General features: G+C 36.5%; 6 protein-coding genes, 2 long non-coding RNA genes and 4 pseudogenes across 8 annotated transcripts; 7 read left to right on the top strand and 5 right to left on the bottom strand.

The window, feature by feature from the left end:
* The first annotated feature begins 8,788 nt into the window (after positions 1-8,788).
* On the top strand, positions 8,789-9,727 carry LOC133248882 (olfactory receptor 6C1-like). The gene has a single exon (XM_061419166.1). It carries the CDS (start codon positions 8,789-8,791, stop codon positions 9,725-9,727), a length of 939 nt encoding a protein of 312 aa, XP_061275150.1.
* Positions 9,728-16,664: 6,937 nt separating this feature from the next.
* Positions 16,665-17,604, top strand: LOC133248881 (olfactory receptor 6C3-like; annotated as a pseudogene).
* A 4,367-nt stretch (positions 17,605-21,971) lies between these two features.
* On the top strand, positions 21,972-22,080 carry LOC133249023 (U2 spliceosomal RNA; annotated as a pseudogene).
* A 6,470-nt stretch (positions 22,081-28,550) lies between these two features.
* LOC133248705 (olfactory receptor 6C1-like) lies at positions 28,551-29,495 on the top strand (annotated as a pseudogene).
* Positions 29,496-32,767: 3,272 nt separating this feature from the next.
* LOC133248704 (olfactory receptor 6C3-like) lies at positions 32,768-33,695 on the bottom strand (annotated as a pseudogene).
* A 19,508-nt stretch (positions 33,696-53,203) lies between these two features.
* Positions 53,204-54,148, bottom strand: LOC133248702 (olfactory receptor 6C3-like). Its single transcript, XM_061419046.1, has one exon. The coding sequence runs from the start codon at positions 54,146-54,148 to the stop codon at positions 53,204-53,206; it is 945 nt and encodes a 314-aa protein (XP_061275030.1).
* A 7,300-nt stretch (positions 54,149-61,448) lies between these two features.
* Positions 61,449-124,203, top strand: LOC133247748 (uncharacterized). The gene is made up of 3 exons (XR_009736477.1): positions 61,449-61,628; positions 122,287-122,452; positions 123,904-124,203. It is a non-coding gene; the product is annotated as an uncharacterized LOC133247748 (long non-coding RNA).
* On the top strand, positions 76,026-77,043 carry LOC133248880 (olfactory receptor 6C1-like). The gene has a single exon (XM_061419165.1). It carries the CDS (start codon positions 76,105-76,107, stop codon positions 77,041-77,043), a length of 939 nt encoding a protein of 312 aa, XP_061275149.1. The 5' UTR covers positions 76,026-76,104.
* LOC133248617 (olfactory receptor 6C3-like) lies at positions 82,547-83,491 on the bottom strand. Its single transcript, XM_061419011.1, has one exon. The coding sequence runs from the start codon at positions 83,489-83,491 to the stop codon at positions 82,547-82,549; it is 945 nt and encodes a 314-aa protein (XP_061274995.1).
* On the bottom strand, positions 94,852-140,591 carry LOC133247749 (uncharacterized). Its single transcript, XR_009736478.1, has 2 exons — positions 140,498-140,591; positions 94,852-95,167 (listed from the first exon to the last, which is right to left on the bottom strand). It is a non-coding gene; the product is annotated as an uncharacterized LOC133247749 (long non-coding RNA).
* LOC133248879 (olfactory receptor 6C3-like) lies at positions 104,765-105,765 on the bottom strand. Its single transcript, XM_061419164.1, has one exon. It carries the CDS (start codon positions 105,698-105,700, stop codon positions 104,765-104,767), a length of 936 nt encoding a protein of 311 aa, XP_061275148.1. The 5' UTR covers positions 105,701-105,765.
* On the top strand, positions 129,494-130,528 carry LOC133248878 (olfactory receptor 6C75). The gene has a single exon (XM_061419163.1). It carries the CDS (start codon positions 129,580-129,582, stop codon positions 130,516-130,518), a length of 939 nt encoding a protein of 312 aa, XP_061275147.1. The 5' UTR covers positions 129,494-129,579; the 3' UTR covers positions 130,519-130,528.
* Positions 140,592-144,179: the final 3,588 nt, after the last annotated feature.

The following is a 144,179-nucleotide window of genomic DNA, read 5'->3' as shown; positions in this document are numbered from 1 at the left end:
TCAGCCCTGGGATTTCTTTTTTTTTTTTTTTCCCAGAAAAACATCTGCTTCTGCTTTATTTTTTTTTTTTTTTTTTAACTTTTTATTTTGTATACATGTGTTCCCCATCCTGAACCCTCCTCCCTCCTCCCTCCCCATACCATCCCTCTGGGTCGTCCCAGTGCACCAGCCCCAAGCATCCAGCATCGTGCATTGAACCTGGACTGGCATCTCATTTCATACATGACATTTCACATGTTTCAATGCCATTCTCCCAAATCTTTGGAAGGAATGATGCTAAAGCTGAAACTCTGGTACTTTGGCCACCTCATGCGAAGAGTTGACTCATTGGAAAAGACTCTGATGCGGTGAGGGATTGGGGGCAGAAGGAGAAGGGGACGACAGAGGATGAGATGGCTGAATGCCATCACTGACTCGATGGACGTGAGTCTGAGTGAACTCCAGGAGTTGGTGATGGACAGGGAGGCCTGCCGTGCTGCTATTCATGGGGTCCCAAAGAGTCGGACATGACTGAGGGAGTTAACTGAACTTAACTGATAGGAATGAAAATGAATTTGTAAAGCATATAACATAATTAGCTATCAATAAATTATAATAATGTTTATTAACATTATCCTGCATATCTAACCACTACAGATATATACAGATTATACTTTTGAGGTGATAAGAACTCTTAATATGAGATTTATCCACTTAAAAATTTAAGGACACAATACAGTGTTGTTAACTCTAACAAACTTTATGTCAATTGATTAGCAATATCCACATTTCCCTCTCCCTCTACCCACTAATAACCACCATTCCACTATCTGAATCTATGAGTTTGAGAATTTTAGGTTTATCACCTAAGTGAATTCGTTTAGTTTTTAACATTTATGACTGGCTTATTATACTTAGCATAAGGCCCTCATACTTCATCCATGCTGTTCTATATATTGAGATATTGTTACCTTTTTAAGATTGAATAATAGTCCAATACTATCCCACTAAATGCATCACTGTATTTTCTGTATCCATTCATCCTTCCCTAGACCTTTGGGTTTGTTTCTATATCTTAACAATTGTGAATACTGCAGCAGGGAACATGACAATGCTATCACTTAGATACCCTGATTTCAATTATTTCAGATGCATATCTGGAAATGGGGTTGCTAGATAAAATAGTTCTATTTTTAATTTTTGGAGGAAATCTCTACTGTTTCTCATAGAGTTTCTCATAGAGGCTGCACAACGTGCATTCCCACCGACAATCTATCAGGATTCTACATTCTTCACACGGTCATCAACACTTGTCTTTTATCAACTTGATAACAGCCATCCTGACAGGTGTGAGGTGAGTTAACATTGTCCTTTTGATCTTCCTTTCTCTTAACATTAGTGACATGAAACATCTAGCATATATCTGTTGGCCATTTATCTCCTTATACCTGTATATCTTCTTTGGGAAAATGTATACTTGAGTCTTCAGTCCTTTTATTAAGTTATTAGGTTTTGGGGTTTTGTCCTGGTTTTGTTCTACTGAGTTGTAAGACTTTCGTACATATTTTAAACATTAATCCCTTGTCGGATACAGTGTTTGTAATATTCCCTTCTATTCTATAGGTTGTCTCTTCACTCTGCTGTTTGTCAACTCTTTCTTTGGTGGTGAAAGTGCTTTTTATTTTGATGTAATCCCACTGTTCCATCTACTTTTGTTGCTTATGCTCCTGGGGTCATATCCATTAAATCATTGCCCAGTCCAATATCATGCAGCTTTTCCATTACGATTTCTTCTAAAGAGTTTTAAAACTTTATGTCTGATGTTTAAGCTGTAATCTGTTTTGAGTTGATTTTATGTACAGTGTAAAGTAAGAGTAGAATTTCCTTCTTTTGCATGTAGATGCCCAGTTTTTCCATAATTATTCTTTGAAAAGACTATCTTTTCCCCTCTATGGGTTTTTGGTGCCCTTTTCAAAGATCATTTGACTGTATGTACCTGAGTATTTTCTGGGATCCCCATGCTGTGTAATGATTAAGATGGCTATTGTTATGCTAGTACTCCATCAATTTAATTATCATAGCTTTCAATATATTTTGAAATTTGGAAGCCAGCTTTAGCTTTTATTCTCAAGATTTATTTGGCTATTCATGGTCTTTTGTGATTCCTTATAAATTTTAGAATTTTTTTTTCTGTTTCTGTAAAAAAATATTGCCATTGGTATTTGACAGGACTGCACTGAATCTGTCGATTTTGTTGGGGAGCAGGACATATACATAAGTTTCCTCATCCATGAGTACTGAATGTTTTCCCATGTGTTTATGTCTTTAGTTTCATTAAAGTTTTGCATTTTTCAGTGTATATATTTCCAACCTATTTAGTTAAGTTTATTCCTAAGTGTCTTATTCCTTTCAGTACTACTGCAATTTTCATTTTTTACTTAATTTCTTTTTCAGAAAGCTTATTAACAGTATAAAAATGCAACTTACATTCTTTTTTTTTTTTTTTTGCAATCCCATGGACTGAAGCCCATAAGGCTCCTTTGTCCACGGGATTTCCCAGGCAAGAATACTGGAGTGGGTTGCCTTAATGTTGATTCTATGTTCTGCAACTTTAAAACTTTTTTACAAAGTGTGTAGAGTTTTCTATTATAAATCATGTCACCTGCAAATAGAGATGACTGGTTTACTGATTGATCAATTTTGTCCAATTATTCTGACTAGTACTTTCTGTACTATATTGAGTATAAGGCCCCCCTTGCTTGTTTCTAATTTTAGAAAAAAAAAACTTTTCATTTTTTTTAATTTGAGTATAATGTTTCATCTTTTTGATGAGAGTGAAAAAGGAGAGTGAAAAAGCTGGTATAAAACTCAACATTCCAAAAGCTAACAGCATGGCATCCAGTACCATCACTTCTTGGCAAATAGATGGGGAAAAAAGTAGAAACAGTGACAGATTTTATTTTCTTGGGCTCCAAATTATTTTTGGAAAAAAAATATTTTTGGCTGTGTATGGTGACTGCAGCCATGAAAATAAAAGACACCTGTTCCTTGGAAGAAAAGCTATGACAAACTCAGTGTATTAAAAAGCAGAGACATCATTTTCCAACTAAGGTCTGTATAGTCAAAGCTATGGTCTTCCCAGTAGTCACGTATGGATGTGAGAGTTAGACCATAAAGACTGATCACCAGAAAACTGGTGCTTTTGAAATGTGATGCTGGAGAAGATTCTTAAGAGTCCCTTGTACTATAGGGAGATCAAACCAGTCAATCCTAAAGAAAATGAACCCTCAATATTCACTGGAAGTACTGATGCTGAAGCTGAAGCTCCAGTACTTTGGCCACCTAATACTAAGAGATGACTCATTGGAAAAGACCCTGATGCTGGGAAAGCTTGAAGTCCAAAGTAGAAGGAGGCAGCAAAGGAATGAGATAGTCAGATAGCATCACCAGCTCAATGGACATAAATTAGAGTGAACTCTGGAAGATGGTGAAGGACAGGATCCTGGAATGCTACATTCCATGGGGTCACATAGAGTTGGACACAACTTAGCAACTGAATAACAACAACAAATAATACTAGCTGTGGGCTTTTCATATATGCTCTTTATTGTGTAAACATAACTTCTATTACTAATTTGTTGAGAGCTTTTATAAGTATAAGTATAGTGGGCTGATTAGAAATTGTATTGGTGAAGGGTTTTTCATTTGTTGAGCCAATGTTTGTTGCTAAGTCTCCACATCCCCTGCCCTTACACACATTAATGAATATATAGAAGAAATAAGTATTAACCTTTGATATAAATCACGTTAGACCTTAGGCGAAGTAAATTATTTCCTTAACTAAAACCCACTATACCCTCACCCTATAGGAATATAACTTTATTTGAGTGGCGTCTGTTTTAAGAATAATCACCCCTGGAGAAATAAGTGTCCTGGGTGACTGACCGCTGTCACAAGGAGAGGGTCATAAATTGTCATAAATTGTCAGCAGGCCAGAAGATGATGTAACACCCCTAAGACCTCTGTATACATTTGTATGAAACACCTGACTTTAATAAAAGTCAGGACTGCTGACCCCACATGACTTTTGGATAACATCTCAGTGTATAAAAGTAGACCATGGAAAATAAAGAATTGGGATCAGTTTCCCAAAAGACTGGTCTCCCCATGTCTCTCTCTCTCTCAAACTCTGGCTGAGTCTCCATCTGGAGCGCAGAGCCCGCCATGCTTACTAATTATGCCTGGGCTTCTAAGATCTGACTGGGGAGGCCTCAGTGTCTCCTCTCCTTCGGGAGAACGGAAGGATGCCTGCAGCCTACGTAAGTGGTGCAAGCTTCTTGTCTTGAAGTTTTATTGGCTTCCGGCGTAAACCAAGCTACTCAGCCTCTTTTCTCCACTGAATTTTCCTGCTGAGCTATCCTCATTCTATCACTCTTTATATCTATAATTAATATCTAATTGAAGCTATTGTATCCTGATCCTCACTGACGCCATCCCCGCTTCGAACTCCCTGGATCAGCCGGGGCTGGACCCCAGCAGGGTCGCACAGAGTTGGACATGACTGAAGCGACTTAGCAGCAGCAGCAGAATATCTCTATGGAAACCCACAGATACTAAAAGTGATATAGGTGATTACATTTTTTTCCTTCATTATTCCTAATCACATGGGTTTGTGTGTTGATCTGACTAATTTGATTTGACTCCCCTTTTCCATTAAGAAAAAGTAACTTGCCTTTTTTCAGAGGAGTCAGAGAAACAGAATTCTGAACTAACTGTAGGACTATTCAAAAAATAGTCTTAAGGTAATAATCTGAAAATAATCTAAATTGACTCATGAATTTTTTAATACAGTCATAATGAAGTCATTACATGGTTAGATGTCAGCAAGCACAGTCAGCAGTGAAACAAATCATTCTAGAAAAAAAATTAGGGTTGCTATAAATCCAAACTATTACCCAAGATATAAAATGTAACCAATATTCTGCTCTTCTATGACAAATTATCCTAACTTATAAACCTAACACCAATAAAAAGATCCTTAATTAATAGGGAAAGACAGATAATTGGAATTCTGCATAATAATGCCAGAGCTTCCCACGTAGCTCAGTGATAAAGAATCAACCTGCCAGTGCAGAAGATTCAAGAGACCCAGGTTATTGATCCTGGGGTTGGAAAGATCCCCTGGAGCAGGAAACGGCAACTCACTCCAGTATTCTTGCCGGGGAAATCCCATGGACAGAGGGGCCTGGAGGGCTACAGTTCATAGGGTTGCAAAGAGTTGGACATGACTGAGCACATATGCACCTTTATTAATACTGATGGTGCAAACCCTCTTGAGTTTATATTTGTTCATAGCATTACTTATGACTTCTTAGGAGTCTTAAATAGTAAAATCAGTACATATAGAGAATGTGAGAAGCTAATTTATGTTTCCAATTATATTGTAGAATTTATGGAGCTTCCCACCCATGTCTCACAATTTAGATAAAATAAGGAAAACAATCATTCAATCCTTAATAGACATTTACATATTGTTGCTTTTTCAAATTGTAGCATTTAGGGAATGCTGGTGATCTTTTCTCAAAGAAGCCATTCTTACAATTTACTGTGAAATAGCAGATATGTCCTAAAAATCATTTCCAGTTATTTTATTTAACCCCAAATTTTATTTAACTCGATGGCAAGTATTTGCTTTAATAGGTTGATTTTCATTTTCAAAGATCCACAAGCCTAATTTGACACTGAGCTATCCAAGACACTAGAATTCATTAAAAAGAAAGAGACATAAAGGAACATGAAGCTTGCTATCCTAAGATCCTTGGGACTAGAAAAAACGTGAATGAGCCATTAGTAAGGAAAGTATGAAATGATGACTTAGAGACTTGGATATATTTTTTATTACATTACCAAAAACATCCCAGGAATGGTTGACACTTCACATCCCAGAAATGATTTACAGATTAGAGTCATAAATAGCTGTTAGTTGCAGAGGATTGTTCATTGAGAACAATGACTTTCAAATTTTAAATATCTATCAAATACTTGAGTTGCCATAAATTTGCCTACAGGAATTATGCTTGTAAGGCTTGCTTTTCTTATAAGTGCTCTTAAACATTTTTCTCTAGTCATTGAGGATTAGCAAAAGGATAGGTTCATTTTAATGTGAACATCACATTTTTTCCCAGTGCGCTGGCCACCATTGACCTCAGTTGGAATTTTTCCTAAATCAGCAGCAGCTCCACTTTCTGGTATACTGAGGAGTAAATGAAAAGAAAGCTCAGGTTTGTAGAGAAAACAAACAAACAAAAAAAAGTGAAAATTTTCACAACGTTACAATAAATTACATGCTACAAATCAACAAACCCACAACTTGAAATTAAGTATTCCATTGCAAAAACTTCTCTCCTGACACTAGAATGTAAAAGCTACAAGTCAATAAGAATTCAAAAATGAATGATATTGAAATTTGTTATTGTTGTTATTCAGTCACTAAGTCATGTCCAGCTTTTTGCCACCCCATTGACTGCAGCATGTTAGGCTTCCCTGTCCTTCACTATTTCCTAGAGATTGCTCAGATTCATGTGCATTGAGTCAGTGATTGTATCTAACTAACCATTTCACCCTCTGCCACCCCATTCTCCTTTTGCTTTCAATCTTTTCCAGCATCAGAGTATTTTCCAATGAGTTGGCTCTTCACATTAGGTGGCCAAAGTATTGCTGCTTCAGTCACCAACAGTCCCTTCATTGAATATTCATGGTTGATTTCCTTTAGGATTGACTGGTTTGATCTCTTTGCAGTCCGAGGGTCTCTCAGAAGTCTTCTCCAGCACCATCATTTGAAAGCATCAGTTCCTGGGCATTCAGCCTTCATTATGGTCCAACCCTCACATTCATACATGACTACTGAAAAACCTATAGTTTGACGATATGGACCTTTTTGGTAAAATTATATCTCTGCTTTTAAATATGTTTTCTAGGATTGTCATAGTCTTCCAAGGAGCAAGCATCTTTTTATTTCATGGCTGCAGTCATTGTCCTTAGTGATTTTGGAGCCCAAGAAAGAAAAATCTGTCACTGCTTCCACTTTTTCCATTTCTATTTGCCATGAACTGATGGGACTGTATGCCATAATCTTAGTTTCTTAAATGTTGAATTTTAAACTAGTTTTTTCACTCTCTTCTTTCATCCTCACCCAGAGGCTCTTTAGTTACTCTTCACTTTCTGCCATTAGAGTGGTATCATATTTGAGGCTGTTGATATTTTTCCAGGCAATCTTGATTCCAGTTTGTACATCATCCAGCCTGGCATTTCACATGATGTACTCCGGGGCTTCCCTGGTGGCTCAGAGGTTAAAGCGTCTGCCTGCAACGTGGGAGACCTAGGTTCGATCCCTGGGTCTGAAAGATCCCATGGAGAAGGAAATGCCAACCCACTCCAGTATTCTTGCCTGGAGAATCCCATGGAGGGAGGAGCCTGGTGGGCTACAGACCATGGGGTCTCAAAGAGTTGGGCACAACTGAGCTACTTCACTTCACTTCACTCTGCATAAAATTGAAATAAGCAGGATGACAAAATACAGCCTTTCCTAATTTGGAACCAGTCCATTGTTCCATGTCTGGTTCTAACTGTTGCCTGTTGACCTGCATACAGGTCTCTCAGCAGACAGGTAAGGTGGTCTGGTATTCCCATCTCTTTAAGAATTTTCCACAGTCAAAGACTTTACTGTAGTTAATGAGGCAGATATTGAAATTAACTGTTTAAATGATTTCTGCTACTGTTAGTTATGATGACAAAATAAAGACTTCATTGCTCTTTCATGGACTATACTAGTAGCCTGACAAAATAGAACTTCTATTAAGGGAATATTAATGTAGATAAAATAAAAATATAATGTAAAAATCAGAATATACACATATAGATAGAGAGAGAATGCTAATAGTATGTAGATAGAGAGGTTTGGATGAAAAAGAAAATGTTCTCCAGAAGGTAATGTTTTATTTTAGATATTGACATACTTTGGTTTCCTTAGCTTATGCCACAGATCCAATATACTTAATGGCCACTCTGCCTCCTTTCTACTCTTGACTATCTAATATCTGAGAAGACCACCAAAACAGATACATGACCTGGATTCCTTTATTCCATTATCTGGGGCTTCAGATGAGTAGGAGGTTGAGAAGGTGAGTGTGAGTCTGACTCAAAACTTAAGAAATCTGGCATGTAGCTCAAGATTCATCTTCCATGATTTTCCTTTTGGAAACATATGCACTGAATGGCCTTTTTCCTGACACATTTGGCTTTTCTATATTACACTAGGAAACAATCATTATACGAGAAACTAGGTGACATATATTAGGACAGGACGATTTACTGAGGTTGAAGAAAAGACAGTACCCCAATAGGAGGGGATCCTGTGGAGACACTTTTAAAGGGTCAAGAGGTAGCTTCTCTCCTCCTGTATTTCCTAGGTTTGAGAAAAACATAGATTATAATCCTTGCTTTTCATGTGAAGGATATATTGTTTTTATAAGATTTTTAAAAATATTTTTAGCCTGATGCCAATTTGTAAAGTAGGGATTTTATAAAGTAACATTCTTTGTGAATCACAAATCTGACATGTAGTAGCAACTTACTTCAAAACAAGTTATCTATTTCATTAACTTATAAACAATCTCCTGAATTATGTTAGCAGGGCATAGTAGGCTTCCTTTCAGAGCCAAATCCCAGTGCTACACTTGGATAATCCCCTTTTCTGTGTCTTCTGTTTGTGTTTTCTCCTGAAGGTTACTCAAAAGAAGAAGGAGAAAAAATGAGAAACTACACAGAAATAACAGAGTTTATCCTCCTGGGACTGTCAGATGACCCACAACTTCAGGTTGTGAGCTTTATCTTTCTGCTCATCACCTACATGCTCAGCATCACTGGGAACCTGACCATTATCATCCTGACCCTGCTGGATGCCCACCTCCAAACCCCCATGTATTTCTTCCTCAGAAATTTCTCCTTATTAGAAGTTTCATTCACAACTGTCAGTATACCCAGGTTCTTGGCCACCATTATTACAGGAGATAAAACCATCCCTTTTAATGATTGTATGGCTCAGTTATTTTTTTTCATTTTCTTGGGAGTCACTGAGTTTTATCTTCTGGCTGCCATGTCCTATGACCGTTACATTGCCATCTGCAAACCGCTGCATTACTTGACCATCATGAATCACAAAGTCTGCACACTGCTTGTCTTGGCCTCTTGGCTGGCTTCATTCTTAATCATATTCCCATTAGTAATGCTCTTCCTACAGCTTGATTACTGTAAGTCCAATATTATTGACCATTTTAGTTGTGATTATTTCCCCTTATTATACCTTTCTTGTTCAGACACCAAATTTCTAGAGATAGTAGGGTTTTCCTGTGCTGTGTTTATTCTCTTGTTCACTTTAGCATTAATAATTCTGTCCTACACGTATATCATCAGAACAATTTTGAGGATCCCTTCTACCACTCAGAGGACAAAGGCCTTTTCCACCTGTTCTTCCCACATGATTGTCATCTCCATCTCTTATGGCAGCTGCATTTTCATGTATATGAATCCATCAGCAAAGGACAGGGTGTCTTCAAGCAAGGGAGTGGCTGTGCTAAACACCTCCATAGCTCCCATGCTGAACCCCTTTATCTATACCCTAAGGAATCAGCAAGTCAAGCGAGCCTTCATGGACACAGCAAGGAAGACTGTATTTTCCTCAAGTAAATGAAAAATAAAAGTCCTGTTTTATGAATTAGACCCATATGAATGAAAAGCAATTAAATGAAAATCTAGGAATCTCAAAATCTCTTAATATCCACACAGCCTCCCTAGATTCATTTTTTTTTTAACCGCTAGAGGGACTTTATTTATTTATTTTTATTTTATTTTATTTTTAAACTTTACAGATTCATTTTTAATCATTCATATTTTTATTGCCAGCAGTTTATCAAGGATATTTGCATATGTATATTTTCTTTTTGCCATTCAAACTTGAATTCTTCATATATATATATATATACACACATCATATACACAAATATATGCTTATACAGTATACAGTTTTTTTCCCATTAAATTTGCAATCCTTCTCTTATGTACTTTTCTTCCTTTAGGGCTGGTTTTTCTAGTTGGTAACTATGGGAGTGATTTTATTTCCTTCTTTGAAACATTGTTTTTATGGTAATAGAGAAATTAGGTCTTTTTTAATATAAATTAATTTCATTATTTCACACTAATTTTTAGAAAATTAAAATCAGAAAGAGGCAGAACAGGTGCTCACAAGAGAGAATAGTGTTTTACAATCTCACCAGAAATCAGGTTTTCTAGAAATTAAATGCATATTAAATCATATTTAATCTTATTTTTAATTTACTACACAGAGACTATAAACATAATCCGACAGTCTTATTAGAATCTTGCACACACCCTCCTTTTCATACTGTGGCCTACTTTGTAACTATGTGAAAAACAATACAACTAAAAGAAAAATGTAATTACATTTTCTTGAGAAATCAAAAAATGTTTCCCATTATGGAGTTTAACATTTTCTGTGCTGTTGTTCAGTCACTCTGTCATGTCCAACTCTTTGCGACCCCATGGACTGCAGACTCCCCAGGTGCAGAAGACTGCACCCAGGTTTCCCTGTTCCTTACTCTCTCCTGGAATTTGTTCAAACTCATATCCATTGAGTCGATGATGCCATTCAAACATCACTGTATTATTCTTCAATTCAAAAAACTATTATAATGAATAGTTGCTTAGGGAAAATTATGATGCAGACCCTGCTTTGGGGAAATGCCAATATTAACATATATACAGTAACTATTCTTTTAAGAAACCTGAAGAAACTGGCAACTTAAAAACGAGAGCTGTGTGTTAAGGTTTTAGGTGGGCAATATGAGCAACACAAGAGACAGTGCCTCAAATAACTCTGAGAAACTGTTCCAAAGAGGTACGGGGGAAAGATAGTGTATATGTGATTTTGATATACAATTAAGCACACATTTATTTTAGAATTTCTGCTGGTCTTATGAAGCTTCTGCCAGTCATGAGAAACAATTTGCACCATCAAGAATTTTAGTGCTTTTCTAGATATGAGGAGATACAAGAATTGGGCTCATAAAATCAGCTCCTGAGTGTATCTAACTATCTGAAGACTTGTCTTGGCAGTTTTCCTGGAGCAGAGGGTGCCTCATTTCTTCTCTCTACCCTTACTCCTTCAGAGAGTGTTGAAGGTCAGCAGTTGCAGCAGCACATGATTTAATCCTTTTAGAGGTTATATGGCAAGTACCCATGCCAATTGCCAATTTGTAGTTGCTGGATACCAAATATGACTACATTTGCCATGGTCAGTTGTATATTTAAGTAAATGCTTGATGTTAAGCTGGTCTTTTGATAATCAATAACTAAGTTTTTTTTAATAAATTTCTCATATCTGTGGCTATTTTGAGATAATAGCTTATACATACAATTCTTTTAATTGTCTCTTTAAGTGATATGCCTAATCAGTATTAGAGAAACTAACAGTACCAAAGTTTTAATATACACTAAACTGAGATTGTCTTGTTAAAAATGCTTATTTTAAGCAGTAGAATATGATATCATATGGAAAATGTACTGATTAGAATTTGTATGAACAATTGTACAAGATCATACAATTCTGGCCCTGAACATTTTTTTTCTGTTTTCCATGAAGTCAAAAACTGAAATAATAATGGAGAGTGCTCAAACTCATCCTACACTTTTAAACCATTATTATAGGAAGACTGTAATCATAATTCATTGAACTAAGTTCTGATATTCTTGTACTATACTCAGTTGAGAGTCTTAGATACATCATTTGCTGAAACACACAGAAAATAACATAAACCATACTGAGGCGATTTCCACACTGTAGGGAAGTCATGCAGTTACTTTTTCTTCCCCTCATGCTGGACATTTATAATTTCTAAGCTTAATTGGAATGTGAAATAATGTGAAATACTTAATGTGAAATACTTAATGTGAAATACTTAATGTGAAAATACTGAAGTTAGACTTGATTGATAACTGTGACTTCTTAATAACTCAAAAAAAATATACACCATAGACTGTAGATAGGTGTAGTTCTGGTAATTAAAAGAACTGTAAAATTATTGCAAAAGACATGAGAGAGTTTATGTTGATATTATCAGATAATACAGCTCTCTACATAACACTATGCAAATTCCTTAGTGGTTATTATAAATGTTTGCAAACTGTATGAGCATTTTGATTATCAATATCACCAGTCAAGACATACTTTTTCTATAAAAGGGTCATATATTAATAATTTAGAATTTGTAGACCATAAGTCCTTGAGGTAACTAACTGTCCCTCTCTGTAGTGTGGATGCAGCTATGAACAACATGTAAATGAAAGGGCTAAAGCATGTCTAATAAAGCTTTTAATAAAAATAGTTCATGAGCCAAATTTGCCCAATAGGCTATAGATAGTCTATCCACTTGCTGTCTTAAAATTTCCCATAAACTTTGACCAATTGGGCAACAATCTTATAAAAAATTTTCAGAGAAAAAGATAAGATAAATGTTTCTGCAAGAGAATAACATTTACAGGTACCTCATAAAGTTGTTGGCAGGATTTAAAGAGGCAATATGAAGAAAACAATTAAAATAGGTCTGCTGCTGCTGCGGCTGCTGCTAAGTCACTTCAGTCGTGTCTGACTCTGTGCGACTCCATAGACGGCAGCCTGCCAGGCTCCCCTGTCCCTGGGATTTAGGTCTGGACTATAGTTTTTTTTGTTTTTTTTTTTTAATTTTAATTAGTGGCTAGTTACTTTACAATATTGTATTGGTTTTGCCATACATCAACATGAATCCGCCATGGGTGTACACGTGTTCCCAATCCTGAACCCCCCTCCCACCTCCCTCCCCATGCCATCCCTCTGGGTCATCCCAGACTATAGTCATTGCTGAAAAAAAATTATCTCTACCCTCCTCTTTCTTTTTCTCCTCCTCATTATTATTAGAAGTACTATTAATAATGTAAAGAATTTATACATATATATATATATGAGTTTCTAATCTTTTTTTAAGCTCAGTAAACATTGTTATGGTCTGTGACATGTTATTGATTATTTACATAGTCTTTTATATGCTTAAAAGACTTTATAGTGTAGAATACTTTTCTATAGTGACCTTAAAATACTTTGCAGAATCTCATCCTTGAGTACCATAAAGCTCCATTTCCTTTTTAAAATTTCTTAGCATATATACTTTATTGAAGTATAGTTGACTTACAGTGTTTCAGGTACATAGCCAGGTAATTCAGTTACACATATACACATATATTATTTTTCAAATTATTTTCCATTATGGGTTATTACACGATATTGTTTATAGTTCCCTATGTGATATAATAAAACTTTGTTGCTTGTTGTATATCTATTTTTATAATTAGAAATATAGCATTTTATTAATATGAAGTCAAATTGAGTCAAAATGTCAAATTTCTTATTTAGGAAAAAATTCATAAATTTTCTAAGATATATATACACACATATATATATATATATACACACATATGTATATATATCTTAGAAAATTTATGAATTTCTAATTTTTATAATTAGAAATATAGCATTTTATTAATATGAAGTCAAGTTGAGTCAAAATGTCAAATTTTTTATTTAGGAAAAAATTCATATATCTTAGAAAATTTATGAATTTCTAAATTTATTTATTTATATGTATATGTATATATATATACCCTACAAATACTATTTATATATATATGTATATGAAAACTGTTCTACTATGCTTGATAAAAGCTTGAGAAAAGGACATAAAAAAAAAGTAGAAGAGATGAAGAAATCTGAAAACAAAAGCTAAATGAGATGGGAGCACTGAATATGAAATAGAAAAAGTGAAACCAACTAAATAAAAGTAAAAGATCATCCTGTGGTCCAGTTCTTCTTAAACATGGCTGCTCCTTAGAATCGTATCTGGAGCTTTGGAGGAAAAAAGCAATACCTGGGCATTTGTATTTTTCAAAAAATTCCAAGATATTTCAGATATGCATCTTTATTTTAAAAGGTGATTATAGGTTTTCCTATTAAATGTTAGTGTTGATGATATAGAATTCTATTGTTGAACAATCATGATACAATGATATTAAGGAGTAATAGTTACATAATCACAATAGTAAAAGATGTTTTTCAATTTTCACAATCATTAGCCAGAGAGCATTTAAAGATCAGTGCAATTGCAAGCTGTAATGGGAACATGATTAACCTAATAATATAAAATAATTCCATATTGTTTGGGAGGTTAAGCAGAGAGATATAGTATTTGGAAGTACATATATGCACAGGTTTTCATCCACCCAGTCAGTCTATGTCTTTTGGTTGATGCATTTGACTCATTTACATTTAAGGTGATTATCAATATGTATCATCCTATTATTATTTTCTTAATTGTTTTGGGTTTATTTTTTGTAGGTCTTTTCCTTGTCTTGTTTCCTGCTTAGAGAAGTTCCTTTAGCATTTGTTGTAAAACTGGTTTGGTGGTGCTGAATTCTTTCAATTTTTGCTTATCTGGAAATCTTTTGATTTCTCCATTAAATCTGAATGAGGCTTGCTGGGTAGAGTATTCTTGATTGTAGGTTCTTCTCTTTTCATCACTTTAAATATATCATGCCATTCCCTTCTGACTTGTAGAGTTTCTGTTAAAAAGTCAGTGGATAACCTGATGGAAGTTCCCTTGTATGTTATTTTTTCCTTGTTACTCTTAATATTTAATAAAGTTCTTATATAACTTAGAATTATGAAAGAACCTTGAAGCTCCAACAATAATGAAGTCTAAGGATAAGTAATGAAGTGTATATGTAGAAAACTTTCATGTGCCAAGAATATGACTAAAACTAAAGTCGACTGAGTGCTATTTTTGTAAGATTTCACATCTATTTTATTAGTTAAAAATAGTAAATAATTGTGATAAATGAAAAAAGTATTATTTTGTAGAAGTCCCCATTGAACTCTTCTGTGGGATGAACATAAACATTCCCAAGAGAGATTCACTATAGAAGAGAGTCAGGAGGCTCTGAGAACACCAATGGTAGCTTCCAGAAATCCCTGACGTTCCACGTCATAGCACAGCTGTCGCCTGGCCTTTGTTCCCAGGAGATCAACACATGTCTCTCTTCATAGGTCACAACAGCTAAACTTGAATATTTGAGCATTTAGTGCAACTAAATGCCAGATCCTAGTTTAAGACTCTACACTCATAATACCCCACGTTGTCATGTCACTTGCAGTTCTCACTTTAAATATTGCTCCCTTAAACTTCTAGACCAACGTTATTGAAGAGGATGATAGAAGTTCCATATCTTCTTAAGGTTTTGATATTCCATTTTTATTTTTCATGAATCATCATAAAATAGATAAAAAATAATCAAATTTGATTCGTGTGATGTTTACTAGTGTCTGGCAGAGTAGCGATGATTTATCTTCTATTATTCACAGCAGAAATGTGAATGTCTAAAATAAGATAAGGAAGCTATTATGATTTTAGCAAACCAGATACGCAGAATGATAGAAACATCCAGTGGAGCTGGGAATCAGTTGAATGGCTTTGGATTAATAGGAGAGGTTTTCCTCTACATTTCTGGAATATCCTTTTGGATTAGTCACCTCATGTAAAAGATAAATGTGGGGTAGAACTCCAAGGGAATAAAACAGTTGTTCATAAAGTTTAATAGCTGAGAAGCAACGATGTTCAAATGGAAAATGTACTGGGCTGAAGTCTGGGTAATGGAGCTGCTACTATCTGAGGCAAGTAGTTATTTTTCAGTTCGTGCTTCAATGCAAAATAAAAAATTGATAAATACTGCATATTCTTTTAAGCTCAAAAATATACACAGTCTTGTATATATATAAAGTTTCTATACATATATGCATAGAAAATCTTAGAGAATGTCAAACATTAATGATTTCAAAGGAATTATCAGATAAACCATTAAGTGAATGATATTTAATATATAAAATAATTATATTTTCTTGTAAATAATATCTAATACCTATAGCCTATTCATGTTGATAATTACATTCATAAACCCCAATATAAAAATAAAGCTGGTAATTAAATTATTAATCATTAAATATTTTAAAGTTTATTTTATTTGCTAAGAAAATCGTGAATTGATTTCTTGTTTCATAAAAGGTGTTGTTACTTTATTCTTTTAAGTTTCATCTATATCTTATGATGGAATTAAGATCATCCACTTCTCTTTTAGATGGCAGTGTTTTCTGATACCTGACAAAAAATGATGTATGTTTTATAGGATTATCCCAACAAAACTGCAAGGACTTGCATAAACTAGACAAAGCAAAAAGTATCAAATTCATTTATCATCTCTGAGTAATATGACTCATATAAAGATTTCCTAACTTCTCCTGTTAGATTTAGAATAAGAGAACTATTATATAAAACATGACCCACAAATACATTTTAAGAAAAATTGTAAATAAGGTATTAAACGAAAACAATATTGGCATGAATTAGATAGAATGTTTTAGAAATGATGATGATATTGTTCATCATGAATTATATTTTTCATCACTTCCTTTTAATACACTTTCTATCTAAATATATTTAAAAGAAGAAAAAGGAAGGGAAAAAGAGAAAGAAATGAACCACACAGTGATCACAGAGTTTGTCCTTCTAGGCCTTTCTGATGATCCTGAGCTTCAGATTGTGATTTTCCTCTTTTTATTAATCACATATTAAGTGTCACTTGGAAACCTGACCATCATCACCCTAACCTGGGTGGACTCCCATCTCCAGACACCAATGTATTTCTTCCTCCGAAACTTCTCTTTCTTAGAAATCTCCTTTACTACTGTGTGCATCCCTAGATTTCTGGGGGCAATTATTACCAAAGACAAGACTATTTCTTACAACAATTGTGCAGCCCAACTATTTTTCTTTATTTTCATGGGGGTGACTGACCCCCTCATTTTACATTCTGACCGCCATGTCCTATGACCGCTATGTTGCCATCTGCAAGCCCCTGTTTTACACAACCCTCATGAGCAGGAAACTCTGCAGCCTGCTTGTGCTCTGTGCTTGGCTCGGTGGGTTTCTGACCATTTTCCCACCCCTTATGCTTCTCCTCCAGCTGGATTACTGTGCTTCTAATGCCGTTGATCACTTTGCATGTGACTATTTCCCCCTTTTACAATTGTCTGGTTCAGATACATGGTTCCTAGAAATAATTGGTTTTTACTTTACTTTGGTTACCTTGCTATTCACTTTGGCCTTAGTGATTTTGTCATATATGTACATTATCAGAACTATTCTGAGAATCCCATCTGCCAGTCAGAGAAAAAAGGCCTTCTCTACTTGTTCCTCTCACATGATTGTCATCACCATCTCCTATGGAAGCTGTATATTCATGTATGCTAATCCCTCAGCCAAAGAAATGGCGTCATTGACAAAAGGAGTAGCTATTCTCAATACCTCTGTGGCCCCCATGCTGAACCCCTTCATCTACACCCTGAGAAACCAGCAAGTGAAACAAGCCTTCAAAGACATGGTCTATAAAGCAGTCTTTTCTACCAATAAATGATTTTTTTGGTCAACTTTAAAGGGCAGTTTGGCTAATTCCTGAAGTCCCTTAAAGTCTGTATAACTATGGTTGGTCTTTATAGTCTCTTAACATGCCACCTGACAGTTAATATATTATTTTTCCAGTCTGCTGCTTCTACTTCCATTCCTGTTTCTCCAGTGTATTATTTTTTGACATTTAAAAATATAATAAGGTTATTTCTCATGCAGAACTTTTGTAAAAATGAAATGTATTTCTTTAAGACATAGCACAATGTGAAAGATGGTTTTAATTCTCTTCATCAGTCCCTGAAAAGATCCTATTATACCACCTTGTACTTCAAATACAGAGTTTCAAAATGAGTGTGTAATTTCCTGTGTATTTTCAAGATGAACATTAATATTTCCTATGGTTTAAAGAACCTATATATTCTGTGTGATATTATGTGTGAAGTGAAAATATCTCCTGTCATATCAACAAACAAGAAACGTCACAGCCATCAGCAATTTCTGGTCTCCAAATGTGAATGAGAGCTCCCAAAACTGAGAACCAGTAGAGTCTCATTCCCTCATGGTGATTGCTGAGTACCTGGGGGTGATGCAAGAAGTAGCCACTTGCAACTCTTTAAGATGAACAAGGGAACCGGATATGGCCCCAGATAACTGAGAAGGAAATGGCAACCCACTCCAGTGTTCTTGCCTGGAGAATCCCAGGGATGGGGGAGCCTGGTGGGCTGCCATCTATGGGGTCGCACAGAGTCGGACACGACTGAATCAACTTAGCAGTAGCAGTAGCAGCTGAGGTGTTTATGAAAAGAATTAATTCAGTGGACCTAGAGGCTTGCATCTTCCCATACCTAGAATGTTAAATTCCTTAATTTGATACCTGATCTTTGGTGTTCAGACTGCCTGCTCTCTTTGTTGCGAACTTGTATATAGTCTGATTCCCTCTCCTGTCTTCTTGAAACAGTTTTCTCAGAGCTACTGAGGTGCTGTTTCCTGGGCTCAGAGTCCTAAACATTCCCATCAAATAAAATAGCTCTCTTCTTTCAGGTTGTGACTATATTTTTTTAATCGGCATACACTAAATTCAATCCAAAGAGGTATGTACTCATGCATCAGACTTTTAATGTCAAGATATTTATTTTGTGAAATTCAATACATGTTTTGAAGGTAAATATTGATCATGATATCATGTAATTTGTATATAATTCACATGTTCTCTATTATTTTGGAAAAAAATTCATTCAAATAATTCAGAATAAATTCAATAAAACTAAAACACTGCCACTTTCCTGATTTTAGTGATAATATTTATGACGGTTATTTTGAGGTCTTTGTCAAGTGTTTAAAAACCTCCATTTGTTTAGGGTTAAATTTTTGAGGTTTATTTTATTTGATTGGGTTATTTTCTGTTTCTTCTTTTCCCTTGTAACTTGGTGTTTTTACCTACACCAAGTGGCGGTTCAACTGCTATTCCAGTATTTTGGAGTTGGATTTATTCAGGACTTCATCATGATCAAGTCCACCAAGAGATTTGGGGGCGTCTCACATATTTTATGAGCATGACTTTGGGATGCTTCAGAGGGCCCCTGACACAACACAAAGAGCTATTAAACCACCTGGGTTCATTAGACATGTTAGGTTACATGGGAAATATTGTTGAAGGGATGATAAATCGTCTCAGGTCATACAATATGGTTGACTTACTAATATATATATATATATATATATATATCCTAAAATTATGTGGAATTCGTATAGATCTGATATGCCCTGATAAAAATGTGCTCAATTATAATTCTAGTTATCATATTAGTGTTATATATCACAGCAATGGCCAGGCTACTTTGTCAATTGCAATTTAATCAGATTTTTAACATGCCTTCTATGGTTTCACTGTGATGCCTTTGCAAGAATACAGCTATTTCAAGATTTATGGAAAAGACTTTTCTAACATTAACCAATAAAAACTTTTGTTTGTTTGTTATCTGGTAAACTGGTAACAGGCTGGAATTTAGCCAATTCTCTATGTTAAGAGAACAAAGTTTTCTTAGATTGAAGCTTTCAATAACAGATTATGAATTTCTTTGCCTTTAAGTATTTTATTTGTTTTTTAAATCTTTTGTTACTTTGGTAAAGTAAATAAGAATTATTAAAGATTATGGTACATGTAAAAGCTTATTCTGCTTCTATAAGAAATAACCCTTCACTGTTAGACTTTTGCTATTTGATGTCCTTAAAACATGGCAATAGTCTACTCCTAAATCAGAGAATTAAAAATGGGTTAACAATAGCTGTATATCAAAGAGTCATGGCTATGGGAAATCCAAGATGGCAGCTGACAAACCTCATTTTTATTTGATAGGTTAAAGCCTTCCCTGGCAACAGGGTTAATGCCCTCACAATGACAAAAAAAAAAAAATGTATTTCACTTAATATTAAGTTCTAATTTCGTTAATTAAGGTCTGTGTTTACTACGACTCACTTCTGAGATAGTTCCTTACTGTTATGTTATATTGATAAAGGTTTAATTAAGTTATTAAAAAGGACACTCTAAGTTTGTTTCTTAAGCTTATCTCAATAGACAACCTTTCGATGTTCAACGAGGAGAGTCACACCTGTCTATAGTCATTTAACCAAGTCAGATGACCCAGGGTATGCTGGGCTATACCTAATGAAAGTTCTTGACTTAAATTCTTGCTTGTGACTTTATTAACAGCTGTTAACTGTACTATTTTCTATGTCTCTTGTATCAGAAGATTGTTTCTTATGTTAGTAAATGTGTGACTGAGCCTGTGATAAAATGCTGATAAGCAGTTCCATGAGATCAATGATTGTAATAGTGTAACTCTAGATATGGGAAGAAACAACAAGAGGGACTATATTCCTGGACCAAGAGGCTAGTAAGACAGGTATGGTCCAGAGACTTTTGCTGGTCACAAGACCTGGTCCAATAACAGCACCCTGAGTGGCCAATCAATGAAATCTTCCCTGGACCTGGAATGAGCCTTCCCAGCACTGTGGGGCACAATGGGCATGAAGTGCACCCAAAGCATGGTCAAATATGTGGACCCTGCTGACTGGGAGTTGGCACTTGCCAGCTGCCTCTACAAAGATTTTATCATGACCACTGCAAGTTGCTGACCTTCAACACCCCTTAAAAGGAGCTCAGGATGGAAATCAGAAATAAGGCACTCTGTGCTCTGGGAAAAGCTCAGAAGAACTGGCCTTCAGATAGTCAGATGTTTTCAGGTAAAGATTTTATGAGCCCAAATTCTTGCATCTTCTTGTACCTAGAGAAACACTAATGTCATGAACCAATGTCTGGCCCTGGTTCTCCTGGCTAGCCCCTGAGCATCTTTCCTACTTCTTCTAATCTTTGGGCCATGTACCTTTAACTTTTTTGTTAAGTTTGTTTCTTCTAGAATACAACAAATCTCCAAGTGGTAGACCAACCCAAAGACAATGCTGAAACAAATCACCTTATCATTCCATGGACTCTCATGTCCCTCCATAAATGCACCCTGACAAAGAAGCAGGCAAAGGGAACCCAGAGCCCCATGACACCCCTGTACAGCCTGAAGAAGCCAGAGTGGTCATCGTTTCTCTTCTCCTGAGACTCAGTTCCCAAATGCCTAAGAAGGGAAATAGGTAGATAGTTAGACATGAACAGGCTATCAACAGGGACCAAAGAGTTGGCCCTAAAAATAAAGGAAGGGAGGAATGTGGTGACCCAGGGACTAAAAAGCAGATAAAACCAAGGAGGGTCTTGGAATGCAGGAACAGAAAAAGCAGACACATATGGTCCTTCCCTTCCCCCATGTCATAACTATTAACGGATTTCAGGTCCTCCTGAGCAGTATAACCTGTCTCACCTCCTACCTCACACAAGGAAGGTATTTGCCTTACTCTTCCCTACCCAGTATGCATGCCTCATTCAATCAGCAAGTGACCGGCAAGACACCTATCCCATTCCTTGTACTTGTACCCTGGGTATAAAAGTGGACTAAGGACTGTTCAACGTTGGTTCTCCCTTGAGCTGGCTCAGTGTTCTAACAGCGTCTCTCATTCTTTTTTCTTTCTTTTTTAAAAAATTTATTTATTCTTTTATTGAAGGGTAATTAATTGCTTTACAGAATTTTGCTGTTTTCTGTCAAAGCTCAACATGAATCAGCCATAGCTATACATATATCCCCTCCCTTTTGAACCTCCCTCTAAACTCCCTCCCAATCCCACCCGTGTTGATGCAGAGCCCCTGTTTGAATTTCCTGAGCCATACAGCAAATTCCCCTTGACTATCTATTTTACATATGGTAATGTAAGTTTCCGTGTTACTCTTTCCATACATCTCACCCTCTCCTCCCCTCTCCCCATGTCCCTAAGTCTATTGCTTCTCAGGCTTTTGGCTAAGATCAAGTGTAGTATCTCTTCTTATCAGCATCTCCCACTCTAATAAACTTTATTTCCCTCTCATTCTATATGTCTGGAAATTCTTTTCCAACCTGTGTACAGACCACGACAGTATCTTCTATATTTGTGTTTGGAGATTCCTTGGTAAGCTGATTAAAGTTTGGGTCATATCTATTTTGATCCTGTATTGTCCCTAGTGCTCCTATAGTACCTAAAGCTAGAAGAATCTCAATAAATGTTTGTTGAATGAATAATAGTGATTGAGTCAATAGATGAGGTTTATTTAATTTTCTGTCCTTTCTAAAATTAGATTAAAAGGAATTTGAGTTGTAAATTCTTATAAAATAGATTTTATGCTTTCAGTAATTACTGGAACACTGACAATCAATCAGATGAAAACAGGACCTCTGGTAGATCTTTCTCAATGATTAGTATCACTATTACGGAAAAATAACCTGAAAAGTTTTTTTGAAGAGTTCGAACAGTTTAAAGTGTATTTAATCCAAAATTTCTCATAAATTTCATTGGAATTCACTGAGTATGATATTTTTTCTCATTCTTGTTTTTATTGTGCTCTATTTGATTTTTAATTTTTTTTTTATTTAGTAGCACAGAGGCCAACTTTATAGAGACATTGTGTAACATAAGAAAGGAAAATGTAATGTTTACTCATAAGATTCATTCACCACAGTATTTTAGTCAGCAAGGGGGAAAAGGTCTATTCTTCAGAGAAATGGTGATTTAGGATATTCAGGAAATCCCTTCCAAAATCCTGTACATTTAGATATCTTCACATAGATAGTAAGCAAAATAATCCATTTGCTTCTGGCTTAGTTCTCATGCTTTTCTATCTGTTTGGATATTATCTGCAAAGTTTTCTGTTTCAGTAGTGATATAAATGTTGATAATATGTTTATAATCCTTAGTGTATTTCCTCTTGGCCCTGTTGTCACATTTGATTCACTGGAGTATTTCCCATGAGCCTTGGCTATATGGTGGATAAAGCAACATTTGCCTCATGCAGGTTAAAATTCATATAGAAATCACATCCAGAAAGGACCACAGTAACTCCATATCTTGCTTCCCTTCACTGTGTTTGCTCCCATGGCTTCCATGTAACATGTATCAAGGAAATTTATCTATAGAAATAAGGTAATTCCAAATGTGTTGAGATAGAGCATTCTTAGAAATGTTTGATATCTTATCCTAAAATTGAAATAGTGACCAGGTTTTTAAAATAGCTTCAGTCACCTGAAGTGATGCATTTGTACAAAAAGAGGTAAGACTGTAAAGTAAAAGCCAATGATAACTTTTTCTTAGCATTGATATATACATTCTTAGCTTAACTTTTCATTACATGGAGATGAATAATTTGGAGTTGCCTTTCCTTTCTGTAAATATCAATGGTTATAAAGAATGAGCACATTAATACTTTCTGTTTCTCTTATTAATTATTTACTCATTGTTAGAAAATTACTCTTTGAGTTTGGTCCTCATCATTGAATATATGTTTGATAAATAACACATGCTTTGGTTCAAGCAGAAAGAATTTAGAATACCAATTTGACCACTTACTAGCTATATGATTTTGTTTAATATTTAGCCTCTCATTGTTAGGTTATTCAAACATTACACAAAGCTATTGCAATGAGTCTATTCAGATCAGATCAGATTAGATCAGTCTCTCAGTCGTGTCCGACTCTGTGACCCCATGAATCGCAGCACGCCAGGCCTCCCTGTCCATCACCAACTCCTGGAGTTCACTCAGACTCACGTCCATCGAGTCAGTGATGCCATCCAGCCATCTCATCCTCTGTCGTCTCCTTCTCCTCTTGCCCCCAATCCCTCCCAGCATCAGAGTCTTTTCCAGTGAGTCAACTCTTTGCATGAGGTGGCCAAAGTACTGGAGTTTCAGCTTTAGCATCATTCCTTCCAAAGAAATCCCAGGGCTGATCTCCTTCAGAATGGACTGGTTGGATCTCCTTGCAGTCCAAGGGACTCTCAAGAGTCTTCTCCAACACCACAGTTCAAAAGCAGCAATTCTTCGGTGCTCAGCCTTCTTCACAGTCCAACTCTCACATCCATACATGACCACAGGAAAAACCATAGACTTTGTTGGCAAAGTAATGTCTCTGCTTTTGAATATGCTATCTACGTTGGTCATAACTTTCCTTCCAAGGAGTAATCATCTTTTAATTTCATGACTGCAGTCACCATCTGCAGTGATTTTGGAGCCCAGAAAAATAAAGTCTGACACTGTTTCCACTGTTTCCCCATCTATTTCCCATGACGTGATGGGACCGGATTCCATGATCTTTGTTTTCTGAATGTTGAGCTTTAAGCCAACTTTTTCACTCTCCATTTTCACTTTCATTAAGAGGCTTTTGAGTTCCTCTTCACTTTCTGCCATAAGGGTGGTGTCATCTGCATTTCTGAGGTGTTCGATAACTGCATAAATCTTAGCATTGTCTCTCAAACGAGTTTCCTCAAAAATGGTTATTATTTTTTATATTGGGATCATCTTCCTCAAAGGTAATAATTGATTTTACTTTTAGGAATAATAATAAAAATAGTATTTACTCTGGGAATGCATGCTTTAAAATTTTTATATAATTTCAGTTTTCTTTTAATTAAATTAGCCCTCATAATAATTCCTTGAAATATTATAGTCATGTTCAAGTTGGAAAAGAAACCTATAACTCAGAGAGTTGTATTTTTAATAATTTCTCTTGGAATACAAATCCCTAATAGTCTCACATGTTTTTAACTAAAGTTAAGTCCTGATGCCATATTTTTATAAGAATGTATTTCCTTTTTAATTTAAAAATTATCTTCAGACATAGATAATAGTTAAAACTGAGACAATTAGGGGAGAAGCAACATTTCTAGGAAATTATACAGATTTTGAGAGTGACTTAGGTCTTTACAGTTTTCCCTTCATTATTCCTATTCATACTTATTGGTGCTTTGATTTGATTTCCCTTTTCCATTCAGAAAGAAACAAGGACTTTTTTTTTTTTTAATTAGAGGACTGAGAGAAACAGGACTCTGAACTAATTGTAGGACTAGCAAAGGCAGTCATAAAGTAGTATTCTGAAAATAATCTAAATTGACTCTTATGAGTAGTTTTTATTTTTTTCCCTTACAGTCATGATGATGTTTTTCCATGGTATTAGATGTCAGCAAACACAATCAGGAGTGGAATGAATCACTCTAGAAAAATTTACCCAAGATATCAAATTTAATAAATATTCTGTTTTCTTCTGTGACAAGTTATTCTAGCTTATAAACCTAACACCAAGAAAAAGATCCTCAAGCGAAAGGAAAAGATAAAGAAGTGGAATACTATGTCGTATGCATAAGAGTGCAAACTGCCTTGAGGATATATGTGTTCATAGAATTACTTACGATTTCCTTAGGAGTCTTAAAATTATGAAGAGAAAATTCAGTACACATAGAGAATGTGAGAAGCTAATTTGTTTCCAATTATATTGTGGAATTTAGAGAGCTTCCCACTCGTGTCTCACAATTTATATAAAATAAGGAATGTAATCTTTAATAAACATTTAAATATTGTCACTTTTTTAAATTGGTGAATTTGGGGAATGCTAGTGATCTTTTCTCAAAGAAGCCATGCTTATACTTTACTATGGAATAGCACGTGTGTCCTGAAAATCACTTCCAGTTATCTTATTTAACACAATGGCCAGCATTTGTTTATCATATAGGTTAATTTTCACTTTCAATGAGCCACATGCCTGTTTCGACAATGAGATCCAAGACACTGTTGCTAAGTCACTTCAGTCGTGTCTGACTCTTTGAGACTCTATGGACTATAGCCTGCCAGGCTCCTTTGTACATGGGGATTCTCCAGGCTGAATACTGGAGTGGATTGCCATGCCCTCCTCCAGGGCATCTTCCCAACCTAAAGATGGAACCCACATCTCTTATGTCTCCTGAATTGGCAGGCGTGTACTTTACCACCAATGCCACCTGGGAAGCCCTTATCCAAGACACTAGAATTCATTACAAAGGAAGGGACAGAAAGGAATATGTAACTTGTTATCCTAAGTTCCATGGGACTAAGTGAAAAAAAGTTTGAATGAGTTGTAAGGAAAAAAAAAAACAAAAACTCGGAAATGATGTCTTAGAAATTTGGATATATTCTTCATTACTTTACCAAAACCATCCCAGGAATAATTAACACCTCACATTCCAGAAGTGGTTTACACATCAGAGTCATCAGTTCAATTCAGTTCAGTCGCTCAGTCATGTATGACTCTTAGACACAGTTGTTAATTACAGATGGTTTTTGTTAACTGAGAACAATGACTTTTATATTTGTAAATATGTATCAAATTCTGGGTTGCCTGAATTTATTGAGGGAACTCAGCTTCCTTTTAACATAAAATCATTATTATTACTGTTAATCAAATGACAAAAGTTTTCATTGCTATTTCACGTTTATATTAATACACTGACAAAATAGAGATTCTATTAAGGGAAGATTAATGTAGATGCTTCCAAGGTAGCACAGTTGGTAAATAATCTGTTTGCCAATGCAAGATTTGCAAGAGACTTGGGTTCAATACTTGGATGGGGAAGATCCCCTGAAGTAGAAGATGGCACCCACACTCCAGTACTCTTGCCTGGAAAGTTCTATCAGCACAGGAGCCTGGTGGGCTACAGTCAATGGGGCTGCAAAGTGTTGGACACTTCTGAGAAACAGAAACGGACAGAAAATACTAGTAATATTTAGATGGCATAAATTTTGAAGAAAAAATATTCTCTGGAAGGTAATGTTTGTTTTCAGATATTCATATACTTTGGTTGAGAGCTTAGCTGAAGAGCCAATGGAGCGAAGCAACCATCTGTGGGATTATGACTGAACACCTCTAAGTGAGAGTCCTGCCCATGCAGAATGATATGTTAGCATCACAGGAGCCTTGATTGGCGTTGGATAGCTGGTCCCTCAACATCCCTCCTGGCAGGACTCCCCGGGGTCCCTAAGGGAGCGCCACCCTGTTCTTTGGGACCAGGGTCAGGTGCAGAGAGCCCTTCATCCTGGGACTGGGTGCAGCCAGAAAGGTAGTCATTCCTTCACCCATCATGGTGCCCCAATTTGTAGGGAACCTGGTGCTAAACCATTCATAGATGACCTAATTCTGGTTTGGGATTTCCTATGTAGCAGAGCTGCATAGGAATCAACAAAGTTGATTGACACTAGTTCCGTCTAGTCAAGGCTGTGGTTTTCTGATGCTGGGAGGGATTGGGGGCAGGAGGAGAAGGGGACAACAAAGGATGAGATGGCTGGATGGCATCACCGACTCGATGGAATTGAGTTTGGGTGAACTCCAGGAGTTGGTGATGGACAGGGAGGCCTGGCATGCTGCAATTTACAGGGTCGCAAAGAGTCGGACAGGCCTGAGCAACGGAACTGAACTGAGCTGACTGATGTACCAGAGCAGCTCCGTTGCTGCTATCTACTGAAAGCTTCAATAATTTGGCCAGTTGATGCCAAGAGCTGAGTCATTGGAAAAGACTATGATGCTGGGAAAGATTGAGGACAGAAGGAGAAGAGGACGTCAGAGGAATGGCATCACCATGGCATGATGGCATGGATGACATCACCAGTGCAATAGACATGAACTTGAGCAAACTCTGGGAGACAGTGAGGGACAGGGAAGTCTGGCATGCTGCAGTCCACGGGGTCACAACGAGTCGGACATGATTTGGAGACTGAACAACACATTTTGGTTTCCTTAACTCATAACACAGATGCAATCTACCAAACGTCCACTCTGCCTCCTCTCTTGACTGTCTAATATCTGAGAAGACTGCTGAAGCAAATCCATTATCTGCATTCCTTTATTCCATTATCTGGGGCCTCAGAAGAGGAGTATGAGGTTGGGAAGTTAATATGAGTCTGAGTGGAAACTTAGAAATCTGTCATGTTATTAAAAATTTCATTCCAATGACTTTTATTTTGGAGACATATTCACTGGTTGACTTTTTCCTGACACATTCAGGTTTTCTATATTACAGTAGAGAATAACAATACAAGGAACCAGCTGACACAAACTAGGATAGGATGATTTTATGGGGCTTGAAAAAAGACGAAGTCTTTCCCAACAGGAGGGAATCCTCCAAGAGTGGGGGGGTGGGGCATTTTACAAGTCAACAGGTAGCATTTATTTTACTGTATTTCCTAGGTTTTAGAAAGATCTAGGTGATAATCCCTCCTTTTTCAATTCAGGTATGTGATTTGGATGAGATTTTTTAAAATTATTTCTACTCTGACTGAAACCTGTAAAACAGGGATTTGATAAAGAAATATTCTATGTGAAACACACATACTGGCATATGGTAAAAACTTACTTTAAAGTAAGTTACCTATTTTTTTTTACCTTGTTTTTAAAAATCTCCTGTATTATGTTAGCATGGCATAGTAAGTTTACTTTCAGAGACAAATCCCATTGTTATACATGGATAATCCCCTTTTCTGTGTCTTCCCTTTGTGTTTTCTCCTGAAGGTTACTTAAAAGGAGAAGTAAAATGAGAAACAACACAGAAATAAGAGAATTTATCCTCCTGGGACTGTCGGACGACCCACAACTTCAGGTTGTGAACTTTGTCTTTCTGCTCATCACCTACATGCTCAGCATCACTGGGAACTTGACCATTATCACCCTGACCCTGCTGGATATCCACCTCCAGACCCCCATGTATTTCTTCCTCAGGAGTTTCTCCATATTGGAAGTTTCATTCACAACTGTCACTATTCGCAAGTTCTTGGCCACCATTATTACGGGAGATAAAACTATCTCTTTTAATGATTGTATGACTCAGTTATTTTTTTTTCATTTTCTTGGGAGTCACAGAGTTTTACCTTCTGGTTGCCATGTCCTATGACTGCTACATTGCCATCTGCAAACTGCTGCATTACTTGACCATCATGAATCACAGAGTCTGCACGCTGCTTGTCTTGGCCTCTTGGCTGACTTCATTCTTAATTATATTCCCATTACTCATGTTCTTCATACAGCTTGATTACTGTAAGTACAATGTTATCAACCATTTTACTTGTGATTATTTCCCTTTATTATACCTTTCTTGTTCAGACACCAAATTCCTAGAGATACTGGGGTTTTCCTGTGCTGTGTTTATTCTATTGTTCACTTTAGCATTAATAATTCTGTCCTACACATATGTCATCAGAAAAATTTTGAGGATCCCTTCTACTACTCAGAGGACAAAGACCTTTTCCACTTGTTCGTCCCACATGATTGTCATCTCCATCTCTATGGCAGCTGCATTTTCATGTATGTGAATCCATCTGCAAAAGACAGGGTCTCTTTGAGCAAGGGAGTGGCTGTGCTAAATACCTCAGTAGCACCCATGCTGAACCCCTTTATCTACACTCTTAGGAATCAGCAAGTCAAGAGAGCCTTCAAGGACATGGCAAGGAAGACTATGTTTTTCAAGGAAATGAAAATATAAAAGTCCCTGTTTCATAAATTAGATGCATATGAGTGAAGAGCAATTAAATTAAAATCCAGGTTTTTCAAAATTTATTAATATCCACACAGCCTCCCTAGATTCATTTTCATCATTTATATTTTTATTGTCAGCAGTTTACTAAGGATATTTGCATATGTGTTTTTTATTTTTGCCATTTAAATTTGAACTCTTCATATGTGTACATATATACGTACACATTTTTTTCCATTCAGATTGCAAACCTTCTCTCATGCACTTTTCTTCTGGTGAAATTTCAAAATGCAAGAGAGAATAGCATTTTGTGATTTCACCAGAATTACTCTTTTCAGTAATTGAGTAAATATTGTATCATGTTTAACCTTATTTTTTATTACCACACAAGGACAATAAACATAATCTGATAGTCTCATTAGAACATTACATATACTCTCCTTTTCATATTGTGGCCAATTTAGTAACTACATGAAAAACAGTACAACTTAAAAGAATGATGTAATTACACTTTCTTGAGAAATCAAATAACTTTTCTCATTAGTGAGTTTAACATTTTCTGTGCTGTATAATTTATCAACTCAAAGACTATTATAATGAAGCAAACTATGAAAGCTATTAGGGAAAACTATGAAGTAGCCCCCACTTTTTGGGGAACTCTAAAATTAACATATGTATCATAATAATTCTTTTAAAATGCCTGAAGAAATTATCAATTAAAAACAATACACAACGTGAGAGTTGCAAGTTAAATTTTATTGGGGCAATATGAGGATTGTAATCCAGGAGACAGACCTCAGATATCTGTGAGAAACAGATCTAAAGAGGTATAGGGGAAGGACAGTATATATGTGATTTGGCAAAAAGGGAGTACATGTATTCAAGCACATTTCTTTTTGTAGAAAGTTTCTGCTCGTCTCATGAAAAGTCTGCTAGTTATGAGAAACAATCGTCACCATGAAGAATTTTAGTGTTTTTGTTGATATGAGGAGATACAAGAATTGGGCTCATAAAATCAGCTCCTGAGACTGTTTAACTATCTGAAGGCCTGTCCTGCCAGTTTTTCCAGAGCACAAAGTGCCTCAGTCCTGCTCTCCACACTGAACTCCTTCAAGCAGTGTTGAACATCAGCAGCTGCACAGCACATGATTTAACCCTTGTAGAGGCAGATGGCAAGCACTCATGGCAAGTGCCAATTTGTAGCTGACAAAATAAATATTACTGGATACCAAAGATGACCACATTTACTGTGGTCAGTTGTATATTTAAATAAAAGCTTGATATTAAGCTGATCTTTTGATAATCAGTAGCTAAGGGGTGTTATAACTTTCTCATATTTGTGACTATTCTGAGATAATAGCTTGTACATACAATTCTTTTAATTGCCTCTTTAAGTGATATGCCTAATCAATAGGAGTAAAGAAGGTAACAAGAGCAAAGTTTTACCATATATAAACTTGAGGGTTTTTTTAAAAATGCTTCTTTAAGCATTATCATACTGGAAAATGTACTGATTAGAATATATATGAATAATCATACAAAATCATGCAATTCTGGCCCTGAACACTTTTTTCATTTCTGTTTTCCCTGAAGTCAAAAATTTATATAATGATGAAAGGTACTCAAACTCATCCCTCATTTTTTTGTTTTTTTTTTTTAATTTAATTTTATTTTTTAACTTTACAATATAGTATTGGTTTTGCCATATATCAACATGAATCCTCCACAGGTGTACATGTGTTCAGGATAGGGAACACATCCCTCACTTTTAAACCATTATTATACAAAGACTGTAACCATAACTCATAGGCAAGCTTTTCCTGATATTCACATACCAAACTCAGTTGAGAGTCTTAGATCTATCATTTGATGAAACACAAGAAAAACAACTTACAAAAATAATACTGATATTTCCACATTGTAGGGAAGTCATGCCATTACTTTCTCCTTCCCTCATGCTGAAACATTTATAATTTCTAAGCTTGATTGGAAGCATGTGAAAATACTGAAGTTTAGACTTGATTGAGGGTTGTGAGTTCTTATTCACTCAATAAAAATATACCATAAATAGTAGATAGGTTAGTTCTGGGAATTAAAAGATCTGTAAAAATTTTACAAAATTTATATAGGAGCCTACGCTGATATTTTCAGATAATGCAGCTCTCTACATCATTCTATACAAACTCTTTAGTGTTTAGTTTAAATGTTTGCTATCAGTATAATCATTTTGATTATCAATAGCAGGGATCAACACAGACTTTTTCTGTAAAAGGGTAATACATTAATAATTTAGGATTTGTAGGCATAGTGTCCCTGATTCAATTACTCGGTTCTTCCTGTCTTTATTTTTGATGCAGCTATGAACAACATGTAAATGAAAGGGCTCAGGTGTGTTCAATAAAACTTTTAACAAAAATAGGTGGTGGGTCAAATTTCCCAGTGAGCAATGGATTGTCCACCAACCTCCTGTCTTAGAATTTTACTAAACATTGACCCATATATTATTTCTTATTTAAAATAAGGTAGTATGACTAAGAGGTCCATCTAGTCAAAGCTATGATTTTTCCAGTAGTCATGTATGGATGTGAGAGTTGGACTATAAAGAAAGCTGAGTGCTTAAGAACTGATGCTTTTGAAATGTTGTGTTGGAGAAGACTCTTGAGAGTTCCTTGGACAGCAAAGTGATCCAAATAGTCCATCCTAAAGGAAATCATTCCTGAATCTTCATTGGAAGGACTGATGTTAAAGCTGAAACTCTAATACTTTGGCCACCTAATGTGAAGAACTGACTCATTTGAAGAAACCTTGATGCTGGGAAGGAAGGAAGGTGGGAGGAGAAGGGGACGACAGAGGATGAGATGGCTGGATGGCATCACCAACTCAATGGACATGGGTTTGAGTGAACTCCGGGAGTTGGTGATGGACAGGGAAACCTGGCATGCTGCAGTTCATGGGGTCGCAAAGAGTCAGACACGACTGAGTTACTGAACTGAACTGAAGACTGAAGTTTTCAGAAATCCACATTATTCCTGAGATTCTTTTTCTCAAACAAAATGGCTTATGTTGTAACATTTTATACTTCATCAAATACATACGAATAAAAAACAATTTACAGAAAATTCTGAAGCAATATTCAGCTTTATTCAATTTATCTGGTGCAACGTGTGGGGAAGTTCAGAATAGGAATAAATAAAAAGGAATCATATAACTGTAGTGAAAGAGTTTTGAGAGAATATGAATGAAGAAATAATTGACCAGAACTTTATTTTTTAATGCTACAGTTAGTTGCATTTACTGGAGAAAAAGATAAACTTTTGGATGGTATCCTTAAAGGCTTGCTTCACTTGCTGGTTCCTCAGTGTATATATAAACGGATTCATCATAGGAGCAACAGAAGTATCCAGAATTGCTACTCCTTTCATCAAGGATGTCTTTTCTTTTGCTGAAGGGTTGATATACACAAATATACAGCTTCCATAAGAGATGAAAATGACAATCATGTGAGAGGAGCATGCAGAAAATGCCTTTTTTCTCTGACTGGCAGAAGGCAGTCTCAGAATTGTCTTGATGATGAACATGTAGGATAGAATTATTAATGCCAAAGTAAAAAGCAGAATCTCTATTGCAGAGTAAAAACCAATCACTTCAAGGAGCCACGTGTCTGAGCAGGATAGTCGCAAGAGAGGGAAATAGTCACAAGTAAAGTGATCAATGATATTAGAACCACAGTAATCTAACTGGAGAAAAAGGATAACAGGTGGGAAGATGTTTAAGAACCCTGCCAGCCAAGCACAAAAGACAAGCAATACACAGACTCTGTTGTTCATGATGGTTGTGTAATGCAGGGGTTTGCAGATAGATACATAGTGATCATAGGACATGGCAGTTAGAAGATAAAATTCAGTGATACCCAAGAAAATGAAGAAAAACAGCTGAGTTGTACAATTGTTGTATGAAATTGCTTTGTCCCTGGTGATAATTGTGCCCAGAAATCTAGGAATACAGACAGTTGTAAATATAGAGAAGTTCCTGAGGAAAAATACATAGGTGTCTGTAGATGGGAGTCCACCAAGGTGAGAATGATGATGGTCATATTTCCAGTGACAATATATATGTGATGATTAAAAAGAGAAAAATCACAATCTGAAGCTCTGGGTCATCTGATAGCCCCAGAAGAATGAATTCTGTGCGTCTTGCGTGGGTTTTCATTTCTGATTATTTTCTCCCTCATTAGAACAGAAAACGTATGCTCTCCCTGAAGTTGCTCAGTCATGTCTGACTCTTTGCAACCCAGTGGACTATAGCCTACCAGGCTCCTTTGTCCAATCAAATTTTCCAAGCAAGAGTACTTGAGTGGGTTGCCATTTCCTTCTCCAATATGCTCTCCCTATAGGACATAAAAAACGTTAAAAGATATTTGCGGATAGAATACAAAAGTTTTAAAGCTTCCATCATAAAGTAGTGTTTGACATTGAAAACCTCTCTTCCCATACAGTAACTTCTCCAGTTTCCTTTCAACCTTTCATTCAAGTAATGAATATTATCTGAAGTTAAATATTGAGCTCTCATCTTCAAAAATACACTCTCACAGGCCATGGATGAAATAAAAGTTACGTGTTAACATTTAAACTGGGACATTTCTTCTACTGTTTTCTTTATTAAGATTTCAAATTATTCTTTAAAATATTTAGCTTCTTTGGTGATAATATGATAATATTTAATTTATTCTTCTCCTTTCCTCAGTATTATAAAAACCAGTATGCTTTGTAGATAATCTAAATACAGAGTTTATAATCTTACAGAGGCTATGTAGCCCTCTTCCACATTTATATTTTGAAAAACTGAGGCCCACTTGTTTAGGAAACTTTCACAAGTTTAAATGACTCGTGTACATAGTAAATATCTCACTTTAGAATATGTGTTTTCCATTGGAATATTTTTTTGGTGTTCTCTGCTTTCTTATGGGTTTGGTTGATGCAACCCTTTCCCACATCATTGTTTTCTATTTCTGATAAAAGGCTGGAAGGACAAGAGAGTGTAACTTCTGCTACTAAAATAAATATTGTGTAAAAATAGTTTAGTTCATGCAATGAGCACATCAGTTTTCTTTTGTTTTACAATATTGTTTTAGAAAGTGACCAAGTAGATGGTCAAAACTTTTAGTGGGAAGCAAATATTCCTTTACATGCTATGCTATGCTAAGTCACTTCAGTCGTGTCCGACTCTGTGCGACCCCATAGACGGCAGCCCACCAGGCTCCCCCATCCCTGGGATTCTCCAGGCAAGAACAGTGGAGTGGGTTGCCATTTCCTTCTCCAGTGCATGAAAGTGAAAAGTGAAAGTGAAGTGCTCAGTCGTGTCCGACTCTTAGCAACGCCTTGGATTGTAGCCTAACAGGCTCCTCTGTCCATGGGATTTTCCAAGCAAGAGTACTGGAGTGGGGTGCCATTACCTTCTCCGATTCCTTTACCTAGAGAATGTCATTTCATTTCTGTAACAGAAAACCATTTACCTTAAGAAAAGTTAATGAAAAGCCCTAGACTTATTGCTGTGCTGGTTCTTTAGGACTCTATGAATAGTCTTCTTGTTAGTAAATAATCACATTTTCATATCAAAAAGGTTTTGAATTCACAAACCCATAAACAAATACTATTTTAAAACATTTTAATGAGAAGGAATCATATTATTATACTGGAAAATAACAAAGATACTTACTCCCTGGTTCTTCTTGATGATTTAGTCTCAAATTTTAAAGTCTGATTACTTCCATATTTAGATAAATTCAGAGTTGGTGAATTGAGTTGGCAACTTATTTGGTTTCTTTTGTACTCTCAAATCAAGTACGGTGATTTAACTTTGTCATGGCTCTCAAGGTTTATGGTTCTCATTATGGTTAGACTGGTAATATTTGACCCACAATATCCTTCATTCCTGATGCTGCAAAATTTGAGGAATATTTTCATTATAATGCAATGCATAGTTGCTCTTTGTCTGTTACCCAAGCTCTGTGTAAAAACTTAATTACACCTGGGCAGACTCATAAAGTACTTCTTACACTTGCTCCTTTTCATATAATATGAAACACTACTTACTAAGACATTTTCTTTGTACTAATGCAAAGATTTTAAATGAATATTTTGTAATTCTATGATAATCTATCTATACAATTTAAGTAACATTTTCCTTAGGCTTCAGAGCCTAACATATTCTACAAATTCTACTTTGAAAAACAGAAAATAGGAATGTTCTTCTCTATGTATGTCATACACATGGAACTGGATTTATTTTATCTGTCTCATGTTAGCCCAGGGGAATTTAAGCAAAGAGAGTGCCAATGAGGCATCATTAAAAGATACATGTGAGTCAGTTTTGTAAATATGGATACAAAAATGTAAAAAGGCAAAATGACTGAGATACATGAGGCAACTTCAGAAACAGCATGTGATATTGAGTGCATGAAAATTTAATTTAGATTTGACTCTTGTATGATTGGGGCTTCCCTGGTGGCTCAGAGGTTAAAGCATCTTCCTGGAATGCAGGAGACCCGGGTTCGATCCCTGGGTCAGGAAGATCCCCTGGAGAAGGAAATGCCAACCCACTCCAGTATTCTTGCTTGGAGAATCCCATGGAGGGAGGAGCCTGGTAGGCTACAGTCCATGGGGTAGCAAAGAGTTGGACACGACTAAGTGACTTCACTTCACTCACTTCACTTGTATGATTATGTTTAAGGAATATACTTTTTTCTCCCAGAAATTCTGGATTTACCCTTAAGAGAGTTAGTGTGCTTATTTCCCTTGAATTTTGAGTTTGGATCATAGAAACAATGAGTCTCTACAAATAGATTTGTATTTGTACAACTCCAGAGAGGCAGTTTTTAAACATTTACCAGAAATCGATAGTCCTTCTCATTTAGAACATCTGTCAGCCATGCAGTGGATATTCAATAAATGTAAAATAAATAAACATATTTAAATAATTTATGTGCAGAGTCAATCCCTGTTAGTCAACAGAACCTTAACAACTGATTGCAACTTGTATTATTGGTAAAGAATTTGAGAAAGAAAATATTAAAGAATCACTAGTTGGATACACAAATAAAGGTGAAGTCTCTCACCATGGCAGATTTCAAGCTATCAGTGTACCCTTACTGAGCTCAGAGGTGAGAACAGACTTGCAACCATTGGCTCCCAGGATGTGGTCCAGGCAAGCTCCAGCACACCACTGCTGGGAGTGCATCAGTTCATCTACAAAGTAGATAAAGGTCCCTGCTTTCATGGAGTGAGGGATGTAAGGGAATACAGACAATAAACCTGAACATAATTGACTAGTAAACTATATATATGGTATATCATATGTTAACGAGTAGTTTGTAAAAGAAGAGAAAACTGAAAAATCTTGGAAGTAGGGAGATACTGTAATATTAAAAAATGTCATTGGGGTGGATGTTTGTCATTGAGGTGACATTTGAACAGAGACCTAAAGGAGTGGAGGGTGCTAACCATGCAAATATCTGGGAAAGGAGACTTTCCAGTAAAAGAAATATTTAGTGTAAGACACTAAGGCGCTAGGAGGAAAATAGTGTTATTTGCAATGAATGACACATTTGTTTCTTCCTTTCCAATACTTTTATATATATTTAGTTTTCTTATGATAGTTCCCTGGATAGACCTTCCAACAGAGTACTAAATGAAAGGAGTTATGGTGATAGTTCTCATTTAATAACCGATTTTATCAAGACTTGGCTACTGTTTAAAACATTAAAATTGTTAGCTATCATTCTTAACTTATGAATATTATCAAATATACACTAAGATAGAGAACTGGAGAAATAAGTTTCATCTACAGATCAAGCAGACTGAATAAATATGAGGGCTTTTAAAATATTTGCATTAACTCTCTTTTTAAAACTTTAAAGAATTTTATTAATATGTATTAAACAAGAACTGAAATAGAGTACTTTTTCATCCCTGTATATTTTCAGTATGAATTCCTAAAATACATGTTTGATTTTTGCTTAACCATGATGCAATTTTCAAGCTAGTAAAATTAACCAAAGGTCTTTGGTATTATTTATCATCTTGCAATACTCAGAGGTACCCAGTTGTCCCAAAATATCATTTTGCCTTAACTTGTTCAAATTGAGTTAAACAAGGAACATATAGCATATCTAGTTGTGATGATCTCATCAGGTTATTTATGCTACCGAGAAAAAAATATTCTGTTGTATTTTACTAAGAGACTGTTAAGAATCATGACTGGTCATTGCATTTTGTTCAAGGATATGTGATTTTGTGATTTTCTTTTTTCAACCTTTGATTTTCATCTTTAATCCTTTAATGTAACGGATTCCACAAATAAGCTTTCTACAGATAAATTACCTTTGGGATAAAATCATATGTAACATGAAATGCTAGTTTTGATAATTTTAGTACTTTATCTTTTACTTTAGGGTTCAAATTGTTGATGATATTTAATTTCTTACATTATGTTTTGATATCAAGAATAAAAATCTCCAAAACTGAGTTAGAAATGCTTGTCTCATCTTTTCCTCTGGAAATAATTTATAAGATTATGCTAATTTACCTTCATAATAAAAAGAGCTGGAGTTAAAATTAAAACTTACATCTATTATTGAATTTTCACATTTCAATCAAGTTAGCCCATATTAAACAAAGAAAATAGCATATGGGTTAATGTTTATGGCAAAAGTCTAAAACAGGGGTGAGTGAACTAAGGTTTATGGGCCAAATTTGGCCCAGTTCCTATTTTTGTTAAAGAAAGCTGTGGTACATATACACAATGGAATATTACTCAGGCATTAAGAAGAATGCATTTGAATCAGTTCTAATGAGGTGAATGAAACTGGAGCCTATTATACAGAGTGAAGTAAGCCAGAAAGAAAAACACCAATACAGTATACTAACTCATATATATGGAATTTAGAAAGATGGTAATGATAACCCTGTATGCGAGACAGCAAAAGAAACACAGATGTATAGAACAGTCTTTTGGACCCTGAGGGAGAGGGCGAGGGTGGGATTGTTTGGGAGAATGGCATTGAAACATGTATATTATCATATGTGAAACGAATCACCAGTCCAGATTCAATGCATGATACAGGGTGCTCGGGGCTGTTGCACTGGGGTGACCCAGAGAGATGGTGTGGGGAGGGAGGTGGGAGGGGGGTTTAGGATGGGAAACACATGTACACCCATGGTGGATCCATGTCAGTGTATGGCAAAACCAATAAAATATTGTAAAAAAAAAAAAAAGATAATGTAACATAGCATTACAAAGAAAAAACAAAAAGTTTTATTGGACATGCCTGAGCCCTTCCATTCACACAATGCTTATAGCAGCATTCGTATTACAAAGATGGAGAGTTGAATAGTTTCAACAGGGACACTATGGTCTGCAAATTCTAAATTATTGATATATTGCCCTTTTACAGAAAACTTGTGTTTACCTCTGATATTGATAATCAATGTTTACATGCAGATTGCAAACATTTATATTGACCACTAGGAGTTTGTAAGAGTTATGTGGAGAGCTCCATTATCTGATAATATCAGCATAAACTCCTCTTTTGTAATTCATTTACAGTTCTTTTAATTCCCAGACTACAGTTTATGGTATCAAGAACTCACAATCATCAATCAAGTCTAAACTTCAGTATATTCAAATATTTCCAATTAAGCTAGGAAATCATAAATGTTTCAGCATGAGGGGAGGAAATAGTAATTCCACAACTTTCCTGCAAAGTCAAAATCACCTCAGTATTTTTTAATAAGTTTTTTATTTGTTTTTCAGTAAATTTTGGACTTCTGTCTCTCAATTGATGATAGTACATGAATATCAGGAAGAATTTGGCTCCGTGAATTACAATTACACTCTTTCTGGATAAATGTTTTAAAAATGTAGATGACGTTGAGTATCCCTCATTATTATTCCAAGTTTTGACTTCATGGAAAAAATTAAAAAATAAAATAAAATAGCAATGTCAGAATAGCATAATCTTGTATGAACATTTTATAAGTTTTAATCAATACATTTCCAAAGTAATGCAATTTTAGTGCCTAAAATACAGTGAACTTACAATTTTTATTTAGCCTCAATTAACTTTGCCAATGTGAGCTTCATTATCCCTACTAATTAGGTTTGTCATTTAAGCAGATTATTGAATGAATTGTATCTGTAAGATATTACCTCAAAATAGCCACAAATATGAGAAAGTTACAGAAACTCTTAGCTATTGATTATTGAAAAGATCAGCATAACATCAATCATTTATTTAAATATACAACTGGCCACAAAAAAATGTAGTCATATATGGTATCTGGTAATATTCATTCTTGAACCTTTCTTTAAGAATTGTTACAGCATATATGTTAGTTAAATATTTCCAAAAAGGGGGCTATTTCACAGTTTTGCTAAATGTATATATTCATATTGATAAATTATATGGCACAGAAGATTTAAGCTGAGTAAAGAGGAAAGTTTTTGAGTTCTCAGAAAATATAATTACATTATGTTCTTAGTTGTATTGTTTTCACGTAACTACTAGGTAGGCCACAATATGCAGAGGAGAGTATATGTAATAGTCTAATGAGATGAACAGATTATGCATATGGCCATTGTAGAGTAAATTAAAAATAGTGCTTTACATGATTTAATATTTCCTGAAATTCTAGAAAGAGTGTTTTCTGGTGAAATCATAAAACACAGGTCTCTCTTGAGTGCTCTTGCTCTGCCTCTTCTGTCTTTAATTTTTTAAGAAACATTGTCCAAAAACGTGGAATTAAAAAAACATTTCAAAGAAGAATTATGACGTCAGTTCATGGTTATAGAGTGGAAGGACTAGCCTGAAGGAAGGGAAGTGTATGAGAGAAGGATGGGAATGTGGAAAAAAATGTATCTAATATCCTTGGCAAGAGCTAGCAATAAAAGTATGAGAAATGAAAAACAACTCTAGAGATACTATGTGAAAATAATTAGATTTGTTAGTAATTTATAATAATTACTCAACAATAGTGTATGGCTTCCCCAATGGCCCAGTAGATAAAGAATCTGCCTGCAGTGCAGGAGACACAGGAGACACAGATTCAATCCATGGGTCAGGAAGATTGCCTGGAGGAGGAAATGGCAACCCAATCCGGTATTTCTTACCTGAAGAATCTCATGGACAGAGTTTAGCAGGCTACAGTCCAAAGGAACACAAAGAATTGGATGCGACTGAAATGAACAATAAAGAATAATGATCAACAATGTATATATGCCAGTCCCAATCACACACCACCCCCATCCCCCCGCTTCCTCTGGCAAGCAGTAGTTTATTGGATAGGTTAATTTTCACCCTAAATGAACCACAAGCCTGATTCAACATGAGATATATAAGACATTAGAAATCTTAAGGGAGAGAAAGGAATATGAAGCTTGTTATTCTAAATTTCATGGGAATAGCAGGAAAAGTGTGGATAAGTCCTAAGGAAGGTTAAGTCTGAAATGAGGTCTTAAAGACTTGGGTATATTCTTCATTGCTTTATCAAAAACATCCCAAGAATGGTTGACACTTCACATTCTGAAATGGTTTAAGGATCAGAGTTATGTACAGCAGTTAATTAGAGAAGAGTGTTGTTAATTGAGAACAATGACTTTTACACTTGCATTAATGAATATTTATCAAATATTGATTTGCCATGAATTTGTCTACAGACAATGTAAAGCCTGCTGTTTCTGTAAGTTTCAAGATATTGTTTTCCTCTGATCTTTGAGGATTAGCAAAAGGATATACTCATTTTCTCCTAAACATCACATGATTTCCCAGTAGAATTGGCCACCATTCATCTCAGTTGGAATTTTCCCTAAATCGAGAGTAGCTATAGTTTTCTTATACAGTAAAGTGAATGAAAAGGCTCAGGCTTGTAGAAGAAAAAAAAAAACACTGAGAATTTTCACAATATTATGATGCATTACATACTAAAAAAAAAAAAAAAAAAAAAGGCTTCCCTGGTGGCTCAAATGGTAAAGAATCTGCTGGCAATGGAGGAGACCCAGTTAGATCCCTTGGTCAGGAAGATCCCCTGGAGAAGGGAATGGCTACTCACTCCAGTATTCTTGCCTGGAGAATCTCATGAATAGAGGAGCCTGATGGGATATAGTCCATAGGTTTGCAAAGAGCTGGACAGAACTGAGCAACTAAGCATGCACATACAACAAATCAATAAACCTATATCTTGAAATTAAATATTCTATTGCAGAAAGTTCTCTCCTGATATCGAAATGTAAATTTTACCATTCAAAGAGAATTCACAGAATGAGTGATCTTGAAAATAACTGGGTCAATTTATTGACCTTTTAAAATAAATGCATTGTTATTTTTGTTACTGTTAAACAGCAAGACAAAGTAAAAGTCTTTCATTGCTACTTAAGAATTATACCAATATACTGACAAAATAGAGATTTTACTAAGTGAATATCAGTGTAGAAAAAAGGAAAATATAAAAATACAACATAGGATAGAAAGCAGAATATACATGAAACTGGAGCCGATTATACAGAGTGAAGTAAGCCAGAAAGAAAAACACCAATATAGTATACTAACGCATATATATGGGATTTAGAAAGATGGTAACGATAACCCTGTATGGGAGACAGCAAAAGAGACACAGATGTATAGAACAGTCTCTTGGACTCTGTTGGAGGGTGGGGATGATTTGGGAGAATGGCATTGAAACATGTATAATATCATATAAGAAACAAATCACCAGTCCTGGTTCAATACAGGATACGGGAAGCTTGGGGCTGGTGCACTGGGATGATCCAGAGGGATGGTATGGGGAGGGAGGTGGGAGAGGGGTTCAGGATTGGGAACACATGTACAGCTGTGGTGGATGCATGTTGATGTATGGCAAAACCAGTACAATATTGTAAAGTAATTAGCCTCTAATTAAAATAAATGAATTTAATTTAAAAAAGAAAAAAAAAGTATATACACACATATACAGAGAGTAATATTTAGATGGCAGAGATTTTGAAGAAAAAAATATTCTCTGAAAGATAATGTTTGTTTGATTTTAGATATTCATACAACTTAGTTTCCTTAGCCAATGACACAGATGCAGTCTATGAAAAATCCACTCTGCCTCCTCTGTACTCTGGAGTCTGTACACAAGTTCCCCAACTTTTTGTACCAGGGATCAGTTTAGCAGATGACAACTTTTCCAAGGACCTGGGTGGAGGCTAGTTACAGGATGGTTCAAACTCATTTTGCATATTGTGCACTTTATTTCTATTATTATTACATCTTTGTCACATCAAATCATCAGGCATTAGATTTCAGAGTTCATAAACCCTGGCTCCAATACTTGAGATGGTCACAATAGTGAATCCATTAGGTGTGATTCAGATAAGGAGTCACAAGTTAGGAAGGTGGGTGTGAGTCAGAGTGAGAACTTAGAAGTCTTTCATATTGTTGAAGATTTAATTCCAAGGACTTTCATTTGGGAGATGGACCCATTTGAGTGACCTTTTCCCTGACATATTTGGATTTTCTAAATTAACTAGCAAAATAATAATATAAGAAATCAGGTAATAGATTAGGAAATAATGCAATCTAACTGAATTTGAAGAAAAGATGAGGAGTTTCCCATTGGGAAAGACATATTTTAGGAAAGGATTTAAAAGATCAATAGATAGCATTTCTATTCCAGTATTTCATATACATAGAAAAGCCTAGGTTAAAATTCCTGCTCTTCACATTTAAAGTATGTGATTTGAATAAAAATTTTAAGCATATTTTTAACCTCATTTCAATCAGTGAGATAGTTATTTTAAAAGAAATATTCTGTGTCTCTTTTGCTGTCTCACATACAAGGTTGTCATTATCATCTTTATAAATACCATATATATACATTAGTATACTGTATTGGTGTTTTTCTTTCTGGCTTACTTCATTCTGTATAATAGGCTCCAGTTTCATCCACCTCATTAGAACTGATTCAAATGTACTCTTTTTAATAGCTGAGTAATACTCCATTATGTATATGTACCACAGCATTCTTATCCATTTATCTGCTGATGGACATCTAGGTTGCTTCCATGTCCTGAATATTATAAAGAGTGCTGTGATGAACATTGGGGTACACTTGTCTCTTTCACTTCTGGTTTCCTCGGTGTGTATGCCCAGCAGTGGGATTGCTGGGTCATATGGCCAGTCTAGGTTCGATGCAGGATACAGGAAGCTTGGGGCTGGTGCACTGGGTGACCCAGAGGAATGGTATGGGGAGGGAGGTGGGAGGGGGGTTCAGGATGGGGAATACGTGTACACCCATGGCGGATGCATGTTGATGTATGGCAAAACCAATACAATATTGTAGAGTAAAATAAAAATAAAAATAAAATAAAATAAGAAAAAAATGAAAAAAGAATAAAAGAAATATTCTATGAAAAACACACACTGGCATATGTTAAAAAAAACTTTAAAGATAAGTTGTTTCAAAGATCTCCCAAGTTAAATTAGTATAGCATAGCCCTTTCAGAAATAAATTCCAGTGCTATCTGTGAATAGTTTGCTTTTCTTTTAGTCTCTTTGCGTTTTACCCTGAAGGATACTCAAAGGAAGATGAAAAGGAGAAACTACATAGAAATAAGAGAGTTTATCCTTCTGGGACTGTCAGATACCCACAATTTCACATTGTGAGCTGTGTCTTTCTACTCACCCCCTACATGCTCAGTATCACTGGAAACCTGACCATTAATCACCCTAACCCTGATGGATGCTCACCTACAGACCCTGATGTATTTCTTCCTCAGAAATTTCTCCATATTAGAGGTGTCATCCACAACTGTCACTGTACCCAAATTCCTTATCACCATTACTACAGGAGAGAAAACCTTTTCTTTTACTGATTGTATGACTCGTTTATTTATTTATTTTTTTCCATTCTCTTACGAGTCATTGAGTTTTGCCTACTGGCTGCCAAGTCTTCTGACCATTACATTGCCATCTGCAAATAGCTGCAGTACATGACCATCATGAATAATAGACTCTGCACACGACTTGTCTTGGCTTCTTGGTTGACTTCATCCTTAATCATTTTCTCATCACTCACGCTGTTCAGACAACTTGATTATGCTATTGATCATTTTACTTGTGATTATTTCCCCTTTCACACATTTCTTGTTCAGACACCAAATTGCTAGAGATGATGGGCTTTCCCATTGCTGTGTTTAACCTAATGTTCACTTTGGTATTAATAATTCTGTCCTATCCATATATCATCAGAACAATTTTGAGGATCTCTTCCACCAGTCAGAGGACAAGGGCCTTTTCCACGTGTTATTCCCATAAATTGTCATCTCCATCTCTTATGGCAGCTACATTTTCATGTAAATGAATCCATCAGCAAAGGACAGGGAGTCTTTGGCAAGGGAGTGGCTATGCTAAACACCTCAGTAATACCCATGCTGAGCCCCTTTATATATACACTAAGGAATCTGAAAGTCAAGTGAGCCTTCATGGACATGGCCAGGAAGACTGTTCTCTTCTCAAGGAAATGAAAAAATAAACATCTTGTTTTATAAATTAGAGGTGTAACAATGAGCAATCAAATAAAAACCAAGGTTTCAAAGTCTATTAATTTTCACATAGTCTCCCTGCAAGTATTTTTCAGTGCTCATACTTTTATTTCCTGCATCTTACCAAATATGAGTACAGTTTTGCAATAGTTTGAACATTCTTTGGCATTGCCTTTCTTTGGGATTGGAATGAAAACTGACATATTGAGTTCAGCATTTTAACAGCATCATCTTTTTGGAATTGAAAGAATTCAACTGGATTTCCATCACCTCCACTAGTTTTGTTCATAGTGATGCTTCCTAAGGCTAACCTGACTCCAGACTCCAAGATGTCTGGCTCTAGGTGAATGATCACACCGTCAGGGTTATCTAAGTCATTAAGATCTTTTTAATATAGTTCTTTTGTGTATTCTTGACAGCTCTTCTTAATATCTTTTGCTTCTATTAGGTCCATACCATTTCTGTACTTTATTGTTCCCATCTTTGCATGAAATGTTCCCTTGGCGTCTCTAACTTTCTTGAAGAGATATCTAGTCTTTCCCATTCTATTGTTTTGCTCAATTTCCTAGCATTGTTCACTGAGGAAGGCTTTCTTACCTCTGCTTGCTATTCTTGGGAACTCTACATTCAAATGGATATATCTTTCCTTTTCTCCTTTGCCTTTCACTTCTCTACTTTTCTCAGCTATTTTTAAGACCTCCTCAGACAGCCATTTTTGCCTTTTTGCATTTCTTTTCCTTGAGGATGATCTTGGTCACTGCCTCCTGTAGAATGTCACAAACCTCCATCCATAGTTCTTCAGGCACTCTATCAGATCTATTCCCTTAAATCTATTTGTCACTCCCACTGCCTAATAATAAAGGATTTGATTTAAGTCATACCTGAACGGTCTAGTGATTTCCCTTACTTTCTTCATTTAAATCTGAATTTGGCAGTAAGGAGCTCATGATTTGAGCCATAGTCAGCTCCCAGTCTTGTTTTTGCTGACTCCATAGAGCTTTCCCATCTTCAGCTGCAAAGAATATAATCAACCTGATTTCAGTATTGACCATCTGGAGATGTCCATGTGTAGAGTCTTCTCTTGTGTTGTTGGAAGAGGCTGTTTGCTATGACCAGTGTGTTCTCTTGGCAAAACTATATTAGTCTTTACCCTATGTCATTCTGTATTCCAAATTTGCCTATTATTCCAGGTATTTCTTGACTTCCTACTTTTGTGTTCCAGTCCCCAATGATGAAAATGGCATCTTTTTTGGGTGTTAGTTCTAGAAGGTCTTGTAGGCTTTATAGAGCCGTTCAACTCCAGCTTCTTCAGCATTACTGGTCAGGGCATAGACTTGGATTACTGTGATATTGAATGGTTTGCCTTGGAAACAAACAGAGTTCATTCTGTCGCTTTTGAGATTGCACCCAAGTACTGCATTTCAGACTCTTTTGTTGACTATGAGGGCTACTCCATTTCTTCTACTTCTTACCCACAGTAGTAGATATAAAAGTCCTCTGAGTTAAATTTACCCATTCCAGTCCATTTTAGTCCCCTGATTCTAAAATGTTGATGTTCACTCTTGCCATCTCCTATTTGACCACTTTTGATTTACCTTTTCATAGGGTCGCAAAGAGTCGGACATGACTGAGCGACTGAACTGAACTGAACTGAACTGAACTGATTTACCTTAATTCATGGACCTAACATTCCAGGTTCCTATGCAATATTGTTCTTTACAGCATCAGACTTTAGTTACATTACCAGTCACATCCAAACTGGGCATTGTTTTCACTTTGGCTCCATTTCTTCATTCTTTCTGTAGTTATTTCTCCACTCTTGTCCAGTAGCATATTGGGCACCTACCGACCAGGGCAGTTCATCTTTCAGTGTCATATCTTTTTGCATTTTCATAATGTTCCTGCGATTCTCAAGACAAGAGTACTGAGGTGGTTTCCATTCCCTTCTCCAGTGAACCATGCTTTGTCAGAACCCTCCACCATGAAGAATGTTCAAACTACCACACAATTGCACTTATCTCACACTCTAGCAAAGTAATGGTCAAATTAACGACAACCCTGTATGCGAGACAGCAAAAGAGACACAGGTGTATAGAACAGTCCTTTGGGCTCTGTGGGAGTGGGGGGGATGATTTGGGAGAATGGCATTAAAACATGTATAATATCATATAAGAAATGAATCACCAGTTCAGGTTCGATGCAGGATACAGGAAGCTTGGGGCTGGTGCACAGGGATGACCCAGAGGGATGGTATGGGGAGAGAGGTGGGAGGGGAGTTCAGGATGGGGAACACGTGTACATCCTTGGTGGATGCATGTTGATGTATGGCAAAACCAATACAATATTGTAAAGTAAAAATAATAATAATGATAATAATAATAAAATAAAAAAAAAAATTCTCCGAGGCTTCAAAAGTACGTTAACCAAGAACTTCCAGATGTTAGAACTGGATTTAGAAAAAGTTGAGGAACAAGAGATCAAATTGCCAACATCTGTTGGACCATGGAAAATTTAAGAAAGTTCCAGAAAAAACATCTACTTCTGCTTTATTGACTATGTCAAAGCCTTTGACTGTGTAGATCACAACAGACTGTTGAAAATTCTTAAAGAGAAGTAAATACCAGATCACCTTACCTACATCCTGAGAAATCTGTATGCCGTTCCAGAAGCAGCAGTTAGAACCGGACATGGAACAATGGACTGGTACCAAATTGGGAAAGGAGTACACTAAGCCTGTATATTGTCACCCTGCTCATTTAACTTCTATGTAGCATATATCATTCGAAATTCCAGGCTAGATGAAGGACAAGCTGGAATCAAGATTGCTGAGAGAAATATCAATAACTTAGATAAGCAGATGACACAATCCTTTGGGCAGAAAGTGAAGAGGAACTAAAGAGCCTCCTGATGAAAGTGAAAGAAGAGAGTGAAAAAGCTGGCTTGAAACTCAGCATTTAAAAAACAAAGATCATGGCATCCGGTTCCACCACTTCATGGCAAATAGATGGGGAAACAGTGGAAACAGTGACAAACTAATTTCTTGGGCTCCAAAATCATTGCAGATGGTGACTGTAGGCATGAAACTAAAAGACACTTGCAATGTGGAAGAAAAGACCAAACTAGACAGTATATTAAAAAGCAGACATTACTTTGTCAACACAGATGCATCTAATTAAAGCTACAGTTTTGTTCAGTAGTCATGTATGGATGTGAGAGTTGGTCCATAAAGAATACTGAGCACCAAAGAATTGATACTCTTGAACTGTGGTGTTGGAGAAGACTCTTGAGAGTCTCCTGGGCTGCAATGAGATCAAACCAGTCAATCCCAAAGAAAATCAATCCTGAATATTCATTGGAAGGGCTAATTCTGACGCTGAAGCGCCAATACTTTGGCCACCTGATGCAAAGAACTGACTAACTGGAAAAGACCCTGATGCTGGGAAAGAGTGAAGGCAGGAGGAGAAGGGGGCGACAGAGGATGAGATGATTGGATGGCATCACTGACTCAATGCACATGAGTTTTAGCAAGCTCCAGGGGTTGCTGATAGATCGGGAAGCCTGGCATGTTGCAGTCCATGGGGTCGCAGAGTTGAACATGAGTGAATGACTGAACTGAACCACCAAACAGTATATACATTTTTTGCCATTAAAATTCCCATCATTCTCTCATGCACTGCCTTTCCTTCAGGCTCATCATTCCACTCAACCTTGGAACCAACCTCATTTCCCTCTTTGAAATGTTTTTTAATTCCATGTTTTCGTGATATTTCTTAGAAAATTAAAGACAGACAGTAAAAGGCAGAGCAGCAGCACCTGAGAGAGACCTGTGTTTTGATTTAAAGAGGAAACACTCTTTCTAGAAATTCAGGAAATATTAAATCATGCTGAATAATATTTTTGAATTTTTTTAATTGTTGGATAATTGCTTTGCAATGTTGTGTTGGTTTCTGCCATATGTTAACATGAGTCTGTTATAAGTATACATATGTCCCCTCCTTTTTGACTTCACTCCCACCTCCTATCCCAGCCCACATCTCTAGGTTGTCATAGAGGCTGCAGTTAAGCTCACTGTGCTGTACCGCAACTTCTCATTGGCTATCTGTTTTACATATTTTAAGGAGTTTCAATGCTAGTCTCTCAATTGCCCCACCCTCTCCCAAACCCCACCCCGCTATGTACACAGGTCTGTTCTCTACATCTGTGTCTCTAACTGTTGCCCTGAAAGTAGGTTCATCGGTACCGTTTTTCTAGATTCCATATATATGTGTTAATATACAATATTTGTTTTTCTCTTTCTTATTTACTTCGCTCTATAACAGGCTCTAGGTTTATCTACCTCACTATATTTGATTCCAGTTTGTTCCTTTATGTGGATGCTTGGCTTGTTATGAACCAGTTTATAACCCAGCTTATGGTTGTGCATGTGTGCTCAGTCACAGCCAAATCTTTGCGACACTATGGACTATAGCCTGACAGCCTCCTCTGTCCATGTGCTTACCATAACTTCTTTATCCATTTACCTGTCAATGGACATCAAGGTTGTTCCCATGTCCTGGCTATTGTGAATAGTGCTGCAGTGAACACTGGGGTACCTGTGTCTTAGAATTGTGATTTTCTGAATATATGCCCGGTAGTGAGATTGCTGGGTCATATGGAAGTTTTATTCCTATTTTTTAAAGAAATCACCATATTATTCATAGTGGCTCTATAAATTCACATTCCCACCAACTGTGCAAGAGGATTCCCATTTCTTCACATCTTCTCCAGCATTTCTTTGATGATGATCATCTTGACTGATGTGAGGTTTTACCTCATTGTAATTTTGACAAGTGAAGTTGAGTATTTTTTCATGTGTTTATTAGCCATCTTTATCTCTTTGGAAAAATAGCCATCTATTTAGGTCTTCTGCCTATTGTATTAATGACTTGTTCTTTTGTTATTGAACAACTTGGGTTGCTTGTATATTTTAGAGATTAATCCTTTGTCAGTTGCTTCATTTGCAAATATTTTCTCCCATTCTGAAGGTTGTCTTGTCATCTTGTTTATGATTTCCTTGCTGCGCAAAGGCTTTTAAGTTTAATTAGGTCCTACATGTTTTTATTTCCAACATAAGGAGGTGGAGGTCTTTAATCAGTTTTGAGTTTATCTTTGTGAATGGTGTTAGGAAGTGTTCTAATTTTATTCTTTTACACATAGCTGTCCAGTTTTCCCTGCACCACTTATTGAAAAGGCTGTCTTTCCTCTGTTGCATATTCTTGCCTCATTTTTTAAAGATAAGGTGCTCAAAAGTGCTTGGGTTTATCTCTGGGCTTTATATTTTTTTACATTGATTATTTTTTTTAATTTTATTTATTTAATTTTTTTTGAATTTTTTTTTCAAGCAAAATATTTATATGGGGAGGGAGGAGGGAGGAGGGTTCAGGATGGGGAACACATGTATGCCTGTGGCAGATTCATGTTGATATATGGCAAAACCAATACAATATTGTAAAGTAAAAAAATAAAATTAAATTAAAAAATATATTTTTTTAACTTTACAATATTGTATTGGTTTTGCCATACATCAACATGAATCCACCACGGATTCTTGCAATTCAAGAATTGGTATGTCTCTCCATCTGTTTATGTCATCTTTGACTTCTTTCATCAATGTCTTATAGTTTTCTTTATACAGCATTTTGTGCATTTATTCCTAGATATTTTATTGTTAATGTTGCCTTGGTGAATGGAGTTGATTCTTTATTTTCTCTTTCAGATTTTTGCTGCTAGTGTATTGGAATTCAATGGATTTCTGTGTATTGGTTTTGTATCCTGGAACCTTACTAAATTAACTGATTAATCTAGTCATTTTCTAGTAGTATTTTTAGGGTTTTCTTTGTAGAGTATCATGCTGTCTCCAATGAAACTTTTACTTCTTCTTTTCCAATGTGTATCTCTTTTCTTTCTTGTTCTTCTCTATTGCCAATTAAAATTAACTCCAATTTTACCTTTTCATCATGTCTGTGAAATAAGAACAGTCACATGAAACATTTCCAGAAGAAAAGATAATGTAAAAATGTCTTCAAGAGAAAATCAATAAGTTACCTCAGAAAGTTGTTTAAGAAAAACTTTGATGAACCTAGACAGTGTATTAAAAAGCAGAAACATCACTTTGCCAACAATGATCGATATAGTCAGAGCTATGGGTTTTCAGTAATCATGTAGGGATGTGAGAGTTGGACAATAAAGAAGGCTGAGCACACAAGAATTGATGCTTTTAGACTATGCTGCTAGAGAATATTCTGGAGAGTCCTTTGGACTGCGAGATCAAACCAGTCAGTCCTACAGGAAATCAACTCTGAATATTCATTGGAAGGACTGATGCTGAAGCTGAAGAGCCAATATTTTGGCCAGCTTGTGTGAAGAGCACATTCACTGGAAAAGACCCTGATGCTGGGAAAAATTGAGGCCAGGATGGGAAGGGCACAACAGAGGATGAGATGGTTGGATGGCATTACTAGATCATGAACATGAGTTTGAGCAAACTCAGGGAGCTAGTGAAGGATAGGGGAGCCTCGTGTACTGCAGTCCATGAGAGAACAAAGAGTTGGATACGAATGGGAGTGGCTGAAAATGAAATAAAGTTGTTCACAAGATTCAATGAGCCAATATGAAGAAAATAATTAGAATAGGCCTGGAATATAGTAATTGCTGAAAAAATATTAACTCTACCCTTCTCTTTCTTCTTTCTCCTCATTATTATAAAAGTATTATAATAGTATAAAGAGTTCAAATATACTTCAGTTTCTAAACTTTAAAAATATTTAAGTAGATAGTTATACTTTATTCCAACCCTCTAGTGAGTGTCATTGTTTGATTTCATGAAAATTTCAAATGGAATAAAAATTTCCTAATGATATCATTAAAGGAGTATGTCAAGGTTGTATATTGCCACCCTGATTATTTAACTTATATGCAGAGTACATCATGAGAAACGTTGGACTGGAGGAAACACAAGCTGGAATCAAGATTGCCGGGAGAAATATAAAAAACCTCAGATATGCAGATGACGCCACCCTTATGGCAGAAAGTAAAGAGGAGCTAAAAAGCCTCTTGATGAAAGTGAAAGTGGAGAATGAAAAAGTTGGCTTAAAGCTCAACATTCAGAAAACGAAGATCATGGCATCTGGTCCCATCACTTCATGGGAAATAGATGGGGAAACAGTGGAAACACTGTCTGACTCTTTTTGGGGGGGCTCCAAAATCACTGCAGATGGTGACTGCGGCCATGAAATTAAAAGACAATTACTCCTTGGAAGGAAAGTTATGACCAACCTAGATAGCATATTGAAAAGCAGAGACATTACTTTGCCAAAAAAGGTCCGTCTAGTCAAGGCTATGGTTTTTCCTCTGGTCATGTATGGATGTGAGAGTTGGACTGTGAAGAAGGCTGAGCACCAAAGAATTGATGCTTTTGAACTGTGGTGTTGGAAAAGACTCTTGAGAGTCCCTTGGACTGCAAGGAGATCCAACCAGTCCATTCTGAAGGAGATCAGCCCTGGGATTTCTTTGAAAGGAATGATGTTAAACTGAAACTCCAGTACTTTGGCCACCTCATGAGAAGAGTTGACTCATTGGAAAAGACTCTGATTCTGGGAGGGATTGGGGGCAAGAGGAGAAGGGAACCACACAGGATGAGATGGCTGGATGGCATCACTGACTCGATGGACGTGAGTCTGGGTGAACTCCGGGAGCTGGTGATGGACAGGGAGGCCTGGCGTGCTGCGATTCATGGGGTCGCAAGGAGTCGTCACAACTAAGCGACTCAACTGAACTGAACTGAATGATATCATTTCTATTACGTGGTAAAATGAAAATTTCAGAAATCCACATCAATTCTGACATTCTTTTCATCAAAGTAAATGGCCTATAAAATTGTAACAACAACCTGTGTTCTTTACTTCATCCAAATATATTTGAATAGAAAATTTATAGAAAGTTCTGAAGCAATATTCAACTGTATCAGTTAATTAGGTTCAGTGTGGGGAATTTTTTAACATTGAAACAGATGAAAAGGACTCATACAACTGTACTGAAAGAGTTTGGGCAGATTATGAATAATAGAAAGCATTGACAAGAACTTTACTCTTTTAATGATGTAATCACTTGCATTTACTGGAGAAAAAGATAACCTTTTGGATGGTCTCCCTGAAGGCTTGTTTCACTTGCTGGTTCCTCAGTGAATATATAAATGGATTCATCATAGGAGGAACAGAAGCATTCAGAATAGATGCTCCTTTGTTCAAGGATGCCTTTTCCTTTGCTGATGGGTTGGTATACATGAATATACAGCTTCCATAAGAGATGGAAATGACAATGATGTGAGAGGAGCATGTAGAAAATGCCTTTTTTCTCTGACTGGCAGAAGGCAGTCTCAGAATTGTCTTGATGATGAACATGTAGGATAGAATTATTAATGCCAAAGTAAAAAGCAGAATCTCTATTGCAGAGTAAAAACCAATCACTTCAAGGAGCCATGTGTCTGAGCAGGATAGTTTCAATAGGGGGAAATAGTCACAAGCAAAGTGATCAATGATATTAGAACCACAGTAATCTAACTGGAGAAAAAGAATAACAGGTGGGAAGATGTTTAAGAACCCTGCCAGCCAAGCACAAAAGACAAGCAATACACAGACTCTGCTGTTCATGATGGTTGTGTAATGCAGGGGTTTGCAGATAGCTACATAGCGATCATAGGACATGGCAGTTATGAGATAAAATTCAGTGATACCCAAGAAAATGAAGAAAAACAGCTGAGCTGTACAATCATTGTATGAAATCGTTTTGTTCCTGGTGATAATTGTGCCCAGAAATCTAGGAATACAGACAGTTGTAAAGGAGATTTCTAATATAGAGAAGTTCCTGAGGAAAAAATACATAGGTGTCTGTAGATGGGAGTCCACCAAGGTGAGAATGATGATGGTCAAATTTCCAGTGACACTTAATATATATGTGATGATTAAAAAGAGAAAAATCACAATCTGAAGCTCTGGGTCATCTGATAGCCCCAGAAGAATGAATTCTGTGGGTCTTGTGTGGTTTTTCATTGTTGATCCTTTCCTCCCATTCAAAATGAAAATGGATGTGTTTCCTATAAGAAATAAAAAATCAAAATACATTTGAGGATAGAATACAAAGCTTTTAAAGTATCCTTCATGACGATAATGAATGAAATTTAAAATTCACCTACAGCACTCTCTCCAATTTCTATTCAACTTTTCATTCTAGTGAGGAATATTATCTGAAGTTCAAAATCATTATTTCTTCTTCAAAAATACATTATCATATACTATGGATAAAATAAAATTCTTATGATAACACAAATAGGGTTATTTTTTCTAATAATTTTTAATTTGTTCAAGGTATTTTTAAAAATATTTAGCTTCCTTTGTAAAAACAACAGATATATTTAAATTGATTCTCCTCCTTTCCTCATTATTATATAAACCAGTATAGTTTGCAGATAAGCTAAATAGAGTTTGAATGCATACAGACTTTATGTATGCCTACTTCCACATTTTATATTTTGTATAACTGAGGCCCACTTTGTTTAGGTGAGTTTCACTAGTTTAAATGACTAGTGAACGTAGGAAACTATAGGAAATTCCTTTTTTTTTAATTTTTATTCATTTATTTATTTTTTATAATTCATTTTATTTTTTTGACCATTTATCATTTCTTTATTATTATTAGAGATGTGAATACCAGACAATCTAACCTGCCTCCTGAGAAACCTATATGCAGGTTAAGATACAGCAGTTAGGACTGGTCAAACAGAACAATGGACTGTTTCAAAACTGGGAAAGGAGTACTTCAAGGCTGTATATTATCACCTTGCATGTTTGCGTGTGTGTGTTAGTTGCTCAGTCGTTTCTGACTTTTTACAACCCCATGGACTGTACCCACAGTCCATTTGGATCACAACAAACTGTGGAAAATTCTTAAAGAGATGGGAATACCAGACCACCTGACCTGCTTCCTGAGAAATCTGTATGCAGGTCAAGAAGCAACAATTAGAACTGTACATGGAACAAAAGAATGGTTCTAAATCGGGGAAGGAGTACCACAAGGCTGCCTATTGTCACCCTGCTTATTTAACTTATATGCAGAGTACATCATGCAAAATGCTGGGCTGGATGAAGCAAAAGCTGGAATCAAGATTGTGGGTAGAAATACCAATAACCTCAGATATGCAGATGACACCACGCTTATGGCAGAAAGCGAAGAAGAACTAAAGAGCTTCTTGACGAAAGTGAAAGAGGAGGAGAGTGAAAAAGTTGGCTGAAAGCACAGGATTCAGAAAACTAAGATCATGGCTACCAGTCCCTTCACTCCATGGCAAATAGATGGGGAAACAGTGGAAACAGTGACAGACTGTATTTGGGGGGGGGGGCTCTAAAATCACTGCAGATGGTGACTGTAGTCATGAAATTAAAAGACGCTTGCTTCTTGGAAGAAAAGCTATGACCAACCTCGAGAGCATTTTAAAAAGCAGAGACATTATTTTGCCAACAAAAGTCCATCTAGTCAAAGCTTTGGTTTTTCTAGTAATCATGTGTGGATGTGAGAGTTGGACTATAAAGAAAGCTGAGTGCCGAAAAATTAATGCTTTTGAACTGTGGTGTTGAAGAATACTCCTGAGAGCCCCTTGGGCTACAAGAAGATCAAACCAGTCAATCCTAAATGAAATCAGTTCTGAATATTCATTGGAAGAGCTGACTCACTGGAAAAAAAAACCCTGATGCTGGGAAAGATTGAGGGCTGAGGTGAAGGGGACAAAAGAAGATGAGACACCTTCACGGCATCATAGATTCAGTGGATGTGAGTTTGAGCAAACTCCAGGAAATAGTGAGGGACAGGGAAGACTGGCATGCTGCAGTTCATGGGGTTGGAAAGAGTCAGACACAACTAACCACCTGAGCAACAATAACACAGCATAGTAATATCTCACTTTAGAATATAGGTATTTACCCATGGGAGTATTTTGGTGGCACTCTCTCCTAATTTACTTTCATAAAGGTTTGGTTGATGCAATGCCTTATTTTTTTCCTTTTCTGATAAAAATCCAAAGCACAAGAAAGGGTAACTTCTGTTACCAAATTAAATAATTGCTCATACTCAGTTTAGTTCATACAATGCACACTTATTTTCTTTAGTTTTACAAGTTTGCATTAGCAAATGAATAAGTAGATAGACAAAACCTTTACTGGGAAGCAGATATTCCTTTAAATAAGGAATGTCATTTTTATAGTTTTATTTCTATAAACGAAAACCATTTAACTTAGGATAAATTAATGAACAACTCACTATGCTGCTTCTTTAGGACTCCATGAATAGCATTCTTGTTAGTAAACCACCATTTACTCTTCAATAAAAAAATTTCCTAAATTCACAAACTCATATGCAAATACTACTCTAAAACACATGAATGAGATGTAATAATATGCATTAACCTGAATAATAACAAATTGTACTTGCTTCCTGGTTTTTCTTGATGATTTAGTCTCAAATTTTATGGTCTGATCACTTCAATAATTATATAATTTCAGAGTTGGTGAGCTGAGTTAGCAATTTATTTGGTTTCAATTGTACTCTCAAAACAAAAATGGTGACTTCACTGTGTTATTGCTCTCAAGGATTATATTCTCACAGTGGTTTGACTGGTAATATTTGACCCACAGTATCCTTCATTCCTGATATTGCAAAATTGGGGCACATTTCATTATACTGTGACTCATAATTGATTCTTGTCTCTTATCCAAGCTCTGTGTACAAACTAAGTTGCACTTGGGTGGACTAGTTAAATATTTCTTACACCTTTTCACATAATAAAAGCACTACTTATTAAAACATTTTCTTTATATTAATGCACAGACTTTAAATGACTATTTTGTAATTCTCTGATTATTTATCCATGCAATTTAAGTAATATTTTCCTTAGGCTTCAGAGATTGTTATATTTTCCTATAAATGCTGCTTTTAGAAAAAGAGATTTAGAAATTTCTTCTCCATGTATGTCATACACAGGGAATTGGATTTACCTTGTCTTTCCTGTTTTCTCAGGGTAATTTGTTAAGTAAACAGAGGGCTGATGAGGCATTATTAAAAGACACAGGTGAATCAGTTTTATGAGGATTATTAAGAAAGTGCTTATGCTTCCTAGTAGCTCAGTGGTAAAGCATCCACTTGCCAATGCTAGAGATGCAGCTGTGATCCCTGAAGTGGGAAGATTCCTCAAGCCACGGAGCAACTAAGACAGTTTGCCACAAAATCTGAGCCTATGCCCTAGAGCTCAGGAACCGCAATTACCGAGTCAACATGCTGCAACTATTGAAGCCCTTACCACCTACAGCCTGTGCTCCACATGAAGAGAAGCCACCGCAATGAGAAGCTCATACACCATAAGTAGAGAGTAGCCCCCAACTGTCTCAACTAGAGAAAGCCAGTGCAGCCAAAAATAAATAAGTAAAATTATTTTAAAAAAGAAAGTGTCAAAAACCAAAATGACTGAGCTAAATGAGGTAACTTCATAAACAACATATCATATTGAGTGTGCAAAAAATTGATTTAGATTTAGAAATTGACAAACTCAACAAATCAGCCCCTCAACTTCACCTCTGAGAGGCAGTTGTTAAACATTTACTATTTTCTGATTCAGAACATCTGTCTGTCATGTGGTGGATACTCAATAAATATTTATGAATGAATAAATATTTGAAATAATTTTAGTGTACAATCAATCTCCAGTACTCAATAAAATCTTAAAAACTGTTAAAGAATTTAAGAAACAAAATATGAAAAGAATCACTATTCGATAAAAAAAATGTTAGTTACTCAGTCGTGTCTGACTCTTTGAAACCCCATGGACTCTAACCCACCAGGCTCCTCTGTCCATGGAATTCTCCAGGCAAGAATCCTGGAGTGGGTTGCCAGTCCCTTCAGATACAAAGGCAAAGTCTCTTACCGGGGCAGATTTCAAGAACCTGTGCACAATTGGGTCCCATGATGTGGTCCAGACAGGCTCCAGCACACCACTGCTGGGAGTGAACCAGTTCATCTACAAAGTGGACAAAGATCCCTACTTTCATGGGGTGAGGGATGGGAGAGAATGGAGACAATATGCATGAATGTAATAATAGTAAGTGTTTTGAAAAGAAAGAGAAAACTGAAATGCCTTGAAAGTGGGGAGCTAGTATAATTTAAATAGTGTCAGTGGGGTAGATTTTATTGAGGTGATATTTGGTCAGAGATCTGAAGGAGGGATGGGTGCTAACCATGTGATTATCTGAGAGAGTGAGACTTTCCAGTTTAAGAAACATTTAGGGTAAATACTATAAGGTCCTAGAAGGAAAATCATGTTAATTTCAAAAAATGATTTGGGTTGTTTATTTTGTTTTCTCATTTCTGATATTTTTCAATTTTCGTTGAACTAATTTCCTGGATAGAATCTCCAGCAGAGTATTGAATGAATCAGTTACAGTGGTCCTTCACATCTTATAACCGAGTTTACCAAGACTACAGCTACTATTTAAAACATTAAAAATGACATTTGCTATAAACTTTAAATTATGAATATTTTCAAGTATACACTAGGATAGAGAACTGGAGAAATAGTTTCAAGTACAGATCAAGCAGATTCAATAAATATGAAGGCTATTTTATATTGCTTTATCTGTTTTTTGAAAAGCTTTGAAATAGTTTGTTGTATTTTAAACTAGAACTTATATAGCAAACTTTTCTTACCTGTATATTTTCAGTATGAATTCCTAATATGTGTATCTTAATCCTGATGCAGTTTCCAAGCTAGCTAAATTAGCAAAATGTCTTTGGTATCATTTATCACCTTGCACACACTTGCACATGTTCATGCTCACTTGCTCAGTTGTGTCTGATTCTTTGTGACCCCACGGACTCTAGCCCACCAGGCTCCTCTGTTTATGGGATGTCCCAGGCAAAAACACAGGAGGAGGTTGCTATTTCCTCCTCTAGGAGATCTTCTTGACCCAGGGACTAAACCCGTATCTCCTGAGTCTTCTGCATTGGCAGGAGGATTCTTTGCCACTGAGCCACTGAGAACATTCTCCTAGATACCCAATTGTCTCAAAACATCATTTTTTGTTGACTTGTTCAAATTGGAGCCAAACAAGGAGCATGTAGCATATCTAGTTGTGATGATCTAGTCAGGTTACTTATGCTATTGAAATAATGTTCTATTCTATTTTACTAAGAGACTTTAAAAAATCATGAATGCTCACTTCATTTTATCATCGCATATATGATTTTAATTTCAACTTTTGTTTTTCATTTTTATTCTTTTGATGAGGCAAATTCCACAAGTAAATTCTCTAAAGATAAATTATCTTTGGGATAAGGCCAAATGTAACATGAAATACTAGTTTTGATCATTTCTTTTAGTACATTATCTCCTTAGTTATGAGTCAAATGCTGGTGACTTTCTCACTTAATCTTTTTATATCAAAAACAATATAAATGTCCAAAAATGAGTTAGAAATGTTTGTCTCATCTTTTCTTCTATAAATATTTTATAAGATATACTCATTCACCTTAACAATAAATAAATAAATAAAAGACATTTGCTTTTAAATTTGAAAATCTTATATCTTTTATTGAATTTTCAAATTTTAGTCAAATTAACTTATATTAAATAAGAAATAATATACTAGCCAATGTTTATGGAAAAACTGTTGTTCATGTGTCACAGTTGGCCCACCACCTATTTGTGTTAAAAGTTTAATTGGGCACACCTGAGCCCTTTCATTCACATATGGTTTATAGCTGTATTTGTATGACAGAGGGGGAGAACTGAGTAATTTCATCAGTTCCCCAAAAGAGGGACAATAATATATTACATTATTAATATAGTGCCATTTAGGCACAAATGGTGTTGACTTCTGATACTGATAATTAAAGTGTTTTCACTGATTGAAAACTTTATAATAACCACTAAAGAGTTTGTGTAGAGTTAGAGAGCCACATTATTTGATATCAGCATAAACTCCTTTATATCTTTTATAATAAAATTTAGAGTTCTTTTAATTCCTGGAACTATAACTTGTCAGTTTATGGTATATTTTTATTCAGGTATCAAGAACCCACATCATCAATCAATTCTAAACTTCAGTATTTTCAAATATTTCCAATTAACTGTAGAAATTATTAATTCAACAAGAAGGTAGGAGATAGTAGCTTCATGACCCTTTCCAAACTGGAAAACTCTTTAGTAATGTTTAAAGTTGTTTTCTTTGTTTTTCAGCAATTATGGATCTAAACTTTCGACTGAGTACAGTGTATGATATCATGAATAATTTGGCTCAATGAATTACAATTACAGTCTTTCTAGAAAAAAGGTTGGAAAATGTAAGATGAGTTTGGGTAACATTCAGTATTATTTAAAATTTTGTCTTCATGGAAAAGCAAAAAAAAAAAAAAAAACAGTGCCAGAGTTGCATGATCTTGGATAATCATCTTCTAAATTCTAATCCTTATAATGCTTAAAGCAGAGTGAACATACAAATTTTTAACAAAAGAAAATTTCAAATTTATATACAGTAAAATTTTGCCAATGTCAGCATCTTTATCCCTATTCATTAAGATTGTCATTTAATTAGGTAATTGAATGCTTTATATTTGTATGATATTAACTCAAAAGAACCACTAATATAAGAAAGTTGTAAAAACTGTCAACTATTGATTAATTAAAAAAACAGCTTAATTTCAAGCATTAAATTAATATAAAACTGATTATAGCAAATGTAGTCATATATGGTTTCCAATAATATTTAATTCTTCAGGTTTTTATTAGAAATTGTTATGTGTTACTTAAAGTGTTCCCCAAAAGAGGGACAATTTCACAGTTTTCTTGAAAGTATATATTCATAATTGTTCTCAAATTGGTAAATTACATGGCAGAGAAGATTTTAAGTTGGGTAATAAAAGATTTTTGATTTCTCGAGAAACTATAATTCCATTAATTTTGCTGTTTTTCACGTAATTCCAAAGTAGGCCATTGTAGGGAGAGAATAATATATGTAATACTCTAATAAGATGGTCAGATTATGCTCATGGTCTTGTATAGTAAATTAAAAATAGTGTTTAGCATGATTTACTGTTTCCTGAATTTCCAGAAAGAAATCTCTCTTGTGCATTCTTGCTCTGCCTCTTTATGTCTGAATTCAATTTCCCAAAAAAATATTGTGGAAGAAATGGAATTTTAAAAGTTTCAAAGAAGGAAATGGCAGTTTCATAGTTACAGAGTGGCACACATGTGTGCAGCTGCACAGTCATGCCAGGTCTTTGTGACACCATGGGCTGTAGCCCATCAGGATCCTCTGTTCATAGAATGTTCCAGGCAAGAATACTGGAGTGTGCTTCCATCTCCTACTCCAAAGTGTCTTCCCCACCCAGGGATCAAACCTGTTTCTCTTGAGTCTCCTGCATTGGCAGGTGGACTCTTTACCCCTGGCACCAACCAGGAAGCACAGAATGAAAAGCTGAGTCCAAAGGAAGGTAAGTGAATGAGAGAAGGATGGGAATTCGAATAGAAAAAAAAATGTATACAATATGCTTGCAAAGCTGCTGTCAATGAAATTATGAGTAATGAAAAATAACTCTGGAGACAATATGAAAATTATAGATTTTGAAAAGTTCTGAGTTTTATTTAATTGCATTTCATTATGCCTCTAATTTATGAAATATAACTTTTATTTTTTCATTTCTTTGAGAAAAGTACATTCTTCCTTGCCATGTCCATGAAGGCTCTCTTGACTTGCTGATTCCTAGGATATAGATGAATGGGTTTAGCATGGGGGCAATTGAGATATTTTGCGTAGCTACTCCCATGCTCAAAGACCACTGTCCTTCCCTGATGGATTCATGTACATGAAAATGCAGCTGGCATAAGAGATAGAGATGACAATCATGTGGGAAGAACATGTGGAGAGGCCTTTGACCTATCAGTGGTAGAAGGGATCGTGAAAATTGTTCTAATGACATATGTATCAGTTCAGTTCAGTTCAGTTGCTCAGTCGTGTCTGGCTCTTTGCGACCTCATGAACCGCTCCAGGCCTCCCTGTCCATCACCAACTCCCGGAGTTCACCCAAACCCATGTCCATCAAGTCGGTGATGCCATCCAACCATCTCATCCTCTGTTGTCCCCTTTTACTCCTGCCCTCAATCTTTCCCAGCATCAGGGTCTGTTCAAATGAGTCAGCTCTTCATATCAGGTCACCAAAGTATTGGAGTTTCAGCCTCAGCATCAGTCCTTTCAATGAATACCTAGGACTGATCTCCTTTAGGATGGACTGGTTGAATCTCCTTGCAGTCCAAGGGACTCTCAAGCGTCTTCTGCAACACCAGTTGAAAAGCATCAATTCTTCTGTGCTCAGCTTTCTTTATAGTCCAACTCTCACATCCATACATGACCACTGGAAAAACCATAGCCTTGACTAGACAGTCCTTTGTTGGCAAAGTAATGTCTCTGCTTTTTAATATGCTGTCTAGATTGGTCATAACTTTCCTTCCAAGGAGTAATTTTCTGGAAGGAAACTTACTGATGGATTTTAATTTCATGGCTGCACTCACCATTTGCAGTGATTTTGGAATCATGGCTGCAATCACCAACTGCAGTGATTTTGGAGTCATGGCTGCAGTCACCATCTGCAGTGATTTTGGAGTCAAGAAAAATAAAGTCAGCCAGTGTATCCACTGTTTCCCCATCTATTTGCCATGAACTGATGGGACCAGATGTCATGATGTTACTTTTCTTAGTGTTGAGCTGTAATCCAACTTTTTCACTCTCCACTTTCACTTTCATCAAGAGGATCATTAACTCTTCTTCACTTTCTGCTATAAGGGTGATGTCCTCTGCATATCTGAGGATATTGATATTTCTACCGGCAATCTTGATTCCAGCTTGTGTTTCTTCCAGTCCAGCTTTTCTCATGATGTACTCTGCATATAAGTTAAATAAACAGGGTGACAATATACAGCCTTGACGAACTCCTTTTCCTATTTGGAAGCAGTCTGTTGTTCCATGTCCAGTTCTAACTGTTGTTTCCTGACCTGTATACAAATTTCTCAAGAGGCAGATCAGGTGGTCTGGTATTCCCATCTCTTTCAGAATTTTCCACAGTTTATTGTGATCCACACAGTCAAAGGCTTTGGCATAGTCAATCAAGCAGAAATAGATGTTTTTCTGGAACTCTCTTGCTTTTTTGATGATCCAGCAGATGTTGGCAATTTGATCTCTGGTTCCTCTGCCTTTTCAAAACCAGCTTGAACATCAGGAAGTTCACGGTTCACATATTGCTGAAGCCTGGCTTGGAGAATTTTGAGCATTACTTTACTAGCGTGTGAGATGAGTGCAATTGTGTTGTAGTTTGAACATTCTTTGACATTGCCTTTCTTTGGGATTGGAATGAAAACTGACCTTTTCCAGTCCTGTGGCCACTGCTGAGTTTTCCAAATTTGCTGGCATACTGAGTGTAGCACTTTCACAGCATCATCTTTCAGGATTTGGAATAGCTCAACTGGAATTCCATCACCTCCACTAGCTTTAAAGTCATCAGTGAAATGCAAATTAAAATGAGACAAAGCACTATGTGTTCTAAGTCACTTCAGTTGTGTCCACTCTTTGCAACCATGGACTGTTGCCCGCCAGGTTCCTCTGTCCATGATTTTCCAGGCAAAAATACTGGAGTGGTTTGCCATTTCTTTTTCCAGAGGATCTTCTCGACCTAGAAATTGAACCCATGTGTCCTGCTTGGCAGGTGGATTCTTTACCACTGAGCCATCTAGGAAACACTTTCAAGTTATGATATCCTCTAACAAATACATCACAGAAAAATGTATTTATACGATTATTTCTTAAAAAATGCAATTATTTGAATAAATTGGACAAAGCCAAGAATTGGTTTAATGTAGTCACTGAATAATACAACTTATTGTGTGAAAATTACCTAACATCTCCTGCTCGATTTAGAATGAGTGCTAGAAAATAAAGCAGGACTCAAGTGTTTTAAGGTACAATGCAAAGAAAATAATCAAAAGAAAATAACATTGGCATGAATATAGAGAATGTTTTAGAATTGTATTCATGTTAATGATATTGATCACAATGAATTAAATTTTTCATCTTTTCCCTTTAATACACTTTGCACCTAAATATATTTATAAGAAGGAAAAAGGAGAAAAAGAGACAGATAAATGAACCACACAGTGATAACAGAGTTTGTCCTCCTATGCCTTTCTGATGATCCTGAGCTTCAGATTGTGATTTTCCTTTTTTTATTTATCACATATGTATTGTTACTGGAAACCTATTATCACCCTAACCTGAGTGGATTCCCATCTCCAGAGACCAGTGTATTTCTTCCTCCTAAACTTCTCTTTCTTAGAAATCTCCTTTACTACTGTGTGTATCCCCAGATTTATGGGGGCAATCATTACTAGGGACAAGACTATTTCTTACAATTGTGCAGCCTAACTATTTTTCTCTATTTTCATGGGGGTGACTGAATTTCACATTCTAACCTCCATGTCCTATGACCACTACATTGCCATCTGCAAGTCCATGCATTACACAACCACTGTGAGCAGGAAATTCTGCAGCGGGCTTGTGCTCTATGCTTGGCTGGGCAGGTTTCTGACCATCTTCCAATGCCTTATGCTTTTCCTCCATCTGGATTACTGTGCTTCCAATAGAAGCATAGTAATAACTTTTTGATCACTTTTTGTGTGACTGTTTTTTCCCCTTTTACAATTGTCTTGTTCACATTGATCATTTTGTGTGTGACTGTTTCCCCCTTCTGCAATTGTCTTGTTCAGATACATGACTTCTAGAGGTAATGGGATTTTTACTTTGTTTTTGTTAGTTTGCTATTCACCTTGGCATTAGTGATTTTGTCTTGCTGCTGCTGCTGCTGCTGCTGTGTCACTTCAGTTGTGTCCAACTCTGTGTGACCCCAAAGACGGCAGCCCACCAGTCTCCTCCGTCCCTGGGATTCTCCAGACAAGAACACTGGAGTGGGTTGCCATTTCCTTCTCCAACGCATGAAAGTGAAAAGTAAAAGTGAAGTTGTTCAGTTGTGTCCAACTCGTAGCGACCCCATGGACTGCAGCCTATGAGGCTCCTCCATCCATGGGATTTTCCAGGCAAGAGTACTATTAGGGTCCAATTCCTTTCAATTTATTACAGGAGAATTAATGCTGTTGTTCATAATTCCTTTACCAAATCTAGAAAAAAGAAACTTCGGTGCTCAAGCAGATAAACAGCCCACCCAGGCAAAGGACTATTTTAAAAAGAGGCGCCAGGTCTATAAAGACACAAGATATCCTCCTGAAGTCTGTGTGCAAGTTGAAGCTCTGATACTTGTAGAAGTATAAATGCTACCACATTATTAGGACTTTAGAGAATTTCATCTGCTAGTCAGAGAAAAAAGGCCTTCTCTACTTGTTCCTTTCACGTGATTGTCGTTTCCATCTCCTATGGAAGCTGTATATTCATGTATGCTAATCCCTCAGCCAAAGAAAAGGCATCATTGACAAAAGGAGTAGCTATTCTCAATACCTCTGTGGCCCCCATGTTGAACCCCTTCATCTACACCCTGAGAAACTAGCAAGTGAAACAAGCCTTCAAAGACATGGTCTATAAAGCAATGTTTCCTGCCAGTAAGTGAGATTTTGGTAAAAAATGAAGGCCACTTTAAATAGAAATTAGATTAAGTCCTGAAATTCCTAAATATCTGTATAGCTATGCTTGCTGTTTATAGTCTCTTAACAGGCCACATAATAGTTAATATAATAATTTCCCAAGGTTTCTTTCACTTCAATGCCCAAGTTTCTCCAGTGCATTGTTATTGGCATTTAAAATTATAGAAAATGTTATTTCTTATGCAGAATTTTCTGGAAATGAAACTTATTTCTTTAAGACATAGCACGATGTGAATAGTTTTAATTCTGTTAATCAGTTCCTGAAAGGATCCTATAATGCTGCATCGTACTTCAAATGTAGAGTTTCAAAATGAGTGTGTAATTTCCAGTGTATTTTCAGGCTGAACATTGACAATTTCCTATGGTTTAAGAATTTATATATTAAGAATGATAAGGCACTAAAGAGATAAAAGTCCAAAGAGATAAAATGTACTTTAAATGTAGAGCTTTTTATTTTGTAAAGTTCAGTAGCTATTTTCAAGGTAAATGTTTACCATATTATGTGCTAGTCATAGAATTCATATATTCTCTATCACTTTTGAAAAATGTTTATATTCAAATAATTCAGAGTAAATGCAATAAAACTAAATCACTACCACTTTCCTGAACTTAGTGATCATATTTATGACAATTGTTTTTCATTCCTGGTGAAGTGTTCACAAACCTCCAATTTTTAGGGTCTACTTTTCGAAATTAATTTTATTTGATTGGGTTATTTTCTCTTTCTTCATGTCCCTTGTAAATTGGTTGTTATCTACACATTTGACAAAACAGTCACTTCTCCCTGAGGATGGATTTGTTTAGGGGAAACCATAATCATTCGGTCCATCTAGAGTTTCTGGGAGCCTCTCAGATCTTTTCTAAGGATGTGTCTCCTCAGATTTGTGTTTGGAGATTCCTTGGTAAACTGAGTGAAGGTGGGAAACATTTCTACTTTGATTCCATTGTGTCCCTGTTTTTGTATAGTATCTAAAGATAGCAGGTCTGCAAAAAATATTTGTGGAATGAATAATAGTGATTCAGTCAATAGATTATTTTTGTCACTTCTAATATTAGATTAAAAGGAATCTGAATTATAAAATCTTGTAAAATTCCTAGATTTTATGCTTTCTTTAATTCCTGGGACCCAGTTTAACAATTGGATAAAAAAGGACACTTGGATAATAGATCCTTCTCAACAACCTGTCCCAGAACATGTGTATACCTGTGGCGGATTCGTGTTGATATATGGCAAAACCAATACAACATTGTAAAGTTAAAAAATAAAATAAAATAAATAATCTAAGAAGATTCTTGGAAAAGACTGACAATTTTAATGAACATTTTTTCAAAGTTTTTCATGTCGCTTTATGGGAATTCACTTAGCACCATCTTCTAGATCATTCTTATTTTATTGTTCTCAATTTCATGTTTTGAATAATTCATTTTATACTTAATAGATTTGGGAGCTACTTTATGGCGACATTTTATTATATAAGAAAGGAAGTTGAAAAAAAAAAAAGGAAGTTGTAATGTTTACATATGAGATTCATTCATCTTAGTATTTTAGCCAGCTAGCAAAACAATGCTTTTCAGAGAAATACTGACTTAGGAAATTCAGGAAACCACTTCCATAACTTTTGCACATTTAGATATCTTCACATAGATACTATGCAAAATATTGCATATGCCTCTGGCCTATTTCTCATGTTTTTCTATCCCTATGGACATTGTCTGGCAAGTTTTCTGTTTCAGTAGTGGTACAAATGTTGATAACATGTTTATAATCCTCAGTGTATTTTCCTCTTCGCCCTGGTTGGTACATTTGATTCACTGGAGTATTTCCAATGAGTCTTGGGCATATGTAGTGGATAAAGCAACACTTGTCTCATGCAGATTAAATTCCACATGGAAATCATGTCCATAAAGGACCACATTAACTCCATATATGCTTTCCTTCACTATTTTCACTCTCATGGTTAAATGGAAAATGCATCCAAATATTTTCTATAGTAACTATAGAAATAAAATAATTTCAAATGTATTGAGAAAGAATAACTCTCAGAAGTGCTGCATTGCTTAAACGAAAACTGAAACAGTTTCTAATATATTATTTGTAATTTCAACTGGGTGATGTGATGCATTGTATGACAAGGAGAGGTAAGATTGTGGAGTAAAAGGCAATGAATCTTTTCTAAGCACTGATTTATTAGTTTTTAGCTCAGCTTTTTATCAGGTTCAGATGAATAATTGGAGTTGCCATTTCTTTCTGATGTATGTCAAGGATTATGAAAAATGAGCATGTTTACATTTCCTGATTGTCATAGGAATATATTTTTTCATTAGTTTTCAGAAAATTATTCTCTGAGTTTGGTCTTCCTTACTGAATAAAGGTTTGCAAAGTAACACAAGCTTCTGTTTCAGACAAAAAGAGTTTAGAATTCTAATTTAACCATTAACTAGCTGTATGATTTTGTTCATATTATTTAACCTCTTAGTGTCAGTTTCTCCAAACGTAACATAGTGTTATTATAATAAGTAAATGAGATAAGTACATCAACTGCAGCATTGTCCCTTAAATGAGGTTCTTCATAAATAGTTACTATTGTTTTATAGTGACACCATCTTTCTCAAATGTGATAACTGATTTTATTTTTAGGAATAATGAAGAGAACAATATTTATGTGAGTAAAAGCTTTAAAAATTGTATATAATTTAATTTTACTTGTAAATTAAATAAGCCCTCACAATAACTCAATGAAGCATTGTCCAAATTTTCACAGTGAGGGAAGGGAGTAAGCACAGAATCCAAACCAAAAATTCAGGGAGGGTTATATTTTTAACAAATTTTCCTTGGAATGCAAAGCCCCAATAATCTCACACATTATAAATTAACTCCTGATCAGTTCAGTTGCTCAATCATGTCCGATTCTTTGGGACCCCATGGACTACAGCATGCTACGCTTCCTGTCCATCACCAACTCACGGAGCTTGCTCAACCTAATGTCCATTGAGTTGGTGATGTCGTTCAACAATTTCATCCTGTTTTCCCCTTCTCTTCCTATCTTCAATCTTTCAAAGCATCAGGATCCTTCCCAATGAGTCAGTTATTCATATGAGGTGGCCAAAGTACTGGAGCTTCAGCTTCAGTATCAGTCCTTCCAATGAATATTCAGGACTGATTTCATTTAGGATGGACTGGTTGGATCTCCTTGCAGTCCAAGATACTCAACAGTCTTCCCCACATCACGGTTCAAAAGCATCGATTCTTCAGTGCTCAGCTTTCTTTATAGTCCAATTCTCACATTTGTACATAACTATGAAAAACCATAGCTTTGACTAGACAGACCTTTGTTGGGAAATAACGTCTCTGCTTTTTAATATGCCATCTAGGATGGTCATAGCTTTTCTTCCAAGGAGTAAGCATCTTTTAATTTCATGGTTGCAGTCACCATCTGCAGTGATTTCTGAGCCCCCCAAAATAAAGTCTGTCACTGTTTCCATTGTTTCCCCATCTATTTGCCATGAAGTGATAGGACTGGATGCCTTGATCTTTGCTCTTTTGAGTGTTGAGTTTTAAGCCAGCTTTTTCACTCTCCTCTTTCACTTTCATAAAGAAGCTTGTTAGTTCTTCTTTGCTTTCTGCCATAAGGGTGGTGTCATCTGCATATCTGAGGTTATTGATATTTCTCCTGGCAATCCTGATTCCAGTTTGTGCTTCATCCAGCCCAGTATTTTTGATGATGCAATCTGCATATAAATTAAATAAGCAGTGATAGTGTACAGCCTTGATGTATTCCTTTTCCTGTTTGGAACCAGTCTGTTGTTCCATGTCTGGTTCTAACTGTTGCTACTTGAACTGCGTGCATTTCTCAGGGGGCAGGTAAGGTGGTCTTGTATTCCCATCTCTTGAAGAATTTTCCACACTTTATTGTGATCTACACAGTCAAAAGCTTTGGCATAGTCAATAAAGCAGAAGTAGATGTTTTTCTGGGACTCTCTTGCTTTTTCAATGATCCAGCGGATGTTGGCAATTTGATCTCTGGTTCGTCTGCCTTCTCTAAATCCACCTTGAACATCTGGAAATTCATGGTTCATGTACTGTTGAAGCCTAACTTGGAGGATTTTGTGTGTTACTTTGCTAGCACGTGAGATGAGGGCAATTGTGTGGTAGTTTGAGCATTCTTTGGCATTGCCTTTCTTTGGGATTTAATGAAAACTGACCATTTCCAGTCCTGTGGCCACTGCTGAGTTTTCCAAATTTGCTGGCATATTGAGTGCAGCACTTTCACAGTGTCATCTTTTAGGATTTGAAAGAGTTCAACTGGAATTCCATCACCTCCACTAGCTTTGTTCATAGTGATGCTTCCTGAGGCTAACCTGACTTCAGACTCCAGGATATCTGGCTCTAGGTGAGTGACCACACCATCGTGGTTATCTGGGTCATTAAGATCTTTTTTTTGTATAGTTCTTTTGTGTATTCTTGCCAGCTCTTCTTAATATCTTCAGCTTCTGTTAGATCCATACCATTTCTGTCCTTTATTGTGACCATCTTTGCATGAAATGTTCCTTGGTATCTCTAATTTTCTTGAAGATAGCTCTAGTCTTTCCCATTCTATTGTTTTCCTCAACTTACTGGATTTATCACTGAGGAAGGCTTTCTTATCTCTCCCTGCCATTCTTTGAAACTCTGCTTTCAAATGGGTATATCTTTCCTTATCTCCTTTGCCTTTTGCTTCTCTTCTTTTCTCAGCTATTTGTATGCCTCCTCAGACAACCATTTTGCCTTTTGCATTTCTTTTTCTTGGAGATAGTCTTGATCACTGCCTCCTGTAGAATATCATGAACCTCCATCCATAGTTCTTCAGTCATTCTGTCTATCAGATCTAATCCTTTGAATCTATATGTCACTTCTGTTGTATAATTGTAAGGAAGTTGATTTAGGTCGTAACTGAATGATCTAGTGATATCCCCCACTTTCTTCAATTTAAGTCTGAATTTGGCAATAAGGAGTTCATGACCTGAGCCACAGTCAGCTCCCAGTCTTATTTTTGTGGACTGTATAGAGCTTCTCCATGTTTGGCTGCAAAGAATATAATCAATCTGATTTTAGGAGTGACCATCTGGTGATATCCATGTGTAGAAACTTCTCTTGTCTTGTTGAAAGAGGATGTTTGCTATGACCCTTGCGTTCTTTTGGCAAAACTCTGTTATCCTTTTCCTGCTTCATTTTGTACTCCAAGTCTAAACTCGCCTGTTAGTTTAGGTATCTCTTGACTTCCTACTTTTCCATTCCAATCCCCTATGATGAAAAAGACATCTTTTTGGGGTATTCGTTCTAGAAGGCCTTGTAGGTCTTCACAGAACTGTTCAACTTTAGATTCTTCTGTTTTAGTGATTGGGGCATAGGCTTGGATTACTGTGATATTGAATAGTTTCTCTGGAAAAGAACAGAGATCATTCTGTTGTTTTTGAGATTTCACCCAAGTACTCCATTTTAGAATCCTTTGTTGACTATAAGGGCTACTTCATTTTTTCTAAGGGATTCTTTCCCACTATAGTAGATACAATGGTCATCTGAATTAAATTTGCCCATTCCAATACATTTTAGTTCACTGATTCCTAAAATGATATTCATTCTTGCCATCTCCTGTTTGAACACTTCTAATTTACCTTGATTCAAGGACCTAATATTCCAGGTTCCTATGCAATATTGTTCTTTACAGCATCAGACTTTACTTCCATCACCAGTCACATCCACAATTGGGTGTTGTTTTCGCTTTGGCTCCTCTCATTCTTTCTGGAGTTATTTCTCCACTGATCTCCAGTAGCATATTGGGCCCCTACCGACCTGGTGAGTTCCTTTCAGTGGCCTATCTTTTTGCCTTTTCATACTGTTCATGGGGTTCTCAAGGCAAGAGTTCTGAAGTGGTTTGCCATTCCCTTCTCCAGTGGACAACATTTTGTCAGAATTCTCCAACGTGACCAGTCCATCTTGGGTGGCCCTGCTCGACATGGTTCATAGTTTCTTTGAGTTAGACAAGGCTGTGGTCCATGTGATCACTTTGATTAATTTTCTGTGATTGTGGTTATCATTCGGTCTGCTCTCTGACAGATAAGGGTAAGGATAATTCCTGATGCCATTTTATCATAAGTATTTATATTGCTTTTTAAGCTAAATTTTATCTTCAAGTGTATATATAGTTTTCAAACTGAAACAATCAGGAGAGAAATAAAAACAGCTCTGATTAATAATCTGAAAATAATCTTAATTTATTCTTCTCAGTTTCTGTTTTTTTTTTTTTTTTTTCCTTCATGCAATTGTGATGAAGGTCTTCCACAATATTTGATGTCATGGTAAACACAGTCAGGAGAGGAATTAATCATTAAAAAAAAAAAAATAGAGCTGTTATAAAACCAAACTATTTTCCAACATATCAAGTGAAGTGAAGTGAAGTGAAAGTCCCTCAGTCCTGTCCAACTCTTTGCGACCCCATGGATTGTAGCCCACCAGGCTCCTCTGTCCATGGAATTCTCCAAGCAAGAATATTGAAGTGGATTGCCATTTCCTTCTCCAGGGGATCTTCTAGACCCAAGGATTGATCCCAGATCTCCCGCATTGTGGGCAGATTTCTTACCATCTGAGCCACCAGGATCTGTTCTCTTCTATGACACAATAGCCTAGTTTATAAACCTAACACCAAAAAAAAATGATTAACCAGTGAAAGGACAGGAGAGATAATTGGAAAACTGCACAGTAAATCTGAAGCTGTAAGTTGCCTTGAGGATATATGTATTCACAGCATTACTTGTGATTTCCTAGAAATCTTAATGTTAAGAAGAGAAAATACAATACACATAGAGAATGCTGGAAGCTAATTTATGTTTACAATTATATTGTGGAATTTAGGGAGTGTCCCACCCACTTCTCACAATTTGCATAAAATAAGGAAAATAATCTGTTTTTAATAGATACATCAATACTGTTGCTTCTTTTAAATTGGAGAATTTGGGGAATGCTAGTGCTCTTTTTGCGAGAAATCATCCTTACAATCTACTAAAGAATGACAGAGGTGTCCTGAAAACCATTTCCGTTATCTTGCTCGAAGCAATGTCAAGCTTTTGCCTTTTTTGTTTTCCTTTTTATTGGATATAGTTGTTTTACAATATTGTGTTATAAGTGGTATCAATTATGCATAAACTAGATAACTAATGAAGCATACTATATAGCACAAAGAACTCTACGCAACAATAGCATGTGGTTTTCTCAATGGCTCAGTGGGTAAAGAATCTGCCTGCAATGCAGGAGACACAGATTCAATCCCTGGGTCAGGAAGATTGCCTGGAGGAGGAAATGGCAACCCACTCCTGTATTTCTTTCCTGAAAAAATTTCATGGACAGAGGAGCCTGGCAGGCTACAGTCCAAAGGACCACAAAGAGTTGGATGCAACTGAGATGAGCAATAGTGAGCAATGATCAATAGTGTATATGGGCCAATCTCAATTATCCCTGCTTCCTCCAGCAAGCAATAGTTTATTGAATATGTTAATTTTCACTTTAAATGAACCACAAGCCTGATTCAACAATGAAATATCTAAGACATTAGAATTTAAAAAGAAAGGGACAGAAAAGAATATGAAGCTTGTTATCCTAAATTCTAAGGGAATAGCAGGGAAAATGTGGAAAAGTCCTAAGGAAGGAAAGTTTAAAATGATGTCTTATAGACTTAGATATATTCTTCATTGCTTTACCAAAAACATCCCAGGAATGGCTGACACTTCACATTCCAGAAATGGTTTACTGATCTGAATTATACGCAGCTGTTAATTACAGACAATTGTTGTTAATTGAGAACAAGGACTTTTACATTTGCCTTAGAAAGTATCTATAAAATACTTGAGTTGCCATGAATTTGTTTACAAAAAACATAAAGCCTGTTGTTTTTGTAAGTGCTCTTAACATTGTTTTCCTCTGGTCCTTGAGGATTAGCAAAAGAATATATTCATTTTCTCCTAAACATCACATGATTTCCCAGTAGAATTGGCCACTGTTCATCTCAGTTGGAATTTTCCCTGAATTGACAGTAGCTATATTTTTCCTATACAGGAAAGTGAGTGAAAAGAGGGCTCATGCTTATAAGACAGATAAACACTGAGAACTTTCACAATATTATGATGCAGACTAGACAGTATATTTAAAAAAAAAAAAAAACAGAGACATTGCTTAGCTGACAAAGGTCAGTCTAGTCAAAGTTACAGTCTTTTCAGTAGTCAGGTGTGGATATAAGAGTTGGACCATAAAGAAAGTTGAGCACTGAAGAATTAATGCTTTTGAACTGCGGCATTGGAAAAGACTCCTGAGAGTCCCTTGGACTGCAAGGAGATCAAACCAATCAATTGCAAATGAAATCAGTCCTGAATATTAATTGGAAAGACTGATGCTGAAACTGAAGCTCCAATAATTTGGACACCTGATGCAAAGAACTGGCAAATTGGAAAAAACCCTGGTGCTGGGAAAGATTGAAGGCAGGAGGAGAAGGGGACAACAAAGGATGATATGGTTGGATGGCATCACTGACTTGATAGATGTAGGTTTGGATGAACTCTGGGAGTTGGTGATGGACAGGAAAGCCTGGACTGCTGCAGTCCATGGGGTCACAAATAGTCAGACAAGACTGAGAGATGAAACTGAGTAATGATGCCATACATACTAAAAAGGGCTTCCCTGGTGGCTCAAATGCAATGCAGGAGACCCTAGTTCGATCCCTTAGTCAAAAAATCCCCTGGAGAAGGGAATGGCTACCAACTCCAGTATTCTTGCCTGGAGAATCCTATGAATATAAGAGCCTGACCTATGGGATATAGTCCATAGGTTTGCAAAGAGCTGGACAACTGAGTGACTAAGCATGCACATACAACAAATCAATAAACTTATATCTTTAAATTAAATATTCTATTGCATAAAGATCTCTCCTGATACTGGAATTAACTTTACCACTCAATTTGAATTCACAGCATGAGTGATATTGAAAAGAACTGGATCAATTTATTGAGGGAATTCTTTCTTTTTTTTTTTTTAAGTAAATGGATTGTTATTATTATTATTGCTAAACAGGAAGACAAAATAGAAGGCTTTCATTGCTATTTAATGAATTATACCAATATACTGACAGGGTATAGCTTTAACTAAGTGAACATGAATGTATAAAAAAGGAAAATATAAAAATACAACATAGACTAGAAAGCAGAATACACACACATATAGAGAATAATAATAACATTTAGAAGGGAGAAATTTTGAAGAAAAAATGTTCTCTGGAAGGTATTGCTTTATGTTTGGTATTAGATATTCATACAATTTGGTCTCCTTAGCCAATGACACAGATCCAGTCTATGAAAAATCCACTCTGCCTCCTCTGTACTCTGGACTCTACAGAAGTTCCCTAACTTTTTGTGACCAGGGGATCAATTTAGTAGATGACAATTTTTCCATGGACCTGGGTGGGGGGTAGTTACAGGATGGCTCAAGCTCATTATGTGTATTTTGCACTGTATATCTATTATTATTTCATCCTCGTCATATCAGATCATCAGGCATTAGATTGCAGACTTCAGAAACCCCTGCTCCAATGCTTGAGGAGGTCACAACAATGAGTCCATTAGATGTGATTCAGATAAGGACTTGGAAGTTAGGAAAGTGAATGTGAGTCAGAGTGAGAACTTAGACGTCTTTCATATTGTTGAAGATTTAACTCCAGTGATGTTCATTTGGGAGACAGTCCCATTCGAGCGATCTTTCTCCTGACATTTTTGGATTTTCTATATTAATTAGCAAATACTAATGCAAGAAATCAGATAAAAGATTAGGAAATAATAGAGTTTTACTGTGTTTGAAGAAAAGACGAGGAGCTTCCCAACGGGAAAGAAATCATTTAGGGAAAGATTTAATAGAGTCAACAAGTAGCATTTCTATTCCAGTATTTCAAACACTTAGAAAAGCCTAGGTTAAAATTCCTACTCCTCTTACTTAGAGTATATGATTAGGATAAAATGAAAACTATATATTTTTAACCTCATACAGATAAATAAAATAGGGATTTCAAAAGAAATATTCTATGATAAATACACACACTAGCATATGGTAAAAAAAAAAAGTCTTAAAAAATAAATTCTCCCAAGTTAAATTAATATGGCATAGCCCTTCCAGAAATAAATTACAGTTCTATCCATGGATACTTCCCTTTTCTTTGAGCTTCTTTGTGTTTTACTCTGAAGGTTATTGAAAAGAAGATAATGAGAAATTACACAGAAATAAGAGAGTTTATCCTCCTTGGACTGTCAGATGACCCACAAGTTCAGGTTGTGATCTTTGTCTTTCTGCTCATCACCTACATGCTCAGCATCACTGGGAACCTGACCATTATCATCCTGACCCTGCTGGATGCCCACCTCCAGACCCCCATGTATTTCTTCCTCAGGAGTTTCTCTATATTAGAGGTGTCATTCACAACTGTCACTATACCAAAGTTCCTGACCACCATCATTACAGGAGATAAAACTATCCCTTTTAATGATTGTATGGCTCAGTTATTTTTTTTCATTCTCTTGGGAGTCACTGAGTTTTACCTTCTGGCTGCCATGTCCTATGACCGCTACATTGCCATCTGCAAACCGCTGCATTACATGACCATCATGAATCATAAAGTCTGCGCCCTGCTTGTCTTGGCTTCTTGGCTGGCTTCATTCTTAATTATATTCCCATCACTCATGCTGTTCATACAGCTTGATTACTGTAAGTCCAATGCTATCGATCATTTTACTTGTGATTATTTCCCCTTATTACACCTTTCATGTTCAAACACTAAATTACTAGAGATGATGGGCTTTTCCTCTGCTGTGTTTACCCTAATGTTCACTTTGACATTAATAATTCTTTCCTATACGTATATCATCAGAACAATTTTGAGGATCCCTTCTACCACTCAGAGGACAAAGGCCTTTTCCACGTGTTCTTCCCACATGATTGTCATCTCCATCTCTTATGGCAGCTGCATTTTCATGTATATGAATCCATCAGCAAAGGACAGGGTGTCTTTGAGCAAGGGAGTGGCTGTGCTAAACACCTCAGTAGCCCCCATGCTGAACCCCTTTATTTATACCCTAAGGAATCTACAAGTCAAGCAAGCCTTCATGGACATGGCCAGGAAGATTCTACTTTTCTCAAGGAAATGAAAAAATAAAAGTCCTGCTTTATAAATTAGAGGCATAACAAAGAGCAATCAAATAAAAATCAGGGCTTTTCAAAATCTATTAATTTTCACATAATTTCCCTAGAAGTGTTTTTCACTGGTCATACTTTTATTGCCAGCATCTTACCAAAGATAGTATATACATTATTCCCATTCTAATTCCCATCATTCTCTCATGTATTTCCTTTCCCTTGGGCTTATCATTCCACTTTGTAGCCTTGGACTGGCTTAATTTCCCTTTTTGAAACATTTTTTAAGTCCTTGTTTTCACAATATTTCTTATAAAATTAAGAGCAGACAGAAAAAGGCAGAGAAGCAGCGCATGAGAGAGAACTGTGTTTTGATTTCACCAAGAAATATTCTTTCTAGAAATTTAGGGAATATTAAATTATTTTACGCACTATTTTTTCAATTTTTTTAATTGGAGGATAATTGTTTAACAATGTTGTCTTGGTTTCTTCCATGCATTAACATGATTCAGTCATAAGTATCCATATGTCTCCTCCTTCTTGACTTCACTTCTGCCTCCTACCCCAGCCTGCCCCTCTACATTGTCACAGAGCCCTGGGTTAAGTTCCCTGTGTTATACAGCAACCTCTCATTGCTACCTATTTTACATATGTAATGTATAAGTTTCAATGCTATTCTCTCAATTCATCCTGCCTTCTCCCAACCCACACTGCCACTATGCTCACAAGTCTGTTTTCTATGTCATGTCTCTATTGCTGCCCTGGAAATAGGTTCACCAGTACCATTTTTCTAGATTCCATATTGAACATCAACATTTTAGCATCAGCAAACTAAAATGGACTGGAATGGGTGAATTTAACTCAGATGACCATTGTATCTACTACTGTGGACAAGAATCCCTTAAAAGAAATGAAGTAGCCCTGATAGTCAGCAAAAGAGTCCAAAATTCAGTACTTGGATGCAATCTCAAAAATGACAGAATGATCTCTGTTCATTTCCAAGGCAAGCCATTCAATATCAGAGTAATTCACGTCTATGCCCTGACCAGTAATGCTGAAAAAGCTGAAGTTGAACAGTTCCATAGCTTCTAGAACTAACATCCAAAAAGATGTCCTTTTCATCATAAAGGACTCCACGAAATACCTGGAGTAATAGGCAAATTTGGCCTTAGAATACAGAATAGTGCAGGACAAAGGCTAATAGAGTTGCAAAGAAAACACACTGGTCATAAGAAACACCCTATTCCAACAACACAACAGAAGACTCTACACATAGATGTTAGCAGATGGTCAATACCGAAATCAGATTGATTATATTCTATGCAGTCAAAAATGAAGAAGTTCTATACAGTCAGCAAAAACAAGATCAGGAGCTGACTGTAACTCAGATCATGAACTCCTTATTGACAAATTCAGACTTAAATTAAAGAAATTAGGGAAAATCACTAGACCATTCAGATATGACCTAAATCAAATCCCTTGCAATTATACAGTGAAAGTGACAAATAGATTCAAAGGATTAGATCTAATAGACAGAATGACTGAAGAACTATGGACAGAGACTTATGACATTCTACAGCAGGCAGTGATCAAGACAATCTCCAAGAAAAAGAAATGCAAAAAGGCAAAATGGTTGTCTGAGGAGGCCTTACAAACAACTGAGAAAAGTACAGACACAAAATGCGAAGGAAAAAAGGAAAGATATACCCATTTGAATGCAGAGTTACAAAGAATAGTAAAGAACAAAAAGAAAACCTCCCTCAGTGATCAATGCAAAGAGGTAGAGGAAAACACTAGAATGGGAAAGACTGAAAATCTCTTCAAGAAAATTAAAGATACCAAGGGAATATTTCCTGCAAAGATGGGGACAATAAAATACAGAAATGGTATGGATCTAAAAGAAACAGAAGATAATAAGAAGAGGTGGCAAGAATACACAAAAGAACTGTATACAAAAGATCTTTATGACCCAGATAATCACGATGGTGTGATCACTCACCTGGAGCCAGACATCCTGGAATGCAAAATCAAGTGGGCCCTAGGAAGCATCACTATGAACAAAACTAGTGGAGGTGATGGAATTCCAGTTGAGCTCTTCCAAATCCTAAAAGATGATACTGTGAAAGTGCTCCACTCAATATGCCAGCAAATTTGGAAAACTCAGCAGTGGCCACAGGAATGGAAATGGTCAGTTTTCATTCCAATCCCAAAGAAGGGCAATGCCAAAGAATGTTCAAACTACCACACAGCTGTGCTCATCTCACATGCTCAAAATCCTCCTAGCCAAGCTTCAACGGTACATGAACCATGAACTTCCAGATGTTCAAGGTGGATTTAGAGAAGGCAGAGGAACCAGAGATCAAATTGCCAACATCCACTGGATCACGGAAAAAGTAAGATAGTCCCAGAAAAGCATCTACTTCTGCTTTATTGACTATGCCAAAGCTTTTGACTGTGTAGATCACAACAAACTGTGGAAAATTCTTAAAGAAATGGGAATACAGGACCACCTGATCTGCCTCTTGAGAAATTTGCATGCAGGTCAGGAAGCAACAGTTAGAACCAGACATGGAACAGCAGACTGGTTCTAAATAGGGAAAGGAGTATGTCAAGGATGTATATTGTCACCCTGCTTATTTAACTTATATGTAGAGTACATCATGAGAAACTCTGGGCTGGATAAAGCACAAGCTGGAATCAAGATTGCCAGGAGATATATCAATAACCTCAGATATGCAGATGACACCACCCTTATGGCAGAAAGCAAAGAGGAACTAAAGAGCCTCTTGATGAAAGTGAAAGAGGAGAGTGAAAATGTTGGCTTAAATCTCCACATATAGAAAAATAAGATCATGGCATCCGGTCCCATCACTTCATGGCAAATAGATGGGGAAACAATGGAAACAGTGATGGATATCATTTTGGGGGGCTCCAAAATCACTGCAGATGGTGACTGCAACCATGAAATTAAAAGACACTTATTCCTTGGAAGAAAAGTTATGACCAAACTACACAGCATATTAAAAAGCAGAGACATTATTTTGTCAACAAATGTCTATTTAGTCAAAGCTATGGTTTTTCCAGTAGTCATGTATGGATGTGAGAGTTGGAATATAAAGAAAACTGAGTGCCAAAAAATTGATGCCTTTGAACTGTGGTGTTGAAGAAGACTCTTGAGAGTCCCTTGGACTACAAGGAGACCCAACCAGTCCATCCTAAAGGAAATCAGTCTTGAATATTCTTTGGAAGAACTGATGCTGAAGCTGAAACTGCAATACTTTGATCATCTGATACAAAGAACTGACTCATATGAAAAGACCCTCATGCTGGGAAAGATTGAAGGCAGGAGGAGAAGCAGATGACTGAGAATGTGATGGTTGGATGGTATCACTGACTTAATGTTCATTGAGATGGTGATGGGCAGGGAGGTCTGGTGTGGTGCAGTCCATGGGGTCCCAAAGTGTTAGATATGACTGAGTGTTTGAACTGAACGGATATGTATGCATTAATATACAACATTTGTTGTTCTCTTTCTGACTTACTTCACTCTGTATAACAGGCTCTAGATTCATGTACCTCACTACAACTGACTTGAATTTGTTCCTTTATGTGGATGCTTGGTTTATGAACCAGTTTATAACCCAGCGTATGGTTGTGCATGTGTGCTCTGTAGAGGCCAAGTCTTTGTGACCCTTTGACAACCTTCTCTGTGCATGTGCTTAACACAACTTCTTTATCCATTCATCTGTCAAGGGACATCAAGGTTGCTTCCATGTCCTGGTTATTGTGAATTATGCTGCAATGAACATTAGGATACATGTGTTTTTTAGAACTGTGATTTTGATACATTGATTCTTCCAATCCAAGAATTGGTATATCTCTCCATGTGTTTATGTCATCTTTGATTTCTTTCATCAGTGTCTTATTGTTTCCTCTATACAGCTCTTTTGTGCATTTATTCCTAGATATTTTGTTCTTTTTGTTGCCTTGGTGAATGTGGGTGATTTCTTAATTTATCTTTTGGATTTTTATTGCTAGTGTATAGGAATTCAAGGGATTTCTGTGTATTGATTTTGTATTCTGCAACCTTACTAAACTCATTGATTAACTCTAGTCATTTTCTGATAGTATTTTTAGGGTTTTCTTTGTACAATATCATGCTGTCTCCAGTGAAAGTTTTACTTCTTCTTTTCCAATCTGGATCCCTTTTCTTTCTTATCCTTCTCTATTGCCAATTAAATTTAATTTCATATTTTACCTTTTCATCATGGCTGTGAAATAAGAATAATCATATAAAACATTTCCAAATGAAAAACAAGGTAAACATTTCTTCAAGAGAAAAACATTTACAGTTACCTCAGAAAGTTGTTTAAGAAAAGCTATGATGAACCTAGATAGTATATTAAAAAGCAGAGATATAACTTTGCAAACAAAGATCCATATAGTGAAAGCTATTTTTTTCTAGTAGTTATGTATGAGTGTGAGAGTTGGACCATAAAGAAGGTTGAGCACCCAAGAATTGATGCTTTTAGACTGCACTGCTAGAGAAGACTCTGGAGTGTCCTTTGGACTGCAAGATCAAACCAGTCAATCCTACAGGAAATCAACTCTGAATATTCATTGGAAGGACTGATGCTGAAGTTCAAGCTCCAAAACTTTGGCCACCTGATTCAGAGAGCCAGCTCACTGGAAAAGACCATAGTGCTGGGAAAACTTGAGGGCAGGAGGAGAAGGGGGCAACAGAGGATGAGATGGTTGGATGGCATCGCCAGATCATTGACATCAGTTTGAGCAAACTCAGGAAGATAGTGAAGGACAGAGAAGCCTAGTGTGCTGCAGTCCATGGTAACACAGAGTCAGACATGAATGAGTGACCGAACAATGACATAAAGTTGTTGGAAAGATTCAATGAGCCAATATAAAGAGAATAATTAGAATAGGTCTGTAATATAGTAATTGCTGACAAAAATTAATCTCAACTTTCCTCTTCTCTTTCTCCTTATTATCATAAAAGTATTATTAATAGTAAAAAGAGTTCAATATACTTGAATTTCTAATCTTTTAAAAATATTTGAATAGATATTTATATTGTATTTCCAGCACTCTATTGATTGCCATTGTTTGATTTCCTGAAAATTCCAAATAGAATAAAATTTCCTAATAATGTCATTTCTATTACCTGGTAAAATGAAAATTTCAGAAGTCCACATCAACCCTCACACTCTTTTCATCAAACTAAATGCCTGTGCATCTTCAAAAATAAAGTTTCTACTCAAAATTTTAACATTTACCTGTGGTTTTTTTTTTTTTTTACTTTATTCAAGTATATTTGAATAAAAAGAATTACAGAATATTTTGAAACAATAGTCAGCTTTAACCAGTTTATTGGTTTGGGTGTGGGGAAATTTGAATGTGGAAATAAATGAAAAGGAATCATACAACTGTAATGAAAGAGTTTTTGACAGATTATGAGTAATAGAAAGTACTAATGAGAACTTTATTCTTCTAATGATACAATCACTTGCCTTTACTGGAGAAAAAGATAACCTTTTGGATGGTCTCCTTGAAGGCTTGTTTCACTTGCTGGTTCCTCAATGAATATATATATGGATTCATCATAGGAGGAATAGAAGTATTTATAATAGCAACTCCTTTGTTAAAGGATGCCTTTTCTTTTGCTGAAGGGTTGGCATACATGAATATACAGCTTCCATAAGAGATGAAAATGACAATGATGTGAGAGGAGCATGTAGAAAATGCCTTTTTTCTCTGACTGGCAGAAGGCAGTCTCAGAATTGTCTTGATGATGAACATGTAGGATAGAATTATTAATGCCAAAGTAAAAAGCAGAATCTCTATTGCAGAGTAAAATCCAATCACTTCAAGGAGCCATGTGTCTGAGCAGGATAGTTGCAAGAGAGGGAAATAGTCACAAGTAAAGTGATCAATGATATTAGAACCACAGTAATCTAACTGGAGAAAAAGAATAACAGGTGGGAAGATGTTTAAGAACCCTGCCAGCCAAGCACAAAAGACAAGCAATACACAGACTCTGTTGTTCATGATGGTTGTGTAATGCAGGGGTTTGCAGATAGCTACATAGCGATCATAGGACATGGCAGTTAGAAGATAAAATTCAGTGATACCCAAGAAAATGAAGAAAAACAGCTGAGCTATACAATCATTGTATGAAATCATTTTGTTCCTCGTGATAATTGTGCCCAGAAATCTAGGAATACAGACAGTTGTAAAGGAGATTTCTAATATAGAGAAGTTCCTGAGGAAAAAATACATAGGTGTCTGTAGATGGGAGTCCACCAAGGTGAGAATGATGATGGTCAAATTTCCAGTGACACTTAATATATATGTGATGATTAAAAAGAGAAAAATCACAATCTGAAGCTCTGGGTCATCTGATAGCCCCAGAAGAATGAATTCTGTGGGTCTTGTGTGGTTTTTCATTGTTGATCCTTTCCCCCCATTCAAAAAGAAAATGGATGTGTCTCCTATAAGAAATAAAAAATCAAAATACATTTGAGGATAGAATACAAAGCCTTTAAAGTACCCTTCATGATGATAATGAATGAAATTTAAGAACATGTTCACCTACAGAACTCTCTCCAATTTCCATTCAACTTTTAATTCTAGTAAGGAATATTAACTGAAGCTCAATATTATTTTTTCTTCAAAAATACATTAATATAGACTATGGATAAAATAAAACTCATATTATAACACTTATATAAGGCTTTTTTCTCTAATAATTTTTAGTTGTTTCAAGTTATTCTTTTAAATATTTATCTTCCTTTGTAAAACAGAAATATTTTAATGATTTTTCTGCTTTCTTCAGTATTATAAAAACAAGTATAGTTTGCATTTTAATCTAAATAGAGAGTTTAAAAGCATACACAGTTTATGTATGTCTACTTCCACATTTTATTTTTTGCATAACTGAGGCCCACTTTGTTTAAGTGAATTTCATTAGTTTAAAGGACTAGTCAACATAGTAAAACAGTGGAAAATTCTTCAAGAGATGGGAATACCAGACAATCTAACCTGCCTCCTGAGAAATGTATATGCAGGACAAGAAGCAACAGTAAGGACTGGACATGGAACAATGGACTGTTTCAAAACTGGGAAAGGAGTACTTCAAGGCTGTATATTATCACATGCTGGTTAGTGTGTGTGTATTTTAGTTGCTCAGTCGTGTCTGACTCTTTGCAACCACGTGGATTGTAACCCACCAGGCTCATCTGTCCATGGGATTTTCTAGGCAAGAATACTGGAGTGGGTTGCCATTTTCTTCTCCAGAGAATCCAGAGGATCTTCCCAACCCAGGGATCAAACCTGCATCTCCAGCATTGCAGACAAACTTTATCATCTAAGCTAGCAGGGAAGATTATCACCCTGCTTATTTAACTTACATGCAGAATGCATCATGCGAAATGCCAGGCTGGATGAATCACAGGCTGGAATAAAGATTGCTGGGAGAAATATCAATTTCCTCCGTTATGCAGATAATACCACATTCATGGCAGAAAGTGAAGAGGAATAAATAGTCTCTTGATGAAGGTGAAAGAGGGCAGTGAAAAACCTGGCTTAGAACTCAACATTCAAAAAACTAAGACCATGACATCTGGTCCCATCACTTCATGGCAAGTAGAAGGGGAAAAAATGGAAACTGGCAGATTTTCTTTTCTTGGGTTCTAAAAGCACTGCAGATGGTAACTGCAGCCATGAGATTAAAAGGTGCTTGCTCCTTGGAAGAAAAGCTATTATGAACCTAGACAGTGTATTAAAAAGCAGAAACATCACTTTGTGGGCAAAGGTCCAAGCAGTCAAAGCTGTGGTTTTCCAGTAGTCATGTACGGATGTGAGAGTTGGACCATAAAGAAGGCTTAGAGCCAAAGAATCGATTTCTTTGAACTGTGGTGCTAGAGAAGACTCTTCAGTCCTGGATAGCAAGGAGATGAAATCAGTCAATCCTAAAGGAAATTAACCCTGAATATTCACTGGAAAGACTGAAGCTCTAATAATTTGGCCACCTGATGGGAAGAGCTGACTCACTTTAAAAGACCCTGATGCAGGGAAAGATTGAGGGCTGTGGAGAAGGCGAAAACAGAAGATGAGATACCTTCATAGCATCATCGACTCAGTGGACATGAGTTTGAGCAAACTCCGGGAGACAGTGAAGAATAGCGAACACTGGCATGCTGCAGTTCATGGGTCACAAAGAGTCAGACACGACTAACCACCTGAGCAACAACCACACAACATAGTAATATCTCATGTTAGAATACGGGTGTTTACCCATGGGAATATTTTGTTGGCACTCTCTCCCAAATTACCTTTTTAAGGCTTTGGTTGATGCAATCCCTTCTTCCTTTCCTTATAAAGACTAAAAGCACAAGAAAGGGTAACTTCTGCTACCAAAAGAAAGAATTGCCTAGACACAGTTTAGTTCATACAATGCACACTTGTTTTCTTTTGTTTTACAATTTTACTTTATCAAAAGAATAAGTAGATGGTCAAAACCTTTACTGGGAAGCAGCTATTCCTTTAAATAGGGGATGTCATTTTTATAGTTTTATTCCTATAAGAGAAAACCATTCAACTTAAGAAAAATTAATGAACAACTAAAGACTTACTGCTATGCTGCTTCTTTAGGACTCCATGAATAGTTTTCTTGTTAGTAACCACCATTTAATCTTTAATAACAAAAATTTCCTAAATTCACAAACCCATATACAAATAAAACACATAATTGAGATGTAGTAATATGCATTAACCTAAATAATAACAAATTTTACTTACCTCCTGGTTTTTCTTGATGATTTAGTCTCAAATTGTATGGTCTGTCACTTCAATGATTGTATAATTTCAGAGTTGATGAAGTGAGTTAGCAAGTTATTTGATTTCTATAGTACTCTGTAAACAAATATGGTGACTTAACTCTGCAATGGCTCTCAAGGATTATATTCTCATTGTGGTTCAACTGGTAATATTTGACCACAACAGCCTTCATTCCTGATACTGCAAAATTTGGGGCACATTTCACCACAACACATAATTGCTATTTGTCTCTTATACAATCTCTGTGTAAAACACTCGGTTGCACTGGGTGGGTTAATAAAACACTTCTTGTATTTGCCCCTTTTCATATAATTAAAACACTACTTATTAAAACATTTCTTTGTATTAATGCACAGATTTTAAATGATTATTTTCTAATTCTGTGATTATATATCCATGCAATTTGAGTAGTATTTTTCTTAGGCTTCAGAGACTATTATATTTTCCTACAAATGCTGCTTTGAGAAAAAGAGATTTAGAAATTTCTTCTCCATGTAAGTCATACATACGGAATTGGATTTATCTTGTCTTTCCTGTTTTCTCAGAGGATTGTGTTAAGTAAACAGAGGGCTAATGATGCATTATTAAAAGACACAGGTGAATCGGTTTTGTAAGTATGAATAAGAAAATGTTTGGGCTTCCCTGGTGGTTCAGTGGTAAAGAATCCACTTGCCAATGCTGGAGATGTGGGTTCGATCCCTGATGTGGGAAGGTCCCACATGCCATGGAGCAACTAAGACAGTGTGCCACAAATATTGAGCCTGTGCTCTAGAGCCTAGAAACCACAATTACTGAGTACATATGCTGCAACTACTGAAACTCCTGCTACCTACAGCCTGTGCTCCACATGGAGAGAAGCCACAGCAATGAGGATCTCACACAACGTGAGTAGAAGTAGCCCCCACCTGTCTCAACTAGAGAAAGCTGGTGCAGCCAAAAATAAATGAATAAGTAAAATTATTTTAAAAAAGAAATTGTCAAAAACCAAAATGACTGAGGTAAATGAGGCAACTTCATAAACAACACATGATATTGAGTCTGCAAAATTCTGATTTAGTTTTGACTCTTTATTATTGTATTTAAAGAGTCCACACTTTTTCCTCAGAAATTCTGGACTTTTCCTCAGGAGAATTACTGTGATTATTTCCATTGAATTTTGACTTTGCATCATAGAAATTGGCAAACATGACAAAACAGTCCCTCACCTGAGAGACAGTTGTTAAACATTTACTATCCTCTCATTTAGAACATCTGTCAGTCATGTGGTGGATACTCAATGAATATTTCTGAATGAATAAATACATTGAAATCATTTTGGTGTATAATCAATCTCTGGTACTCAATAAAATCTTAAAAACTGATTGTTAAATAATTTGAGAAACAAAATATGAAAAGAATCACTTTGGGTAAAAAAATTTGGGTAAAAAAATATTAGTCACTCAGTTGTGTCCTACTCTTTGCAATCCCACGGACTGTGGCCCACCCGACTCTTCTGTCCATTGAATTCTCCAGGCAAGAATCCTGGAGTGGGTTGCCAGGCCCTTCAAATATAAAGGCAAATCTCTCACTGTGGCAGATTTCAAGCTACCAGTGCACAGCTGGGTCCTGTGATGTGGTCCAGACAGGCTCCAGTACACCACTGTTGGGAGTGAACCAGTTCATCTACAAAGTGGACAAAGATCACTGCTTTCATGGGGTGAGGGATGTGAGAGAATGTAGACAGTAAGCATGAATGGAATTAATTAGTAAACTATATAGTATTTCATATGCTAATAATTATTTTGAAATAGAAAACTGAAATGCCTTGGAAGTGGGGGGGCTAGTATAATTTTAAATAGTGTCAAAGGGGTAGATTTTATTGAGGTGATATTTGGACAGAGATCTGAAGGAGGGATGGGTGGTAACCATGTGATTATCTGGGAGAGGAGACTTTCCATTTTAAGAAGCATGTAGTGTAAATACAATAAGGTCCTAGAAGGAAAATCACGTTACTTGAAAATAATGATTTGGGTTGTTTGTTTTGTTTTCTCATTTCTGATATTTTTCAATTTTTGTTGAAATAGTTTCCTGGATAGAATTTCCAGGAGAGTATTGAATAAAAACAGTTATAGTGGTCCTTCACATCTTATAACTGATTTTACCAAGACTACAGCTACTATCTAAAACATTAAAAATGATGTTTGCTGTAAACTTTAAATTTTGAATACTTTCAAGTACACACTAGGATAGAGAACTAGAGAAATAGTTTCAAGTACAGATCAAGCAGATTCAATAAATATGAAGGCTATTTTATATTGCTTTACTTGTGTTTTGAAAAACTTTTAAATATTTTGTTGTATTTTAAACCAGAACTTAGCAAAATGTCTTTGGTATCATTTATCACCTTGCACACACTTGTGCTTGTTCATGCTCACTTGCTCAGTTGTATTTGACTCTTTGAGACCCCATGGACTCTAGCCCACCAGGCTCCTCTGTTCAGGGGATTTCCCAGGCAAGAACACTGGAGGAGGTTGCTGTTTCCTCTTTGAGGGGATCTTCCTAACCCAGAGACTGAATCCATGTCTCCTAAGTCTTATGCATTGGCAGGAGGATTCTTTACCACTGAGCCACTGGGAACATACTCCTAGACACCCAGTTGTCTCAAAACATCATTTTTTGTTGACTTGTTTAAACTGGAGCCAGACAAGGAGCTTGTAGTGTATCTAGTTGTGATGATCTAGTCAGGTTACCTATGCTACAGAAATAATGTTCTATTCTATTTTACTAAGAGACTTTAAAAAATCATAAATGGACATTGAATTTTATCAGAGGATATGTGATTTTCTTTTTCAATTTTTGTTTTCATTTTTACTCTTTTAATGAGGCAAATTTCACAAATAAATTTTCTAAAGATAAATTTTCTTTGAGATAAGACCACATATAAAATGAAATACTAATTTGATAATTTATTTGGGTGCATTATCTCCTTAATTTATGAGTCAAATTGCTCGTGACTTTATTTCTCACTTAACCTTTTGATATTATGAACATTATAAATGTCCAAAAATGAATATGAAATGTTTTCCTCATCTTTTTTCTGAAAATACTTTATAAGATTGTGCTTATTTACCTTCTTAACAATAAATTAAAAAATAAATAATTTTGCTATTAAATTTAAAATACTTATATCTTTATTGAATTTTCAAATTTTAGTCAAATTACCTTATATTAAATAAGAAATACTATACTAGCCAAAGTTTATAGAAAAGTCTAAAACAGAGGTGTGCAAACTGTGGTCCATGGGCAACAGTTGGTCCACCCCCTCTTTGTGCTAAAAGTTTAATTGGACACACCTGAGCACTTTCATTCACACATTGTTTATAGCTTCACTTGTATTACAGAGGGGAAGAGTTGAGTAATTTCATCAGGGACATTATGGTCTGCAAATTCCAAATTATTAATATAGTGCCCTTTATACACAAATTCTGTTGACTTCTGATACTGATAATTAAAACGCTTGTACTGACTGAAATCTTTATAGTAACCACTAAAGAGTTTGTGTAGAATTATATAAACAGTCACATTATCTGATATCAGCATAAACTCCTTCATATCTTTTGTAATAATTTTACAGTTCTTTTAATTCTTAGAAATACAACTAGCTAATTTATGGTATATTTTTATGCAGATATCAAGAACCAATATCATCAATCAATTCTAAGCTTCAGTATTTTCAAATATTTCCAATTAACAGTAGAAATTATTGTTTCAACAAGAAGGTAGGAAATAGTAGCTCCATGACTCTTTCCAAACTGGAAAACTCTTTAGTATTGTTTAAAGTTGTTTTCTTCCTGACTTTAGAGGAAATGCTTTCAATTTTTCACCATTGAGGATAATGTTTGCTGTGGGTTTGTCATATATAGCTTTTATTATGTTGAGGTATGTTCCTTCTATTCCTGCTTTCTGGAGAGTTTTTATCATAAACGGATGTGGGATTTTGTCAAAGGCTTTCTCTGCATCTATTGAGATAATCATATGGTTTTTATTTTTCAATTTGTTAATGTGGTGTATTACATTGATTGATTTGCGGATATTGAAGAATCCTTGCATCCCTGGGATAAAGCCCACTTGATCATGGTGTATGATCTTTTTAACGTGTTGTTGGATTCTGATTGCTAGAATTTTGTTAAGGATTCTTTCATCTATGTTCATCAGTGATATTGGGCTGTAGTTTTCTTTTTTTGTGGGATCTTTGTCAGGTTTTGGTATTAGGGTGATGGTGGCCTCATAGAATGAGTTTGGAAGTTTACCTTCCTCTGCAATTTTTTGGAAGAGTTTGAGTAGGATAGGTGTCAGCTCTTCTCTAAATTTTTGGTAGAATTCAGCTGTGAAGCCGTCTGGACTGGGGCTTTTGTTTGCTGGAAGATTTTTGATTACAGTTTCAATTTCCATGCTTGTGATGGGTCTGTTAAGATTTTCTATTTCTTCCTGGTCCAGTTTTGGAAAGTTGTACTTTTCTAAGAATTTGTCCATTTCTTCCACGTTGTCCATTTTATTGGCATATAATTGCTGATGGTAGTCTCTTATGATCCTTTGTATTTCTGTGTTGTCTGTTGTGATCTCTCCATTTTCGTTTCTAATTTTGTTGATTTGATTTTTCTCCCTTTGTTTCTTGATGAGTCTGGCTAATGGTTTGTCAATTTTATTTATCCTTTCAAAGAACCAGCTTTTGGTTTTGTTGATTTTTGCTATGGTCTCTTTTGTTTCTTTTGCATTTATTTTTGCTCTAATTTTTAAGATTTCTTTCCTTCTACTAACCCTGGGGTTCTTCATTTCTTCCTTTTCTAGTTGCTTTAGGTGTAGAGTTAGGTTATTTATTTCTTTTTTCTTGTTTCTTGAGGTGTGCCTGTATTGCTATGAACTTTCCCCTTAGGACTGCTTTTACCGTGTCCCACAGGTTTTGGGTTGTTGTGTTTTCATTTTCATTCGTTTCTATGCAAATTTTGATTTCTTTTTTGATTTCTTCTGTGATTTGTTGGTTATTCAGCAGCGTGTTGTTCAGCCTCCATATGTTGGAATTTTTAATAGTTTTTCTCCTGTAATTGAGATCTAATCTTACTGCATTGTGGTCAGAAAAAATGCTTGGGATGATTTCTATCTTTTTTGAATTTACCAAGGCTAGCTTTATGGCCCAGGATGTGATCTATCCTGGAGAAGGTTCCATGTGCGCTTGAGAAAAAGGTGAAATTCATTGTTTTGGGATGAAATGTCCTATAGATATCAATTAGGTCTAACTGGTCTATTGTATCGTTTAAAGTTTGTGTTTCCTTGTTAATTTTCTGTTTAGTTGATCTATCCATAGGTGTAAGTGGGGTATTAAAGTCTCCCACTATTATTGTGTTATTGTGAATTTCTCCTTTCATACTTGTTAGCATTTGTCTTACGTACTGTGGTGCTCCCGTGTTGGGTGCATATGTATTTATAATTGTTATATCTTCTTCTTGGATTGATCCTTTGATCATTATGTAGTGACCTTCTTTGTCTCTTTTCACAGCCTTTGTTTTAAAGTCTATTTTACCTGATATGAGTATTGCTACTCCTGCTTTCTTTTGGTCTCTATGTGCATGGAAAATCTTTTTCCAGCCCTTCACTTTCAGTCTGTATGTGCCCCTTGTTTTGAGGTGGGTCTCTTGTAGACAACATATGTAGGGGTCTTGTTTTTGTATCCATTCAGCCAGTCTTTGTGTTTTGGTTGGGGCATTCAACCCATTTAAGTTTAAGGTAATTACTGATAAGTATGATCCCGTTGCCATTTACTTTATTGTTTTGGGTTCGAGTTTATACACTGTTTTTGTGTTTCCTGTCTAGAGACTATCCTTTAGTATTTGTTGGAGAGCTGGTTTGGTGGTGCAGAATTCTCTCAGCTTTTGCTTGTCTGAAAAGCTTTTGATTTCTCCTTCATACTTGAATGAAATCCTTGCTGGGTACAATAATCTAGTCTACAAATTATAAATGCTGGAGAGGGTGTGGAGAAAAGGGAACCCTCTTACACTGTTGGTGGGAATGCAAACTAGTACAGCCACTATGGAGAACAGTGTGGAGATTCCTTAAAAAACTGGAAATAGAACTGCCTTATGATCCAGCAATCCCACTGCTGGGCATACACACTGAGGAAACCAGAAGGGAAAGAGACACATGTACCCCAATATTCATCACAGCACTGTTTATAATAGCCAGGACATGGAAGCAACCTAGATGCCCATCAGCAGATGAATGGATAAGAAAGCTATGGTACATATACACAATGGAGTATTACTCAGCCATTAAAAAGAATACATTTGAATCAGTTCTAATGAGGTGGATGAAACTTGAGCCTATTATACAGAGTGAAGTAAGCCAAAAGGAAAAACATAAATACAGTATACTAACACATATATATGGAATTTAGAAAGATGGTAACAATAACCTGGTGTACGAGACAGCAAAAGAGACACTGATGTATAGAACAGTCTTATGGACTCTGTGGGAGAGGGAGAGGGTGGGAAGATTTGGGAGAGTGACATTGAAACATGTAGAATATCATGTAAGAAACGAGTTGCCAGTCCAGGTTCGATGCGCGATACTGGATGCTTGGGGCTGGTGCACTGGGACGACCCAGAGGGATGGTGTGGGGAGGGAGGAGGGAGGAGGGTTCAGGATGGGGAACACATGTATGCCTGTGGCAGATTCATTTTGATATTTGGCAAAACTAATACAATTATGTAAAGTTTAAAAATAAAATAAAAATTTAAAAAAAAGTTGTTTTCTTTTTCAGCAAAGTATGGCTCTGAATCTCTTAACTGAGTACAGTATCTGCATATCAGGAAGAATTTGGCTCAATGAATTACAATTACAGTCTTTCTAGAAAAATCATTAGAAAATATAAGATGAGTTTGTGTAACATTCATATTGTTTGAAATTTTGGCTTCATGGAAAAGCAAAAAAAAAAAACAAACAAAAAAAAAAACATTTCTTTAGTACCAGAGACCAAGATCTTCTATAATCATCTTCTAAATTCTAATCAATACATTTTCAAATGCAATGCTGCATTATAATGCTTAAAACAGAGTAAATATACAAATTTTTAACAAAATAAAAGCTAAAATTTATATACAGTAAAATTTTGCCTATGTTAGCATCTTTATCCCTATTAATTGTCATTTAATTAGGTAATTGGATGAATTATATGTGTACAGTATTAACTCAAAATAACCATTAATATGAGAAAGGTGTAAAAAAGTGTCAGCTATTGATTATTAAAAAAAACAGCTTGACTTCAAGCATTAATTTAAATATACAACTGACTATAACAAATCTAGTCATATATAGTTTCCAATAGTATCTAATTCTTCAGAGTTTTGTTAGAAATTGTTATGTCATATGTGTTAAAGAGTTCCCCAAAAGAGGGATAACTTCACAGTTTTCTTGAAAGTATATACTCATAATTGTTCTCAAATTGATAAATTATATGGCAGAGAAGATTTTAAGATGGATTATGAGAAAAGTTTTTTGATTTCTTAAGAAACTATAATTCCATTAATTTTTTAGTTGTGCTGTTTTTTATGCAATTACTAAGTAGACCATAGTATGGAGAGAATAATATATGTAATACTCTAATAAGATGGTCAGATTATGCTCATGGTCTTGTATAGTAAACTAAAAATAGTGTTTAGCATGATTTACTGTTTCCTGAATTTCTAGAAAGAAATCTCTCTTGTGCATTCTTGCTCTGCCTCTTTCTGTCTGAATTTAATTTCCCAGAAAATATTGTGGGAGAAATGGAATTTTAAAAGTTTCAAAGAAGGGAATGGCAGTTTCATAGTTACAGGGTATAACACATGCATGCAGTTGCACAATCATGCCAGATCTTTGTGACATCATGGAGCATAGCCCATCAGGATCCCCTGTTCACAGAATTTTCCAGGCAAGAATACTGGAGTGTTCTGCCATTTCTTACTCCATAGGATCCTTCCCACCCGAGGATCGAACATGTGTCTCTTGTGTCTTCTGCATTGAAGGTGGATTCTTTACCCCTGGTGACAACTGGGAAGCACAGAATGAAAAGCTGAGCCCAAAAGTAGGGAAGTGCATGAGAGAAGGATGGGAATATGAATAGAAACAAAAAATGTATACAGTATGCTTGCAAAGCTGCTGTCAATGAGAGTATGAGTAATGGAAAATAACTCCATGGAGACAATATGAATATTAATAGATTTGAAAAGCTCTGAGTTTTATTTAATTGCATTTCATTACGCTTCTAATTTATGCTTCTAATAAATAAGACTTTTATTTTTTCCTTGAGAAAAGTACATTCTTCCTTGCCATATCCATGAAGGCTTGCTTAACTTGCTAATTCCTTAAAGTATAGATAAATGGATTTAGCATGGGGGCTACAGAGGTATTTAGCACAGCTATCCCTTGCTCGAAGAGACCCTGTCCTTTGCTGATGGATTCATGTACATGAAAATGCAGCTGCCAAAAGAGATGGAGACGGCGATCATGTGGGACGAACACGTTGAAAAGGCCTTTGTCCTCTGAGTGGTAGACGGGATCCTCAAAATTGTTCTGATGATATATGTGTAGGACAGAATTATAATGCCAAAGTGAATATCAGAGTAAACACAACATAAGAAAACACCATTATCTATAGGAATTTGATGTCTGGACAAGAAAGTTTAAAAGGGGGGGGAAATTACATGCATAATGTTCAATAGCATTGGACTTGCAATAATCAAGCTGTAGGGAGAACATGAGTAATGGAAATGTGATAAAGAATGAAGCCAGCCAAGAAGTCAAGACAAGCAGTGTGCAGACTCTATGATTCATGATGGTCATGTAATGCAGCAGTTTTCAGATGGCAATGTAACGGTAATAGGACATGGTAGTCAGAAGATAAAACTCAGTGACTCCCAAGAGAATGAAAAAAGAAAAATAACTGAGCCATACAGTCATTAAGAGAAATGGTTTTATCCCCTATAATAATGGTGGATATAGTGACAGTTGTGAATGACACTTCTAATATGGAGAAATTCTGAGGAAGAAACACATGGGGGTTTAGAGGTGGGCATCCAGCAGGGTCAGGATGATAATTTAGGTCAGGTTCCCAGTGATGCTGAGCATGTAGGTGATGAGCAGAAAGACAAAGATCACAACGTGAACTTGTGGGTCATCGGACACTCCCAGGAGGATAAACTCTCTTATTTCCATGTAGTTACTCACTTTTTTCTTCTTCTGAGTAACTTTCTGGAGAAAACAGAAACAAAAGAGCTGAAAGAAAAGAGAATTATTCATGGACTACACTGGAATTTATTTCTGAGAGTGTTATGCCATTCTGATCTAACTTGGGAGATCTTTGAAACAACAATAAAATAGATAACTCTTTTTAAAAGAATTTCTTACATCAACATGAATTTGCAACGGGTATACACGTGTTCCCATTCCTGAACCCCCCCACCTCCCTCCCCGTACCATCCCTCTGGGGGTACAACCATCCCAATACAATATTGTAAAGTAATTTACCTCCAATTAAAATAAATAAATGTACTTTAAAAATAAAAGAATTTCTTACTATATGCCACTGTGTGTGTTTTCCATAGAATTCTTTTAAAATCTCCATTTTACTTATAGGAACTAGGCTAAAAATACTTAAAATTTTTTTGTTTGGACACTCCCATAGACAGGGGACTCTAGAGTAGAGCATGGCAACGCATTCCAGTATTCTTGCCTGGAGAATCCCCATGATGGGCTACAGTCCATGGATTCAAAAACAGTAGGACATGACTGAAGTGACTAAGCACATGGACAGAGGAGCCCGTCAGGCTATAGTCCACAGGGTCACAAAGAGTCAGCCACATCTGAGCACACACACACAGCCATATGCTGGATTATAAACTGGTTCATAACAAGCCAAGAATTCATAAAAAGGAACAAGTTCCAGTCAGTTGTGAGGTGGATGAATCTAGAGTCTATAATACAGAGTGAAGTAAGTCAGAAAGAGAAAACCAAATATCCTATATTAATGCATACATATGAAATCTAGAAAAACAGGACTGATTAATCTTTTTACAGAGAAGAAATGGAGATGAAGACATAGAGAATGGAATTGTGACAAAGCAAGGGAAGTAGAGGCTAGGAAAAATTGAGAAAGTAGTATGTATGTGTATATATATATATATATATATATATATATATATATATATATAAAATAGATAACTAGTGGGGAGTTGCTATATAACACAGGGAGCCCAACCTGGGACTCTGTGACAACCTAACGGGGTGGGATGGAGCAGGGAAAAAGACGCTCAAGAGGAAGGAGATATATATATATAATTCTGACTGATCCACATTGCTGTATGACAGAAACCACCACAACATTGTAAAGTAATTATGCTTCAATTAAAAAAAAAATGTCAAAGAATTGAAAACATTCTGACCACAGAAGTGTTTATTTAAAAACCAGTATGGGTCCCAAATGATAAGGCTTTCAAAGAAAATATTCCAAATGAGTACAGGTAGGCTGATTAGAGTTTCTGGGTGTCTGATAAGAATTTTCACTCTTCCTGTTGGTTACATGTGTGCACATTTTTTTTTTCATAATTAGGTGTGTTACACATGTATTTTATGTGTACCTTTCTTCATGGCACACAAATTCAATAAAAACTGAAAGACAATACTGCTGAGGCAATCCTAAAAAGAAGGCAAGGAAACCAGGATAATTATTCTACCAGATAAAGCCACCATAACTAAGACTGTATCAGTTGTACTGTTGCTGCTGCTAAGTCGCTTCAGTCGTGTTCGACTCTGTGCGACCCCAGAGACGGCAACCCACCTGGCTCCCCCGTCCCTGGGATTCTCCAGGCAAGAACACTGGAGTGGGTTGCCATTTCCTTCTCCAATGCATGAAAGTGAAAAGTGAAAGTGAAATCACTCAGTCGTGTCCGACTCTTCGAGACTCCATGGACTGCAGCCCACTAGGCTCCCCCATTCATGGGATTTTCCAGGCAAGAGTACTGGAGTAGGGTGCCATTGCCTTCTCCAATCAGTTGTACAGGGATAGGCAAATAGTCAGTAGGACTGAAACATCTCAATACATCATGTTAAGAGATATTTGATGTCAGCTTGATAAGGAAATGGCAACCCACTCCAGCATTCTTGCCTGGAGAATCCCAGGGAAAGAGAAGCCTGATGGGCTGCCGTCTATGGAGTCGCACAGAGTTGGACACGACAGAAGCGACTTAGCTTATATTATCAATGTTAGTATTTCTTACTGGTTAGCTAGTTTCTCTACTATCAAGTTCTCCACTGTAAAGGTACTTTCCCCTCATTGCACAGTGATATTCTGTGCAATGCAGGAATACTTTGAGATTGTATAAATATCATATTCCTTAACAAACTCTTATCTATTATAATAATTCAGTATTAGTTGTTCTCTAATCTAGATAGTGGAAATATATAATAGAGTACCATTAATATTAACACAATATTTATTTTTCTAAATCTATCAGTTCTTTTACATCTATTAGTTGGGATTTTACCATAAAGAACAACACTCTTTTCTCTAATCCTATTAACAATTTATTAATTTATTTTGAAGTGTTTTCTACTTAATGTGTTATTATCTATTTATATAATTATTTATTGGAGGGATCAAATGTCCTTATATAGAGTACTCCTTCTAAGTGAGTCCTTTGTTGACATGCTGCTACCCTTTCTGTAACAATAAGATACTCTAGCTCATCATATCCTTCAAATATTTAGTCCTGTAATCAACCATTTCTCCAGTTCTCAGAAACTATTTTTAGCAAGAAATGATGCTTAGAACCATGCATCTGGATGCTTTGTGGGGTTTTGCTATTGAGCTATCATGACTCCTTGGAACTTTCATGAAATGGAGAAAGGAAATACATAAAAAATAATAGCATCACACTGACAATTTTATTCTAATCCAATAACAGGATTTTTCAACTTCTCTTATACAACATTGGATCTTTCTCTGCCATGAGAAACTAGGCTCCAAAGTAAATCTGTTAGCCTATCAATTATTCAGTTTAAAACTGAATAGTTTCTGAATTGTTACACTATTATAAAGACAAATATACTAAATAAAGTTCAATTTATCTCTGCAGTTCCCATCCTACTGGTGGTGAATTGTCAAAATATTTGAAAAAATTATCTTTGAATTTGAAAGGTAAAATTTAAAAACCCCACATGGTTAGCAATGTGTTTTAACATTATGCTCAGTGGTGTGTGTTTAATTTTAGTGTTTTCCCTGCTTAATTTTATCTTTGGATTATGTGAACAATACGAATATTTCAAAAGTTTATGCAATTAGGTATACTCAGAAATGTGTCTGTCATTTTTTTTCTCCATTTATCTCTATTTTCTTACCTGAGTACATGTTTTTGTTATAGAAGCCTGAGGTCATATCTTAATATTTGTGTGGTTAGTCCTCTCCTATCACTCTTGTTTCTCAAGATTTCCTAATTATCATGTTTGCTTTTCCATGTGAAATTTAGTATTATGCCCTTTTTGCATGGGCCAAATGATCAAGAAATTCCAATGTTACTTGAACAATCAATGACAAATGGAATTCTTTAAGTCTTCGTCACAAGTAAACATTCATAACACAAACTGTGATTATGAAACATGCAGATAAACATGTTTACAGATAAACATGCTCCTTTGGGACAATACTCCCTGGCTTTCTACTGGGTCCTAGTAGAGACTAAGGCCCAAACACAGGACCTCAATTCACCATTAGATTTGAGCTTTCCATAATGAACTGAGTATTACTGGACCTTCTGATTGATAAACTAGGTCATTTACAACAGTCTATCATTAAAGGGAAAGAGTACTTGGGAGATCACACTTGAACAGGTACAGAAGGCAAAAGTAAAATTTATGAAGAGATGACTTAGACTTCTTTAAAATAAATTTCTGGTGGATTACATCCTCTTCCGCTATCCATATTTATGCCCTTATTGGGAAAACCTAATAACTAGCTGACAAATACATAAAAATATGTACCTGGTTTTGGATGTTCTACACAATATGCTAATATACTCTCAAAAGTAAATGATTGATAGGCAAAAAATATGCCATAAAAGTAATGTTTAATATATATATTTTAAATGCTGATAATGCTGACATTAAAGAAGAAAAGTGTGCTTCAGATAGAGAGGAATTGGTGGTTTTTCATAATGATAAACAATTATGTCCCAGAAGATATAACGATCCCAAATTTGGGTCTTCATAAATATACAGTGTTAATATTTTTAAAAATAAAAGCATGTTGATGTATGGCAAAACCAATACAATATTGTAAAGTAATTAGCCTCCAATTAAAATAAATAAATTTCATTGATTGATTTGTGGATATTGAAGAATCATTGCATCCCTGGGATAAAGCCCACTTGGTCATGGTGTATGATCTTTTTAATGTGTTTTTGGATTCTGATTGCTAGAATTCTGTTAAGGATTTTTGCTTCTATGTTCATCAGTGATATTGACCTGTAGTTTTCTTTTTTTGTGGGATCTTTGTCAGGTTTTGGTATTAGGGTGATGGTGGCCTCATAGAATGAGTTTGGAAGTTTACCTTCCTCTGCAATTTTCTGGAAGAGTTTGAGTAGGATAGGTGTCAGCTCTTCTCTAAATTTTTGGTAGAATTCAGCTGTGAAGCCGTCTGGACTGGGGCTTTTGTTTGCTGGAAGATTTTTGATTACAGTTTCAATTTCCATGCTTGTGATGTAAAGTCAGGAACAAGACAAGGGTGCCCCCTTTCACCATTACTATTCAACATAGTTTTGGAAGTTTTGGCCACAGCAATCAGAGCAGAAAAAGAAATAAAAGGAATCCAAATTGGAAAAGAAGAAGTAAAACTCTCACTATTTGCAGATGACATGATCCTCTACATAGAAAACCCTAAAGACTCCACCAGAAAACTACTAGAACTAATCAGTGATTATAGTAAAGTTGCAGGATATAAAATCAACACACAGAAATCCCTTGCATTCCTATACACTAATAATGAGAAAAGAGAAAGAGAAATTAAGGAAACAATTCCATTCACCATTGCAACGAAAAGAATAAAATACTTAGGAATATATCTACCTAAAGAAACTAAAGATCTATATATAGAAAACTATAAAACACTGGTGAAAGAAATCAAAGAGGGCACTAATAGTTGGAGAAATATACCATGTTCATGGATTTGAAGAATCAATATAGTGAAAATGAGTATACTACCCAAAGCAATTTATAGATTCAATGCAATCCCTATCAAGCTACCAACGGTATTCTTCACAGAGCTAGAACAAATAATTTCACAATTTGTATGGAAATACAAAAAACCTTGGATAGCCAAAGCTATCTTGAGAAAGAAGAATGGAACTGGAGGAATCAACCTGCCTGACTTCAGGCTCTACTAGAAAGCCGCAGTTATCAAGACAGTATGGTACTGGCACAAGGACAGAAATATAGATCAATGGAACAAAATAGGAAGCCCAGAGATAAATCCACACACATATGGACACCTTATCTTTGACAAAGGAGGCAAGAATATACAATGGATTAAAGACAGTCTCTTTAACAAGTGGTGCTGGGAAATCTGGTCAACCACTTGTAAAAGAATGAAACTAGAACACTTTCTAACACCATACACAAAAATAAACTCAAAATGGATTAAAGATCTAAACATAAGACCAGAAACTATGAAACTCCTAGAGGAGAACATAGGCAAAACACTCTCCAACATACATCACAGCAGGATCCTCTATGACCCACCTCCCAGAACATTGGAAATAAAAGCAAAAATAAACAAATGGGACCTAATTAAAATTAAAAGCTTCTGCACAACAAAGGAAATTATTAACAAGGTGAAAAGGCAGCCTTCAGAATGGGAGAAAATAATAGCAAATGAAGCAACGGACAAACAACTAATCTCAAAAATATACAAGCAACTCCTACAGCTCAACTCCAGAAAAATAAATGACCCAATCAAAAAATGGGCCAAAGAACTAAATAGACATTTCTCCAAAGAAGACATACAGATGGCTAACAAACATATGAAAAGATGTTCAACATCACTTATTATCAGAGAAATGCAAATCAAAACCACTCTGAGGTGCCATTTCATGCCAGTCAGAATGGCTGTGATCCAAAAGTCTACAAACAATAAATGCTGGAGAGGGTGTGGAGAAAAGGGAACCCTCTTACACTGTTGGTGGGAATGCAAACTAGTACAGCCACTATAGAGAACAGTGTGGAGATTCCTTAAAAAACTGGAAATAGAACTGCCTTATGATCCAGCAATCCCACTGCTGGGCATACAGTCTAAGGAAACCAGAATTGAAAGAGAACATTGTGTACCCCAATGTTCATTGCAGCACTTTATAATAGCCAGGACATGGAAGCAACCTAGATGTCCATCAGCAGATGAATGGATAAGAAAGCCATGGTACATATACACAATGGAGTATTACTCAGCCATTAAAAAGAATACATTTGAATCAGTTCTAATGAGGTGTATGAAACTGGAGCCTATTATACAGAGTAAAGTAAGCCAGAAAGAAAAACACCTATATAGTATACTAATGCATATATATGGAATTTAGAAAGATGGTAACAATAACCCTGTGTACGAGACAGCAAAAGAGACACTGATGTACAGAACAGTCTTATGGACTCTGTGGGAGAGGAAGAGGGTAGGATTATTTGGGAGAATGGCATTGAAACGTGTATAGTATCATGTATGAAATGAGTTGCCAGTCCAGGTTTGATGCACGATACTGGATGCTTGGGGCTGGTGCACTGGGATGACCCAGAGGGATGGTATGGGGACGGAAGAGGGAGGAGGGTTAAGGATGGGGAACTCATGTATACCTGTGGTGGATTCATTTCAATATTTGGCAAAACTAATACAATATTGTAAAGTTTAAAAATAAAATTAATAAATAAATAAATTAAATAAATTTATATTAAAAATTAAAAAAATAAATAAAAACATGGCATGACTATGAACAGAGAGAAACTGCTCCACAGTTGTTTTGGAAATTTTAAGTAACTCAGTAATGGTGGAAAGAGTAAGAGTACAGATTTAAATCATGTGATTAATGAACTTGTATATACTAGCTGACTCAAATAGAACAATGCATTCAACTACCATTACGTATAATTCTCAGGTGTATGAGAAATGCTTACAAAAAACTCTGATCACATACTAGGCTATAAATTGAGATTCAAATAATTTAGAAGGATGTAACTTAATTAATACATGTTTTATGACAATATAAATGGATTCTTTGGAAAATTTTATGTCCAGAAGGCCCACCTGTATCAGACTGAGGCCAGTGCAACTCAGTGACTCTCCCTCACTGAGGGGAAAAAGAATAGTGTGGAGCATGTATCAGGCATCTGGGCTTTTTGGGGACTAGGGAAGCACTAGTGTCTGTGTAGTTTTTATTGGGGCCTCTATGGGACCTGACATACTATAAATGCCTAAGGGCTACTGAAGTCAAAAAAGGGCTGGGTGATGTGCTGTCGCTTCAAGGAGCTGAGTTACAGCAAACAGAAACAGAGGGAGCAAGAGACTATGGGCTGCATGCAAAAAAAAAAAAAAATAGATAAAATCTTCTAGTTAGGAATCTTCACACACAAATCTGAAAAGACACAGCCTCAGAAAATATTTAAAAGACCCCTCAGAATCTCTAGGTGGACTAAATGGTGATGGATTCCCCTGTAAAGGTGGTGGTTTTTGTTGGGGGCCAGAGTGAGGTACTCCACCCGTGGCAAAGGTCATGAGGAAGGAGGCTCAACATACACAAAGGTGGGATCGAGCGTTAGGAGTCCCCCTGGAAATCCTCGAGCATCTTCCCCCATAACCAGAGTCTGCCTACTTTACTACTTTGTGCTCTCACCTACACCTCTGACTTTACGGGGGTCTGTCCCCTGCCACCTTTTTCAGAGAAGGAGTTAACTTAGAGCTCCAGTTAATAAAAACTCCTGGGCATGACAAGAGTGTTTTAACCTACAAACTCCTCTGAAGGTTCTCTGGCCTGCCTGACAGGCTTGTCCAGCCACATGTGATTGCTCACAGCCTCCCAACCATGAGAGGCATGAGATGCTTTAAACCTTCTAAAAACAGGTTCCTTAGAAAAGTTAGAAAACTATGAGTATTAAGTATAGTGGGCTGATTAGAAATTGTATTGGTGAAGGGTTTTTCATTTGTTGAGCCAATGTTTGTTGCTAAGTCTCCATATCCCCGCCCTTACACACATTAATGAATATATAGAAGAAATAAGTATTAACCTTTGATATTAATCATGTTAGACCTTAGGCTAAGTAAATTCTTTCCTTAACTAAAACCCACTACACCCTCACCCTATAGGAATGTAACTTTATTTGGGTGGCGTCTGTTTTAAGAATAATCACCCGTGGAGAAATAAGTGTCCTGGTTGACTGACTGCTGTCACAGGAGAGGGTCATAAATTGTCAGCAGGCCCCCTGGCCAGAAGATGATGTAACACCCCTAAGACCTCTGTATACATTTGTATGAAGCACCTGACTTTGATAAAAGTCAGGACTGCTGACCCCACGTGACTTTTGCATAACATCTCAGTGTATAAAAGTAGACCATGGAAAATAAAGAATTGGGATCAGTTTCTCGAAATACTGGTCTCCCCATGTCACTCTCTCTCTCTCACTCTGGCTGAGTCTCCATCTGAGCGCGGAACCCGCCATGCTTACTAATTATGCCTGGGCTTCTAAGATCCGACCGGGGAGGCTTCAGTGTCTCCTCTCCTTCGGGAGAACGGAAGGACGCCTGCGGCCTATGTAAGTGGTGCAAACTTCTTGTCTTGAAGTTTTATTGGTCTCCCGCATAAACCAAGCTATTCAGCCTCTTTTCTCCACTGAATTTTCCTACTGAGCTATCCTCATTCTATTACTCTTTACATCTTTAATTAATATCTAATTAAAGGTATTGTATCCTGATCCTCGCCGAAGCCGTCCCCGCTTCGAATACCCTGGATCAGCCTGGGCTGGACCCTGGCAGGTTTTGTCAAATGTGTAGATAACAACACAATTAAAAGGAACATAAAACAAACAGAAAAGTACCCCAATCAACCAGACAAAATAAATCTCAAAACATAGACCCTAAAAAAATGGAGGTAAGTAAATATCTGACAAAAAATTTAGAATAACTGTCATAAATGCAATCAATGAGCTCAATAAAGTGGAAGTATTTTAGTTTTACTTGATTTTTTGAATTTTTAAATATCAGCATTTTTTTAAATGATACAGAAAAAAGAAATTCTATAATTAATACGTAATATCTTGATAAATATTTATCTTGAAAATATGCACTTAATTTCACAAAGTATAAAGAACTGCATTTAAAGTGCAATGCACTACTACATATGATATTTTTGGAATGAATTTACTGTACTATAATATATAACAGGTAGATTCTTTAATGTTAAGAAATTATCAGTGTTCATTGTGAAAATAAATAAGATATTACACACTAATTTTTAAACTTTGCATTTAAAGTACAATGTGATATCATATGATCATTTTAGGGACTGATATTTACAGGATTAAAACTGTTTTTAACTTCATGCTCTAATGTATGTCTTAAAGAAATACAATTCTATTCTAGAATATGCTATAGGATATTTAACTTTTACTATACTTTAAATGTCAATAAACAATGGCTGCAGAAATGGAAGAAATAGACTGAAAAAGTATATATTAGCAGTCATGTGGCCTGGTAAAAGGATATAAACTGCAAGCAGAGTTATACAGATATTTAGGAATTTAAAAATTTAACCTAATTGTTCTTTAAAGTGTTTTTGACCCCCCAAAAAATCATTTATTAGCACAAAACACTGCTTTATAGACCATGTCTTTGAAGGCTTGTTTTACTTGCTGGTTTCTCAAGGTGTAGATGAAGGGGTTCAGCATGGGGGCCACAGAGGTATTGAGAATAGCTACCCCTTTTGTCAATGATGCCTTTTCTTTGGCCGAGGGATTAGCATACATGAATATACAGCTTCCATAGGAGATGAAGATGACAATCATGTGAGAGGAACAAGTGGAGAAGGCCTTTTTTCTCTGACTGGCAGATGGGATTCTCAAAATAGTCTTGACAATGTACATATAAGACAAAATCACCAATGCCAAAGTGAACAGCAAACTAACCAAAGCAAAGTAAAAACCCATTACTTCTAGGAGCCATGTATCTGAACAAGACAATTGTAAAAGGGGAAAATAGTCACACAAAAAGTGATCAATGACATTGGAAGCACAGTAATCCAGCTGGAGGAGAAGCATAAGGGGTGGGAAAATGGTCAGAAACCCACTGAGCCATGCGCAGAGCACAAGCAGGCTGCAGAGTTTCCTGCTCATGATGGTTGTGTAATGCAGGGGCTTGCAGATGGCAACATAGCGGTCATAGGACATGGCAGTTAGAATGTAAAATTCAGTCACCCCCATGAAAATAGAGAAAAATAGTTGGGCTGCACAATTGTTGTAAGAAATAGTCTTGTCCCTGGTGATAATTGCCCCCAGAAATCTAGGGATGCACACAGTAGTAAAGGAGATTTCTAAGAAAGAGAAGTTTCGGAGGAAGAAGTACATTGGTGTCTGGAGATGGAAGTCCACCCAGGTTAGGGTGATAATAGTCAGGTTTCCAGTGACACTTAATACATATGTGATTAATAAAAAGAGGAAAATCACAATCTGAAGCTCAGGATCATCAGAAAGGCCTAGAAGGACAAACTCTGTGATCACAGTGTGGTTCATTTCTCTCTCTTCTTCTTCTTTTAAATATATTTAGGTGAAAAGTCGGAGAAGGCAATGACAACCCACTTCAGTACTCTTGCCTGGAAAATCTCATGGGCGGCAAAGCCTGGTAGACTGCAGTCCATGGGGTCGCTAGGAGTTGGACACGACTGAGCGACTTCACTTTCATTTTTCACTTTCATGCATTGGAGAAGGAAATGGCAACCAACTCCAGTGTTCTTGCTTAGACAATCCCTGGGACTGGGGAGCCTGGTGGGCTGCGGTCTGTGGGGTTGCACAGAGTCGGACACGACTGAAGCGACTTAGCAGCAGCTGCAGGTGAAAAGTGTATTAAAAGGGAAGAGATGAAAGATATAATTTATTATAATCAATGTCATCATCATTAATACAATTCTAAAACATTATCTCTAATTCATGCTGTCATTTTTTTAACTTACTTTCATTATATATTAAAACATATACATGATTTGTGCTTTATATAATACTCTCATTTTAATTAGAAAATCTTCATACAATAAATCACACTACTGAGAGATGATAAATGAAATTTATACTCTTTATTTTGTACATTTAATGTAATCCCTTGCAATTTTGTTGGAATAATCCTATAAAATATTCATTTTTCTTTTTTTCTATCATGTATTTATTAGAAGACCACCACTTAAAAAACAGAAAGGGATGATCTCATTTCCTTCAAAAGATCAAAAATGAAATTTAAAAGACTAAAGTAGCAACCCATTTTTCTTTGTGCAGAACTCATTACTTTATATGATATAAATCAATTAAAGATCTTCTTAGCAAATAAACTTTAAAATGTTTAATGATTAAATTATTAATTTTATTAATATTAATTAATTAAAGTAACATTAATATTTATGAAGTAATTAACATAACATGAGAATGCTCTATACTTATATATATGTATAATAAAATAGAATAAATAGCATAATTATGTTATTTAACAGGAAATATATTCACTTAAAGATTTGTCTATAATTCCATTGAAATCATTAATGTTTGGCATCTTCTGTGATTTGCTACGGAGAAGGCAATGGCACCCCACTCTAGTACTCTTGCCTGGAAAATCCCATGGACGGAGGAGCCTGGTGGGCTGTAGTCCATGGGGTCGCGAAGAGTCGTACACTACTGCGCAACTTCACTTTCACTTTTCACTTTCATGCATTGGAGAAGGAAATGGCAACCCACTCCAGTGTTCTTGCCTGGAGAATCCCAGGGACGGGGGAGCCTGGTGGGCTGCCGTCTATGGGATTGCACAGAGTTGGACACGACTGAAGCGACTTAGCAGGTGCAGTGATTTGCTAAGAATATACATATAGAAACATTTCTATTTTTTTATCTTTTTGTTTTTTATATTTATTTTTAATATAAACTTATTTATTTTAATTGGAGGCTAATTATTTTACAATATTGTATTGGTTTTGCCATACATCAACATGAATCCACAGGATATGCTGTATTTATCTACTTTTCTTTTTGTATTGAAGCACAAACTGAAAAGTAACCACTTGCCTCATATCATAGCAGCTCTGTCATCCAGATCGTATCCCAGTGCATTTTCCGTTTGAACATCCTTATTTCTCAGCTATTAAGCTTTATAAAAAACATTTTATTCCCTTGAAGTTCTGCCCCACGTTTACCTTTTGCATGAGGCAACTTATCCAAAAGGATATTCCAGAAATGTGTAGGGAAACCTCTCCTATGCATAGAAACCTATTCACTTAATTTCCATCTCTGCTAGATATATCATTCTGTTTATTTGTTTTGCTAAAATCATGACAGATCCCTTCTCCTTATTTCTGCTATTCACATTTCTGCTGTGAGTAATAAAATACAAAATCATTGCTTCCCTGCCAGACACTAGCAAATGTCACATTAATCAAATTTCACTAAATTTTCTCTATTTTATGGTGACTCAAGGGAAATAGTTCAGGAAATAAAAATAATGTCAGAAACCTATAGAAGATGTGGAAATACACTATCCTCCTTTTCAATAAAGTTGTTCTAGAAGTTTAAGGGAGCAATATTTAAAGAGAGAACTGCAAGGAATATGACAATATTGGGTATTATGAGCATAGATACTTAAACTAGGATCTGGTATTTCTCTGGCTGCACAAATAGCTCAAATTTTTCACGTCCAGTTGTTTTGACCTATGAAGAAAGTCATACATTGATCTCCTGGGAATTAAGAATAGTCAAGGCCAAATCTCTGCTAAGGTATAGACCATGAGGGATTTCTGGAAGCCATACTTGGCATTCTCAGTAGCCTCCTAGTTCTCCTCTATAGTGAATCTCTCTTGAGAATGGCTATGTTCATCTTTGTATCCCATAGAAGACCGCAATGTTGACTTTTATAAAATAACCACTTCCATTAACCACAATTATTTAATATTTCATGAGTAATAGAAATAAATGGGAAATCTTACAAAAATAGAACTTTTAATCTAACATGCCCTTGATAAATAGACAGTGTATACAAGTAACAGATACTCAAAACAATAAGGATCTAACCAATTAGTTAAAGTGTTTGTTCTGAAGTCAATAATGACTTCATTAGACAATGAAACCTTGGTACTCTACATGATACTAGAAAGGCAGAAGTCACTTAGAATTAAGTGCCTACTAAAACAAGATTGATGAAGCTTGCATAATGAATAGGAGGCCTGTGCACTGTGCTGGCATCTTCAAAATGCATCTGAGAGCTAAAAGAAAAAGATACATATAACTTTAATATTTCAGTCATCTCATAACCAAGGAGATGGCATTACCAATAATAAATCCTGATGCTATAGTCTCCTTAATTATATAAATGATTTAATTCAAAACTTTTCCTCCTGTCTCATGTGACTATTAGTGTGTTGACTGGAAAATGTTGGGGACAGAGAATTAGTTTGAAGCTTATATAGATTCAGATGACTCAAAAGCTGAATTTGGAAGCACCACATAGACTTCCTTGCCAAGAAAAGGATCCATCTCCCTCTGCTTCATGAATCTAGCTATGCATTGTTCAGTGACCCTGCCATTATCTCATATGAAGGAGCTATTTTTCTCTTGTGTGCATTTGTCACTCCTAAACTATTTTTAAGCTTATAGCACATATACATGTCTGGAATTATCCAGGAGGTGATACACAATAAAAAAATAAAAGAGCTTTATATATGAAAATTTTCACAATTTCTTGCTATTTTTGCAAACTTAAAAACTTTTTTTTAATTGGAGGTTAATTGCTTTACAGAATTTTGTTATTTTCTGTCAAACCTCAACATGAGTCAGCCATGGGTACACATATATCCCCTCCCTTTTGAACCATCCTCCCATCTCCCTCTCCTTCCCAATCCTTTAGGTAGATACAGAGCCCCTGTTTGAGTTTCCTGAGACATACAGCAAATTCCTGTTGGCTATCCATTTTATATATGGTAATATGTTTCCATGTTACTCTTTCCATACATCTCACCCTCTCCTCACCTCTCCCCATGTCCATAAATCTATTCGCTATGTCTGTTTCTCCATTGCAGCCCTGTAAATAAGTTCTTCAGTACCATTTTTCTAGATTCCATATATATATGTGTTCAGTTCAGTTCAGTCGCTCAGTCGAGTCCAACTCTTTGTGACCCCATGAATCACAGAACGCCAGGCTTCCCTGTCCATCACCAACTCCTGGAGTTCACTCAGACTCACGTCCATCGAGTCAGTGATGCCATCCAGCCATCTCACCCTCCGTCATCCCCTTCTCCTCCTGCCCGCAATCCCTCCCAGCATCAGAATCTTTTCCAATGAGTCAACTCTTCGCATGAGGTGGCCAATTGGAGTTTCAGCTTCAGCATCATTCCCTTCAAAGAAATCCCAGGGCTGATCTCCTTCACAATGGACTGGTTAGATCTCCTTGCAGTCCAAGGGATTCCAAGAGTCTTCTCCAACACCGCAGTTCAAAAGTATTAATTCTTCAGTGCTCAGCCTTCTTCACAGTCCAAATTTCATATGCATACATGATCAGAGGAAAAACCATAGCCTTGATTAGATGGACCTTTGCAGGCAAAGTAATGTCTCTGCTTTTGAACATGCTATCTAGGTTGGTCATAACTTTCCTTCCAAGGAGTAAGTGTCTTTTAATTTCATGGCTGCAGTCACCATTTGCAGTGATTTTGGAGCCCCAAAAAATAAAGTCTGACACTGTTTCCACTGTTTCCCCATCTATTTCCCATAAAGTGATAGGACCAGATGCCATGATCTTTGTTTTCTGAATGCTGAGCTTTAGGCCAACTTTTTCACTCTCCTCTTTCACTTTCTTTTTTTTTTTTTTTCTCTATTGTATTGGCTTTGCCATATATCAAAATGAATCCGTCACAGGTATACATGTGTTCCCCATCCTGAACCCTCCTCCTTCCTCCCTCCCCATACCATCCCTCTGGGTCGTCCCAGTGCACCAGCCCCAAGCATCCAGTATCGTGCATCGAACCTAGACTGACGACTCGTTTCATATATGATATTATACATGTTTCAATGCCATTCTCCCAAATCATCCCACCCTCTCCCTCTCCCACAGAGTTCAAAAGACTGTTCTATACATCAGTGTCTCTTTTGCTGTCTCCTATACAGGGTTATTGTTACCATCTTTCTAAAATCCATATATATGTGTTAGTATTCTGTATTGGTGTTTTTCTTTCTGGCTTACTTCACTCTGTACAATAGGCTCGAGTTTCATCCACTTCATTAGAACTGGTTCAAATGTATTCTTTTTAATGGCTGAGTAATACTCCATTGTGTACATGTACCATAACTTTCTTATCCATTCATCTGCTGATGGACATCTAGGTTGCTTCCATGTCTTGGCTATTATAAACAGTGCTATGATGAACATTGGGGTACATGTGTCTCTTTCAATTTTGGTTTCCTCAGTGTTTATGCCCAGCAGTGGGATTGCTGGATCATAAGGCAGTACTATTTTCAGTTTTTTAAGGAATCTCCACACTGTTCTCCATAGTGACTATACTAGTTTGCATTCCCACCAACAGTGTAAAAGGGTTCCCTTTTCTCCACACCCTCTCCAGCATTTATTGCTTGTAGACTTTTGGATCTCAGCCATTCTGACTGGCGTGAATGGTACCACATAGTGGTTTGGATTTGCATTTCTCTGATAATGAGTGATGTTGAGTATCTTTTCATGTGTTTGTTAGCCATCTGTATGTGTTCTTTGGAGAAATGTCTATTTAGTTCTTTGGCCCATTTTTTGATTGGGTCATTTATTTTTCTGGAGTTGAGCTGTAGGAGTTGCTTGTATATTTTTGAGATTAGTTGTTTGTCAGTTGCTTCATTTGCTATTATTTTCTCCCATTCTGAAGGCTGTCTTTTCACGTTGTTTATAGTTTCCTTTGTTGTGCAGAAGCTTTTTAATTTTAATTAGGTCCCATTTGTTTATTTTTGCTTTTATTTCCAATATTCTGGGAGGTGGGTCATAGAGGATCCTTCTGTGATGTATGTTGGAGAGTGTTTTGCCTATGTTCTCCTCTAGGAGTTTCATAGTTTCTGGTCTTATGTTTAGATCTTTAATCCATTTTGAGTTTATTTTTGTGTATGGTGTTAGAATGTGTTCCAGTTTCATTCTTTTACAATTGGTTTACCAATTTTCCCAGCACCACTTGTTAAAGAGATTGTCTTTAATCCATTGTATATTCTTGCCTCCTTTGTCAAATATAAGGTGTCCATAAGTGCATGGATTTATCTCTGGGCTTTCTATTTTGTTCCATTGATCTATATTTCTGTCTTTGTGCCAATACCATACTGTCTTGATGACTGTGGCTTTGTAGTAGAGCCTGAAGTCAGGCAGGTTGATTCCTCCAGTTCCATTCTCTTTCTCAAGATTGCTATGTCTCTTTGAGGCTTTTTGTATTTCCATATAAACTATGAAATTATTTGTTCTAGCTCTGTGAATACCGTTGGTAGTTTGATAGGGATTGCATTGAATCTGTAGATTGCTTTGGGTAGTATACTCATTTTCACTATATTGATTCTTCAAATCCATGAACATGGTATATTTCTCCATCTATTAGTGTCCTCTTTGATATCTTTCACCAGTGTTTTATAGTTTTCTATATATAGATCTTTAGTTTCTTTAGGTAGATATATTCCTAAGTATTTTATTATTTTCGTTGCAATGGTGAATGGAATTGTTTCCTTAATTTCTCTTTCTCTTTTCTCATTATTTGTGTATAGGAATGCAAGGGATTTCTGCTTGTTTATTTTATATCCTGCAATTTTACTATATTCATTGAATAGTTATAGTAATTTTCTGGTGGAGTCTTTAGGGTTTTCTATGTAGAGGATCATGTCATCTGCAAACAGTGAGAGTTTTACTTCTTCTTTTCCAATTTGGATTCCTTTTATTTCTTTTTCTGCTCTGATTGCTGTGGCTAAAACTTCCAGAACTATGTTGAATAGTAATTGTGAAAGGGGGCACCCTTGTCTTGTTCCTGACTTTAGAGGAAATTCTTTCAATTTTTCACCATTGAGGATAATGTTTGCTGTGGGTTTGCCATATATACCTTTTATTATGTTGAGGTATGTTCCTTCTATTCCTGCTTTCTGGAGAGTTTTTATCATAAATGGATGTGGAATTTTGTCAAAGGCTTTCTCTGCATCTATTGAGATAATTATATGGCTTTTATTTTTTGATTTGTTAATGTGGTGTATTACATTGATTGATTTGCCGATATTGAAGAATCCTTGCATCCCTGGGATAAAGCCCACTTGGTCATGGTGTATGATCTTTTTAATGTGCTATTGGATTCTGATTGCTAGAATTTTGTTAAGGATTCTTGCATCTATGTTCATCAGTGATATTGGCCTGTAGTTTTCTTTTTTTGTGGGATCTTTGTCAGGTTTTGGTATTAGGGTGATGGTGGCCTCATAGAATGAGTTTGGAAGTTTACCATCTTCTGCAATTTTCTGGAAGAGTTTGAGTAGGATAGGTGTCAGCTCTTCTCTAAATTTTTGGTAGAATTCAGCTGTGAAGCCATCTGGACCTGGGCTTTTGTTTGCTGGAAGATTTCTGATTACAGTTTCAATTTCTGTGCTTTTGATGGATCTGTTAAGATTTTCTATTTTTTCCTGGTCGAGTTTTGGAAAGTTGTACTTTTCTAAGAATTTATCCATTTCTTCCACGTTGTCCATTTTATTGGCATATAATTGCTGATAGTAGTCTCTTATGATCCTTTGTATTTCTCTGTTGTCTGTTGTGGTCTCTCCATTTTCCTTTCTAATTTTATTGATTTGATTTTTCTCCCTTTGTTTCTTGATGAGTCTGGCTAATGGTTTGTCAATTTTATTTATCCTTTCAAAGAACCAGCTTTTGGCTTTGTTGATTTTTGCTATGGTCTCTTTTGTTTCTTTTGCATTTATTTCTGCCCTAATTCTTAAGATTTCTTTCATTCTACCAACCCTGGGGTTCTTCATTTCTTCCTTTTCTAGTTGCTTTAGGTGTAGAGTTAGGTTATTTATTTGACTTTTTTCTTGTTTCTTGAGGTATGCCTGTATTGATATGAACTTTCCCCTTAGGACTGCTTTTACCGTGTCCCACAGGTTTTTGGTTGTAGTGTTTTCATTTTCATTCGTTTTTATGCAAATTTTGATTTCTTTTTTATTTCTTCTGTGATTTGTTGCTTATTCAGCAGTGTGTTGTTCAGGCTCCATATGTTGGAATTTTTAATAGTTTTTTTCCTGTAATTGAGATCTAATCTTACTGCATTGTGGTCGGAAAAGATAATTGGAATGATTTCAATTTTTTTGAATTTACCAAGGCTAGATTTATGGCCCAGGATGTGATCTACCCTGGAGAAGGTTCCGTGTGTGCTTGAGAAAAAGGTGAAATTCATTGTTTTGGAATGAAATGTCCTATAGATATCAATTAGGTCTAACTGGTCTATCGTATTGTTTAAAGTTTGTGTTTCCTTGTTAATTTTCTCTTTAGTTGATCTATCCATAGGTGTGAGTGGGGTATTAAAGTCTCCCACTATTATTGTGTTATTGTGAATTTCTCCTTTCATACTTGTTAGCATTTATCTTACATATTGCGGTGCTCCTATGTTGGGTGCATATATATTTATAATTGTTATATCTTCTTCTTGGATTTATCTTTTGATCATTATGTAGTGACCTTCTTTGTCTCTTTTCACAGCCTTTGTTTTAAAGTCTATTTTATCTGATATGAGTATTGCTACTCCTGCTTTCTTTTGGTCTCTATGTGCATGGAAAATCTTTTTCCAGCCCTTCACTTTCAGTCTGTATGTGTCCTTTGTTTTGAGGTGGGTCTCTTGTAGACAACATATGTAGGAATCTTGTTTTTGTATCCATTCAGCCAGTCTTTGTCTTTTGGTTGGGGCATTCAACCCATTTATGTTTAAGGTAATTATTGATAAGAATGATCCCATTGCCATTTGCTTTATTGTTTTTGGTTCGAATTTATACACCTGTTTTGTGTTTCCTGTCTAGAGAATATCCTTTAGTATTTGTTGGAGAGCTGGTTTGGTGGTGCTGAATTCTCTCAGCTTTTGCTTGTCTGTAAAGCTTTTGATTTCTCCTTCATATTTGAATGAAATCCTTGCTGGGTACCACAATCTGGGCTGTAGGTTATTTTCTTTCATCACTTTAAGTATGTCTTGCCATCCCTCCTGGCCTGAAGAGTTTCTATTGAAAGATCAGCTTTTATCCTTATGGGGATTCCCTTGTGTGTTATTTGTTGTTTTTCCCTTGCTGCTTTTAATATTTGTTCTTTGTGTTTGATCTTTGTTAGTTTGATTAATATGTGTCTTGGGGTGTTTCACCTTGGGTTTATCCTGTTTGGGACTCTCTGGGTTTCTTGGACTTGAGTGATTATTTCCTTCCCCATTTTAGGGAAGTTTTCAACTATTATCTCCTCAAGTATTTTCTCATGGTCTTTCTTTTTGTCTTCTTCTTCTCGGTCTCTATGATTCAAATGTTGTAGCCTTTAATATTTTCCTTGAAGTCTCTGAGATTGTCCTCATTTCTTTTAATTCGTTTTTCTTTTTTTCCTCTCTGATTCATTTATTTCTACCATTCTATCTTCTAATTAACTAATTCTATCTTCTGCCTCTGTTATCCTACTATTTGTTTCCTCCAGAGTGTTTTAGATCTCATTTATTGCGTTATTCATTATATACTGACTCTTTTTTACTTCTTCTAGGTCCATGTTAAACCTTTCTTGCATCTTCTCAATCCTTGTCTCCAGGCTATTTATCTGTGATTCCATTTTTATTTCAAGATTTTGGATCAATTTCACTATCATTATTCGGAATTCTTTATCAGGTAGATTCCCTATCTCTTCCTCTTTTGTTTGGTTTGGTGGGCAATTATCCTGTTCCTTTACCTGCTGGGTATTCCTCTGTCTGTTCATCTTGTTTATATTGCTGAGTTTGGGGTGTACTTTCTGTATTCTTGCATTTTGTGAAGTTCTCTTTATTGTGGAGTTTCCTCGCTCTGTGTGGGTTTGTATAGGTGGCTTGTCAAGGTTTCTTGGTTAAGGAAGCTTGTGTCGGTGTTCTGGTGGGTGGAGCTGGATTTCTTCTCTCTAGAGTGCAATGAAGTGTCCAGTAATGAGTTATGAGATGTCAATGGTTTTGGAGTAACTTTGGGCAGCCTGTATATTGGAGCTCAGGGCTGTGTTCCCGTGTTGCTGGAGAATTTGCATGGTATGTTTTGCCCTGGAACTTGTTGGCCCTTGTGTGGTGCTTGGTTTCAGTGGAGGTATGGAGGCGTTTGATGAGCTCCAGTCAATTAATGTTCTCTGGAGTCAGGAGTTCTCTGGTGTTCTCAGGGTTTGGACTTAAGCCTCCTGCTTCTGGTTTTCAGTCTTATTTTCACAGTAGTCTCAAAACTTCTCCTTCTATAGAGCACCATTGATAAAACATCTAGGTTAAAGATTAAAAGTTTCTCCACTGTGAGGGTCACCCAGAGAGATTCACAGAGTTATATGGAGAAGAGAAGAGGGAGGAGGGAGTTCGAGGTGACCCGAATGAGATGAGTTGGAATCAATAGAGGAGAGAGCAGTCTAGCCAGTAATCACTTCCTTATGTGCACTCCACAAATGGACCTCTCAGAGATGTTCACGGAGTTATACAGAGAAGAGGAGAGGGAGGAAGGAGACAGAGGTGGCCAGGAGGATAAAAGGGGGAATGAAAAGGAGAGAGACAGATCCAGCCAGTAATCAGTTCCCTAAGTGTTCTCCACCATCTGGAATACACAGAAATTCACAGATTTGGGTAGAGTAGAAAGGGGTTAGGGTGGAGACACAGGCAACCTGGTGGAGAAAAGGAGAGTCCAAATGGGGAGAGAACATTCAAGCCAGTAATCTCGCTCCCAAGTAAAAAATGGATACTGCAGTTTGGGTTCTTCAGATCAGATCAGTCGCTCAGTCGTGTCTGACTCTTTGTGACCCCATGAATCACAGCACGCCAGGCCTCCCTGTCCCTCACCAACGCCTCACCAACTGAGTCAGAGTTCACTCAGATTCACATCCATCGAGTCAGCGATGCCATCCAGCCATCTCATCCTCTGTCGTCCCCTTCTCCTCCTGCCCCCAATCCCTCCAAGCATCAGAGTCTTCTCCAATGAGTCAATTCTTTGCATGAGGTGGCCAAAGTACTGGAGTTTCAGCTTTAGCATCATTCCTTCCAAAGAAATCCCAGGGCTGATCTCCTTCACAATGCACTGGTTGGATCTCCTTGCAGTCCAAGGGACTCTCAAGAGTCTTCTCCAACACTACAGCTCAAAAGCATCAATTCTTCAGTGCTCAGCCTTCTTCACAGTCCAACTCTCACATCCATACATGACCACAGGAAAAACCATAGCCTTGAATAGATGAACCTTTGTTGGCAAAGTAATGTCTCTGCTTTTGAATATGCTATCTAGGTTGGTCATAACTTTCCTTCAAAGGAGTAAGCGTCTTTTAATTTGGCTGCAGTCACCATCTGTAGTGATTTTGGAGCCCAGGAAAATAAAGTCTGACACTGTTTCCACTGTTTCCCCATCTATTTCCCATGAAGTGGTGGGACCGGATGCCATGATCTTCGTTTTCTGAATGTTGAGCTTTAAGCCAACTTTTTCACTCTCCACTTTCACTTTCATCAAAAGGCTTTTGAGTTCCTCTTCACTTTCTGCCATAAGGGTGGTGTCATCTGCATATCTGAGGTTATTGATATTTCTCCCGGCAATCTTGATTCCAGCTTGTGTTTCTTCCAGTCCAGCGTTTCTCATGATGTACTCTGCATATAAGTTAAATAAACAGGGTGACAATATACAGCCTTGATTTACTCCTTTTCCTATTTGGAACTAGTCTGTTGTTCCATGTCCAGTTCTAACTGTTGCTTCCTGACCTGCATACAGATTTCTCAAGAGGCAGATCAGGTGGTCTGGTATTCCCATCTCTTTCAGAATTTTCCACAGTTTATTGTGATCCACACAGTCAAAGGCTTTGGCATAGTCAATAAAGCAGAAATAGATGATTTTCTGGAACTCCCTTGCTTTTTCCATGATCTAGCAGACGTTGGCAATTTGATCTCTGTTTCCTCTGCCTTTTCTAAAACCAGCTTGAACATCAGGAAGTTCACGGTTCACATATTGCTGAAGCCTGGCTTGGAGAATTTTCAGCATTACTTTACTAGCATGTGAGATGAGTGCAATTGTGTGATAGTTTCAGCATTCTTTGGCACTGCCTTTCTTTGGGATTGGAATGAAAAACTGACCTTTTCCAGTCCTGTGGCCACTGCTGAGTTTTCCAAATTTTCTGGCATATTGAGTGCAGCACTTTCACAGCAGCATCTTTCCGGATTTGGAGTAGCTCAACTGGAATTCCATCACCTCCACTAGCTTAGTTCATAGTGATGCTTTCTAAGTCCCACTTGACTTCACATTCCAGGATGTCTGGCTCTAGGTCAGTGATCACACCATCATGATTATCTGGGTCATGAAGATCTTTTTTGTACAGTCTTCCGTGTATTCTTGCCATCTCTTCTTAATACATTCTGCTTCTGTTAGGTCCATACCATTTCTGTCCTTTATAGATCTCATCTTTTCATGAAATGTTCATTTGGTATCTCTGATTTTCTTGAAGAGATCCCTAGTCTTTTCCATTCTGTTGTTTTCCTCTATTTTTTTGCCTTCTTAAAGGTACAAAATTGGTAACAAATACCTAAAAGCAAAAATTAAAAATCTAGTGTAGAGTTTTGAATTTCAAAAATACAATGTTAAAGAAAAGAAAAAGGAAAAGAAACAGAAAAAGAAAAAAAAAGTCACAAAAATTATAAAGAAAATATAGGTACAAAATTGATAACAAATACCAAAAACCAAAAATTAAAAGTCTAGAGTAGAGTTTGGAATTTCAAAAATACAATGTTAAAGAAAAGATGATAAAAAAGCAAGAGAAAAAACAAACAAACAAAAACAAAGTCACAAAAATTATAAAGAAAATATAGGTACAAATTTGATAAAAAATACTAAAAAGCATAAATTAAAAATCTAGAGTGGAGTTTGGAATTTCAGAAATACAATGTTAAAGAAAAGAAGAAGAGAAAGAAAGAGAGAAAAAAAAAGTCACAAAAAGTATATTAAAAAAAAGGTACAAAATTGATAACAAGTACCAAAAAGCTAAAATTAAAAATCTAGTGTAGAGTTTGGAATTTCAGAAATACAGTGTTAAAGAAAAGAAGAGAAAAGAAAGAAAGAGAAAAAGAAAAAAAAACAAAACAAGGTCACAAAAATTATAAAATATATATATATATATATGAAGTTTGCTTTTAAAAAAAATTAGGGTCCTTTCTTTTTGCAAAGTAATAGGTTATAAAAGTGAAAATTAAAGGAGTAATAGAGGACTTAAAAGTGTTAAAAAATTAAAAATAAAGAAAGAATGATCATAAAAGTAGTAAAAATATATCTAGGACTTTCTCTGGTGGTGGTGTGGGTATTGTGGGGTCAGTTCATTTTCATTTAGTTCCTTGGTCCAGCTTATATTTCTCAAGATCTATAGGCCCCTTCCTATGTAGTCAGTATTAACGACAGGGTTTTAATCTATTGCCTGTCGCTTCCAAGGCAGTTCCCTCTGTTATAGCTTCTCCTGTTTGCTGGTCTCTTCAGTGTCTGATTTCCGCCCTGATGCAAAGGGGGTGGTGGTGGACACTTTTTTGTTTTTGTTTTTTTTTAGGCTCACTTGTTCAGTAGTGCTGTGGGGAGGGAGGGACACTGCAAACAAAACACTGGCGTGTGCTTGCAGTACCTTAGCCACACTGGGCCTGCCCCCGCTCACGGCGCATGTAGCCTCCCTGCCTACACTGCTCAGGCTCTAGGTTGCTCCACAGGGAACCATCCGAGGCTGGCCCTGGGATGCTTGCACCTCCCAGGTCTAAGCCGCTCAGGTTCAGGCACTTGGGTCGTCCTCAGAGGCACACATTCTGTTGGGCCTGCGTTTTGTGCCTTTCCTAGGTCTAAGAAGCTCAGGTGATGAGGTATTTGGTGAGTGCGGTCGCTGCGACTTATTGCCTCCCTGCCGCTCGGTTTTCTGGGTGTACAACCGGCGTACCTTCTCAGGCGGATGTTGACCTTCCAGAACCCAAGAAGTCTTAGTTAGCAAAGAAGCCTGCTTACAGTTTTGTAGATAATGTCTCTCTGGGGCTGCAATTGCCCCCTTCCGGCTCTGGCTGCCTGTCACTGGAAGGGGATGGTCTGCAGCCAGCTATCTCTGTTCAGTCCTTTGTTCTGTGCATGGGCCTGGCTGTGTCTTAGGTTAGGGCTGGCTTTCCGCGTGGTAGCTATCCCACAGTCTGGTTTGCTAGCCCTAATTAGTTCGCTCAGGTAGTGCTCGGGGCAGTCAGGCCAGATCCTTACTCTAAGCGATGCAGCCCACTCCTTCTTGCCCAGCCCCCACTTGCTAGTAGCGGGTGCAGGCGTCTGCGCTGCTTCTCCGCTGGGGGAGTTACCATTGGGATTGTAATCTGTGGGTTTTAATTGTTTATTTATTTTTCCTCCCTGTTACGTGGCCCTTTGTGCTTCCAAGGCTCGGCATAGACTCAGCAGTGAGAGTGTTTCCTGGTGTTTGGAAACTTCTCTCTTTTTAAGACTCACTTCCCGGGATGGAGCTCCGTCCCTCCCTCTTTTGTCCCTTTTTTTGCCTTTTATATTTTTTCATACCTCCTTTCAAAGACAATGGGTTGCTTTTCTGGGTGCCTGATGTCCTCTGCTGACATTCAGAAGTTGTTTTGTGGAATTTACTTGGCTTTTAAATGTTCTTTTGATGAATTTGTGGGAGAGAAAATGGTCTCCCCGTCCTATTCCTCCGCCATCTTAGCTCCTCCTTTTCCTGCTTCATTCCGTATTCCAAGGCCAAATTTACCTGTTACTCCAGGTGTTTCTTGACTTCCTACTTTGGCATTCCAGTCCCCTATAATGAAAAGGACATCTTTTTTTGGGTGTTAGTTCTAAAAGGTCTTGTAGGCCTTCATAGAACCATTCAACTTCAGCTTCTTCAGTGTTACTGGTTGGGGCATAGACTTGGATTACTGAGATATTGAATGGTTTGCCTTGGAAACCAACAGAGATCATTCTGTCGTTTTTGAGATTGCATCCAAGTACTGCATTTCAGACTCTTTTGTTGACCATGATGGCTATTCCATTTCTTCTGAGGGATTCCTGACTGCAGTAGTAGATATAATGGTCATCTGATTTAAATTCACCCGTTTCAGTCCATTTGAGTTTGCTGATTCCTAGAATGTCGACATTCACTCTTGCCATCTCTTGTTTGACCACTTTGAATTTGCCTTGATTCATGGACCTGACATTCCAGGTTCTTATGCAATATTGCTCTTTACAGCATCGGACCTTGCTTCTATCACTAGTCACATCCACAGGTGGGTATTCTTTTTGCTTTGGCTCCATCCCTTCATTCTTTCTGGAGTTATTTCTCCACTGATCTCCAGTAGCATATTGGGCCCCTACTGACCTGGGCATTGCTCTTTCAGTATCCTATCATTTTGCCTTTTCATACTGTTCATGGGGTTCTCAAGGCAAGAATACTGAAGTGGTTTGCCATTCCCTTCTCCAGTGGACCACATTCTGTCAGATCTCTCCACCATGACCCGCCCGTCTTGGGTCTAAGCACGGCAGCGGCTGCGTCCAGCGCACTAAGCGTGGCGGCGGCTGCGACCAGTGCACTAAGCCCGGCCGAGAGGAGCTACCCCACGTCTGAGGTCAGGGGCAGCAGCAGGGAGGACCCCATGCCCGAAGGGTGGCAGAGAAGAGGAGTTACCCCACGTCCGAAGTCAGGGGCAGCAGCGGGGAGGACCCCATGCCCAAAGGGCGGCAGCCAAGAGGACTTACCCCACGTCTGAAGTCAGGGGCAGCAGCCCAGAGTGCCAGGCTGCAACAGCACAGGAATGGCCGAGAAGAGCTACCCAAGTCTGAGGTCAGGGGTGGTGGCCAGGAGGAGCTACCCCGTGTCCGACGTCAGGGACAGCAGCGGGGAGGACCCCATGCCCAAAGGGCAGCAGCCAAGAGGATTTACCCCACGTCCGAAGTCAGGGGCAGCGGCAGGGAGGAGCTACCCAATGCCCCAGGCCAGGGGCGGCAGCTGGGAGGACCAACCCCACGTCCAAGGAGATGTGGCTGCCCGGGCACAGGAGGGCCTAGAGGAGCTATCCCACGTTGAAGGTCAGGAAGGGCGACAGTGAGGAAATATCCCTCGTCCAAGGTAAGGAAGAGCAGCTGCACTTTGCTGGAGCAGCCGTGAAGAGATACCCCACACCCAAGGTAAGAGAAACCCAAGTAAGATGGTAGGTGTTGCAAGAGGGCATCAGAGGGCAGACACACTGAAACCATATATATGTTCGAATATGATATTTATCTTTCTCTTTCTGACTCATATCACTGTGTATAATAGGTTCTAGGTTCATCCACCTCATTAGAACTGACTCAAATGTGTTCCTTTTTGTGCCTGAGTAATATTCCATTGTGTATATGTACCACAACTTTATCCATTCATCTGTTAATAGACATCTAGGTTGCTTCCATGTTCTAGCTATTGTAAATAGTGCTGCAGTGAACAATGGGATATATGTGTCTTTTTCAATTTTGGTTTCCTCAGGTTATATGCCTAGGAGTGGGATTGATGGATCATGTGGTTCTATTCCCAGTTTTTTAAAGTAATCCCCATACCATCTTGCATAGTGGCTGTATCGATTTACATTGCCACCAACAGTGCAAGAGTGTTCCCTCTTCTCCACCCTCTCCAGCATTTATTGTTTGTAGGCTTTTTGATGATGATCATTCTGACCAGTGTCAAGTGATACCTCATTGCAGTTTTGATTTGCATTTTTCTAATAATGAGCGATGTTGAGCATCTTTTCATGTGTTTGTTATCTATCTATATGTCTTCTTTGGAGAAACATCTCTTTAGGTATTTTTCCCACTTTTTGATTGGGTTGTTTGCATTGAGTTGTATAAGGTGCTTGTATATTTTGGAAATTAATCCTTTGTCAGTTGTTTCATTTGCTATTATTTTCTCCCATTCTGAGGGTTGTCTTTTCACCTTGCTTATACTTTCCTATAAGAAAATGATGCAAAGAGCTGACTCATTTGAAAAGACCCTGATGTTGGGAAAGATTGAAGGCAGGAGGAGAAGGAGACAACAGAGGATGAGCTGGTTAGATGGCATCACCGGCTCAATTGACATGAGTTTGGGTAAACTCGGGGAGTTGGTGATGGACAGGGAGGCCTGGCATGCTGCGGTTCATGGGGTCACAAAGAGTCAGACACAACTGAGTGACTGAACTGAACTGAACTGATAGTTTCCTTTGCTGTACAAAAGCTTTTAAGTTTAATCAGTAAACAAATTGTTTACATTTGTTTTTATTTCTGTTACTCTAGGAGGTGGGTCATAGAGGATATTGCTCTAATTTATTTCACTGAGTGTTCTGCCTATGTTTCCCTCTAAGAGTTTAATAGCTTCTGGTCTTACATTTAGATCTTTAATCCTTTTTTAATTTATCTTTGTATGTTGTGTTAGGAAGTGTTCTAATTTCATGCTTTTACATGTAGCTGTCCAGTCTTCCTAGCACCATTTATTGAAGAGGCTCTCCTTGCCCCATTGTATATTCTTGCCTCCTTTGTCAAAAATAAGGTACCCATAGGTGCATGGGTTTATTTCTGGGCTTTCTATCTGTTCCCTTGGTCTATATTTCTGTTTTTGTGCCAGTACCATACTGTCTTGATGGCTGCAGCTTTGTAGTGTAATCTGAAGTCAGGAATGTTGATTCTTTCAGCTCCATTCTTCATTCTCCAGATTGCTTTGGCTATTCTGGGTCTTTTGTGCTTCCCTATGAATTGTGAAATTTTTGCTCTAGTTATGTGAGAAATGCCATTGGTAATTTGTTAGGGATCATATTGAATCCATAGATTACATTTGGTAGTATAGTCAATTTCACAATATTGATTCTTCCTACCCAGGAACATGGAATATCTCTCCATCTCTTTATGTCCTTTGATTTATTTCATTAGTGTCTTGTAATTTTCTGTGTACAGTTCTTTTGTCTCCTTAGGTAAGTTTATTCCTAGATATTTAATTCTTTTTGTTGCAATGGTGAATGGGATTGATTCCTTAATTTCTCTTTCTGAATTTGCATTCTCAGTATATAGAAATGCAAGTGATTTCTGTGTACTGATTTTGTATCCTGCAACTTTGCTGAATTCACTGATTAGCTCTAGTAATTTTTTGATACTATCTTTAGGGTTTTCTATGTACAGTATCATGTCATCTGCAAACAGTGAGAATTTTACTTCTTTTCTGATCTGGATTCCTTTTATTTCTTTTTCTTCTCTGATTGCTGTGTCTAGGACTTTCCGAACTATGTTGAATAATAATGGTGAAAGTGGACACCCTTGTCTTGTTCCTGATCCTTTATTAATGATGACAATGAAACCAAACCAGACAAAATGCAGCAACCGCAGAGGAATGTAGATTATCTTTGGCCTCTGAAATGCTGGGATGCAAAACTCTTCTTACTTATAAACAAGTCCAGCTCCAAAAGATCAATGGCTGGACTCACCAGACAAATGGGGAACAAGTGGACTGGGTTTGAGGAGTTTTCAAAGAGCAGGTGTAAAGCGTTACAAGGCCTGTTTCTCCCTGGCAGGGCAAAGATGAAGTCACAGGAAGGAACACATTGGAAACAGGAATATGACACAGCTCTTGTTCTTCAATTCTCCTCCCAGAGGCACCAGAAAGGAGAAACAGCACCAAGGCCTGCTCCTGTGACTTCAGGAGGCCAATGGTTCAGACACACAGGACTAAGGATAATTCCAGCAAAGCTGGGAACCAGCAGAGGAAGTCTGTGAGCTTCAGGGAGACTCACTATGGGTTTAAGCTATTATCCAACCATCACGTAATAGGGTGTCTGTCTTTTCCAAGGCCATAAAAATGTTGATGGACAGAATCCCATCTGTTTCATATTTTCTTTCCTTTTTAAAATTATTTTTATTGAGATAGAATTGACATATAACATTGAATTAGTTTCAGATTAGATATTTGTATAAATCACAAAATAATCACCAAAATAGGTCTAGTTAACACCCCACCACCACAAATAGTTACAATCATTTTTTGTGATGAGAACTTTTAAGATCTACTCTCTTAGCAACTTTCAAATACATTACACAGAATTATTATCTATAGTCACCATGCTTTACATGATGTTAGATTATTTTAACTAATTGCTGATTTATTTTACCATAAATATGGAAACTTATGTTTGGATGAATTCCCTGGGCATAGGGAAAAAGAAACACAATTTTATATCATGCTGAATTTACTGAAATGAGTGCACTTATCAAAAATTCTGGATTTTCCATGCCACCTGGGGTAGATGGGAGAAGTACCACTGGATTCTCAGGTGGTTAATACATTTCAACTTCAAATTAACTTATTACAAAAGAAGTTGAAATAACATAAGTTCATTTATAAAAAGTAGAGTTTTAAACATATAGATTAAAGAGACAGATTGATTGGAATTTATTCAGCATATTCAAAGCTATTGATTGGGAAGGAGAGGGTGACATGATATGAGAGCATGACATGGGGAACTCAAAGATAGTGCTCTGTGACAATCTAGCAGGGTGGGATGGGGATGGACGTGGGTGGGAGGTTCAAGAAGGAGGGGATATATATATACCTAATGCTGATTCATGTTGATGTATGGCAAAAGACATCACAATATTATAAATTAACTATTCTCTAATTTAAAAAAAAAGAAAGTAAAGCTATTCATTAACAGAACAAACTTTTTCTCTAAGATGTCCAGAGTTGAAACAAGTATGTCTTTCCAGTGTCTTTTTAACAGAGGAAAAAGGGACATGGGGTTGACAATTAAAGTGGGAGATCTGCTATTGAAACATGTTAAACATTTCTCCTACAGTTGCCCTTTAAGTCTTGGATTCAAGAAACCTTTACACACATTTCCAGCTGAGGTTAAACAAAGTAATACTCTCCTTTGTTTTTTCAGCTCTTATGTCTTAAACACATTCCTTTTTCATGGCCTATCTCATGCCATAATTTTTAAATTTTTGTATTTTTATTTGTGATTTTACTGCTTAAAATGGTCCTCAAAGCCCAGTCTTAAGGTATTGTTTCTTAAGAGCATGTACATTCATATAATCCATTATTGAAAACACTGGTAAAAAGCAGATTCTATGAAAAACTTTGAAAGCACATGAATCGCTATGCTCAGTGGAGATATGTTATTGTTTAACATTGTCCTAAGAAGTATTTGTTTTCAGTACTTGACTGGTTTGCATAGTGCTCTTCAAGAAATTCATGTCCATCTGGAGTCTGAAGCTTTGACCTTATTTGGAAATAGACTCTTTGCATATGTAAGCAAGCTAAGGTGAGGACTTATACATTAATTTTCCATGTAGCTTTATTTAGTGACAGGTTGTCCATGATGTGTAATTTTAAATGACACTGTGGTTTACAGATAAACATCAGACAAAAGCTATTGTGACATTATAATTAAACATGAGTATGTTTATGTCATGTTAATGAAGTTCTTTTTAATCGTCTCTTTCTTCAGTATATTCTGTGTATTACTTAATCATATATAATGAATAACTTCATTTGTCTCCCAAAGAAACAGTAAAAATAATTTAAAATTCTTTGTTCAGGAATTTCTATTAAGGTCATTAAATAATCCCAGGTTTCATTTAATTTAAGCTATACATTATATGGAACTCCTGGATTAAAAAGCAACATAATACACATCTCAAAAACTTAATGTGAATGGAATATTATAGACAACTTTTCAGATCAAAGCAGTGAGCAAGAAAATGCTGGGAAAGAATATTGCTTTTATTGGACAAGAGAAAGGGAATCTGAGATTTCAAAAACAATGTAGAATTCTCACAATTTTTTGTAAGAAGTGAAAATTATGTAAAAAGCTATCTTTGTCATCTCTATCTTCTCAGAAAAGATGTCAAAAATAATTATTGAATGAATCAATGGTAATGGGTCTAATCATGATCAAATATTTTATGTCAACATTCAATGAAAATATATAAAAACTTAAAAATAAGCCTGACATCTCTTATAGTGTAGAATAATTGATACCTTATAGTGTAGAATAATGGATGTCTTAAACATCATCATGTTTTCTTTATGATTCGAGAAAAAACAACTTTTTCATGGGGCTTCCCTGGTGGCTCATTCGGTAAAGAAACCACCTGGAATACAGGAAATCTGGATTTTATCCCTGGGTCAGGAAGATCCACTAGAGAAGAGAATGGCAACCCACTTCAGTATTCTTGCCTGGAGAATTCCAGGGACAAGGAGCCTGTTGAAATACAGTCCATGGGGTTGCAGAGAGTCAGACACAATTGAGCAGCTAACACTCTCACTTGTTCACAGCCTAGTCTGTTGGCACTTAAGACCTGCTTATCTCTACTGCTTGGTTATTGTTTCTACTCCTTATGAAGTTTTGGATTATTGTGAAAATGTATATCTTTCTATATATTTTCCTGCTCCAATTTCAGGCCACTCTCACCTAAATATTTTATTTGAAATTATTTACTAGTTTGGACCACTGTTTAGTGGTTGGTGTCTTGAGACCAATCTCCATTGTGCGTTTTGTTTTTTCATCAATTAATCCCCCTGAGTCCATTGTAATAGCGCAGATAAAAGTATGGCTATCTTGAATAATATTACTTCTGCATAAAAAATTGTATCATCTTGCTCACCAAGCTTGAAAAGACATTACATCAGCTTTCATTTCAATTATATCAAGTACTAAGATAATACTTCAAGTGACAATAGGTAGGAAATAATCCTGGGAACTGAGATCTTTGGAGACTGGAGACATTTGCTTTACTATTTAGAAGTGTGTTGATACATACCCTTTGTGTAAACATTGTAGAGGGGGGTCTTACAGTTATTCTTCATTATTGATATTTTGGTTATTTAGTTACAAATATATGATGACAAAGGGGAAACAGATTGCAAAAGCTTTTGAAAAATCCCAAAGTACTTAGTTGAAGCAAATTAAAGAAGCTATTAGAAGTGATACTGTATGCTATGCTATGCTATGCTAAGTCTCTTCAGTCGTGTCCGACTCTGTGTGACCCCATAGACAGCAGCCCACCAGGCTCCCCCGTCCCTGGGATTCTCCAGGCAAGAACACTGGAGTGGGTTGTCATTTCCTTCTCCAATGCATGAAAGTGAAAAGTGAAAGTGAAGTCACTCAGTCATGTCCAACTCTTAGCGACCCCATAGACACTGATGTATAGAACAGTATTTTGGACTTTGTGGAAGAGGGAGAGGGTGGGATGATTTTGGAGAATGGCATTGAAACATGTATAATATCATATATGAAACGAGTCGCCAGTCCAGGTTCGATGCATGATACTGGATGCTTGGGGCTGGTGCACTGGGACAACCCAGAGGGATGGTACGGGCAGGGAGGAGGGAGGAGGGTTCAGGATGGGGAACACGTGTATACCTGTGGTGGATTCATGTTGATATATGGCAAAACCAATACAATATTATAAAGTTAAAAAATAAAATAAAAAAAAAGTGATACTAACCAGTCATATTTACCATAAATGTAAGTACTTCTTTGATAGCTTTTTACAAAAATATAAATTGGCCTTAATAGTATATAATTATGTTATACAAATAATCTCAATTATGTACTAGGTATAAATAAAATTAAATGACACATTTATATGCAATATATAAAGAAAATTTTGAAGCTACTATTTAATAATTTTATGCAACATTTTTATTCATTATAGCGTAAGTATTTTGTGATTAACAGGACTTTCATCATTTTTGTGTTCTTGTCTACATATCTTTCCATAATCATTTTTAATATCATAAATATCAAGACACCATGTAATCATTTTTGTACATTATTCAAAATAACACACTTGATGTGTTTTAACAATTATAGAAATTCTTTTAATACTAGCTTTGCACATTTTATATATAGAGAAAGTTAGCATTCATCATATAAAGGCAAAAGACAAAAAAATAGCTTATTTTATGACCAGAAAGAGAAGACTGAAAGTGGGAATATATCCCTCCCAGAAATTTTATAAGTAAAGAATCTAAGTAAGTTTATTAACATATTGAATTAATTGGCTGATACTGAGAAAATAGTATTTTTCGAAAGCTCTGAAACCTCTGAAGACTATAGAAAACACATGAGGCATTGCAGACTTAGGCAGTCTTTCTAGATATAAACTATTAAAAAGAATTATTTAGATGACAGCATATCTAAAGTTTTAGTGGAAAATAATACTAAATAAGGATTAAATAATTAAACAAACTCTGTATAATATCGAGTTACTATACAAGCAAAAAAAAAAAAAGAGGAAAGAAGTAGAAAAAGAAAGAGAATCTTTGCCTCTCCAAAACTTACCTTGAATGTTTACTATTCCTTTTCATTACCCCTTAGGAAAAAAATAGGCGAGATTGTGGAGAAGTGCCAAACGACTTTGGAAATAAGTAAGGATGCTAGTAGTTTACAAAAATTAAAATTAAGACTTAAGTAAAAGTACTACTTTTATGTATTCTATATATATATATATATTGGAGAAGGCAATGGCACCCCACTCCAGTACTCTTGCCTGGAAAATCCCAAGGACAGAGGAGCCTGGTAAGCTGCAGTCCATGGGGTCACTAAGAGTCAGACATGACTCAGAGACTTCACTTTCACTTTTAACTTTCAGTGCATTGATATATATGTGGCTCTAGTGCTATACTATTATCAGGGACATGTTACTCTACCAGTTGGACAACTAAGTTACTAAGGTATCTCCACAGATTGTAAAAGTTTCAAATGGATAAGGAAAAAGAAATGTTTATACAAAATAGAAAGATTTAAAATTTGTATGAAGCAGAAAGCAATAAAAGTATATCTTCAATAATATTGGGATACACTGGAGGTAAGCTCTCAGTTTTATTTGAAGTTTTAAAATCAGAGATTTGAGCCTCCTTTTCTCTTTTTTTTCAGGAATATATTGAAGCATTCAGAAGAAAGTTTTTTTTTTTGTTTTTACTGATATGTGTGAGAAAACAATGAAGGAAATACGGGATAGTGAATTAATGCATGACATAATAAATTGCAAATTTTAAAAGTCTTTTTTTACTATATACTACTAAAAAATTTTCCTCTAAAAGTACAAGGAAGCAATATTGTGTGTGTGTATGTGCGCACGCGCGTGTGTGTGTATTCCTCTGCTGGTGCCATAATTTTTTTTTTTTAATTTCTTCATCTGTTTTACAGCTAAAACAAAGAATATTATTATAATGAAGGAAAATAATGAGAAATTACACAGAAGTTACCGAGTTTATCCTTCTTGGATTGACAAGTGATCCAAAGTGGCAGGTTGTACTGTTCCTATTTCTTCTTGTTACCTACATGCTAAGCGTGACTGGGAACCTGGTCATCATCACCCTCACCCTTTCAGATCCCCATCTGCAGACTCCAATGTATTTCTTCCTTCGAAACTTCTCATTCCTAGAAATATCATTCACTTCTGTCTGCATTCCCAGATTCCTTGTCGCGATCATGACCGAGGACAGAACCATTTCTTATAACGGCTGTGTGGCTCAGCTGTTTTTCTTCATCTTCTTGGGGGTGACAGAATTTTACCTCCTGGCTGCCATGTCCTATGACCGCTATGTGGCCATCTGCAAACCTCTGCATTACACCACCATCATGAGCAGTAAAGTCTGTATACTTCTTGTCTTTAGCTCCTGGCTTGCAGGATTCCTGATCATCTTTCCACCAATAATCCTGCTGCTGCGATTGGATTTCTGTGGCTCCAATATAGTTGATCATTTCATCTGTGATGCTTCTCCCATTCTGCAGCTTTCCTGCACGAGCACTCACTTTCTAGAACTCATGGCATTATTTTTAGCTGTGGTAACACTCATGGTCACTTTAACATTAGTTATTCTATCCTACACATATATTATCCAGACAATTCTGAGAATTCCTTCCACGAATCAAAGAAAAAAAGCCTTTTCCACGTGTTCCTCCCACATGATAGTTGTCTCTCTGTCTTATGGCAGCTGCATCTTCATGTACATTAAGCCTTCAGCAAGGGAAAGAGTGACTCTAAGCAAAGGAGTGGCTGTGCTCAATACCTCAGTGGCTCCTCTTTTGAATCCATTTATATACACCCTAAGAAATCAGCAAGTGCAGCAAGCCTTCAAAAACATGGTCCAGAGAATAGCCTTTTCTTCAAATAAGTGAATGCGATCCTATAAAAACAGTACCTCTAAAAAGAAAGCCAAATGAAAAACTCTCTGCTCTCTCTACATAAATTCTTTCAGCACCTCATTTCATTCTTTCAGTTAAGACAGATGTATATGTCATCAATGCCCATTTTTCTTATTAGCCTAAAAACAAGGTCCTAACTCTTTTAAGTTACATGAAAAAGATCAGTTTTCCCCTCTGTAACAAAATTTTAGATGTCAGTAATCTCCATTGTTTCTCGTATCAAAAAAAGGTAGATTTGGTAGCCTTACAAAAATGGAGATTGTTTTAAGAAGATTCCTAGAAACCACATATAGGAATAAAATCTATTTTATATGAAATAAAAAATATGTATTTCAATTAAAATGTCATGTCACCAAGAAAAAATGTTATAATATTTAGAAGCATTATTAAAATATCTCCTTGAATTTATTAATAAAAACACGTTATATTAATATAGTATTACCACAAAATAAATAGAAATTTAATATAAAGTATGCTGTCAGTTGGAGAAGGCAATGGCACCTCACTCCAGTACTCTTGCCTGGAAAATACCATGGGTGGAGGAGCCTGGTAGGCTGCAGTCCATGCGGTTGCTAGGAGTTGGACACGACTGAGTGACTTCACTTTTAATTTTCACTTTCATACATTGGAGAAGGAAATGGCAACCCACTCCAGTATCCTTGCCTTGAGAATCCCAGGGATGGGAGAGCCTGATGGGCTGCTGTCTATGGAGTCGCACAGAGTTGGACACAACTCAAGCAATTTAGCAGCAGCAGCAGCAGCATGCTGTCAGTATCATTAAATTTGCTATTTGAAATGAGGCTGTATTTATTTTTTATTACTTTCCCCAGAAAATAATGGCAATTTCTTTGCAGTAGAAGGAATAAACTTTATCTCATTTTTTCCTTTGATAATATCTCCTGAAAATTAGATCCTTTAACTGAAGATTAGCTTATTTTTGCCAACCATATTTGAAATGGAAAACTATGGTCTCTGAAGGCAAATTAAGCTATCCTGATAAAATTCATATTTATATTCAGACTCTTTCAATTCATACAAGAATATTTTCTCCTATAGACATGAAGAACGTGATAAACTCAGAATCTAGAATGGTGTGAGACACTGAAACTTTGGAGGGTATCTTGGAAATGCCAATATATTAATTTTTTTTTGCCTTAGTTTTGTTTTACTAGCAAATCTAGAATATAGGCTTTCTCTTCCCATTGTCTTTTTCACAGAAGTCTCTATCTCACTCATTCATAGCCAAGAAAATGATCCTGGGAGTTAATATTTGATAACTGTAAAAAGGTGTCAAAGCCTGTTTCCTATGGTTAATGAGCCCCTCAACTCCAATGTATCACTAAGAAAATTGGTTGCCTTGGGATAGTAGTTATGTCTAACTAGATACAGGATAAGAGGATTTGACTTTGGTTTCTTGATTTCCAGCTTGGCCTGATAAAAGTACTACTCTTGGTTAAGGTAAAGAAGCTCCAATACTTTGGCCACTTGTTTTGAACAGGTGACTCATTGGAAAAGACCCGAATGCTGGGAAAGATTGAAGGCAGAAGGAGGAACGGGCAACAGAGGATGAGATCGTTGGATGGCATCACCAATTCAATAGACATGAACTTAGGCAAACTCTGGGAGATGGTGAGGGACAGAGAAGCCTGGCATGCTGCAGTGCATGGGGGTCACAGAGTCGGACATGAATTGGTAACTGAACAACACCAAAGAGCTCTACATATTTCCTAAGTCCATGATAAAAATATCTTTTCTACTTGGTCATAGAGAAACTGATTATCCTTAAGCTCTCTCCTATTCTTAAATTATACTCTTATGGAATGGATTACTTTTTTTCAAACAGAATTAATATAGTATTACCACAAAATGAAAACTAAATGATAATTTTATTTGATTATGAATTATTGGGGCAATGTGTAAAGAAATAATACAAGTTTGCCTTTAGAAAACTAAGACAAGTAAACAGAAATGCAAAAGTGAAAATTACGAGTGTGCAAAACAACATGGAAATATTAACTAGATGAATCTAAATTGTGTTAAGATATATATGATCGATAGCTAAAACTGTAGACAGATGAGAGAGAAGGCAAGATCAGAAAATAAGATGGTAAGGAGTGGTGATCATGTCAGTTGACAAAAACTTGCCTAAATAATAAAATTTTGCCATTTGCAACAAGATGGACCTGGAAAGTATTGTATTAAGCAAAATAAGACAGAGACAGTTACTGTATGTTAACGGTGAAAATCTAAAAAAATATGTGAAATCAAAAAAATTTTAAAAATGAATGAAACAAACCAGAGAAAACAGATTCACAGGCGTAAAAAGTAAATTAGTGGTTAATAAGTTAGTGAGGAAATGAATGTTCAGAGCGGCAAAATAGGGAAAGCAGTTAAAGAGGTTTAAATTACTTGTATAATCTGTATAAGTATAAAATAAATATGCTACAGGAATACATAACATGAGGAATGTAGCCAATCGTTTGTAATTACTATAAATGGAATATAACACTAAAAAATTGTGAATCAGCATGTTGCACACATGAAATTTACATAATATTTCAAATCAATGTCTCCATTTTAAAAATGCATTTTTAAATGTTAAAAAGATAATTATCTCTGTATGAATAAACATTTTAAATAAAAAGAAGTTAAAAAAACTAAGTTAAATCTCTGCTAAAAATGAAATCATTAATATAGTTCAATTTATGAAAGAGGGATAAAAATGGATGAAAAGACAAAGGAGGAAATGCCTAACAGCACAGGAAGATTATTAATTTTTACTGTCAATAATGATGTAGGCGAATAATCAAATGTCAATTACCATTTGAAATAACATTCAGAGATATTTGACAAGCAGTCTGTTTTACCCCTTTAAGTGGCCTAAAATACTAATAGACAAATCTCCTAATGGGAAAAAAAAAAGGAAAAGTTATGTGTATTACTGAACTCCTAGTAAAATTAAATAAGATATTAGGGGAGAAAACACAGATTAATACAACCAAAGGTGAAAAAGAAGTGATTGCTACTGACCTCATGCGTATTAAATGTTAAAAAGCTTTATAATGATGCAAAGGAACTGACCAAAACCATCATCAAGGAATAGAAATGCAAAAAGGCAAAGCAGTTGTCTGAGGAGGCCTTATAAATAGCTGAGAAAAGAAGAGAAGTGAAAGGCAGAGGAAAAAGAGAAAGATATACCCAGCTGAATGCAGAGTTCTGGAGAATGGTAAGGAGAAATAAGAAAACATTCATAAGTGAACAATGCAAAGAAATAAAGGGAAATAATAGAATGGGAATACTAGAGATTGCTTCAAGAAAATTAGAGATACCAAGAAATGCTTCATGCAAAACTGGGCACAGTACAGGACAGAAATGGCAAGGATATTTTAAAAAAGCAAAAGAGATCAAGCAAGAATACACAGAAGAAACATACAAAATAGTTCTTAATTACCTGGACAGCCATGATGGTGTGGCTAGACACCTAGAGGTAGACATTCTGGAGTGCAAAGTCAAGTGGGCTTTAGGAAGCATTATCATAAACAAAGCTAATGAAAGTGATGGAATTCCAGGTGAACTATTTCAAATCCTAAAAGATGCTGCTGCTAAAGAGCTGCACTAAATATGGCAGCAAATTTGGAGCTCAGCAGTGACCATAGGACAGGAAATGACCGGTTTTCATGCCAATCCTAAAGAAAGGCAATGTCAAAGAATATTCAAACTACCATACAACTGCACTCATTTCACATGCTAGCAAGATTATGCTCAACATTCTTCAAGCTGGACTTCAGCAGTATGAGAAATAAGAACTTCCAGATGTACAACTGGATTTTGAAAAGACAAAGGAACCAGAAATCAAATTACCAGCATCCACTGGATCGTAGAAAAGACAAGAGAATTCCAGAAAATTATCTACTTCTGCTTCACTGACAACAATAAAGCCTTTGACTGCATGGATCACAAGAAACTGTGTAAAATTTCTAAAGAAAAAAGAATACCAGGCAAACTTACCTGTCTCCTAAGAAGACTGTATGCAGGACAAGAAGCAATAGTTAGAACCATACATGGAACAACAGACTGGTTCCAAATTGGGAAAGGAGTCCATCAAGATTGTGTATTGTCAGCCTGCTTATTTAACTTCTATGCAGAGTACATCATGTGAAATACTGGGCTACATGACTCACAAGCTGGAATCAAGATTACTAGGAGAAATATCACCATCCTCAGATAGGCAGATGACACCACTTTAATGGGACAGAGAGAAGAGGAACTAAAGAGCCTCTTGATGAAAGTGAAAGAGGAGAGCGAAAAAGCTGGCTTAAAACTCAACATTCAAAAATTATGTTCACTGAGGTTCCATTTCACGCCAGTCAGAAAGGCTGCCATCCAAAAGTCACAAGCAATAAATGCTGGAGAGGATGTGGAGAAAAGGGAACCCTCTTACACTGTTGGTGGGAATGCAAACTAGTACAGCCACTATGGAGAACAGTGTGGAGATTCCTTGAAAAACTGGAAATAGAACTGCCATACGAACCAGCAATCCCACTGCTGGGCATACACACCGAGGAAGCAAGAATTGAAAGAGACACGTGTACCCCAATGTTCATTGCAGCACTGTTTATAATAGCCAGGACATGGAAGCAACCTAGATGTCCATCAGCAGGTGAATGGATAAGAAAGCGGTGGTACATATACACAATGGAGTATTACTCAGCCATTAAAAAATACATTTGAGTCAGTTCTAATGAGGTGGATGAAACTGGAGCCTATTTATACAGAGTGAAGTAAGCCAGAAAGAAAAACACCAATACAGTATACTAACACATATATATGGAATTTAGAAAGATGGTAACAATAACCCTGTATGTGAGATAGCAAAAGAGACACAGATGTATAGAACAGTCTTTTGGACTCTGTGGAAGAGGAAGGGGGGGATGATTTGGGAGAATGGCATTAAAACATGTATAATATAAGAAACGGATCTCCAGTCCAGGTTCAATGCAGGATACAGGAAGCTTGGGGCTGGTGCACAGGGATGACACAGAGGGATGGTATGGGGAGGGAGGTGGGGGGGTGGTTCAGGATGCGGAACACGTGTACACCATGGTGGATGCATGTTGATGTATGGTAAAACCAATACAATATTGTAAAGTAAAAAAAAAAAAAAATCATAATAATAATAAAATTTTAAGTAAATTAAGTTCATGGCATTTCGTCCCATCCCTTCATGGCAAATAGATAGGGAAACAGTGACAGACTTTATTTTCTTGGGCTCCAAAATCACTGCAGATGCTGACTGCAGCCATGAAATTAAAAGGCACTTGCTCTTTGGAAGGAAAGCTATGACAACCTAGATAGCATATCAAAAAGCAGACATTACTTTGACAACAAAGGTCCATATAATCAAAGCTATGGTTTTTCCAGTAGTCATGTATGGATGTGAGAAGCGAATAATAAAAAAAAAGGCTGAGCACCAAAGAATTGATGGCTTTGAACTGTGGCATTGGAGAAGACTCTTGAGAGTACCTTGGACAGCAAGAAGATTGAATCAGTCAATCCTAAATACATCAACCCTGAATATTCATTGGAAGGGCTGATGCTGAAGTTGAAGCTTCAATATTTTGAAAACCTGTTGTGAAGAGCTGACTCACTGGAAAAGAGTCTGATGCTGGCAAAGATTGAGGGCAGGAGGAGAAGGGGTCAAGAGAATGAGATTGTTGGATGGCATCACTGACTTGATGGACATCAAGTTGAGCAAACTCTGGGTGATGATGAAGGACAGGGAAGCCTGGCATGCTGCAGCCCATGGGGGCCCCAAAGAGTCACAAACAAGTGAGTGACTAAACAACAACAGCCTTATTTCTGGTCCAACCCTCAAATCCATACATGACTGTAGGAAAAATCATAGTTTTAACAATAGAGACCTTTGCCTGCAAAGTATGTCTTTGATTTTTAATACGCTGTTTAGTGTGTCATAGCTTTTCTTCCAAGGAGTAAGTGTCTTTCAAATTCATGACAGCAGTAACCATCTGCAGTGACTTTGCTGCCCAAGAAAATAATATCTGACAATGCTTCCTTTTTTTAACCCTTCTATATTTATCATGAAGATTTTGGGACCAAATGCCATGATCTTATTTTATTCAATGTTGAGTGTGTGTGTGTGTGTGTGTTTTCTTTCAATTAATTTATTTTTTATTGAAGGATAATTGCTTTACAGAATTTTGCTGTTCTCTGTCAAACCTCAACATGAATCACCCATAGGTATACATATGACCCCTCCCTTTTGAACCTCCCTCCCATCTTCCTTCCCATCCCACCCCTCTAGGCTGATACAGAGCCCCTGTTTGAGTTTCCTGAGCCACACAGCAAATTCAGTTGGCTATCTATTTTACATATGGTAATGTACGTTTCCATGTTACTCTTTCCATATATCTCACCCTCTCCTCCTCCTTCCCCATGTCCATAAATCTATTCTGTCTGTTTCTCCCTTGTTGCCCTGTAAGCAAATTCTGCAGTACTATTTTTCTAGATTCCATATATATGTGTTAGAATACAATATTTATCTTTCTCTTTCTGACTTACTTCACTCTGTATAATAGGTTCTAGGTTCATCCACCTCATTAGAACCGACTCAAATGTGTTTATGGCTGAGTAATATTCCACTGTGTAAATATACCACCACTTCTTTATCCATTCATATGTCGATGGACATCTAGGTTGCTTCCATGTTCTAGCTATTGTAAATAGTGCTGCAATGACCAATGGGATACAAATGTCTCTTTCAATTTTGGTTTTCTCAGGTTATATGCCTAGGAGTGGGATTGCTGGATCATATGGTGGTTTTATTCCTAGTTTTTTAAGGAATCGCCATACCCTCTTCCATAGTGGCTGTATCAAGTTTTAAGCTAGCTTTTTCACTCTCCTATTTCACCCTCAACAGGAGGCTCTTTAGTTCACTTCCTGCCACTAGAGTGATATCGTCTGAATATCTGAGGTTGTTGATATTTCTCCAAGAAATCTTGATTCCAGGTTGTGATTCATCCAGCCCAACATTTCACATGATGTACTCTTCATGCAAGTTGAAAAAACAGGATGACAATACAACCTTGTTATACTATTTTTCAATTTTGAACCAGTCACTTATTCCATGACCAATACTAACGGTTGTTTCTTGACCACATATAGATTTCTCAGGAGATAAGTAAGGTAGTCTGGTATTCCCATCTCTTTAAGAATTTTACCCAGTATGTTGCAATCCACAGAGTCAAAGGCTTTAGTATAGTCAATAAAGCAGAAGTACATATATTTCTGGAATTCCCTTGCTGTTTCTAACATCCAACAGATATTGGCAATTTAATCTGCTTTCTCTCTCTTTTCTAAATTCAGCTTGCACATATGAAAGTTTTCATTTCTCATACTGCTGAAGTCTAGCTTGAAGGATTTTGAGAATAACTTTGCTAGTATGTGTAATGAGTGAAATTATATGGCAGCTTGACGTTCTTTGGCATTGCTCTTCTTTGGAATGGGAATGAAAACTGACCTTTTCCAATCCTATGGCCACTACTGAGTTTTCCAAATTTTCTGATATATTGACTGTAGCCCTTTAACAGTGCCATCATTTTAAAATTTGTAATAGCTCAACTGGAATTCCATCACTTCCACTAGTTTACTTCATAGTAAGAATTCCTAAGGCCCACTTGACTTCACACTCCAGGATGTCTGGCTCTAGGTAAGTGACTACACCTTCATGGTTATTTTAAGACATCGTTAAGGCATTTTTTTGTATATTTCTTCTGTGTATTCTTGTCACCTCTTCTTAATATCTCCTGCTTTGGTTAGGTCCTTACCATTTCTATCCTTTATCATGTCCATCTTTGCTAGAAATATTCCCTTGATCTCTCCAATTTTCTTGAAGAGATCTCTAGTCGTCCCCATTCTTTTATTTTCCTCTACTTCTCTTCATTGTTCATTTAAGGAGGTCTTCTTTTCTTTCTTTGCTTTTCTCTGGAACTCTGCATTCAGTTGGGTATATCTTTTCTTTTCTCCCTTGCTTTTTATTTTTCTTCTTTTCTCAGCTATTTGTAAAGCCTCTTCATACAACCACTCTCCTTCTGCATTTCCTTTGAGATGGTTTTGGTCACTGACTGCTATACTACGTTAGGAACCTTTGTCCAAGTTCTTCAGGCACTCTGTCTATCAGATCTAAGTCCTTGAATCTAAGGGATTGAATGAAAAGATGTTAGGCATCACTGTCCTTAAATAATTGCAAATTATATCAATAATGAGCTATATTTATGCACATATTTTGACTCGTCGGTAAAACATTAACAACACCAATTGCTAGAGATAACACAGGTAACAGAAAATCTGATATTTTCATTCCCTGTGAATGGTAACACAAAATGATATTGTCACTTTAGGAGACATTTCTCAGAGTCTTAAAAAACTATACCTATGTCTGACTCACGTATGGCAAAAACCAACACAATATTGTAAAGCAATTATTTCCAATTAAAAATTAAAAAAAAAATTTAAAAAGATATGCAGAGTTTCTAAGTTACCTGGTGGCCCAGTGGTTAAGATTCTGGGCTTTCACTGCCATGGACCAGGTTCAGTCCCCAGGGGGAAACTAATATCCCAAAAGCCAAGTGTCAAAAAAAAATAGAAGAATCTAAGTATGGTCTTCCACATAATCCTGCAATTGCAGTTGCAGATACTTACCCAGTTGATTTGAAAACTCAAATCTACACAAAAACTGAATTCAAATAGTTCCTAGAAGCTTTATTTATAATCACCAAAAACTAGAAGTATTCAAGATGCTCCTACATAGGGAAATGGATGAAAAAAAAAAGTAGTTCTTCTATATATTCAATGAAAGAAAGTAATGGCTATCAAACTGTGAAAAGACATGAATGAACCATAAATCAGCATTTCTAATTGAATGAAACCAGTTTGAAAAGGCAACATATTGTATGATTTCAGTTATATGATATTCTAGAAAAAACAAAACAATATATGATGTAAAAAGGTCAATGGCTGTCAGGGATTGTTGAGAAACAGAGAGGATTACATAGGTGACATGAATGGGGGCTTTAAGGCAAAGAAACTATTTTGCTTAATTTGTAATGATGAATTCATGGTCCTATGCATTCTTCAAAATCCATAGAAAATTACATTCCAAAGAGTAAACCTTGGGCTTCCCTGGTGGTCTGGTGTTTAACAATCCAAGTGACAATGTAGAGAACACCTATTTGATGCTGGTCTAAAAGGATCCACATGCCATGAAGCAACTAAGCCCATGCATCACAACTACTGAGCCCACATCCTAGAGCCTGTCCTTCACAAAAGAGGCCACTACAATGAGGAGCCTGTGCACACAACTAAGAGAGTAATTCTCTCTCATCACAACTAGAGAAAGCCCTCCTGCAGAAATGAAGACACAGTGTAAACAAAAAGGTTGTTTTTAGAAAGCGAGTGGGGAGGGTGGTAAACCTTAATTTACACAAATGTTTTTAAAAAAATCACTTAAGAGGTTGGGGGATCACAGACTGGAATGCAGAATATGTCTCCCAAAACAACTGTATCTTATATGTCTGCAATAATCACACTGAAGGGAGTAGGGTTGAAAATTGCTGACCTAAGTAGCTTTAAAATGATTCAAATTTGTAAGACTAAAAACAAAGAAAAGGTACATAAGTTCTACAATCTAGCTAATAAAGGGTTTCCTTTTGACCGTCATTGTATAGGTCAATAATTTTGATAATGTTATATAAGTAGACAGGTATTGAAGATTTAAGTAAATGGATAGTGGGTGCCAGGAATCTTACTTTTGCAGTGGGAGCTTACAGAGAAGAAGACCTGAAGTTATTATAATGTATCTGATAATGAAGATAACAGTATAGATTCGTTTTTAGTTTAGTATAAATCCAGAAGGTAGCATAAAGATTATACGTACATATTGATACACAGGTACGCAGTCTCATACGTTTTTCCTGGTTCTATCCTGTTAGAGGACCTGGAATCAGTGGCACATGACAGCAGTGAACACACCCAGGGCTGAGATCCTGGTTTCTATGGCAACTCACTCCAGTATTCTTCCCTGGAAAATTCCATGGACAGAGGAACCTGGTGGGCTACATTCAGGGGGTCACAGAGAGTCAGACAGGACTGAGGGACTAAAACTTTAATCCTAAAGAATCCAGGCATCATTGAAGAAATAACTGAGGTCTGTGGCAAGGAATATACAAGATGATTCTGAAGCATCTTATAATTCCAAAAAATAAAGGGCCTTTTGTGGTTTTTTTTAAAGCACTATGATAGCAGTTGGTCAAAAGAAGCAGCAACCCATTAAAAGGGCTCCCAGTGGATGAAGCTGGGGGAAAATCTAGCAACAAGATAAATTAGCAATGGTTATAATTCAAAGTATAAAATAAATATCCATGAACTCACACTGATCTAAAAAAAAAATTGAAAAAATTAATACATGAGACCAATGCATTAATTACCTATGTAAAGGAATGTTGAATAACTTTATAACAAAACATTTGAATAGCACATTGAGTCTCCTGGTAGCCCTTTCCTCTTGCTATTTTCTACTTATTCACGTTTATATTAATTGAAATATACTACCTCAACAGACATTTATATCAAGCAAAAATAACACTGACAATACAAAGTCCAAAAGTTCAAAGATTTCTAATTCCTAGCTGTTTCTTTTACAGGGGTCCTCTGACATTTAATGTTTTTTAAAAATTATTTCCCAAGGACACCTAATTAAAAGTATTCAACTAAATTTAGGTTGAACTAATAAGCATCATTGGAGAAGGCAGTGGCACCCCACTCCAGTACTCTTGCCTGGAAAATCCCATGGACAGAGGAGCCTGGTAGGCTGCAGTCCATGAGGTTGCTAAGAGTCAGACACGACTGAGCGACTTCACTTTCACTTTTCACTTTCATGCATTGAAGAAGGAAATGGCAACCCACTCCACTGTTCTTGCCTCGAGAATCCCAGGGATGGGGGAGCCTGGTGGGCTGCCGACTATGGGGTCGCACAGAGTTGGACACGACTGAAGCGACTTAGCAGCAGCAGCAGCAGCAGCAGTACGCACCATCTCTCTCCAGAGGCATTTGAATTCTATTTCACTGCAGCAATTCCCTGTGGCTATTTTGAGGGGAAAAAAAATAGCAGGTAAAAACCAGTCTGTTTGTTTTGGAAACAGTAGTTAGACAATCTAGTCTTAGCCCCTGGAAGGTAAACAAGTGAAAACAAAAATTATAAACCATCCTTCTTTCACAAAGGTTACTGAGAGCTAAGTAAGATATTGTATTGCTAGATTTTCCTTGCATCTAAGATTAGGCTACTGCTAGTTTTATGAAAATTGGGGAAATGAGGTACTAAATGCCTGGCCTTGGATGGGGAAATGTGGAATAGTTCCAAGTGCATTTTTCTCACAAGTTTCTACTGATATGCCATGCATTGCATTTCTTTTCCAGAACTTCTATTTCTTGATTCTCACTCAGAAATTTGAGCTCTCTCCTTAGGAAATAGGAGCTTCACTTTATTAACCAGCAAAGTAAATAACTTTATCGCCTTTATTTGCCTGTTTCATGAGAGTAAGTACTGTTCTAATCACACTTTCTTCGTTTCCTTTCCCTTTTTCTGTTATCTCTTCAGTTCTTTGAGTCTGACCCACATTTCAGGAAAGCTTTGTCTCTGGTTGGTTCTACTGTGCAACTATTTAAGCACTTAGGACAAAGTTTCATTTAGCTGCTACTCTCTCCCATTTCCAGCACTTCTAGCTTTCCTCTTAAACAACAAGCTAGTATCGGAGACACTGTTACTCAATTAAAATCTCGCAATACTACTGGAGGCTCAGCCTCTCACAGCAACATTAACTGATGATGTGGGACTGCCACGGAGCCTCTGCTACCATGTCACCAACCCTTTCCTGAGGGACCTCTTGAACTCTTTGCTTGTCTTCTGGATATAACACCTTCTATTAGCACCTGGGACTATGTCACTTTTCTGTTAGGGTCTTGTCAATTTCAGGAATAAACTCTGTACTGGATTTATCCTTCAATATGTTTATCTCACTCTACGCAGCCAGGAGCATACTGCCAAATTCCACCTACACACTATGTAAGTATGTTATTGCATAGGAAAATCAGAAAAGTTAGAAACAAGCTTTGAAGTCTATGGAACACTCCAAAAATAAAGATTCCACACCAACACTTAAATGAAAGCAACAGATTACTTGGGTTTGAACAGTCAAATTGTTACCACATGGGATTATATAATTGTAAGTGTATTTTTCTTATCTCACCTCATTTAGTTTTCTCATTTTCTAATAAATTTATACTTAGATCAATTAACTTTGCTTATAAGAATCTCTTCTAAAAAGTAACAGATTAGTATTTAACTCATAAAAGAAAAACTTTAACTTCTGAGTTTATCTAGGAATATATGCATATTAATCTTTATGGCTCTGATTCTTTTGGTAAGTTATTATTTATGTAGGCAGGAATGACATTACAAATTTAAACATATGGAAAATAACTCTCTAAAAAGATAAATTTCAAAATGTTTTATTTTCAGAAAGAGCATTAGACTATGTGGTGATTGAGGATTCAATAAAATAAGAAAACTTGGAGCACTAAAGACATTACTTGCAAGTTCAGTTCAGTTCAGTTGCTCAGTCGTGTCCGACTCTTTGCGACCCCATGAATCACAGCACATCAGGCCTCCCTGTCCACCACCAACACCCGGAGATCACTCAAACTCATGTCCATCGAGTTGGTGATGCCATCCAGCCATCTCATCCTCTGTCGTCCCCTTCTCCTCTTGCCCCCAATCCCTCCCAGCATCAGAGTCTTTTCTAATGAGTCAGCCCTTCACATCAGGTGGCCAAAGTACTGGAGTTTCAGCTTCAGCATCATTCCTTCCAAAGAACACCCAGGACGAATCTCCTTTAGAATGGACTGGATGGATCTCCTTGCAGTCCAAGGGACTCTCAAGAGTCTTCTCCAACACCACAGTTCAAAAGCATCATTCTTCGGCGTTCAGCTTTCTTCACAGTCCAACTCTCACATCCATATATGACTACTGGAGATACCATAGCTTTGACAATACAGACCTTTGTCGACAAAGTTATCTCTTTACTTTTTAGTATGCCATCTAGGTTTTGTCATGACTTTTCTTCCAAGGAGTAGCATCTATTAATTTCATGGCAGCAGTTACTGTTTGCAGTGATTTTTGAGCCCAAGATAATAAAATCTGATGGTACTTCCACTTTTCCTCTTCTATATTTGCCATGAACTTATGGAGAAGGAAATGGCAACCCACTCCAGTGTTCTTGCCTGGAGAATCCCAGGGACTGGGAATCCTGGTGGGCTGCCGTCTATGGGGTCGCACAGAGTCAGACACGACTGAAGTGACTTAGCAATAGCAATGGGACAAGATGCCATGATCTTAGTTTCTTAAATGTTGAGTTTTAAGCTAGCTTTTTCACTCTCCTCTTTCAGTCTCAACAAGAGGCGTTTTAGTTCACTTCCTGCCATTATAGTGGTATCATCTGCATATCTGAGGTTGTTGTATTTCTCTCAGCAATCTTGATTCCAGGTTGTGATTCATTCAGTCC

This window comes from Bos javanicus, chromosome 5, assembly GCF_032452875.1.
Source record: "Bos javanicus breed banteng chromosome 5, ARS-OSU_banteng_1.0, whole genome shotgun sequence".
Lineage (NCBI taxonomy): Eukaryota > Metazoa > Chordata > Mammalia > Artiodactyla > Bovidae > Bos > Bos javanicus.
The sequence above is the reverse complement of the archived record's forward strand: the minus strand, read 5'-3'. Positions and strand labels throughout refer to the sequence as shown.

Bases quoted from the DNA above. Each gene is read 5' to 3' on its own strand.
- LOC133248882 (XM_061419166.1), top strand. From the start codon at position 8,789: ATGAGAAACTACACAGAAATAACAGAGTTTATCCTCCTGGGACTGTCA.
- LOC133248702 (XM_061419046.1), bottom strand. From the start codon at position 54,148: ATGAAAAACCACACAAGACCCACAGAATTCATTCTTCTGGGGCTATCA.
- LOC133248880 (XM_061419165.1), top strand. From the start codon at position 76,105: ATGAGAAATTACACAGAAATAAGAGAGTTTATCCTCCTTGGACTGTCA.
- LOC133248617 (XM_061419011.1), bottom strand. From the start codon at position 83,491: ATGAAAAACCACACAAGACCCACAGAATTCATTCTTCTGGGGCTATCA.
- LOC133248879 (XM_061419164.1), bottom strand. From the start codon at position 105,700: ATGAACCACACTGTGATCACAGAGTTTGTCCTTCTAGGCCTTTCTGAT.
- LOC133248878 (XM_061419163.1), top strand. From the start codon at position 129,580: ATGAGAAATTACACAGAAGTTACCGAGTTTATCCTTCTTGGATTGACA.